General features: G+C 41.8%; 3 protein-coding genes across 6 annotated transcripts in view; all 3 read right to left on the reverse strand.

The window, feature by feature from the left end:
• Positions 1-11,767: 11,767 nt before the first annotated feature.
• FERRY3 (FERRY endosomal RAB5 effector complex subunit 3) lies at positions 11,768-97,631 on the reverse strand. Of its 2 annotated transcripts, none has more exons than XM_063445386.1 (15): positions 97,565-97,631; positions 90,058-90,144; positions 82,086-82,264; positions 69,290-69,435; positions 64,567-64,748; positions 64,062-64,161; positions 60,002-60,123; positions 59,181-59,287; positions 58,621-58,818; positions 57,375-57,503; positions 27,889-27,963; positions 25,342-25,544; positions 18,922-18,979; positions 14,244-14,311; positions 11,768-12,145 (listed from the first exon to the last, which is right to left on the reverse strand). In XM_063445386.1, the coding sequence occupies exons 3-15, from the start codon at positions 82,261-82,263 to the stop codon at positions 12,053-12,055; spliced, it is 1,659 nt and encodes a 552-aa protein (XP_063301456.1). In that variant the 5' UTR covers position 82,264; positions 90,058-90,144; positions 97,565-97,631; the 3' UTR covers positions 11,768-12,052. The 2 variants fall into 2 exon arrangements, with proteins under 2 accessions (XP_063301456.1, XP_063301457.1); XM_063445387.1 differs by having other exon boundaries at positions 97,585-97,626.
• SIL1 (SIL1 nucleotide exchange factor) lies at positions 78,947-80,648 on the reverse strand. The gene has a single exon (XM_063445385.1). The coding sequence runs from the start codon at positions 80,462-80,464 to the stop codon at positions 79,106-79,108; it is 1,359 nt and encodes a 452-aa protein (XP_063301455.1). The 5' UTR covers positions 80,465-80,648; the 3' UTR covers positions 78,947-79,105.
• A 31,027-nt stretch (positions 97,632-128,658) lies between the features above and the next one.
• RAD51AP1 (RAD51 associated protein 1) overlaps positions 128,659-144,179 on the reverse strand; it is a 21,387-nt gene continuing 5,866 nt past the window's right edge. For 2 of the 3 annotated variants that reach the window (XM_063447803.1, XM_063447801.1), the window contains exons 2-9: positions 141,250-141,299; positions 138,533-138,668; positions 134,693-134,799; positions 133,428-133,508; positions 132,438-132,593; positions 131,452-131,607; positions 131,192-131,338; positions 128,659-130,629 (exon numbers count right to left, since the gene is read on the reverse strand). In XM_063447803.1, the coding sequence (XP_063303873.1) occupies positions 130,493-130,629; positions 131,192-131,338; positions 131,452-131,607; positions 132,438-132,593; positions 133,428-133,508; positions 134,693-134,799; positions 138,533-138,668; positions 141,250-141,299 (970 nt within the window). In that variant the 3' untranslated portion in view covers positions 128,659-130,492. The remainder of the gene's footprint in view (positions 130,630-131,191; positions 131,339-131,451; positions 131,608-132,437; positions 132,594-133,427; positions 133,509-134,692; positions 134,800-138,532; positions 138,669-141,249; positions 141,300-144,179) is intronic. The other variant, XM_063447802.1, reaches the window with a different exon arrangement.

Here is a 144,179-nt window from a genome sequence, read left to right on the forward strand (position 1 = left end):
AGAGTCAAGTATTTTAACTGGGCACTAGTTCTAGGTGGGATAAAGTGGTATAGCGGATGGATGAGTAGTTTGGTTCGTTTTAGAGGTTTGTAGAGAAAGTATATAGTGATCATGATTTTTAGCGATATCCAATATTTCTAAGGTGGTCTCAAACAAACATAAAATGCTATATAAAATTTGTGGGAATATCGAATAGTCGTGTACAGTAAATCAGAGAGGGCTCAGAATATCGAACCATCGATCGGTAACCTGGATGAAATAAGGGGTCTATCTGTTTTATTAAATACGCGGTAATATGCTTTTAATGGGATAGGACGTTAGGAAAGGTGTGTGATTGGGATAAGTGGTTGTGGCTGTATTTACCTTATCCTGGGACTGACCTGGCTCCTAAGCTTGAGCCGCGCGTGGCTGGATCACTCCTGCCTCCACACGAGCCGCATGCGGCTTGATCTCCTCTTCTGACTTAGCCACGTGCACTGACCGCAGTGATCGGTCACGTGGCCCGCCTGGCACTAGGAGCACGGCTCGAGTCACGAGCTCGCTCTTAAAGGGGCAGTGGGAGCCAAAAGTTGATTCAGGCTCCCATTGGCCCACGTCATTCCAGCACCCCCACACACGAACGTTTTGGGGGCACATTTAAAAAAAACAAAACTTTTTTGACTGTAATATAATAGCAGTCAGTTTCCTTCACACGTGTGCGTTTCAGGGCCTGCCAGGGCACAGTGTCACACCAGTGCAACTCATATCTGGTGTAACAGTAGTGTACATTTAGAAAAAAAATACAGGGGGCTTGTTGTCACCTTTCGGGGACCCTTGGTGTTGTACGTGGCTGGGTGGAGGAAGAGACCTTCAATGACATCAGTGAGGACAAGGAACGGGACATGGCTAGCTTGGTATCCAACCTTGTGCAAATGGGGAGTTTGCGGTTGTGCAAATGGACTGTTTGCGGTTGTTTGCGGTGCGTTAAACGGGGAGTTTGGTCTGTCACTGTGAAGCGGGCGTAACCCTTACACTACCTGATCGATACAACATCATACCTGATGTTTTAAAGCACGTTATTCCAAACAATTTAGGAATGTTAGGTGATTTATGCCCTTTATGGATTAAAACCAGACTCTGCATCAACTATGTAATTTTCCATGGGAGTTTTGCCATGGATCCCCTCCGGCATGCCACAGTCCAGGTGTTAATCCCCTTGAAACAACTTTTCCATCACTATTGTGGCCAGAAAGAGTCCCTGTGGGTTTTAAAATTCGCCTGTCTATTGAAGTCTATGGCGGTTCGCCGGGTTCGCCCGTTCGCGAACATTTGCAGAAGTTCGCGTTCGCTGTTCGCGAACGGAAAATTTTATGTTCGCGACATCACTACTCTCCAATTAGTGACTTGTGCATTCTGAACACATATACAAAAAGAAATTCCTCTCACAATACATTGTGACACTGTTTTTGTGAGAACCATACAAAGATAAAGTGATTTGCACTAAAGGAACTGACAAGCGATTCAAATCTTTTAAAGGTCGGCATTCTCAGAATGGAACATTTAAATGCAGATTGAATGCTTCTTAACGGTTATAAAACCTTATTAAATATACAGACCAAAAAAAAAAAAAAACAACCCAAAACCTAGATACATGTAAAATCACAACCAGATGGAAAATTCCATGAAATAAAAAGCTCTTTAAAATAATTACATTTGCACATCTATGTGCATATGTGTTACACTTTGATGCTTGTAATAAATTATGAAATTATTATTTGTGAAAATGCCAAAAGACATGAAATTGAAAATAATTAAAAGTGTTGGTAATCTTGCATACATTTCAAGATAGGTAGGAGGATATGTTTTAAAAGTAAATACGCATTTATCAAGAAATTACAGCCTTTTCTGTAAAAAAACCCATTTCAACCACTAAGCACAACATCTTACTAGAGGTATAAAACAGAAAATGGTAGCCATGGCAAATTATTGGCAAGCACAAATCGTAGAGGGGTGAGCGACCTAGTTAGAATACACCTATGAATAATTTAAATCTGCGGAATCAGATATTCAATCAAAGATCAATATATATATATATATATATATATATATATATATATATACCTATTCAATGGTTAGTTTGACACAAAATGTTTTTCTTTAAGAGAAGAAAGAAAATAATTAGTAATGAAATAACTGTTCATTTGTCTCTGTCTTCCTGCTAACTTTGTTTCCTTTAACAGGAAGTTTCTTATTTTAAAAGACCTATTTGTCCCCTGTCCTGTAGAAGTCTCCTGGTTAAACCTCACCTGTAGCACAACCTATGAGGTTTTTAATGCCGCTTAAGAGCACATGAATTCAATGGCATTAATCTTTTATTAATTCTTTCACAAAAAAACTAAAAAAAACTGTGGATCACAGTACTAAAATGGAAATGATTTTACAGGTTATGAAGTTTATTCGCTAAATGACTACTGCAAAGAATTGAAAACAAATTCACAAAGTAGCTGGAAAAAACAATATCTTCATTTGCTATTTCCAATTTGCTAGCATGGGTATAAAAAAAACAAACAAACAACATTCAACTGTGTAGTTGCTAGTGAAGGAGCTCTTCTACATTAAACCATTTCAGTAGCCTGTGAAGTGCAACTTGATGGCGGGTTGACTGTAACCTAGCGTGTCTAAAATGTATTCTTCGTATTCAAGCTTTTATGTAGTTTTCTGTTAGGACACAAGTAGCTACATAAATAATAAACCCAAAGCACACCAATAAGTATTGCACATAAAAATATTTTATTAAATGATGAAATAGAAAAGTACATTAAAGTTCACCCTTGAGGAAGGCTGTGTGCCAAAACGTCGGGCTTTGTAATCTCCATCTCTGGGTCAGTATACCTGATAATGCACTTATTAGTGACTTTAGACTGTGAGCACTTTATACTTTAATTACGTGGTTATGTGTATGGTATATACTCCTTGCATGTTTTTATGCATGTCTGCACTTTAACATTAATGTATTTTTCTATTTCATCATATAATATATTTATGTGCAATTTGTGTGCTGTGGGTTTATTATTTTATTTATTTATGTGATTTAAGGACCTGGAGGAATTACAGGTATTTTCTCATTAAGCACCCAGTACTTTAATAAACTGCATGCCTCACCATTGTTTGCAAGGATGGGAGAAAGTAGTCGGATTATAAATAATTTTTTTACATGTTCAAAAATATGCAGTCTCTCTTGCCATGTCATGTTACTTTTACATGCCTAACTTACCTGGTTATGTTTCTACCATATGTCAAAGCTAACCTGTGTATGTATCTCTGCATGTCAAAAATAAAGAATGTCAAAATGGAAAATGTCGGCACCCTATTAGGTATAGTATGAAGTACTGAATTCTAATTCAGTTTTTAGATATTAAATAAAATACACACAATTCTATCCCATACATTTCTCTTCATCAAAGCCTTTTAAAATATTCTGCTTTGTTTTGTAAATAAAATATCTTTCACCCTGGATTAGTGTATATACACTGATTAGCCACAATATCAAAACCACCTGCCTAATATTGTATAGGTTTATTTATTTATAAAATATTTTACCAGGAAAGATACATTGAGATTTCTCTCGTTTTCAAGTATGTCCTGGGTCCACAAATCATTGCATTGTTACAGTTAGTGTACAATAAAATGCAAAAACAATATTAATACACAATATATACAAAATTTAACAAAGAACAGGTAGGAAATATATAATCAACCATGACAGGTGTATTCTGTTTTGAGGTATGTAGCGAGGGATCTCTTAAAGGACTTTAAGCTTCGGGAAGATTTTAATTTGTGCGGGAGGACGTTCCACAAATGCGGTGCTCTGTAGGAGAAGGAGGATCGAGCTGCTTTCTTTTTGTATTGAGGTAGACTAAGTATAGTGTTGGTACTGGATCGGAGGTTATAGGAAGTGGGAACAGCCGGGGAAAGAATTGTGTTCAGGTAGGGTGGGAGTTTCCCAGAAAAACTCTTAAACACAAGGCTGGAAAAATGAAGGGTGTGTCTGGATTCCAGCGACAGCCAGTTTAGTTCTTTTAGCATGTCACAATGGTGGGTCCTGTAATTACATTGTAGCACAAATCGGCAGAACTAGTTATATAATGTGTTGAGTTTATTAATGTGGGATTGCGATGCAGATGCATATACTACATCCCCATAATCAATGATTGGCATCAGCATTTGCTGTACAATCTTTTCCTTTACTGTAGGGTTTAGGCAGGATTTGTTTCTGTACAGGGCACCTAGTTTTGGATAAAGTTTAGATGCAAGCTTTTCTATGTGCAGGCCAAAAGATAGATTGGGGTCTAACATCATACCCAATTATTTGAAAGAGTGGACTGCGGTCAGTGTGCCATTTGAAATTGTTTTGATAGATAGGTGGGAATTGTGTAATTTGTGTAATTTAGGTACTGTTCCAAAGATCATTGTGACAGTTTTGTCAGTGTTCAGGAAGAGTTTGTTTTTTGCGATCCACTTTTCTACCTCTGTAAACTGGTCTTGGAGCACAGCCTCAAGCTGCGGTAGATCGGAATTGCTCGCATAGATTACCGTGTCATCTGAGTACATGTGTACATTTGAGGATTTGCAGACATTAGGCAGATCATTTATAAAGAATGTAAATAGTAGGGGGCCGAGAATGGAACCTTGGGGAACACCACACGTGACTGGGAGAGGGAGGGAGTCGCTGTCAGAAATGGACTCATATTGCGAGCGAGCCGATACATATGATTGAAACCAGTTTAGCGAATGATCACCAATACCTGAGTTTTTGAGTTTGAGTTTGTCGTGGTCTACTGTGTCAAATGCCTTAGCAAAATCAAGGAAAATAGCTCCAGTTAGGTCTCCTTGTTCCATGCCAGTTTGGATGTCATTGCAAACTTTTAAGAGGGCAGTTGTAGTGGAGTGATTCTGGTGAAAACCTGATTGATCAGGGGTCAGATAGTTTGATTGTTGGTAATACTCACATAGTTGCGTATGGACACATTTTTCTAAGATTTTTGACAATACCTGGAGCAATGATATAGGGCGATAGTTAGAAACCAAAGTAGTGTCACCACTTTTATGGATAGGCACTACTCTCGCAGTCTTCCAAGGTTTGGGTATGTATCCAGACACCAAGGATTTGTTAATTAGAGTTGCGATGGGTTTAGCAATTGCCGGCGCACTGAGCTTTAACAGCATTGCTGGGATTTGGTCAGGTCCGGACTGGTTTTTCATTTTTAGATTATTAAGATGTTTTTCAATGACACTAACAGGTACAGGTCTAAAAATGAACTTGTCTATATTGGGACTTTGCAAATTTAGTGGGACCTGATCCACATTTGTAGTTTCAGGATGCGTGCCAATTATTAACTTGGCAATCAGGGCAGTAGAACATCTGACAAAATAATTGTTAAAGGCATTTGCTACATCTAAGGAAGTTGTAGGGTTTGGTTATCCACTTTGACAGTGGAGGATTGGGAGTGGATTGGGGGAGTTTGTAGTTTATTTATGACTTTCCAAAAGTTTCTAGGGTTTGAGATGTTATTGTTCAGATTTTCATAGAAATATTGGGCCTTGGCCAATTTTGTCTGTTTTGTGCATATATTTCGCCATTGTCTAAACGCACAGTGATCATTCATAGAGCCAATACGCTTAAACTTTGACCACAAAAGAATCCCGAAACTGGTACATTTGGATCAGGTCAGCTGTGATCCAGTTCATATGTGCTCCTTTTACCCTCACCTTACGCAGCGGGGCATGCAAATTCCAAATTTGTAGGAGTTCAGACTGAAAGAATTCAACAGCAGTCTAGATCTGGGATAATGTTTAATCTGTGCCATGGGAGGTTCTTGATGTCCTTTAGAAAGGATTCAAGATGAAATTTTTTGAAGGACCTAGTTATTTTAACCTTGGGAGAGGATTTAATAGCCTTTATTTTGCGCACACAGTACACTAAACAGTGATCACTGAAAGTGTTTGGGAGAACACCGGCCTCCTGGATTCTATCAAGAGAAGTGGAGAGAATCCAATCTAGCAGGGTATGGTTAAGGCTTTTAATGTTTATGCGAGTTGGGGAGGAGATTAATTGCGTTAGCTGCAAAGTCTTAAACAGCGTCAAAGAGCTATTATTTTTAGGATTCAGCCAATCAATATTAAAATCTCCAAAGACCAACAGTTCACTTTTAGGGTTTGAGCTATGGTTTCACTAAGGAGATGGGCTATGTCAGAAAGGGAATGCACAGGGGAGCTAGGTGGACGGTAGATTCCTGCAACAATGATTGATTTACTGCACGGGATCTCAATTGTGCCAGAAAGGAAATCAAAGGTGGCGGGAGGACTAAGGTTTTGTAAAGGGATAAACTTTATGGAATTGTCAACATGAATAACAATGCCTCCTCCTCTCTTTGCTCTGTCATTTCTAAAACATGAATACCCCTGTATTGCAATGGCGGTGTCTGGTATTTTAGTCGTTAACAAAGATTCTGATAGCACAATGATTTTTGGTTTGTAATGGGAACACCAGGCTTGCAGTGCATCCAGTTTAGGGAGTGAACTACGGATGTTGCAGTGCACAAAAGAGAGGCCTTTTTTAGTGGGGAGATTAGGACTAGAATTAGCTGGGGGACCAGGGTTAGACTCATTTGCAAGGGCAAGTTCCCTTCATGCTACCAAAACAGCTTTGATGCTTCAAGGCATGGACTCCAAAAGACCTCCAAACATATTCTGTGGTATCTGATATTAGCAGCAGATCCTTTAAGTCCTGGAAGTTGCGAAGTGGGGACTTGTTCCAGCACATCCTACAGATTCTCAATTAGATTAAGATCTGGGGAATTTAGAGGTCAAGACAATGCCTTGAACTCTTTGTTATGTTCCCTAAACCATTCCTGAACAATTTGTGCACTACTGAGGCCACTGCCATCAGGGAGCATCAGTACCATGAAAGGATTATGTAGTCTGCAACAGTCTAGGTAGGTGATACGTGTAAAAGTAACATCAACATGAATGCCAGAACCCAAGGTTTCCCAGCAGAACATTGCTCAGAGCATAACACTGCCTCCACCGATCTGCCTTCTTCCCATATTGTATCCTGCTGCCATCTCTTCCTCAAGCAAACTACACACATGCACCAGGCCATACATCTGATCTAAAAGAAAATGTGATTCATCAGACAAAGCAACATTCTTAAATTGCTCCTGGTCCATTTCTGATGTCCACATCCCCAAAAGAAGGGGAGGTAATCATGTGCACTCTGACCAGTTAGCGACTACACTGCCCCATATGCAGCAAACTATGTTCTGACGCCTTTCTATCATGGCCAACATTAGGTTTTTCAACAATTTAAGCTACAGTAGGTCCTCTGTGTGATAGGTCTAGATGGGCTAACCTTGTCTCACCACGTGCATCAATGAGTCATGGGCGCCCAATTCACCAATTGTCCTACCACGCAACACTTTTAGTAAGTGCTAACCACTGCATACCAGGTACACCCCATGCGACTTGCCACTTTGGATATGCTCTGACCCAGTCATCTAGCCATCACTATTTGGCCCCTGTCAAAGTCACTCAGATTTTTTTGCTTGCCCATTTTTCCTGCTACCAACAAATTAAATTTAAGAACGTACTGTTCACTTGCTGCCTAATATTTTGCACCCCATGACATGTGCCATTGTAACAATTTAATCAATGTTATTCCCTTCAACTGTCAGTGGTTTTTATATTGTGGCTGATCAGTGTATTAAAGGAACACTAAGCACCATAACCTCTAGAGCGGGCCATAGAGGTTTTAGTATCAAAAGTTCTCTGGTGCCCTCCCAAAGTAATTAGAACAATTTAACAACTTACCTGCAGGCCATGCTTCTGGATTCTTATTGCAAGAGAAACTATTTAGCTCCAGTTACTTGGTGGGTATACTCATTGGCTGAGAGTGTCAGAAGAGTGCTCAGCTCGGTGAAAACATCCAGTTCTCCTGCATGAGACCAGTTATGTTGCAGGACCCAGGTAACATAAAATCATTCTGAAATTGAGTGATGGATTTCTCTGAGAGGATGCTTGCCTGGCATTTTAACAATTAAAGCATACCATACTGGTGATGGTGTTCGGAGTATTCATAATTTTCTTAAAGCTGGTTAAAACAGAGTATGCAGTATTTTGTACAAGGCTGCTAAAAAAATTTGAGGGGCCCCTTATAACATCATTTTCTGAGCCCTGACCAACACACACTCTCAGACATGTACACAGAAAAACACAATCCCAGATTTACATACACTCGCAGATCGTCATTTAAAAAAAAAAAAAACACAGACACTTATTTGCAAATACCTACACATTTTGCAACTGACACACAGATACACATTTCCATACAGATGAACAATGACACAAATATAAATGCATATTTTACAACATTGAAAAGAAAGCTGCACACCCCCACGAGATGTCTGACATTTATACCATAATTTACTGTGTCAGAAGAATTCTATTTATAAATATTTTGCTGGGGAGTAGCTTTGGTGGCTTGGTCAGTAGAATTATATATCATAATCAAATTAAAATTTTTCTTGCTTTTAAAAACCTTTTCTACCAAATCATTTCATTTTTAGCCCCCAAAATGTCACAAACAAAAGATATACACATTAGTAACCATAGATATACAGACCAGTGTATTTTTTGTAAATTAAAGAAAGTAAGTGATTCCAAAGCTACAATAAAAATACAAACTTAAAATAACTAAAGACTATGGAAAGCACAACAGATACTACATATTCAAGTATTAAAATGTTATTGTTCTTCTGGCCATGTACCAGATTCTATCTTACACAAAAACATGTTTAGGTGTTCAAGACCCTAGAACACTCAGGTGTACCAAGATGGACAACACTGCCTGTTTAGCGATTCCTTGTTGCACACTGTTTAGTTTATCCTGCACCACTATGCCCTGCCAGAACCATAGAGGGTACCCTACCCTGGCAGTATTGGGACACACCTAGGGCTCTCCCAGAGTAAGGTGAACATTGGAACGGAAACACTTGAAAGAGATTGTGAAGACATAAGTAGGGAAAAGAGCGCTGAAAAAAAAGTCCTCACCTAATGTTCTAGTTATTAAAGCACCTCTGTAACCTTCTGGGGGTTTTGCATGCTTTGGTGATGGTGACTCACTACACCGCTTGCATTCCAGCGGCTATGGGGGAGCAAGGAAGGGTAGTTTTGACTTATCTGAATCTATTCCTCGCAGGTTACACCAAGGTCCTCGACAGCTTTATACATTTGCAAGAGTCCTGGGATTCTCCATAGAAAGAGCCAGCTGACGCAGCTGATGTTTTGACAAAATGTAGCTCTGCCTTTTTTCAGGTGTAGAAAAAAAAATACATAAGATAAAGGGGTCATTTGAGGTGGGTGACTGATCCGCTTTAAAAAAAAACGAGCATTAGCGAATACATGAAATATGTCGGTTCAATGACTACATTAGTGAAATCAAATTTGGAATGTAATGGTGCTCCATTGTGCAAAGGAAAGGTTAGTAACTAGGTTGCACTAGAATCACAAACAGCATAGTGACTTTGTCAATATTTAATATTTACAATATAGGAAAGTTTTGAATCTGAATCAGTTTGTATAAAATAGCACATGGAAAAGGTTTGATATTACAAAAGCTACATTAAAGTTTAATAATCGCTTCTTTAATAAAAGCAAACGTTAAAATCCTGTTGTAATAGAATTGCGCAAAAATTGTATGTATTTTTGCATGTGTGCTGTCCTGCAGTGTGTCATGGTAGCCGATCCATTTGGCAATGGTGGTTTTAGCACATACCCAAGCCAAAGAGAGATGGTGATAGGAAGTTAAAAACTTAAGTATGGTCATTGCTAAAACATAGGGATTTTATTATAGTCCTCTCTATTGATTCCATAACTGAATACAAATCACATGCTGCAATTTGCTGTGAGTGACTTTCACCAGGGCAGCCTGCATGTTTCATACTGTAGCATGAGGACTCCCTGCTCAGAATAAAATGCATATACCGTATCTCTAAAGATCTAAGGAAACCACAAGCAACTTCTATTATTTATGCATGTTGCTACCATTTATCTAAGATCTAAGATACCCAGTGTTATTAAAGAAGCAGTGGTGAACACAGGGAAAAGGCAGGGGTACCCGGGAAGGTTAGAAGGGGGCACAGAGGCTAAAATATGAGATTGTAACACCTACATACTCCCTTCACCCTCCAATTGAGACGCAACAAGTCAGATAACCAGGGGTCATGCAAAACTGAGTTCAACCACCAATGCATGCACACCCAGCCACCTAATCCACAATGTTTAAGGGGATGTTTCAAGGGGGGAGCAGCCGGAATAAAAGTGGTGAATATGAAAATGTGCATCTGAAATGTTCCAGGATGTCAGAATTTTAAAATCAGACTTGTATTTATTCTTTTTCTCATTATCTGCAAAGAGATTGTGAATTGAATTAGAGCTGCATTTGGATTGGCTGGAGACACCCAACAAAAATACAGTTTTGATTTCAATGTATACATCTATTTTTTTAATTTTGTCTCACCATGCATGTCTCATTAAGGACTCTCTTAAAAGTGAAGACAGGGCATATACTTTTTACACACATATCTGTCTATAATGCACTATTTCATATGAAATCCAATTAATGTTAAGCATTTACCCCTTAGATGGACAGATATGGAACTTATCTAGTAACATGTTAATGGCATCATTAATTATTTTCTATCTATTTGGCACATATTAAAATGGAAGTCAATATATTTAAGCACATGAGAGTAGTAACAGATATTTGACAGTCACTGTAAGTGTCCAGATTCAAAAATATACTTGTGTCTTTCCATTTGGTTACCCAGAAAGAAATATGGGACTCAAATAAAGGCATCAGATTGCAAACAACCATCATCTAACTGCAAAGCATGCCACAATACAACACAAACATCATCTAACAGCCAAGTATGTCCAATCACCGACAACTGCACAATCGTGTCTAATCACATACAACCAACTACCAACTGAATAGACATGTCCTAATCACCCACCAACTGCACAAAAGTATCACTATCACACACAGCCAATCGCCAAGTGCCCTTAATCACATGCACAAAAGCTCTCTAATTCCACACAGAGAGGTCTTAACTAAAAGTACCGTGTACAGTGCTCTAAGTCTAAGAGTCCTTGAATGAATTGCTTGAAAATATTCTCAAAATGTGGCCACTCTTTATTTTTGTGCTTTTTTCCAGTGAAATGTTCACAGGGCTGATTAATAAAATGCCGAAGACAACAGGTCGTCATAATACTGACCAATCACATACGATTTATTTTTTTACATATTATAAAAAAACAAAAAACGCACACAGACAAAAAAAACAAACATTTTCCAGTAGATAGTGCATAGTATTCCAAGATTTCCCTTAAATGCTTGCTTTATGGACTACGTTCTGATTTCATTTTGAACAGCGATGTATTTCCCACAAGGACAATTAGGTTTAGGCTCTTGGGGGCATTGCGACTGGGGCAACTCATATTTATTCATTTAGGCATTTTTCGTTTCCATTTCCCTTTACAAGGCTTTCTTCTGTGGACACTAGGTGGTTCAGTGAATTCTTGCTGACTCTATTCAATCTTTTTTTTTAGTCCAGGCCACTGTCAACCTTAATGCTTACCTCCTGGATTCTTAATTTAGTAACTAACCCTTTTTGTAAATCACATTGCAATGTTTAATGTGTGTACTTTTGTGAGTAAATGCTCATGCATGTGTATTTGTATGAATGTGTTAATATATATATATATGTATGTACAAATACATACATTTACAATGTACAAAGCATATGAATTTAAAAAAAAAACAGACATTTTACATTTTTATACTCGAGCTACTGACTTTAACCAGGGGCCCTTAAGCTTGCCTAGATGTAGGGCTGTGAGATCGCTTAACCATCATTGATTTTGATGGCTGAAATTATAATTGGTCCTTGTTTAAATCAACATTATAAGTAACAATGTAATATGTCAACTCCTGATTTTCACAGCTAATTTCCTGTCAACGCTTTGATGTCAGAGTAAGTGTTGAAGAAACTCGGAAGATCTGAGGAAGCATATTACTAAGCTGGTAAAACATTTCTTCTGAGATATTCTGTTAGGGGAAAAAAGATAAACAAATTAGAAAATATAGATTTAATCTAAAAGTATATATGTTGATCGAAATTTATAAAGACCAACACATGCTAATTATTTGCAGGAAAAAAATTGCACAATAAGTACTTTCACAGGGAAGGCATATACAAGATTTTTGGGATTAAGAAATTTAGTATGAAGGGATCAACAAAAACCTAAATTAAATCTTTGTGAGAAATTGTCTTATTAACCCCTTTTGGTGCATGCGCTTACTATATTCGTGGAAGAATGTAATTACATGAATATATCATAGGTTAATAGGGCTGTGTGAAAAGGTTGTGCAAGAACATTAGAATTTTCATCAAGTCTTCATAACATGACATAATTATAGAATTCTCTATTATCTACAATGTACACAAATTTGTGTTGTCCACATACGTTTCTCATTATGCAGGTCCTACATATTGAGAAACGTATGTGGACAACACAAATTTGTGTCATTGTATTTGGAATCGAAATGGACTGCAGGTGACAATCAAATCACTTGTGCAAGCTCAAGGAAACCACAATCAACTTCAATTTTTTTATGCAAGAGTCCACTAATCTGAATGCCAAATATCACCGTAAGTCGTAACTTTTTTTTATTTATGCGATTTGCATAATGAAGAAAAAAATGATAGATTAAATACATCTTGGTGCTTGATTGCAATTACATGCCAAATGTGTGTTTTTAAATATATAACCACGTTTTCAGTTAAATATTTAGTTACAGAAGAAAAAAGTCAGCAGGATGTGATGCTGCAATGGATTTGTACCATATGAAAATTTAAGAATTTAGATAAGGGAATGAGTCATAAAAGGCAGATTCATTCAATAATGTGTTTCACTGTGCTGAAACATTTCCTGTCAACAAAGATTGGCTCATCAGAAAAAGAAATAAAAGAATATTCAGAGAGCGGCATGTTTCCTTTTCATGTTCGTCACTGTGTCGCCTGCTAATGAGTGCTTTGGGAACTGCAATTACAGCAGCCCCAGACAAATGCCAGAGTGTTACTCGGGGAAATTGGTTTCACAGAACGTAGCAGATAAGGGTTATTTGAAGATGTCTTTACACGTACAGAAGAAATGATTCATTGTGCATCGACATCTTACTCTTACAGATGTCAAGCTGCCTGGATGGAACTGATGGTCACTCTATGGGAACTTCTGTGCATTACTTACATTGTGGCATTGCTGTGTTCTTTCTTTGACTCTGTAAATGTCCTAAATGCAGTGGAAGCATCCAGGTTTAAAGGATCACTATAGGGTCAGGAACACAAACATGTATTCCTGACCCTATAGTGTTAAAACCTCCATCTAGCTCCCCTGGGCCCCTCATGACTCCATAAATATAGCAAAATCTTACTGTATTCAAGCCAGAAGCTGTATATCTGCATGCTGTTTGCCTCAAAATAAACAAGCAGTCTGCTGACATCATCAGAAGTGGTGCCCTGATCCAATCACGATGTTTCTCCATAGGATTGGCTGAGACTTACAAGGAGGCAGATCAGGGGCAGAGCCAGCATGATTCAAACACAGCCCTGGCCAATCTGCATCTCCTCATAGAGATGAATTGAATCAATGAATCTCTATGAGGAAAGTTCAGTGTCTGCATGCAGAGGGAGGGGACACTGAATGTTTGGATGCATTTTAGGCAGCCATGACCCAGGAAGGATCTCTAACAGCCATCTGAGGAGTGGCCAGTGAAGTTATCACTAGGTTGTAATGTAAACACTGCATTTTCTCTGAAAATACAGTGTTTACAGCAAAAAGCCTGAAGGTAATGCTTCAGACATTTTTAGATATTTAAACAGATTTGGAGTGACCTTGCCTCTGTACTTACTATTACTGTTTATTGATTTTGAATATCTACCTTTACATACAAGTAGGTGTTTCCAGTATCAAGGCATTTGCCTCTCCTGCCTTCAATTACTGCTGTATGTAGCACTTATTAAACATACTCAGGGGTTCCCTGCCCCTTTGCTTTTCCCCTTTACATTCCTGTCATTCTCCCACATTTTGTTGTTCTAATTCACAGCAGTGTCATGGAGAAACGAAAGCCAGAGAATTTAAATCACCTGTGGTACAAGGAACTGGACAGTTCTCGATACTCCTCCATCCCAAGAAACCATTTCCATCATGAAACCTAGAAAACAAAATAAGAAGAGGGGGTTCAAATGGGCTTGTGTTTATAGTGTTCCATCCAAACCTTTTAAATTCAGTTTCATATATTTTACTTCTATTGACTCTGAAATTATTAATTAGAACATCTGAACTTTTGTTTTATATATTATTATTTATCAGTATGTCACATGGGATAGTCTAGACCACGGTTAGGCAACTTTTTAGCAGCACTGTGCCGATATAGGATTGTGATGTCCCGTAGCGTGCCAATCCTATTTTTTTTAAATAGAGGTGTGTATGCTGCCGTATTCTACTTGTGTTATTTTTACTGTAATTGCTTTGTATCGTTGTATTTGTGCGTATATGAGCTATTATATTGTATATGTTCATATAGTAGTTTATGGTATCGTGTATGATACATATGAATGCGGGCTGTGTATGGGGGCTGTTTGTTGAATTGTGTTTGTGGATGGATATGTCACATTGTGTGTTTGGTAGTGTGTGGGGGCTGTTTGTATTATTTGTATGAGGGGAGGGTTATTCTGCATTTCTGTGTATATCTAGCAGTGTGGGTGGCTTCCCTGGGTTCCAGTGGGGACCAGGCCGGCCAGGTATAGCTCAAGTATAGGAGCTGCAACAGCAACTGCAGGCTACTCTACTACAGTGTGGATTCCCATTCACAAGTGCTGGGAGGAAGTGATCTGAGATCACTTCCTCTACGTTCTGCAATGCATTAATTGAGGATTTTCTTTCACCACCTTTTCGTATTAGCAGATATCTGAAGTTTCACTGAGACTCCTGATAGGCCAGAGACTGTTTGGCTCTAGCAGCCTTGAGTCCCGTGCAAAGACACCTTGAGTGCCGTGCATGGCACTAGTGCCGTAGGTTGCCTACCCCTGGTCTAGACTGAGCTTTAAGGCCCTGCAGCTTTGCATCTATTTTGACTTTACTTTCTTTTAGTATGTACTCTGAGGGCACAAAAGATGGTACCAAAGACCTGACTTTACAGCAATGTACAATTCTAGGGTCTTTATATTAGTATGACACAGCAGGCCAGGGAAATTAACCTCAAAATGCTATGAGTAAATGTGTGTTTGTGTGAAACACTAAAAAATAATATTACTGCTAGATGGCAATACTTGGTGGCGAAATGGGTATGTGAAAAGACTCAAAATACCCCTGAAATAGCTAGAGTTGACTTCTTTTGCAAATTGTATGCTGTGATGGCAGTAATTTGAGGCCCTCCAAATCCCCCCTACCCCCCCAAAAAAAATGTAAAAAAACCCTAGTCATGAAGAGCTGTTAATGCCTATAAGAGAGCAGAGAGAGATATGCACTCTTTGGAGCACAGACATCATTTTTTTTTTCTCATCAAAGTCCTTTTCCACTCCATATTCACATCAAAGTCCTTTTTATCTCCAAAAACTATAACCACTACAACACTTTATAGTGGTGTCAGGAGTACACTGACACACCCAATTGTAAGTAGTCAAACAGTTTTAGAATGGTTTGACTTCTTACCTGCGGTCTGCTGTAGTTGTTATGGTTTTGGAGTATTTAGCTTTTTTGAGGTGATGGCACACAACAAAAATAATCAACATAGTATGAGTTCACGTATTAACAAAAGAGTAAAAAGGTTCAGTATGATAAGCAAGAAAATACCTGTTTTATTAGGACATTCACATGAAAACATTTTTTGCTAAGCAATGCTACATAAAGAGACCCTTATAACTTGAATTAACTATAACCCCGCGGCTCTCGCAAGACTTACACTGGGAGCTGACAGAGGTGCTGACCGGCCCGGCGCGGAGGAGAAGTAAGTAACAGCTTCCTGCCAGCCCCCTCCTACACAGCCCCATTGTCTGTATTATGGCAATGTAAGTTGCCATAATACAGACATTGACTCAAGTATAAGTCGAGTTGGGGTTTTTCAGCATAAAAAATTTGCTGAAAAACTCGACTTATACTTGAGTATATATGGTAGCTTAACCAGCTATCAGACTAGGCTGTGGAACAACCCATAACTCAAAGAAACTGCTTATCATACAACTTAAAATAACCTGTATCCCTGGAGTATAGAGGCAGATATATTTAATCACTTTTAGTGCCTGTCTTTAACTTGTGTTAAGCATCTTTGCTGTACCAAACTAGGTAGATTGTTGTGGAAAGGGGAAAACCTGTATATTGCCAGAAATAAAATAAACATATAATGGGTAATCTATAAATAATCAAAAGTAGAGAGAAATGCAGTATAACTATGTTAAATGTTTTTATTGTATTTTAAATTATACATACAACAATCAAAGACAAACATTATACAAAAACAATACAGAAAAAAAATTAAATACATATAATATTGTTTACTATATTTCTCAATTTAGAAAAAGTATATAAAATTTACAATTTAGCTAAATGGAATTAATTTTTTAAATGTTTCTTTTATCTTTTTGATCCATTGGTCGTAATAGTGAATATAGTTTACATTTTTATTTGAGAATGAAACTCCCCTCTCCATTTCAAGTTGAAATAGAAGTTGTTTTTTATACTGAGTGAAATCAGGAGTTGATATTTTGCGATAACTATTTTTGCGGACATAAGACAGTGAAGAATCAATATTTGGTGATTTTTTGGGAGTTTACGCCATTTAAGGTGAAGCAAGCCAGTTTCTGGAGATTTCTTTAGATTTATATTAAAAACTGACATAGTAGAGTATATCGTGTCCCAGAATGTAATTATTCTTGGACAGTTCCACCAAATATGTATCATAGATCCTTCCTGAGCTAAACATCTCCAGCAGAGTGGGGAGTTAGTTGCAGATATCTTAGCCAATCTAGTTGGAACTAAGTACCATATGTGAAGTACTTTGAAGAATGTTTCTATAATATTAAGGCAGTGTATATGCTTTTTAACCAATCTCAAGGGAGAACACCATTCCTTGTCTGTAATTTTGTGGTGCAGAATAATGCAGAATAACTATGTCCACCATTGTGACCACTGACAGGGAGTCCTAAAGGAATCATTCTTAGCCCCATGTTTCATCAGTCATGTCCCGCTGCTCATCTCAGAGTGAATGGCACAACATTATCAATGTCCCATTGATGAGCTGAGATGTTTGCCAGCTGACAAGGCCTCAGACTAGGGATTGGAAAAAAGTGGAGGCAGGGGAAATTGAATCAAGCCTCTGTTCCTTTCCCTCCTGGCTCATCAACAAGGAACATGGGAGGCCCCATTGGTACCTTAACCCTGCAGCCTGCAAGCTTTGAGTAATGGCCCATAGAGATATTCACCAGGTAGGCGTAGCACAACTGTGATCTTCATAGAAGTTGAGGTTTGAGTCCTCAAACAATAATGATTTGTGTCTCATGGACGGCCATAATAACTATTCATCTATCAGCACAGGACCGGAAGGTAACCACAATGTACCTGGGGGCTGTTTACATCCAAATGTATAGCTTTCACTTGCTTCAAAGGCAACATCATGGAAAAGAGGCAGAAGAGGCATTTCAGCAGCTTCCACAGAATCCGCCACACAACTGATCATTTTTCTGAGATGCTGTCTGTCCTCCAGAAGATCTACCCGGTTAGCAAGAAAGGTATGTGATTGTTGAAGTTGCTGGCTAAGAATCACAGGTGAGTGAGATTGACTGAGATTCTTCCAATGCCTTATTTGACCCGGTCGGGTGTGGGTGGACCTCCTCTCGAACCACTGTTAAATCCGTTTATAACAGCTTGCTGATGTCCCATAAAAGGCCTTGGATATCTGCCTTAGTTCTTCAGATAAGGATGAGGGAAATTTGTGGCGAAGAGTAGCCATCTTGGGCCTCTTCTCGAAGCAGAGTAAATCTTGTTGGATCTTTTTCCCTTTTCAATTCTGAGCTTGCGTGATCTTTCCTTATTGCTTTGTAACAAAAATTGAACAGTGCACACATTTTGCCAGAGATTACTCCCACTAGGGTGCATCAGATAGGGAGGGCAAGTCCCCACAAATCCTCTGGAAAATGACAAAGAACCTCCAGGCACAGCTAGTGGTTTCTTCAAATGGCAGTGTTTATTCGAGATCAAGAATAAAGTATCAATGTTTCAGCTCTTACATGAGCCTTTGTCATGGACGTTCTTTGTAACTTTTATAGCATTCTACAACAATTATACTGTGTAGTACAAGGAGCCCACAGTGAATGCGTCAGTACAATGCCTGCTATCTCCTCCCCATATTAAGGTATAAGCAAGGGCGGCACTACAATTATGTGTTACCAACCAAGGTGGGAACTCATTCACTTACAGTGATCCCTTTAGAATTTTTTTTTTATTTGAAGGAACTCTCCAATGCCAGGAAAACAAATCTGTTTTATAAAAACTGCAATAATTACACTTGCAGGATTAAGGGTTGATGGGAGTTGGCACCCAGACCACTCCAATGGGCAGAAGTGGTCTGGGGGCCTGGAGCGTCCTTTTAAAACATTTTTAACATTTGCTCCTGACTCAAGAGTGCAAAATAATTTTAGCAAAGCTGCATCACAGGAAAATCATACGCAACATGACAATTTTATTTGAAACCCCCAAAACATATAGAAGCATGCCATGTTTAAGTAATCACTCACATTGTGCACCTTTGAGGCTATAGTGTTGCCTTACCTTTGACACACTTAAACACCAGTTCAGCTCTCTTGGAGCACCACGGGATAGTCATTTCCTAAATAGAAAAATGAAATGCAGTCAGGAAATCTTTTTTGGATGAAGTGTTCATTATTATTAGGTCCAGAGGGTGTGTGCGGGTTTTACATAGCTCAATCAGGAGAGTACGTGTGACTGTGCAAGTGATAGTTAATTTAAGGTCTCCATCTCCTGTTAAGATCACAAATAACAAGGAGTGGCTCTGCAGTCTTTTTGAATAGCCATGGACATGGGGCTACGTGTTGCTTTTACCTAGGGTGTAAACTGGGAATCAGGAATTTGCATGTCCTTTTTTTATTTTTATTTTAAAGCAAGAACAATTGCATTCCAGTGATAGCATTGTCATTCTATGGGAGAACATTAGATTTTGAAGAATAAGTTATGACGGGTGTGTTTCTAAGCAAAACATGCATGGTTCTAGTAAGATTAGGAACTGACCGGATCACAGGAGCCAGGGCACCTTACTATGCTATTACCTGCAAATAAAGTTCACATGTTTATATTATATTCAAAATGGCATTTTGGCTTCTACATATAATTATTCTTCAAGTACTTGTGAATCTCTGGGTTTGAAGGGAACGATTCTGTGTAAGAATTAAAAGGCAAATATCAGTCTTCGTAAGCTATTAGAATGTGACACTAAGAGACAAGCTCCTATTTAAATAGGAACTGTCATTTCTCAAGATTTCAAAATTAATGTTTACTTATCCTATTGGCAAATATATGCTTGTGATGTGTAGAAACTAAAATTACATTTAGGAATTCACACTCTTTATATTGGGGTTTATTCACTAAATTGTGAGTTTGCATTGACAGCCAGTTCCAAAATGAAAGAGAACAAAGCAGGTTTTGACAAAATCCAGTTTCTGTTGAAGCATTTTTGCACCTAATGTTTTGACCTCGGATGGCATGTCACCATTTATTAATACACCGTTTTAAAAATCATAATCAAACTATTACAATTTTAGATCTCCTGCTGTAATATGTGGAATGTTGACTATTTATTATGCATTATCACATGTAAAAAAATATATTTATGACTAATTTCCATTGTCTTTAGAAAATAAACATATACTATACATCAGAAATACTTCTAGATTTGGATTCTATTGTTTGTCAAGATGTCATAGAGATGCAATATTTTTCAATGTTGCTGGGGAAAAAAATAAAACATTGAGCATCGTAATTTATCTGCCTACACGGAACACATGCTACCATTTGATGCTGTCAACAGTGGCGTAGGCGACTGACAGTGGTTTCAGCCCTGTGTTTTGGATAATGATAAAAACCAGTGTCCTAAAAAGAACAGTTTTATTGCCTTTGCATTAATGCCATATTTAGAGGTGAATAAGGTCGTAGAACAGGAAGCTCATAGACCCTCGGTGACTGGCCACACCATCAGTAAAACTGAGTAATTTCGCAACATATACACTGAATAATGCATATCACAATATAATAGACTATACCAGGGATAGGCAACCTACGGCTCTCCAGATGTTGTGGACTACATCCCCCATAATGCTCTTACACACATAATGCTAGCAAAGCATCATGGGAGGTGTAGTCCAAAACATCTGGAGAGCCGAAGGTTGCCTATCCCTGGACTATACCCAAGTCATGTGTCAGGCTAATGCTGAATACTAAAGGGTTGTGGTAGTCTCTCTGGCTAAGAGCAAGAGTTATAGCAATCTAAAGCCCTATACTCAAGAGCAGTGCTGTATCTACCGCGAGGCTAACAAGGCATTTGGGCGGCACTTTCAGGGGGGCAGCAAAAAAAGCCGCCCTCCCAAACACCCTGGCAAATGCCTTGCCAGCCTCTTGTCCTGGGGGGCCCAGGAGCTGGCCAGCTGGCCACCTCATGGCCCTCCAAGGCTGGCATGCGCTGATGTAGGCGGGTGGCGAGGGAGCACACACCACTGAGCTCTCCCCTGTCAGCACCTCACTAATGCCGGAGCCATAATATGACGTCACTCCGGCCACGGCTGAGAGGTGTGCAAGGGAGCTGAGCAGGAGGATCAGAGCTCCCTCGCCGCCTCCAATATGAGCCTGCCAACCCGACCCAGCAACCGCCCGCGCATGTCAGCTCAGCCAGCAGCACGCCCACTGGACCCCAGAGAATAAATCCACTCCAGCACTCCCAAAGGTAGAGAGGCTAGGTGGATTGAAATGTAAATATTTTGTAAAAAAGTGTGTTAGTGTGTGTGTATTAGTGAGTATTTTAGTGTGTGTCTGTGTTAGTGACTGTGTTAGTGTCTGTTAGTGAGTGTGTGTTAGTGTGTGTGTGTCAGTTAATGTGTGTCTGACACTGTGTGTCTGAGACACATATCTGTCAGTGAGTGTGTATGTATGTTGTCAGTGTGTATCTGTCAGTGAGTATATGTGTGTGTCTGACACTGAGTGGGTGTGCGTCTGTCAGTGAGTGTGTATCTGTCAGTGCATGTGTCTGTCAGTGAGTGTATATGTGTCGGTCAGTGAATGCGTGTCTGCCAGTGTGTATGTCGGTGAATGTGAGTGTAACTGTGAGTGAGTGAGTATGTCTGTGAATGTGTAAGTGTGTGCTGGCTAAACAGTGGGTGTGACAATGACTTTGTATCTGTCAGTGAGTGTATGTCAGTGCATGCATCAGTGAGGGTGTGTGTCTATCAGGAAGAGAAATTTGGAAGGGGGTAGGGGTTGCTGAGTTTTGTCATGCCTAGGGCAGCACAAAACCAGAAAACACCACTGCTCAAGAGTATAACGATTTATATCTGCCTACCTCAAATCCTCATAGATTGTAACAGTCTAATGAACTATACACATGCCATGTGTAGTTTGACTAGTCTGACACAAGCTCTACAGTCTAACAGACCACATGTAAGCCATGCAACAGTATAATGGAATATATGCAAATCACTTCATGTGACTATTGGACCATGAGCTTGAGTTGTGGCAACTTGGACTAAGACTATTTGCAAACCAAGTGGCAATCTAATGGCATGTGGTTAGGTAACAGACAAAGAACAAGAGTCATGGCAGTCTAAGGGATAATACACAAAGGAACAATAAACAAGATCTTAAAAGTTTTACCAGTAAATGTCCTAATGATATGTATCTGCCTACCTCAAATGGTCATAGATTGTAAGCTTTAAGATGGACCATCAACACCTTTAAATATTCACTTACTTTAATCATTATGTGCTAGTGAATTTTCTGGTGCTGTTTACACTAATCAGTCACAAACATTAAAACCAACTGCCTGATATTGTGTAGGTTCCATTCGTGCTGCCAAAACAGCTCTGATGCATCGAGTCATGGACTCCACAAGACCTCTGAATGGGTCCCATGGTATTTGGCATCAAGACATTAGCAGCAGATCCTTTAAGTCTTGCAAGTTGTGAGGTGGTCCTCCATGATCGGTTTTGTTTTTCCACATCCCACAGATGCTCGATCGGATTGAGATCTGGGGAATTTGAAGGCCAAGGCAACACCTTGACCTCTTTGTCATGTTCCTCAAACCATTCTTAAACAATTTTTGCAGTGTGGCAGGATGAATTATCCTGCTGAAAGAGGCCACTGTCATCAGAAAGCACCGCTCCCATGATGGGGTGTACGTGATCTGCAACAATCTCTTGGTGGGTGGTACTTGTCAAAGAAACATCCACATGAATGCCAGGTTCCATGGTTTCACTGCAGAACATTGCTCAAACTGCTTCCACCTGCCTGTCTTCTTCCTATAGTGCATCTTGCTGACATTTCTTTCCCAGGTAAACGATGGACATGCACCCATCCATCTGAGCTAAAAGAAAACATGATTCATCAGACCAGGAAACCTTCTTTTATTGCTTCACAGTCCAGTTCTGATGCTCACGTCCACATTGAAGGCCCTTTCTGCAGTGGACAGGAGTCATTATGGGCACTCTGACTGTTCACGGCCAGCATTACGTTTGTCAGTAATTTGAGCTACAGTAGCTCTTCTGTGCAATCGGACCTGTCGGGTTAGCCTTCACTGCCCATGTGCATCAACAAACCTTGGAGCCCATTATCCAGAGGCTGGTTCACTGGTAGTCCTTCCTTGCACCACTTTTGGTGGCACTAATCACTGCATACCAGGAACACCCCACAAGACTTGCTGTTTTGGAGATGCTCTTAACCAGTCGTCTAGCCATTACTATTTGGCCCTTGCCAAAGTCACTCAGATCTTTTTGCTTGTCCTTTTTTCCTGCTTCCAACACATAAAATGCAAGTACTGACTGCTCACTTACCCCTTGGCAGGAGCCATTGTAACAATATAATCAATGCTATTCACTTCACCGGTCAGTAGTTTTAATGTTGTGGCTGATCAGTGTAAATGCTAGTAATAATACTAGGTGCATACATTTATAAAGGGGAATGAATCTGAGCCACATTACAGGCTATTCATATTAGCAATCCTTGAGGACAGCAGCATCTCAATCAGCGAAGATAACAATGCATTTATTTTGTTTGTGAATGAGGATGAGTTTAGTAAATACTACCTTTATAAGCTTGTATTGTTTAAAAGAAGACCCAGGGGCCTAGACATGGATACCTGCATGACATAAGTTTAATCTAAAGTAGAATTCTCATGCCCACATGCTCCTTTTACCAAAACCAATATTAATAACAGAGAATAGCAGGCAAGTCAAACTGGAGGCAAGCTGCAGTATGTCTTCCAGCATGAAGAAGGATGTAAGAAACATCTGTGTTCTATAACAAGTATACAAGTAAAAATACATATATATATATATATATATATATAAATAAATATAAATTTAAAAAATATATACACACACACACACACACAAAAAAAAAGGTCCTGCAATCAAACTCTCACTACACTTGGGCAGCAGCAGCTATACCTCAAATACAAGGAAGAAAACCAAAAGAATTACCTGTGCAATAACATTTTTTGGTTTTATGTATTTGGGAGTTATTTAAATATACATGGGGATTTGAAATGGTGCACAGGTAATATTTTTTGCTTTTGTAAAAATAATACATAGCAATATATACCACTAAAACATAACCATTGTTTATTTTTATTTAATTTTTTTTAAAAATTCTCATACTCCTTTAAGAACTAGAAGGGAAGGCGTTTTCTATAAAACAGTATTATACCCTTGGGACGATCAAGAATGCTCCTGATAAGCTCCAGCCATTAAAAAAAAACACAAACATCTACACAGCTGTGTCACTGGTTAACACATAAATAACAGTGTGGTAAACGCAACCTCAAAAATAAAGTTTTAGAGCATCACATGATTCACACTTGGTTTGAGAAATCTAATACCTAGAAGTTTGTCACTCCACGCTTCTACAGAAATTGAATGTTTCAGATTAGGACAGCCAGATGTAGAACTGGTCTAGGAGACCAGAAAACACCAGTGTCATTAAATAGGCTGTGCAGATAATCATTGTGAACATGGAATATCCTTCTCTGGGTCACAGAGTTCTCTATCTTTATTCCTAAAATGTCCATGAACTCCTACACATGTCCTTTTGAGAAGCACATGTTCTACATTTGGCATAACTGTTTCCAAGCAAACATTAATTTAAATTTTTTCTACTTGTACTTTAAAAACATGAAGGCTGCGGTCATACAATTAATGTTACAACCTGGCAAAGAATGGAAACCTGATTTACAGAGATAAAATTAACAATGCGTTTTATTCCTCCCTGTAACAATTTATTATTTTGTGCATTCTGGATCCATCCTCCCTCAATCTTTGATTAGAGTATAACTAACAATTCTCTCTTTCAATCATTGAGAATATGGGAAATTAATCCTGTGATGATTTGTAAAGATGTCTGCAGTAAGAAAAATAGGTGATAAAAAACATTTAATGTGATTTTAGAAGGTATTTGGTTTATTCCTGTATAGAATCAGTTAAAGAGCAAAATATGAAAAGATTACACTGTATAGAGCAGGGGTGACTAAAAGGTAAACCCCCAGATGTCGTAGAACTACAACTCCCATGATGCTTTGTCATTCTAAAGGCATGCAAAGCATCATGGGAGTTGTACTTCTAAAACATCTGGGGAGCTACCTTTTGCGCACCCCTAGTATAGAGAATAATTTTTCATTTCTGATGGCCAAATTGCTAGCAGATGTATTGAGACATGTTTAGAACAACTATTAACTAGCAGGTCGCCACTTTACCAGCAATTACAGGACACTGTGAACATACTGACGCAGCCCAGTCCACAGCAGAGATTGGATGTGATCATCAGATAAGAATAAAATGTAAGTTAATACATTTTCGGATTATTATAGTAGCACAATGTACAGGTAAAGCATTATGAACGGCTTAAATTGACTTTTTTGCCTACACATTTGTGGCTGATTAAGTTGAAGTTGCAGTCCCACTAACGAAAGACTCTTACCTCGGACATTTCATGAACCAGCAGAAGAGGGATGTTAATAGTTGTGATATCATGAGTACAGCACACCTTCAAAATGTTCCTCAAACCCATTATTGCTGGATCCCTTGCAGATATGTTTCCACTTCGCATATTGTCATCCACACACAGGTGAAAAACCACATGGATTTCAGACAGGTTGGAATGTCTCGTCACATAAAATTCCCCTGTAAATTTGCATAACACGGTTTAAATGGTGTCTGTAAGACAGCTTACAGTATAAGTATCACTTGCTTACTCTTTTTTTTTTTTGGTAAATCTGTTTATTAAGGTATAATGATCAGCATAGAGTTGGCTCGCAGGCCAGGCAACTAGGCAACAATTCCATAAGAAAGGCAAAGCGAATATAAGAATTTCAAGACCCAATACAGTACAATTTAAACAGAGCCAATGCAGTTAAACATTTTAGAATCAAGGGTTCTGAGTATTGATCTGCTGACGGGTCCCGTGCTTCCCTTCCGCTAGGTGTGGGTGCAGAGAGCGAGCATCATCTTAGGGTGTTCTAGTAATGTATGTAGGGATGTATGAGTGTTTACCCATAGTGTGCTGCTGCTTTTGGTTGGACATAAACTGTGTCCGGGGCTCACCCGTGGAGAGCAGGGTTAAATGTATCGGAGGAACAGTCATCATCTTAGAGGATAAGACTCGGAGAGGCTGACAATATAGTAAAGCGTCTGTTCAATGGTATTCAGGTACACTTGCTTATTGTTGTGTTGGCGAAGTGCGCAGGTAAATGGATACTTCGGGTGGATTTATCATGCATAATTAAACCCAATATAAATTAAATAAAACACTTCCTGTATCCTTCTTTCTCCTATCTCTATTTCCTCTTTTCTTACCTCTCAATTCTTGGTTTGTCTTTTTTTTATTCATATCCTACTGTCTCTTAAAAATAAAAAACTATTTTGTTGACATTGTGATAACAATGCACGGCTATTGATCCCATAATTTTTAAACTTTGTTACATTTTATCACTATATTGCATTTTGTCACAATTGGCTATAAACCTTGTCTTGTCAGCACCTCAATGAAAATGTTAACTGATAAAAGTAATCTATGACTGTCCCACATTTCAAGCAATCGCTGAGTTTTTACACTGATCCTTTTTAGCAGCAGACTGGCTGAGAGCTCTCCACCTATACATGTTTCACTCATATTTTGGTACTAAATTTGCAGAGTGGAAAATTTTGGTCTAGCTCAATCAATTTGTTTAATATAAAATAAAATAAAAATGTTTGGTCGAATGAACTTCGTACATGCGGTGGTTTGGCTCGTTCGCATTCTACTCATGCAAAAGATTTGAGCGAACCAAAAGGGCGTGAAAATTAGCCAATTAGTGAACTGAAAAAAACTAAAAAATGTATGTAATATTAAGTAAAGTCACTCTTATTTATAATAGCTAAATTTTATCAACATAATTCTGGCCAAACAGGATGGTATTTTAACATTCAAATTCAGTTCACATTTGTTAAACATTCCCTCATTTCAGCATTCGATTGCAAATATTAAGAGAGTTTGGTCTGGGTGATCCCTGCTTTACTTATTATTTATTTTTATTTATTTAATTTAGTGGCTGTCACCTATCAATCATCTCTTTTTGGCACCACAGAAGGAACTCTGAATCATAAATCAACCAAACCGATTCCTCCATTGTCTGGTTTGGTTGTTTCATGATTTGGTCTTATGGCAATTCAGACTTGATTTGGCCCGATTTTGGATTAAATGCAACAAAAAAACCAAAACTCCTGTGCCATGCAGAATACCTGATAAGTACAGGAGTATAAACTGGCATAAATAAGAAAATAAACAAATAAAAAACGGCATATGGCATTGTGCTGATCAAAACATATAGACAGTAATTCATTATTTAATTTTACTGTAATCAAATTAGGGTAAAAATACCGATTTATTACACAGTGATGCTTTCTCATTTGCAACAGTTCACATCCTACACAGGCAAACAGATTTAGTACAAAACAAAACAAAAACTTACCAACGCACGATCCCAAATCCCCCATGCATATTTATGCAGTATCACTCTAACGGCCATTAAAGTGTACGTTCATCTACCCCATCAAGGCAAAATTCCCAGGTGAGTCCTACACTAAGAATTCACCATGCTGCTTTCAGCTAAAAGGTAAAAACTCTAATATGATATGCTGTTCATATAATCCTAAACTCACTTATTAACCCATAATAGGGTTACCAAGAGGTCTGTATTGAACTGTGAGCTTTTACTTTAATGGCCATTGGGGTGATACTAAAAACCTCCTGCTTTATATATATACAGATGAATTTGGGATAGTGCGCAAATACTTTTTTTTGCTTTGTTTTATACTATAGGCTAACAGATTTTGCTGGAACCAATAGGATAAATACAAATTATGCATATCTTAAGTTATGACTACGTGAATGACTGTCCTGCTGTTTTAATTAACTTATTTGCCATCAAGATTCTACTAACTGGCAGATGCAAGCCCATGTTTCATTTAGGATAAAAACAAACTTTACCTGGTAATAAATTTGAATGATTGCGCTCAGTGTTTTTAAACTTATCACCACGTACTTCGTTCCCATTTGAAGAATCTGTAAAACAATTTCAACGTAACATAAAATCATTACTCTATGTTAAATTTCAACATGAAAAAGAAAAATATCGATCTACAAAAAGCAAAAACAAAACAAGACAAGGAATAGATCATCAATTTAAATACTGAATATCAATAAGTTACAGGATGCTTTATTATACATGGTAAGGAAGCAATAAAGTACAGGCTGCAGTGTATCCTTGGTAACAGATCGTATGCTACAGACTGCAGTGTATCCTTGGTAACAGATCGTATGCTACAGACTGCAGTGTATCCTTAGTAACAGAACGTAAGCTACAGGCTGCAGTGTATCCTTGGTAACAGAACGTAAGCTACAGGCTGCAGTGTATCCCTGGTAACAGATAGTAAGCTACAGGTTGCAGTGTATCCTTGGTAACATGTAATAAACTACAGGCGGCAGTGTATACTTCGTAACATAAGCTTCAGGCTACAGTGAATCCTTGTTAACAGATAAGCTTCAGGCTACCGTGAATCCTTGGTAACAGATAAGCTACAGGCTGCAGTGTATCCTTGGTAACAGATAAATTACAGAGTGCATTGTATCCTTGGTAGCAGATAAACTACAGAGTGCAGTGTATCCTTGGTAACATAATAAACGACAGGCTGCAGTGTATCCTTGGTAACAGATAAACTACAGAGTGCATTGTATCCTTGGTAGCAGATAAACTACAGAGTGCAGTGTATCCTTGGTAACATAATAAACTACAGGCTGCAGTGTATCTTTGGTAACATTTAGCTACAGGCTGCAGTGTATCCTTGGTAACAGATAGCTACAGGCTGCAGTGTATCCTTGGTAACAGATAGCTACAGGCTGCAGTGTATCCTTGGTAACAGATAGCTACAGGCTGCAGTGTATGCTTGGTAACAGATAAACTACAAGCTGCAGTGTATTTTTAGTAAGAGATCACTAGGTTACAGGCTGCAATATATCTTTTGTTGCATCAATATTTTACAAAATGCAGTGTACACAAGCTCCCTTGTATCCATGGCAACACATCAATAAACTGCATGCTGTAGTGTATACCTATAACCAGATCAAAATGTTACAGGTTGCAATGTAACAGATCAATATGATACAAAGTGTTCTGTATCCCTGGTAAGAGATCAATAAGCTACAGGCTGCAGTGTACCCAGAGTAATGGATAATTTTTTATAAGCTGCAAAGAATCCCCAGCAAGGGCAGTTAGGAATGAGGCGGTTTAAATAAAAAGAAATAGCGGCTGGGTGTTTATGTAACACCAATAAACTTGCTATTGTGGCAACTGCGATCACACTGGAGGAAAGTTAAATAATAATTCTTAAAGTAATACAATACATAATTAATCTAGTATAATGGCATGAGCATAACTTTGGAAACGTTAACACTTAAAGTGAAGAGAAATGACAGATTCCCTTTAAAGGAAGAATATAACCATTTTATCTCACTTAATTGTTTATTGTACCTGGAGTGTCCTAGCACTGACCCAGGGCCGGATTAACATAGGGGCTGATGGAGCTGCAGCTCCAGGCCCAGGCCCATGGAATAGGCCCATTAAAAAAAAGAAAATGTAAAAAAAAAAATTTCCAAACTTTTTTTTTTTTTTACACACTACTCTTAGGTTTGCCCCCTGACTGGTATTTTACTGGCACAGCCGGTATTAGAGGCTGCCTGGCCGTGCTGGTATCGCAGTAATACCGGCAATACAAATGCAGGTATTTTTCTCAGTATAAACAGAGATTACTCTGCAATACCAGCACCGGCCAGTAGGGGGTCACTGTGTGTAGAGAGAGGCAGGGATAGGAAGTTACAGAATATCCCTGCCTCTCTCTGCTACTCACTGATCTATGGGGGAGCAGCTACACAGCACAGAGAGTCCAGACAGCAGCTCTACAGCTCAGGTAAGTGAGGGATGGGGGGAAAGGCAGCAGGGAGACATGGGGACACAGAGACACTAGGGGACACAGACATTAGGGGATACTGGGAGACCTTGGAGACACTGTCCCATGTCTCCTACTGTCCCCATGTACCCCAGCCAGTGTCCCTAGTGGCTCAGTGTCCACACGGCTCCCAGTTTACCCTAGTCTCCCAGTGTCTGTGTCCCTAGTGACTCAGAGTGCCCATGTCTCCCAGTGTCCCCATGTCTCCCAGTGTCCCCTAGTCTTCCAGTGTCCCCTAGTCTCCCAGTGTCCCCTAGTCTCCCATTGTCCCCTAGTCTTCCAGTGTCCCCTAGTCTTCCAGTGTCCCCTAGTCTTCCAGTGTCTGTGTTCCCATGTCTTTTAGAGTCCCTAGTGTCTTAGTGTTCTCAAATGTTTCAGTGTCCCCAAGTCTCCCAGGTGTCTGTGTCCCCATGTCTGTGTCCCTAGTGTCCCCATGTCTGCGTCCCTAGTGTCTTTATTTCTCCCAGTGTCTCCATGTCTGTATTCACAAGTGCCTCCATGTCTCCCAGTGTCCCCATGTCTCCCAGTGTCCCCAAGTCTCCCAGTGTCCCCAAGTCTCCCAGGTGTCTGTGTCCCCATGTCTGTGTCCCTAGTGTCTTAGTGTCCCCATGTCTGTGTCCCTAGTGTCTTTATTTCTCCCAGTGTCCCCATGTCTGTATTCACAAGTGCCCCCATGTCTCCCAGTATCCCCAAGTGTCTCAGTGTCCCCATGTCTCCCAGTGTCCCCATGTCTCCCAGTGTCCCCTAGTCTTCCAGTGTCCCCTAGTCTTCCAGTGTCTGTGTTCCCATGTCTTTTAGAGTCCCTAGTGTCTTAGTGTTCTCAAATGTTTCAATGTCCCCATGTCTCCCAGGTGTCTGTGTCCCCATGTCTGTGTCCCTAGTGTCTTAGTGTCCCCATGTCTGTGTCCCTAGTGTCTTTATTTCTCCTAGTGTCGCCATGTCTCCCAGTGTCCCCATGTCTGTATTCACAAGTGCCCCCATGTCTCCCAGTGTCCCCAAGTGTCTCAGTGCCCCCGTGTCTCCCAGTGTTCCCAGGTCTCTGTGTCCCCATGTCTCACTGTGTCCCCTAGTATCCTAGTAACATGGGGACAAGCTGAGACATGGGGACACTGGGAGAAATGGGGACACTGGGAGACTAGGGTCTGGGCGACATGGGGACACTGACAATGTGATACATGGGGACACACTAAGAAATGGGGAGACTTGTAAGACTAAGACACTGGGAGACAGGGAGACACTGGGAGCAATTCATCTATACAGCAGACTCAAACTGTGAGTAGTTTGTTGGTGATTTTACAGAATTTTCTCTTATGTCACTCCTTGTGATTTACATCATGTGATGTCACTCATAACTAATTATACAAAGGCTGGTATTTTTTTCCAAGAAAGTTGGCAACCCTAACTACTCTTCACATACTCTTGCTTAAAGTAACACTATACGGTAAGGAATACAATCATGTATTTCTGACCCTATTATGTAAAAAAATCACCTTCTAGCCCCCATGGCCCTCTCTTGCCTCCCTAAATATAGTAAAATCTTATTTGTATTCAAGTCTGCAGCTGCTGTCTCTGCCTCTGACATAATCAGAAGTGGTGGTCTGAGCAAATTACAATGCTTCCTCATAGGATTGGCTGAGACTGTAAACTAGGAAGATAAGGGGCAGAGCCAGCACAAGTCAAACATTACCCTGGCCAATCAGCATCTCCTCATAAAGATAAATTTAATCAATGCATCTCTATAAGAAAAGTTCAGTGTCTGCATGCAGAGGGTGGAGACACTGAATGGCACTGCTGCACACTAGGCAGTACTGCCCCAGGAAGCACCTCTAGCAGCCATCTAAGGAGTGGCCAGTTGAGTTATTTTCTCTGAAAAGACAGTGTTTACTGCAAAAAGGGAATGATTCTACTTACAATAAGCTGTAGTTGTTCTGGGGACTATAGTGTCCCTTTAAGTTTGGAAGCTTAAGAGGGATGTATGGCAACAAAACTTGTGTGGACTGGCTGACAATAGAATTAGTTTAGGTAATGCAGACTTTGGTTTCTCTAACACTGTGGCATGTCCCCTTTCTTCTACACTCACTACATACACTACACATACTACATACACCTTTACTCTGTCCCAGACTATATACCAGGAACTTCTGCCTGCTAGTAAAACAATAAGGAGACAAGTGGACATGTGAGTGCTCGGGGACAGTCCTTAGAAAGCGTGGAGTAGGAGCATCGTTTGATGCATTTATGTCAAGTTCAGGGTGCTGCCTGCATAGTATGCTCTTACTTGGACAGCCTGCATGATTGACAGGTAGCCTGACATGCATTCATGCCAGGCTGGCCTTCCAATTCTTTGGACAAACATGCCCCCTTTTTGGGCACGTTCACCCCTTTTGGCAGGTCTGGTCACGTAATTCGAGTCAGTGGCACAATTACCCTGCCCATTGACTTCCTGCTTCACTGGACACTGCTGTTAGGAGGTATGGATTTACTTGAAAGATGAAAGCATAAATTAGAGAGCGATTAGCATAGAGTATGTGTTTTCGTATAGCTGCATCCTTTCCCTCCAACACCATCTCCATCAGATACATGACGCTTGGGAGGTATGGTTTGTGGCGAAACCGACCTCGCCACGTGTCCTTGGAGGGGGCTGATTGCCCGCCTCTTGCCTTTGGACTATGGCCCTGGGAGATTGGGCCCTTTACAAACAGTATTCGGCCCTAACAGAGTGCATGTCACTCATTCTGGCCCTTTAAATACAGTGGGGCCATTCGGTACTTGCCCTGTGTGAGCAGTGATACCCCCCAGATAGCTATGCCATGGAGCCTATTCATATAATGAAAGACTATGGGAAAGACTTTGGCTCCATGGCAATTAAACTGTATTTGTGTGGTCTGCGTGCCATTCACCTAATAATGTGCACGCAGACCTGAGCTATCTGGGGATATGTTAAATGTCTGTGTTTAATGTATAAAATATGATATATGTATTTTAAAGAGTTTTATGTTGTTTTGCAACCATGTGGTTAATGGAGTCTGCCTCTAGTCCTGGATAATTAGATTTCTTCTCCAATTATCTCCAGGGCAGAAGGGAGGAAGCCAGGATGCATTGTGGGGATGTTTTACTTTTACTGTTTGAGCCAGGGGGAATAAAAGATACTTTTAGTAACATTTGAACCCCTGGTCGGATTCATGCCATTTTTTAATATGTTGTTCCCCTGAATGGATTGATTGTGGATATGTATTTTTATGTGAATGTGATGTATGGTTTTAAAGTTATGAAAGTTGTGTAAAAGTATATTTTGAACTGTACACATAATGGGATTAAGTGTCACACTAAGGGGAGGGGATGTGTGGGAGGTAACATCTATGTTATTGGTTATTTTATGCCTCCCCCTGGGTGTGGCCTGTATGTGTACTCATGTAATAAAAACCAGGCTGGGTGCCCAGCACCTCAGACCACTGCTTGACCTTCAACACGGAGCCTTGTCTCGTTCTTGGGGGGATTCACTGTATGCTGTTGGAGATTTGACTGCTAGGAGTGTAAGCTGATGTCTGCTTTTCCTATTCATCTGCTAGCAGCTATTCGTGAGGTTCCAGCTTGGAGTGCTATCTTATTCCCTGGTATGCAGTTCGGGAGTTTGATGCATTCGCCTGTATCTAGTTCATGAGTTTTGATGTTCTGCAGTAGCTGTGCCTTTCTGAGAAAAGGGGATTATCGCCTAAACGGATTTTAACCCCTCATATGCTGAAACGGTCCGTTACATTGGTGGCAAGCGGTGGGATGGCGTCCTAGTGCGAGGAGAAGCAGCTCAGAGACACCGGTAACGTGTGGAGTTGTGCAGCATCCCTATCTTCAGCAACATAATGGAACCAGCAGTGGCTACAGCAAGCATGGCGTATAGCTACTCCGTACTAGAGTTTGGCACGATGGTAGGGTTGCGCCTGAAGTTTTACGGACCCAATCCAGAGGAGAAATACGTGCGGTTCGTGTGGGACATGGTGACCCGGAACCTACAACACAGGGCATTGAGGGAAGGCCAGTGGGCACGTTGGGAGAAACTCCAGCCACAGGTAGAGTGGGACGAGGAAGAAACCGAAGTGGCCGGTGGAGATGGGACTGAGGTCTCTCTACCGGCCCTACAGGGATGCTGGGCACCCGGCCCAGATCCCCAGCGGCAGTATGTTTTACAGGGAGGGGAGACAGTCGGTCTCACTCCCCAGCGGCAGAATGTGTTATTGGAGGAAGAGACAACCGGTCTCCCTCCCCAACAGCAACCAGAGGTACCCGAGGTAGAGGACCTCATAGACTGGTCCTGGGAGGACCCCCTGCAGGCAGGTGGAGATGGGACCGAGATCTCTCCACCGGCCCTACAGGGATGCTGGGCAACCGGCCCAGATCCCCAACTAGAGCTGGAGTTACAGAAAGTGGAGAGCATCAACCTCCCCCCCCAGCAGCAGGACAATGTATTGGGAGGAGAGACAGTCAGTCTCCCTCCACAAAGGCGGAAAGTATGTATGGGAGAGGAGATTGTTACCACCTCTCCCCAGCGGCGGATCATTAATGTACAGGTAATAGAGAGCCCAGTCTCCATTCCCCAGCGGCAGAGTGTTCTAATGGGAGAGGAGCTGGTTACCACCTCTCCCCAGCGGCAGCTTAATGTACCAGGGGGAGACTGTAAGCCCCACACCTGTGCAGATGGGACCGTGGTCTCTGCACTTCCAGCACAGGGGGTAGGGACGGTCGGTCCTGCCCCCCCACAACAGGGCTGTTTAGCCAAAGGGGAGACAGTCTGTCTCCAGCAGCAGAGCTGTGTAACTAAAGGGGAGACAGTCGGTCTCCAGCAGCAGAGTTGTGTAACTCAAGGGGAGACAGTCGGTCTCCAGCAGCAGAGCTGTGTAACTAAAGGGGAGACAGTCGGTCTCCAGCAGCAGAGCTGTGTAACTCAAGGGGAGACAGTAGGTCTCCAGCGGCAGAGCGGTGTAACTCAAGGGGAGACAGTCGGTCTCCAGCAGCAGAGCGGTGTATTTAAAGGGGAGACAGTCGGTCTCCAGCAACCAGGCTCCAACCAGACTACTCCCGTGGTAGTGCTGGCAACAGGACAGAGTACCGCTGGTCTCTGCCCCCTCAGCAACCTACCAAGGCAGCCTACCAGTCCCCCACACAGCCGTGGTGAGGCACCTGAACCTGGACAAGATTCTCCCTCACCCAGGTGTAGTAACGGTTTATTGTGGGTGGGCTGCTCTGCTGTTTCTGTCTTGTGGGTGGGCTGCTGGACTAACAAGGGCACTGACCGGCAGGAGGTCAAGTACCCTGTTAGTCTGGGGGGTAAAGGGGAGAAGTGTGGCGAAACCGACCTCGCCACGTGTCCTTGGAGGGGGCTGATTGCCCGCCTCTTGCCTTTGGACTATGGCCCTGGGAGATTGGGCCCTTTACAAACAGTATTCGGCCCTAACAGAGTGCATGTCACTCATTCTGGCCCTTTAAATACAGTGGGGCCATTCGGTACTTGCCCTGTGTGAGCAGTGATACCCCCCAGATAGCTATGCCATGGAGCCTATTCATATAATGAAAGACTATGGGAAAGACTTTGGCTCCATGGCAATTAAACTGTATTTGTGTGGTCTGCGTGCCATTCACCTAATAATGTGCACGCAGACCTGAGCTATCTGGGGATATGTTAAATGTCTGTGTTTAATGTATAAAATATGATATATGTATTTTAAAGAGTTTTATGTTGTTTTGCAACCATGTGGTTAATGGAGTCTGCCTCTAGTCCTGGATAATTAGATTTCTTCTCCAATTATCTCCAGGGCAGAAGGGAGGAAGCCAGGATGCATTGTGGGGATGTTTTACTTTTACTGTTTGAGCCAGGGGGAATAAAAGATACTTTTAGTAACATTTGAACCCCTGGTCGGATTCATGCCATTTTTTAATATGTTGTTCCCCTGAATGGATTGATTGTGGATATGTATTTTTATGTGAATGTGATGTATGGTTTTAAAGTTATGAAAGTTGTGTAAAAGTATATTTTGAACTGTACACATAATGGGATTAAGTGTCACACTAAGGGGAGGGGATGTGTGGGAGGTAACATCTATGTTATTGGTTATTTTATGCCTCCCCCTGGGTGTGGCCTGTATGTGTACTCATGTAATAAAAACCAGGCTGGGTGCCCAGCACCTCAGACCACTGCTTGACCTTCAACACGGAGCCTTGTCTCGTTCTTGGGGGGATTCACTGTATGCTGTTGGAGATTTGACTGCTAGGAGTGTAAGCTGATGTCTGCTTTTCCTATTCATCTGCTAGCAGCTATTCGTGAGGTTCCAGCTTGGAGTGCTATCTTATTCCCTGGTATGCAGTTCGGGAGTTTGATGCATTCGCCTGTATCTAGTTCATGAGTTTTGATGTTCTGCAGTAGCTGTGCCTTTCTGAGAAAAGGGGATTATCGCCTAAACGGATTTTAACCCCTCATATGCTGAAACGGTCCGTTACATGGTTGTTTCAGTGTTTTTGGTCGATAAGATTCTGTAATTAGGCCCATCATAATTGTCAGCTCCAGGCCCACTGGGCTCTTAATCTGGCCCTGCACTGACCCTCCATCCAGTGTTAAGCCATTTTTGAGCAGTTTAACAATGTCTAAGCAAGACAGTCCAGCTCCCATTGGAGGTATGACTAAAGCAGAGATACAAGCAACGGGTGGCAGTGATAGGCTGAAAGGCACTCTCAGACAATCACCACCCCTCATCGGCCAGAGAACCACAGAGGAGATGGGACTCTTGTGTAACAATGAATAGTAGGATGTAGACAGTGGACTCCAGAAACTATAAACACTTTATTGAGTTGATAGTTACAATACCTTAAGTATTCCTTTAAGATCCTTTGTGATATTGCATCTGCTTAAGTTCAGTATACTAGCACCCAAGCTTTCCTGAATGTTTGGGTCACACAACATTGACCTCTGCAAGACACCCAGAATGCTGATGATACAACTGTATATCCAGTAATCAAAGACAGACTTCCCATGACAATATGCAAGCATTTGATACGGGTGACCTGGACAATCGTATCTAAATATTCCTGATTCCTAGTTTTCAAGACAAACTGTTTCAGCCCCTGGAATTATAAACGTCTTTGCTAGTTTAAAAAAAAAAAAAAAAAATGCCATTCTTAGGGAAATAGAATGACCTTGGTTTGATTTTGGTTTCAGGCCACCATGCCTTTCTGATTAGCAATGCACTAAACGAATAGGGGATAGTGGCAGCTGAATATCTTGATGTTGACTAAACACGAGATGTAAACCTGTCTGTGTGAATGATGTACCACGCTCAATATGTACACACAGCTTAGTTCTTTAAAGAAATATTACACCAAATATGTTTGTTGGATATAAAAAATATATATATACAAATATACAAAATGAAAAAATATATATCAGCCGATTCACAAGAGACCCAAAATGTAATATATAATAACTATTAAAAAATGCATAAAGAAAAATACAAACAAGAAAAGAGAATAATTATTTTGATACATGGGATTACTAAATAGGTATCATGTGAATCCGCTCATATGTACATATACAGCCATAAAATCTAGATCTCTACAAAGCACAAAAAGGTATGTTTATACAGACTATACAAAACTCTCTCAATACTCTATAAAAGAAGGAAACAAAGATTAGTTAAGTAGTATAAAATATATATATATATATGCATATATCAATCAAAAGGATGGTCTGATAAACCCACCAAGTGAGAATAAAAGAACCAGAAGAGTGTAATTAATTCAACCCTAAACCATCTATAAATCCATGAGTTGGCTTAAAAAGAGGCACAGTGGGGGGCGTGGCCTGACCGCTGGAGGAGACGGACGTGTAGGCGATCAGCTCCCGGAGAGAGCCCGCATAATATAGCTATTTGACGAGCACATATCGAAATTTAACCATCAAATACATTACTAGATATCACGGAGAGGAAGATGGCACAACGCTCAGCAAAAAGAACGAAGCTGAAACAAGCAGAACTACAAGTCACGGCCTTATCGCCGCCAACACGCCGCGCACAAGATGGCGCTGGTAGGCCCACATCACCGGCCTCGAGTTCTGGGAGAAGCGATGAAACCACTATATCGCTCACAACAGCACCGGCTACAGACACCTCAATTAAGAAAATGCTTGCAGAATTGCAAGCCTCTCTGCGTTCCGATTTTGCGAATTTGGCCAAAGAGATCAGAATGGAAGTGAAAGCCCTCGGCGAACGCACAGAGTGTTTGGAATCGAAAACAGAGGAGATATTTAATGCACATAATAACGTGGCCTCCGCCTGTGAAACGCTAGAAAATAAACTGACCTCAGTGCTGGTGAAATTGGCTGACCACGAAGACAGAGACCGACGGAATAATGTTCGAATTCGCGGTATCCCTGAGGAGATCGCCCCTGCGGATTTGGGGAAATACACGACAGAACTCTTTCAGGAAATACTCCCGGAGGTCCCGGTATCTGAACTATTACTAGACAGGATTCATAGACTGCCTAAGCCTAAGCATCTCCCAGTATCCATCCCACGAGACGTTATCACTAGGCTTCATTACTATACGACGAAGGAAAATCTCATGCAAACAGCAAAGAGGATGCAAACGCTACCTGGGATATATAGCAAGCTCCAAATATTCACGGATCTATCGGCGGCTACTTTGGCTACACGGAGATCCTTCAGTCGCATTACTAAGGCACTACGAGCTGCGGACATTCCGTATAAGTGGGGTTTCCCCACGAAGCTTATCATCCGACGGAACGGCACAGAACACCACTTACTCTCACCAGAAGACGGGGACAAGCTACTGTCCGGATGGGGCCTACCCGTGGAAACGAATAACAGCGATCCGGCCTCCCAACGCAACTTTACCAGATCACCGATGAAACTGACCCAGAACTGGCAAACTGTCGCCACAGCTAAGTGACTGCAATACTCACCCTCTCTAGGTTTCTTTTAACCTGGCTATAGTCAGGGTATACTGGTAACCTTCCTGGAACTGATTTTCAAATTCCACCCAATACCTAATTATTCCTACTGATGACAGGGTTGTTATACTTATGGTGGACAGGCGGGTTGGCTTGCTGAGGGGGCTCCTAATCTCGGGCCCCACCATCAAGTCACGAGTCTCACAACCCCCATAGAATGGACAAACGCAAATGTCTTTCTAATGCCATAAAAGCAAAGTATATGTAACCTTTCAATATCACTCCCTAGAGGTTAAATACGGGCTCTCTCCCCCCCCAAATGGGCTTTATTTTTTGCCTATTAACCAAGTCATGGTTAAGTCTCAATTTGGAGACACTTCTCTTGTATATATTTGGTTGTTTAATTTTTGTTTCCCCCTGTTACTTAATCCCCCCCTGGTGCTTTTAAAGGAACGCAATAAGAGTGCGTATTCTAGCTTTAATACTGGTCTGGAGTCAAATGCTCATACTAACCACTTCGCAGTGCCGTTTTTACAAACTATTTCCTGCAAAATACAGTACCATCCATGCAAGTGTCTGCTTGGTTGCCAACACTTAAGCAGCCTCTATCTTTATTTTATGAATCTGGGTATTTTACAATTTGGTAAAAGTCTTAGGAATCTTTTGTATAAATCTGATGTCTATTAACATTTTTTCTTTAAATACCAAAGGCCTAAACTCGCCTCACAAACGTAGAATGGCACTCCTGGAAGCAAAAAAACATAACGCACATATAGCGTTTTATCAAGAAACCCACTTCCAAAGAAATAATCAACCCAAATTTTTCTCTAAACACTTCCCAGTAGGCTTCCACAGTACCTATAAATCAAAGAAGAGAGGAGTGACAATCTTGATAAACAAGGACTTATCCTTCCAATTAGTAAAGAAAATAGGTGATAGGGAAGGGAGGTTTCTCTTATTACAATGTGTCATTAATAACGCACAATTCACCCTGGTTAATATATATGGTCCTCACACAGACCAACGGGTCTTCTTAGAGAAAATTCTCACCTTATCCACTGCACATAAGTTTGGCGAGCTTATCATAGGAGGGGATACAAACTTTCTCCTTGACCCAGCTTTAGACACCACTTCTACTGACAAAGTCAAAAAATCTACAGCCACACAAAGGGTACGCTCTGCAAAAATTATAGGAGATACGCTTTTAGAACATGGGTTCCTGGACATATGGAGGGCACTTAACCCATTAGACAAGGACTTTACGTACCACTCTCTTAGCCATACCTCATACTCGCGTATAGACCGATTTTTAATCCCCAAATCACAGACTCTACAAATAACGAAAGTGGGCATAGGAGACATTACGTGGTCAGATCATGCCCCAATTTTGATGACGACCAAGATGCAACACCCGGTAACTGGCAAACGCACTTGGAGACTTAATGATACTCTTTTGACAGACCATACTCTAATACCACAACTCACGGCAGAATTGGAAACGTATTTCTCTCTCAATAATACAGGGGAGGTGGGAATAGAAACCCTATGGCAAGCACACAAGGCAGTACTTAGAGGCCAACTCATAAAACACGCTAGTTATAACAAAAAACAACGCCTTGCCACATACACAAAGATTCTGACTGACTTAGCCACGCTCACGCACGCTAACAAGAGATCTCCCTCACATGACACCACAACGAAAATACTCCAACTCCAGTCCCGTTTGAAAGATATGGACCTGGCTAAGACTACATATTTCCTTACCAGAATGAAACATACATTTTTCAAAGATGGGAACAGAGCTGGCAAAATCTTGGCATCCCAACTCAAAGCTCGGACGTCAACGTCTAGGATTGCCTTTCTCCAGTCAGAAAAGGGACACAAAATTACTAACCCGCAGGAAATAGTGGAAGAGTTAGGCACATATTATAGCAAACTATACAACTTAGCTGAGGATGGGGACCTCCACACACCACAACAAACTGACATTGATGACTTTTTACGAGATGTTCAGTTACCGACCCTTACGCTGACAGAAAGACAACAACTGATTGAGCCTTTCACGATTCCAGAGGTTTTACAAACTATAACACAATTACCGAAGCATAAATCACCCAGTCCAGACGGGTTCACTAACCTTTATTATTACACGTTCCGACATACATTAGCCCCGTATTTGACAGACTTATTCAATCACTGCTTTATTACAGGCAATATGCCCAAAGATATGTTGAAAACTCACATTTCTACATTACCGAAGCCAGGCAAACCCCCCACACGCTGCCCTAATTTTAGGCCCATATCTCTCCTGAATTGCGATACCAAGCTATATGCCAAACTTATAGCGAATAGGCTAGCAAAGATAATACCTCGTATTGTGCATAATGATCAGTCAGGTTTTGTCCAAGGCAGACAGGGCTGTGATAACACTAGAAAGACCCTAAACATACTATCCCATATAGAAAAACACGGTACAGAGAGTCTGTTTTTGGCTTTAGATGCTGAAAAAGCCTTTGATCGACTTAACTGGACCTACATGTCGACAGTCCTCTCCAAGTACGGCTTTCCACCTGAATTAATACAAGGCATCTTTGCACTATATGGTAATCCAGTTGCGCAAGTCTCTAACTCAGGCTTTATCTCGCATCCTTTTAATCTTACCAATGGAACGCGGCAAGGTTGCCCGTTATCCCCACTCTTATTCATACTCTCCTTAGAACCTCTTGCCCATAAAATAAGGCATGATCCCTTGATCACAGGTATAAAGATCCACTCAAATGAATACCGACTAGCGATGTTCGCAGATGACATCTTGTTATCACTTAGCAACCCGGAGAAGTCACTGCCGACACTTTTAAACATCCTAGACTCATATGGGCGAGTATCTTATTACAGACTCAATAAAACTAAAACACAAGCGCTTGCATTCAACATTTCGACGCACAGAGTTAAAACGCTACGAACCTCTTATCAGTTTGACTGGAGGCAACACTACATTACATATCTGGGAGTAAAGCTAGCTCTACACAAACAAAGAATGATATCTCTTAACTATGCCAACATACCGAACGTATGTAATTCCAGCTTCCAGAAATGGCGAGAGGTGCGCTTGTCTTGGTTAGGGAGATTGAATACAATCAAAATGGTAGTGTTACCAAAACTTCTATATGTCTTCAGGATGCTACATTTACAAGTTCCCTTACTATTGCTCAAAACCATACAATCCAAACTAAACAAATTCGTATGGGGCGGCATGAAACCAAGATTGCCAGTATCACTCCTACATTTACCCACGGCTGAAGGAGGATTAGGCTTTCCGAAAGTGCTGTCTTACTACAAAGCAGCTATCCTTGAGTCAGCCATCAGACTACATGCCCCGACGAACACCTTTCAGTGGGTGGATATGGAGCAAATCGTTACACACCCACATAGTCTAACAACTATTTTGTGGTCACCAAAAATATATAGACCAAACACAAACATACTATACCCTACTTCTGCGCTTACCTTGAAAATATGGGATACCACCCGATCCAGTCGGTTAATAGAGAATACCTTTTGTGCCCAGGCCCCTCTGGACACCTTAGAAATTATATCTCCATGGCTCTCTTTAAAATCATGGACTGCTTTGGGAGTACAAAAGATTAATGACCTCTGCTCCCGATCAAAGATCCTACCCTTCCCAGACGTACAACAGAAATACAACCTACCCAATTCATTTGTGTTTCCATATCTCCAATTGAAGATCATTATACAAACAAAAGTCACGTTCCCGTCAGATGAGCGTACACCAGGGAAAGACCCAGTCGTACTACTCCAAAACAGGTGCCTCTCGGCCCCAACTAAACCCAAGGCCTTATCCCTTTGTTACCAGACCCTCTTAAACAAAGCTCCACCTAGCTCTTTTAACTATGTGACACAGTGGGAGAAGGAAGGAATCCCCACGCTCACTGACGATCAATGGCTCACAGCATTAACTGCGTTAAGAGGCACTACGTCTTGCTTCTCCCATGTGGAGGCCCACAAGAAAGTAATCTTCCGATGGTATCTCACACCACACAAGTTACATAAAATGTACCCAAATGTAGACCCCAAATGCTGGAGATGTGGCACTGCGGAGGGAAATATGACCCACATATGGTGGGAATGTGAAGGGATTAGACCCCTTTGGTTACAAGTGCAAACGTTATTGCAAGAAGAAACTGAGACAACCCACCCTTTAACACTGATGATGGGCATCTTTCTGATATTCCCTTTCTCATGGGGAAAGGGTCTTAAGAAACTCGCTACTCTGATTATATTAGCAGCCAGAAATCTTTTAACATTACACTGGAAGTCCACATATTGTCCGTCTAAAAAAGAACTTACTGACAAGATATACCAATATTACAGGTATGAAGCTCTCTCTTCAGACTCTCACGACCAGTCACAAACGATAAAAACCCTTTGGACCCCATGGTTGAAGAGACACTACCCCAACAAATATCTTGGAGATGAAAGACCGACGAATATGGGTAATGAGATTAATACGTAGTGAACTTACCTATGCTACAGTTCGATTCTAACCTCCCAGATGTCACGCTCTCATCAGAATAATTAGGGTCCATTGACAGCGCAAATTCGCTCAGAGCAATATTTTATGGGACAGATATATATGGCTTACACACATAGATCAGACTTGATTCGATACATATACAGTTGGAAGGCACTCTTACCGTTCAGTTTAGTACAAAATTCTTGTTCCCCCCCCCCTCCCAGTTCTATACTCTCCCCTGCCTCGTTCTTTAAAACATAGCATTGGCTGGGCTATCTGGACCGACACCTTAGATTAAGGCGGGCACCAATCACCTTACAAAGTCTGTCAACCGAACCGCCACTAGTGAATTTCACAAATCAGATAACACCGATAGATGTTTGTATCCCCCCTCATATAGATATAAAACGGTAGAAAAGGGTAGAAAAAGCGAAGCACAAGACATACAGGGGTTGACACGGTTTTGTGGTGAGACACGGCTTATGACCAACTCAGATCACTCATGATATCGTTCTAATAATTGAAGGTGTTACACATGAGAAATGGTAGGAAGCTACTTAATAATCTTTTTTTTTGGAAAGTGATTAAATGGATACTGCTAAATGAAGCCGGATAACAATGTATAGTAAAATGTGTATTACATCGCTGATATTACGATGCATCCGTGTGTATTGATTCGTGTTTATTCATGTTGGTGTATATGTACTTACATGCTTCTAGATAGTCAGAACATTGCCAAACAATCTGACTTGACTGTATACCCTCTCCCTTTTTCCTTTCTGTATCCCCAAGTATCTTTTGTGAAAAAATAAAAACCTTTATATTTAAAAAAAAAAAGAGGCACAGTGGATATATACTTTAAAAACCCTAAACCAAGATATTGATCTAACAGGGCTTCTTTAACACTCTCTTGACTATTTATATAGATGGTTTAGGGTAGAATTTCACACGTTGCACCTCTCATATAATGCACCCACCACACACATGCACCCTTCACACAGACACTGCATCCCTCATACACGGCACCCCTCACACACATTGCACTGGTCATACAATGCACCCCTTATACACTGAACCCGGACTTTCCCCTCACACACACTGCATTCCTCAAACATTGCCCCCTCATACACACACTGCATCCCTCACTGCTGTATGTGTGTGTATTCAGCAGTCAGTCTGTGTGCATTCAGCAGTGTGCTTGTATGTATTCAGCAGTCCATGTTTGTGTGTATCCAGGAGCATGTGTGTGCGTGTGTGCATTCAGCAGTCTGCGTGCGTGTATTCAACAGTATGTTTGTGTATTCAGCAGTCCGTGTTTGTGTGTATCCAGGAGCATGTGTGTGCGTGTGTGCATTCAGCAGTCTACGTGCGTGTATTCAACAGTATGTTTGTGTATTAGCAGTCCGTGTGTGTGTGTATTCAGAAATACATTCAGTCTGTGTGTGTATTCAGCAACATGTTGTGATGTTTTGTCAAATCAGCCAATAATTCCTGTATAACAAAGTACTCACTTTATTTATACTAGGCATGTGCATGGGAAAAAAATTCGGTTCGGCATTCCGAAATTCGGGATTTTAACAATTCGGGACTTCGGCAATTCAAGACTTCGGAACTTCGGCACTTCGGCAACTTCGGAACTTCGGCATTTCGGAACCTCGGGACTTCTCTTGCAGCCGCTTGGTAGATAACTCCCTAATTCCCACGGTATCAGGGAGTTATCTTCCAAAAGGCTGAAAGACCTAAATTGGTCTTTCAGCCAAATTTACTAATACTAAGTAAAAATTACTTGGTATTAGTACAGTTTGCCCCTACTCGCTATACCGCGAGTAGGGGCATGTCTAGTAAACAGTGAGCAGCCTGTGACTGCTCACTGTTTAAAAAAAAAAAATAGTGCCCTGAGCGGCGGGTGGGGGCCCTAAATACTAATAAGGGGGGGGGACACCTAATGTCCTCCCCCCTGGCCCCACCCCTGAGCGGCGGGTGGGGGCCCTAAACTAGAATAAGGGGGGGGACATAGTGTCCTCCCCCCTCACCCCCACCCCTGAGCGGTGGGTGGGGGCCCTTAATTGTAATAAGCGGGGGGACCTAGTGTCCTCCCCCCTGGCCCCACCCCTCAGCGGGCCCCCCTCCCCCCCAATAAAAATTATCCCCCTTATGTCTCTACATTTACCTGTCACAGCACTCTGATTGGAGTGTTCACCAATCAGAGTGCTCTGTGTCATTTTACACAGCGTGGGAAAGTTCTTTAGAATTTTCCCACGCTGTGTAATTTGACTCATAACTCTCTGATTGGTTACTTAATTCACCAATCAGAGAGTTATGAGTCAAATTACACAGCATGGGAAAATTCCAAAGAACTTTCCCACGCTGTGTAAAATGACACAGAGCACTCTGATTGGTGGATTTCAAACCAACCAACCAGAGTGCTGTGACAGGTAAATGTAGAGACTTACCTGTCAGTCTCTTCATTTACCTGTCAGAGCACTCTGATTGGATGGCTTCAACCCACCAATCAGAGTGCTCTGAGCCTAATTGCATGGCGGGGCAAGGCTTTACAAGCCTTCCCCTGCCCTGCAGAGCTCAGTCTGTGCGGAGCCCTCCATGGGTGAAGATGGATTTTTTTTTGCGCTCGTTTTTTTTATAATTGCGTCGGTTATTATGGATTTTTATTTGGCCTTTTTTGGGGCTGAAAAAAGAAGATTTTAGAAGAAAGAAAACATCGAATGGTAAGTTATTATTATTATTTTTTTTTACAGGTTCTTAGTTAAAGGCCCCCCCCCCTCATTATTTTTAGGGTGAGGGGGGTAGGTAGGGAGGACATTAGGTCCCCCCACCTTATTCCAATTTAGGGCCCCCACCCGCCGCTCAGGGGTGGGGGCCAGGAGGGAGGACATTAGGTGTGTCCCCCTTATTCTGATTTAGGGCCCCCACACACTGCTCAGGGGTGGGGGCCAGGGGGGAGGCCACAGGCTGCTCACTGTTTAATAGACATGCCCCTACTCGCGCTATAGCGAGTAGGGGCATAATTTACCAATACTAAGTAATCTTTACTTAGTATTAGTAAATTTGGCTGAAAGACCAATTTAGGTATTTCAGCCTTTTAGTAGATAGTTCCCTAATACCGTGGGAATTAGGGAGTTATCTACTTATTCATTCCTGTCATCAAACTGACTGGCCAAGTAACTTACATTTTATATGAATGTATGTTACTTGATTGTTGTAAGTGTTGCAAATGCTTACAGGTGAATCCTGGCTATGTTTGTATACTTTTTATTTAAAATTGTATACTATGTAACATTCTTCTTCTTCCACTGGGTAAGTATATTAGTACTTAGGCAATACTGTGCTTCGGAACTTCGACACTTCGGTAATTTTGGAACTTCGGACATTCGGAAGTACCCGAATGTCCGAATTGTCCGAAATTCGTCCGAATTCCTATTCGGACCGAAACGAATTGCACATGTCTAATTAATACATATATAACATGATCTTCATATTGCTGCCTTGTTACACAGGGTTTCAAATCCCTCGAACATTCCACCAACTGCCAACAGGAACAGGAAGTAAAGAACCAAAAGAATGGAAGTGCATCATTCACAGCCAAAAACAGCCCAACTGCCAAATGCCCATACATCACAATACATACACTCATACACAGCCCAACAGTCCATATATCACATCTCATGTGTGTATTCAGCAGTCCGTGTGTGTGTGTATTCAGCAGTCCGTGTGTGTCTGTGTGCATTCAGCAGTCCGTGTGTGTGTGTGTGCATTCAGCAGTCCGTGTGTGTGTGCATTCAGCAGTCCGTGTGTGTGTGCGCGCATTCAGCAGTCCGTGTGTGTGTGTGCGCATTCAGCAGTCCGTGTGTGTGTGTGCGCATTCAGCAGTCCGTGTGTGTGTGTGCGCGCATTCAGCAGTCCGTGTGTGTGTGTGTGCGCATTCAGCAGTCCGTGTGTGTGTGTGTGCGCATTCAGCAGTCTGTGTGTGTGTGTGTGCGCATTCAGCAGTCCGTGTGTGTGTGTGTGCGCATTCAGCAGTCCGTGTGTGTGTGTGTGCATTCAGCAGTCCGTGTGTGTGTGCATTCAGCAGTCCGTGTGTGTGTGCGCGCATTCAGCAGTCCGTGTGTGTGTGTGCGCATTCAGCAGTCCGTGTGTGTGTGTGCGCATTCAGCAGTCCGTGTGTGTGTGTGCGCGCATTCAGCAGTCCGTGTGTGTGTGTGTGCGCATTCAGCAGTCCGTGTGTGTGTGTGTGCGCATTCAGCAGTCTGTGTGTGTGTGTGTGCGCATTCAGCAGTCCGTGTGTGTGTGTGTTCGCATTCAGCAGTCCGTGTGTGTGTGTGTGCGCATTCAGCAGTCCGTGTGTGTGTGTGTGCGCATTCAGCAGTCCGTGTGTGTGTGTGTGCGCATTCAGCAGTCCGTGTGTGTGTGTGTGCATATTCAGCAGTCCGTGTGTGTGTGTGTGTGTGCATATTCAGCAGTCCGTGTGTGTGTGTGTGCATTCAGCAGTCCGTGTGTGTGTGTGTGCATTCAGCAGTCCGTGTGTGTGTGTGTGCATTCAGCAGTCCTTGTGTGTGTGTGTGCATTCAGCAGTCTGTTTATTCAGCAGTATCTCTGTGTGTATTCAGCAGTCTGTGTGTGTGTGTATTCAGCAGTCTGTGTGTGTGTGTATTCAGCAGTCTGTGTGTGTGTGTGTATTCAGCAGTCTGTGTGTGTGTGTATTCAGCAGTCTGTGTGTGTGTGTATTCAGCAGTCTGTGTGTATTCAGCAGTCTGTGTGTGTGTGTATTCAGCAGTCTGTGTGTGTGTGTATTCAGCAGTCTGTGTGTGTTTGTATTCAGCAGTCTGTGTGTGTGTGTATTCAGCAGTCTGTGTGTGTGTGTATTCAGCAGTCTGTGTGTGTGTGTATTCAGCAGTCTGTGTGTGTGTGTATTCAGCAGTCTGTGTGTGTATATTCAGCAGTCTGTGTGTGTGTGTATTCAGCAGTCTGTGTGTGTGTGTATTCAGCAGTCTGTGTGTGTGTGTATATTCAGCAGTCTGTGTGTGTGTATATTCAGCAGTCTGTGTGTGTGTATGTGTATTCAGCAGTCTGTGTGTGTGTATGTGTATTCAGCAGTCTGTGTGTGTGTATGTGTATTCAGCAGTCTGTGTGTGTATGTGTATTCAGCAGTCTGTGTGTGTGTATGTGTATTCAGCAGTCTGTGTGTGTATGTGTATTCAGCAGTCTGTGTGTGTGTATGTGTATTCAGCAGTCTGTGTGTGTGTATGTGTATTCAGCAGTCTGTGTGTGTGTATGTGTATTCAGCAGTCTGTGTGTGTGTGTGTGTATTCAGCAGTCTGTGTGTGTGTGTGTGTATTCAGCAGTCTGTGTGTGTGTGTGTGTATTCAGCAGTCTGTGTGTGTGTGTGTGTATTCAGCAGTCTGTGTGTGTGTGTGTGTGTGTGTGTATTCAGCAGTCTGTGTGTGTGTGTGTGTGTGTATTCAGCAGTCTGTGTGTGTGTGTGTGTATTCAGCAGTCTGTGTGTGTGTATGTGTATTCAGCAGTCTGTGTGTGTGTATGTGTATTCAGCAGTCTGTGTGTGTGTATGTGTATTCAGCAGTCTGTGTGTGTGTATGTGTATTCAGCAGTCTGTGTGTGTGTATGTGTATTCAGCAGTCTGTGTGTGTGTATGTGTATTCAGCAGTCTGTGTGTGTGTATGTGTATTCAGCAGTCTGTGTGTGTGTATGTGTATTCAGCAGTCTGTGTGTGTGTATGTGTATTCAGCAGTCTGTGTGTGTGTATGTGTATTCAGCAGTCTGTGTGTGTGTATGTGTATTCAGCAGTCTGTGTGTGTGTATGTGTATTCAGCAGTCTGTGTGTGTGTATGTGTATTCAGCAGTCTGTGTGTGTGTATGTGTATTCAGCAGTCTGTGTGTGTGTATGTGTATTCAGCAGTCTGTGTGTGTGTGTGTATGTGTATTCAGCAGTCTGTGTGTGTGTGTATGTGTATTCAGCAGTCTGTGTGTGTGTGTATGTGTATGCAGCAGTCTGTGTGTGTGTATGCAGCAGTCCGTGTGTGTGTGTATGCAGCAGTCCGTGTGTGTGTGTATGCAGCAGTCCGTGTGTGTGTGTATGCAGCAGTCCGTGTGTGTGTGTATGCAGCAGTCCGTGTGTGTGTGTATGCAGCAGTCCGTGTGTGTGTGTATGCAGCAGTCCGTGTGTGTGTGTATGCAGCAGTCCGTGTGTGTGTGTATGCAGCAGTCCGTGTGTGTATGCAGCAGTCTGCGTGTGTATGCAGCAGTCTGTGTGTGTGTGTATGCAGCAGTCCGTGTGTGTGTGTGTATGCAGCAGTCCGTGTGTGTGTGTGTATGCAGCAGTCCGTGTGTGTGTGTGTATGCAGCAGTCCGTGTGTGTGTGTATGCAGCAGTCCGTGTGTGTGTGTATGCAGCAGTCCGTGTGTGTGTGTATGCAGCAGTCCGTGTGTGTGTGTATGCAGCAGTCCGTGTGTGTGTGTATGCAGCAGTCCGTGTGTGTGTGTATGCAGCAATCCGTGTGTGTGTGTATGCAGCAATCCGTGTGTGTGTGTATGCAGCAGTCCGTGTGTGTGTGTATGCAACAGTCCGTGTGTGTGTGTATGCAGCAGTCCGTGTGTGTGTGTGTATGCAGCAGTCCGTGTGTGTGTGTATGCAGCAGTCCGTGTGTGTGTGTATGCAGCAGTCCGTGTGTGTGTGTATGCAGCAGTCCGTGTGTGTGTGTATGCAGCAGTCCGTGTGTGTGTGCATGCAGCAGTCCGTGTGTGTGTGCATTCAGCAGTCTCTGCGTGTGTGCATTCAGCAGTCTCTCCGTGCATGTATTCAGCAGTGTCTGTGTGTGTGTATTCAGTCTGTGTGTGTATTCAGCAGTCAGTATGTATTCAGCATTATGTATGTATTCAGCAGTGTCTGTGTGTGTATTCAGCCATCTGTGTTTGTGCATTCAACAGCCTGTATGTATTCAGCAGTGTGTGTATATTGTATGTATGTACTGTATTGCATTTGTTGAAGGTACCAATAAATATCAGCTTAGTTTTATCGCTAACTACATTTTTATTTATGTGAGGGGTTGTGTAGGCAGGGCCCATGTGAGCTGCTTTGCCCAGGGGCCTATAATACTGTTAAGATGGCACTGAACTGGAAAAAAATCGAATAAATCATGCTAAAAATGTTCAGGGTAGGTAACAGTGTGAAAGAATCAAAATGTGACATAACATCATTCTTGTTTGATTGAGATTAGTTTTAATTAATTTTTGTTAGTTACCATTAATTTGTCTCACTGAGCTACATACTCTGACTTAATTTTTTTTAAAAATGATAGGGTTTTAAGCACTGTATCTTCAAATTCGTTATTTCAGTAATATTTAGCTGTAATTTTCCTTTAAATTAAGGGTTAGTGAAAGATCTGAAGTCAGAGAACAGCAGGGGCGACAAAGGTGGACATTCTTTCCTTAGATCAGCTTGGCTTCATGCACAGTGTCAGCTTTGGGGGCTTTTATGGAGATTGTCAGGGTTATTCACTAAAATGAGAAATCAAGGTGACTTTAAGGTGAATTTCAAATTTACAAAGCATGGTATAATTTCCAATTATCTGATTCTCTATCTTCACACAGAGCAGCACTTTATGCAATGATGGAAAGGACAACAGATTGTTAGGCTGACATCTATCTACAGTTCAGAAAACATCAGGGGATGCATACAAAAATAAATGAAAATGTATCATCGGATGTACAAAAAATAAATTCCTCTGGTGGTCTATAATAGGCTCAACCTAATAAGGTTACGAGCTAGAGGGATTTTTAGCATCTCCAACTTATTATCCATAACTTTTGATGGTCCCCGAAGTACTTATGGTGTATGTTTATGAATAATTGTATTTTGGAAGTGCTGGGGTAAAGTTACACTGCATTCACTGCGTGTTTTACTGATCCCTTAGGCATGAGGAGGGCAAAGAGGTTGTTGCAGGACATGAGCTAAATATGGGACTAAACAGAAAACATTAATATTTCTATTTGCAGAGAGAGTCTTACCTGTCAATCAAACTGTCAAAAGGGTAAAACAGAGACCAATACCAATAATATATACATCTATAACTAGATCTTTAACACACACATACATGGGTGCTCTAGGTTAATTAAAACGTGTTAAAAGAGCAGTAGAGACCTACACCTCCTCCTAATTACAGCAACATAAACACTACAAATAAGATACGATCTAGTGATATAAAAGGCGCTCAATCTAAGTGAATCATTAGCAAGCAGCAAAACTCTCAAATATGTGACCGTTTCTTCCCTCTCAAATATGTGAAAGATACAATAATACAATAACATGAGATGCGCTCAAAACAAACTTAAACTTATCAGTTAATAGCCATGTGATAGTGATGTATGTGAAAAATAAAGTAAGATAATTTTATAATAATGTACAATAAATGTTGCACAAAACACTTCAACTGTTCACCCAGACCACTTCAGCTCATTGTAGTGGTCTGGGTGCTGTGTCCCTTTTGCACTTAGTGCTGCAATGTTACACATTGCAGTTCAAGAGAACTGCAATGTTTACATTGCAGCTCTAAGTCTGCCCTTTGTTGCTGACTAACAGACAGCCACTAGAGGGCTCCCGGAATCTAAACTTTTGGTCCGTTATCTGACACTGGACGTCCTCACGGACCTCCAGCGTCAGATTTTCCCCATAGAAAAAAAAGCATTAAATATTGCTTTCCAACAGGAAGGTCTAATGCGCGTGCGGCTATTGTCGCACATGTGCATTAGGTCTCCCCCTCTCCATGGCCGGAGCCTGACCCAGCGCCGAGGGACATCAGCGCTGGATTCAGGTAAGTGGCCCAGCGGGAGGGCGGCACTACAAAAGCCTATAGTGCCAGGAAAATTGGTTTGTTTTCCTGGCACTATAGGATCCCTTTAAGAGACACTAAAACATCATTAGTGATAATATGGATGTTAGCCTCTATGGGTAATCAGAAAGCCTATTGTAGTGGTTATGATGCGAGCAGGTTATTGTGCCCTCTCACACTTATCAAACCATTTTTTTTATCGATTTAATACAAAATGGTTGTCCTCCAGATACTTGCAGCCGGGCCCCTTTGTTCATTAAAGAAAAACAAGTTACCTGCACTCTCTCCTTAATCCCTATGTATTTTTAAACAAATTGAGGTTTTTTAGTTTCCTCCAATGGCCATGAGAGGATGAGCCCACCTGCCAACGTCAAGGCAGACCCCCCTAGGTGGGTCCTAACTCTAACCATTCACCTTGCTTCCTTGAGCCGCTGGCAAAAAATTCTACTGAGACAGTAGGGTATTTTTTTATATACACCCCTATATATTATTAACCCTTAATAGGGAACACATGGGATGGGCGGCTGCATTGTAACAAGGCTGAGTAATACAAAAAATGGATACAAATGCAGAAAGATAAGTCCTGCGCTCACTCCCATCACTGGGCGGCTGCAATGACTACAGTACACATCAGCCCCAATATATAGTAAAAACCAAAGAAAAACAAGTTACCTGCGCTCACTCCTTAATCCCTATGTATTTTTAAACAAATGGACCCCCTAGGGGGGTCTGCCTTGACGTTGGCAGGTGGGCTCATCCTCTCATGGCCATTGGAGGTAACTAAAAAACCTCCATTTGTTTAAAAATACATAGGGATTAAGGAGAGAGTGCAGGTAACTTGTTTTTCTTTGGTTTTTACTACATATTGGGGCTGGTGTGTACTGTAGTCATTGCAGCCGCCCAGTGATGGGAGTGAGCACAGGACTTATCTTTCTGCATTTGTATCCCTTTGTTCATTGTATTGCTAATGCAAAACTGTAATCCCAATTTTGAGTATAAATATATATATATATATATATATATATATATATATAGTACTGACAGGATTAGTGTCAGTTGCCATTCTCTCCAATCATTGTAATCCAATATGGATGGATGGCGAATGAGGGGCCACTACAACAGCTTGTTTACCTTTACTAAACATGTAAAGAAGTAAAATATTGTGCAGAGCACAATAGTTTAACCCAATCTAAAGGGGTAAACACAACAGTTTAACCCACTCTGAAGGAGGCAGAATAATAACGAGGGATTTTCAGTGGAAGTGGCAGGAAAGAGGGACTGTTTTAAGGAATTTTGGGGTTGTTCGGCATGTCTACTTGGAGGTCTAATATCCCACGTGTTACAACTCTAGTGGCCCAAGACTACATCAAGATGAAAAATTTAATTCTGTCTGTTATGTCTGGAGGAACTATATGAAGTCTCTGGAATAAATGCCATATAGTCTATGACTGTCTGTTTTCTATGATTTCAGCAAAATCTACAGAAGAGTAAAGGTAAGGTTTTAGTCAATAAAGGAATTAAAAACAAAAAACGTATTTTTATAAATGCATTTTTCAAATTAAAAAAATGCATTATACAACCTAGACCAGGGGTAGGCAACCTACGGCACTAGTGCCATGCACGGCACTCGAGGTGTCTTTGCACGGCACTCAAGGCTGCTAGAGCCAAACAGGCTCTGTCCTATCAGGAGTGCCAGTAAAACTTCAGATATCTGCTAATACGAAGAGGTGGTGAAGGACAATCCTCAATTTAAGCATTGCAACACATTGCAGAACGTAGAGGAAGTAATCTCAGATCACTTCCTCCCAGCACTTGTGAATGGGAATCCACACTGTAGCAGAGCAGCCTGCCGCTGCTGTTGCAGCTCCTATACTTGAGCTATACCTGGCCGGCCTGGTCCCCACTGGAACCTAGGGAAGCCACCCACACTGCTAGATATACACAGAAATACAGAATAACCCTTCCCTCATACAAATAATACGAACAGCCTACACACAAACATACACACAATCCCCACAAATGCAACACCACTAACAATCCACATACATGCACACAACCCCACATGCAGCCTCTCACATGCAATACCCCAAACAGCCCCCACACACTACTAAACACACAATGTGACTTATCCATCCACACACAATTCCACAAGCAGCCCTCATACACAGCCCACATTCATATGTATCATACACAATACCATAAACTACTAATGAACATATACAATTAATAGCTCATATACGCACAAATACAACGATACAAAGCAATTACAGTAAAAATAACACCAGCAGAATACGGCAGCATACACACCTCAATTTAAAAAATAGGATTGGCACGCTACGGGACATCACAATCCTATATCGGCACAGTGCTGCTAAAAGGTTGCCTACCCCTGACCTAGACCTTCCAATTTAATATACTTATACCTAGGAACCTCTCTAGCAATATCACCCAGAATGTAATTTCTTCTCTAGCTAAAAAAGAAAATCCACCTTAATCCTACTTAATCCCCTGCCTGTGACCTTACCTTCTCCCCCGATCTCACCAGCATTTCCAAAATTCATGTGAAAGACTTCCCAAGACTGGAATCAATATCCACCGGCTTCCAATCCTTTATGAAGTTACTATAAATTCACATATTAAGTAAAGCTCATCAACTTCTGGGTCTTTCCCCATATTGCATGTTTCAGGCTTCTAACATACAACTCATATTGTTTTCATATATTTAATAAGACACTACTTCTTCTCCCCCCACTTCTGGACACACTGCATTTTTATCCCCCACTTACTGCACGTTGTAAGCTTGTTAGAGCAGCCCCCTCTTTGACTCTGGTTTCTGTACACATATTTTTACTTGCTTGTATTTTTTTTTTCTCTATAGGCAATTGCTGTGGAATATGTTGGCAATGCATACCGTTTTCCAACAAGGTAAGAAAGGCAAGCTGCTTTATTATATAGAATAAAAACATTTTTATGTGACTGACAATTTGAATACCATTTCATTTATTTATCCCCATTTCTCAAATTATTTAACTACAGAACTAGACAGGCAGACAGACTGCCAGGTAAGAAAGCTAAAACAAAACAGTTTCTGGAAAGATTTATATCCAAAATGTTTTAGGTTGTAGAACTTTCTTGAAATCCTTTGCAATGGAAAACACAAATAACTGCCAGGGTTATTCACTAAAGTTAGAATTGTAGGGAATTCAAAGTGAATTTCAAATTTCAGGCCACAATAACCAAACTGATAACAAAATCGATTTTTTGAATTCGGTTATTTTGGCCAAAATTGAGAAACTCACTTTAAATTTACTTTGAATACCCAAGAATGCTTACTTTAGTGAATAACCGTAAATATACAAAAAAAATAAACCGAACGTAGTAACCCCTTCAGGACTGACAAGACAAGTCAGGACATTCACAATAAGGGATTTGCCTGACCCTGGACTTAAAAGATTTAATGTGCCATTGAAGAGCTACCTGACACGTACATAATGTTAAGGATTATTCTATTTAATGACCTCACTGATCACCAGACCTTCATTGTTCGTGAATGTCAAACGTGATGACACATTTGCACTCCAAGCCAGTGCACATATGATCAATGCATACCATATGCAACATATGATCAAGGTGACATAATTTGATCTTATTGTGGACTCATGATGGCCTAATACGATCTGCATTAAGGTAAAATTATAGAAATCTATTTATTGTGCCAAAAATGTATAAAATAAATTTGTCTATAGTTTTCCTTTATCAAATGAGATGAGTACAGATAAAACGAATGTGCAGTACAAATACACACAGAGCATTGCTGTGTAGTGACAGGTGAATACTGAATTCCGGTGCATAGGTATAAAACACCCTTATTTGACAGGTTGGCAAAATAAGTAAATAAATACAAAAATAAATTATTTTACTATTAAACATTTGCAAACGATTTAAGAAAAATAATGTACAGATGCTTTTTTTTGGTCTGTAAAAAACATCCTGGCATTTATTTCATGACAAATAACTTGTATACCCACAAAAAGATGTTGCGTCATCCTAAGACAAAAGTAACCCTGTTGAGATCTGAACAGATTTGTTTTTTGATGACAATTTCCCTGTAAGGTATGTATGAAGGCAGACCAAATGTCTGCTAAATATAATAGCTTTAAATATAGGGTTTATTTATTTTCAGAGAGATAACCCTCAAATGGATTTGGATGGGTTTTGGACCATATCACCAAGCAGAGAGGATTATCTGTGTACTGCTAGTTCCTTTTAGTTAGATGCTCTGAACCATTGCCAAATGACTGAAATCTTCATGCCGACCATTTTTTTTTCACTACTTAGTAAAAGCCGCTCTCTGTTTTTAGCAGTGCCCTGCTTGCACTTCAATTTATAGAGCAGCACGGAGCAGATGACACACCAAATACAGACACAGATAAATATAGAAGTGTGTTCATTTTGTTATGTGCTGATATATATTAACGTCACAGAGTTAGGCTGTTTACAACACTCGTGTCTTAAAGAAACATTCAATGATTAGGAATGTTACAGTTGCTAATTGGGTGTCAAAGAGCAAATACTACATATCTTTCACAGTGCACACTGTGCCTGCAAGATATACACAATCTTGAATATGTATGTATTTATATTTAAAATGGTGTATATCTTGCAGGCACATTATGCACTGTGAAATATATATATATATATATATATATATATATATATTGTGATGACATTGCTTGTTTACTTATGTATACATTCTCGGACTATTTAATTAGAGAACCATGATCCACAGTCTAAGGTTTGGGATGTGACGCTGTATCTATCCCTCCCTGCACGTCCAGCATGACATGTTTGTGAAAAGTGTGCCAGGTGCCATTTCTGTGATTTCTAAAGCTAAAGCTGCATTATATATGAAGCACGGGGGGAAATCAAAGAATTTCTATGGGTGAAATACGAAGGGGGAAAAGCTATTGTGCCAAAAAGAATGTGACACAATGCACTCCTCAAAAGAAAAAGATAAATAAAATGAAGGTGGTGATTAGCCTATTATTTAATAAAATTTAAGAAACAACACAGCATACTTCCTCTATGGCATAAGCAATGACTTCTATCACAACTCCCATTTACCATGCTGGTGTTTTATCTTCTGGTTTCGCTGTGCTCTGGCATAAAGGACAACTTGTTGGACCACATCCAGCTGCTCCTGTAGCTGCGGGAAATGGAAGTCTGTGCACTCCTGGCAGACTGTGGCAAAATCTAAACATAAACAAAACAACCGTGTTATAGTAGCATTCACACTAACTCTTGTTACGGCTTAAAATAAATCAATCTTATATTAAAGGCTGCACAGAGTTTACACAAACCACATAAAGGAATAAAAACAACTCTTGCATACATTTCTATGCACATTTAGAACAATATTAAACCCTTGTATTCAAAAGGACACACTAAGCACCAAATCACTACATCTTAATGTACCGTAGCGATTTTGGAGCAGACATACAGACACTAGAGGCACTTCCCCGTGAAGACTTTCAATAGTAGAAAGCTTTTATGTTTGGCACTGTTAAATGACTTGATTGTTTCTCATAGAGAGACACTGGATTAATCTGATTGGTTGTAATTGTATCAAATGTGCTTCTCTATGAAACATAATGGACTGGCCCAAGATCTCCAGTCAGGATGATCTCCGTAGGAGAGGAGCAGCTGGATAAAAGAGGAGTTTAATTTTATTTAACTTTAACAAGGAGGCTTCAATAATCTAGAGAATCAGTTTAACATTAGACAGAAATATGCTTATTTACTATGTTAGAGTGTTCCATTATAAACTGCATCTATATGGTTTTGTTGTTTGAAGCATCACTATAAGCACCATAACAACTTACCATAAGTTAAAAAGTACCCTGGTTCTTGAAAAGTTTATCTTCAAACAACAGCCATTTGTAAAAAGTCTCCCCCCATCCCAAACAAGAAACAAACTTCCTACTTTGCTATCCAGCCTCTATCTAACATCTGCACAACTTGGATGAATAAGCCTCTGTCTCTGCCATTGCTGCCTAAGTGCTGTTTGCAGCTTTGGAGATCACAGGACACAGGGAGATAATGGAAAGTGCTGGTTTCTCCAGGCAATGTGACCTAATTAACTGCGAGCACCTATAGTGTTGGGATTCCCTATGCACTGCAGCAGGTGTTCTCCAACTTTGACTATTTGAAATTATAAAGTTTCACACCCTTCTTTACATAGAGTTGGATTCGTAAAAGATAGAATTATAGAATGTGTCACTAAGCACACATTTAGGTCTGAGTTGTGCTACTGATCATTGTGCATTGCACAAAAGCATTTTGACAGCAACGCATATTCTTAGCAACTTACCTCTCTTGATACCACTGTAAGAATTAATACGATTGTCAACTAAGAGCACCAAACCACAGAGAGATGTGGAGTACAAAGATAGTGCAGTCTGCAATCTGTGTAGCTTGACTCCACTGCGATGATTGCGCTTGTGCTTGCAAAAATCCAGCATATCTGCTCTTAACAATCTCAAATTGTGCATTGTCTTTAATTGAGCACCTACGCAATAAAACAGATACCGATATTAGTCCAACAGTTACTATGTATTCTATATGTAACTCTCTTTTAGGTTTATGCTACTAATAGTTAAATAAAGAAAATAACTACATTTTCCAAAGGATTAACACCCTTGAACATCATTCGAAGGAACTGGCGTTCATTACTTTCAATTCCGAATTATACAATATTATAATCATACCACAACCATATTGGCTTGAATAATAGATGTGTATTATAGAACTTGACGTAGTAGGAAAAACCCTTAAATGATTCTGCCTGTGGTTAACTGTAATTATAGCTCCAATTCCAGAATTTCCTGTTCCTCTTCCTATAATGGCATGACCAATCTAATATATTTATACCTAAATGAATTGTAAAGCTTTCTTCAAGCGGATGATGCTCTTCAAATGTTGGTCGGCTTGCTTCTACAGACTCCTGAAGGCGACTTGGCTGAACTTTAATTTCATCACTATATATATAAAAATATAATTTTCTTGTGAACAAAAGCAAACAATATGTTAAGAGGACGTTCTGGACAACACATATGATTTAGACTTTGGGTTTAGGGGGAAATTAAACTTTAAAGAATGTGCTGTATGGGTAAAGTGTGTGAGCAAAATGATGCCAAAAAATGAGAACTCACTAAGACAAATGTTTGCTCTATTATACTGTAGGCAGACTAGAACCCTCAGTTAGGCTACACGGCTTACTAATACAGCAAAGTATACGTCTTGATATCCATTCACATCCTTGAAAAATGCATGATCTGTAAGAGATTGGTTTTCTAATTGACATATTTCCAATGGTTTCATGTGTTAAATCACTCCTCGTTTACATGATTTATCAAATAAAATTACTGGAAATATGTAAACAGAAAAACAGGCACTTACAACATGAAACTTAAAAGGCAAGACACAAAAAGGCAATTTAAAAAATTTGGAAATGAGAAAAATCATCAGAACTATTAACTGTAGCTGCTCGAACAAGAAGCAGCCAGTCGTCAGAAGCTGTTTCACAGTGTCAGGAGAAAGGCACTAAAGGTTTAGAAGAAAAAAAAAAAAGAAATAAAAGAGAATTTTTTTTATATATATATATATATATATATATATATATATATATATATATATATATATATATATATATATATATATAAATATCCCCCATCCCAAATCTGTCTACTAACCTTATAAAACTGTTGTTGGGATTTTTGAGGTCCTGGTGGAGCTTTATGACCCATTCCTGATATTCCTGCTTTTGGATAGTAGATAGCTGCTTCAGCTCAGTAATCCACTTATTTTCAAGAACCTAGCATAGGAATGATGGCAGTTGCCAAGACAAATGGTATTTAAATATACGTTTCATTCTACATAGAACAAAAGTATTAGTAAACCCTCCCAGCCAGCGTTGACTGAAAGTGCTACCTGATTCTTGGGATAATGTGTAACAAAATAAAAGAACTGTGGCACTTGTTTGCCAGTTTAAATAGTGTGTTGGTTATTAACAATATCAAAATGTAAGGTTAGTCTCTGGTTTCTGACACTATGTACGTATTTGAAATTGGCTAATTATATCTAATGGTTTAGGTTCTCATTATGCAGAAACAGGTAAAAGATAGCAAGATGGATTACCAATCGTTGCAATAGGCAGACTTGAAGAGATGTGTGGCAGAATGGAGAATGATAAAAAGCAAAGCTAAAGCAGAATAGCAAATATCTTAAATCAAGTCACACCAGAGCACTTGAGTCATACTGAACTGAGCAACAGACTAAGAACCACCTGTCACGCCAAGGGTGCATAATTCATTGTTGCACAATAGAATAATGCCATTTAATGTATTTTTGTAGAGCATACATGAATTGGCCACTTGGTAGAGGTCAGATGTCAGAAGGGGTAATGTAAATTGTATAGGTATGTGAACGGGGACAGATGGTTTACAACATGGATTGATCCTTCGATTAATCAAAGGCTCTACAAGGTGTGACATTCTACACTTGAGATTCCTGGATGTCTAGTTCCAATGTAAACTAACTGACTTAAACCATATGGCCTGTACCTCTTAATTGATTAGTTAATTTCATTGATATGTTAATGATCATTAGCTTTGTGTTCAAGTATCATATCCAAAAGAAACATTAATACTTACCTACAGAATAATAATAAGGCCTCGTTTATATTATATTTAGAATGTAACAAGCACAGTCCTCTAATCAAGCCTAAACATGATTTGCATAATAACCATATGACAAGGGATTGTGATGTCCGCTACATTGGGTCACATATCTATGGAATGGAAAAATGGTAACACATTCATAGATGCAATTATTATTTTTGTGGCAAGTACAAAAGAGGAGATAGAAGGAAAACTTTCTATTTGGATTTATGTTGGTCTGGAACACAAGGGGGCCTTATCTCCACCTCTAGGCCAGGCTTGCTAATCCACAGGGTATATATCTAATGATACTGAAATGTGTTTGGACTTGCTTGGGGCCAAAATCTAATTTTGAGTGAGTCACCATCTTCCTTTCCCGGGGACAGAAGCTTTACTTTAAAAAAACCTAAGGAGTAAGTTATTAGGACTTCTGTTATTTTATCCCGTTTGTGTTTATCTGTTGTTGGTGTAAATAATTTGATTGTCATCTATATTTTTGTATGCACTGTGACAATTTTTTGCTTATAATAAATATTTCTTTATTAAATTCTGCCTTTGTCTGGTAAAGAATCACGTTACCTTAAGAGACTAATTATTGTTTTGAAATTGCTTTTGTGGGTTGATATTGTGCTAAGTTGTATTTGGTGGGTGTTTATTATTAAGTTACCTGGGGGACCAAGGAACCACATTTATAAATTGTCTTGGTGGTGGCAGCATTAAAATAGTAATATTTATATTATTATGCTTAAGTGTGAGTGGTGTTAAGGGGGATTTTTATCATTATTTCCAGTCTAGTGCAGACAAATAGTGAACTTTAATACTTTCACCAACACAACTACATCATGCACACTCTTGGAGTAGGGTGCGTTTGTGACACCAACAAAGTGCAAGAAGTCTTGTTTAAATAGATAATTTCCCAAATGTACGATAATTGCTATCAAGTGTGTCAGTGGGTAGAAGCTATCATGGAAAGCACTGCACCATCAGAGGACATAATCAGTGAGTGTGGAAAAAATTATGCACTTTAAAGTGCATCATCAAAACTGAGGTGGGATGTAGTATGGTTGCCAAATTATGCTAGTCCAATAAACAAGCTGGATTAACCATACAACAATTTAAGCAACATAACCACTGGAACCCACTGTAATGCAAAGAGTGCCCTGGCGCCCTCCCAGAGTAAATTGTCAAATAGTTTTAGAACAGTTTGACAAGTTACCGGGCTTCTCAGGCACCTGGTCTGCATCTTGCTTCTTTTGACGAATGTCTTCATGGAGATAAGCAAGTCTGGTACAGGACTGCACTCGTTGGCTGAGAGCACTTAGATGACACTCAGCCAGTGAGAGCCGACCTACACAGAACTACTTAGCTCAGTGGAGCAAAGCAGATTCTCCTGCAAGGACAATCTGAAAGCAAAGGTGCAGCTGAGGGCATCCAGTAGGACCCAGGTAAGTTGTCAAACCGTACTAAAATGGTTTGACAAATTACTCTGGGAAGGTGCCAGTGCTCCCACCAGGCAGCAGGCTGTTCCAGTTATGGTGATTGGAGTGTTGCTTTAATCATTTTTAATACTGTAATATGAGAAATTGTCTCAAGCACTTACTGTTTGTGAAAACAAATCAATTCCATGACAGGCATCCATACTCAAAGCAGCACTGTCATGCCGAACTTACCTTTCTTTAATTGATTCCTCTTCTTTCCCTCTCTCAGGGTCTGTTCTTCTTTTCTTCCTGTCTGCTTTAGGTTTCTTTAAAACACAAGACAAAGTAGGGACTACTTTGTCTTATGGAGGTTTTCTACGCTTGACCAGTTTTGACCCACTTCTCACAGTCAAAGGAATTTTCCTTTCACTATTCCCCAGGGTCCTGTCATATAGTTAGGACGTCGGCGAAACTACCGAATTCCGTCCTAACAAAATGAACAGTTTGTTCATTCGTGTTAGAATGGCATTCGGTAGTTTCTGTTCATATCGGAATTTCATTTGAATGAATGAAACTCCGATCCTATTCGTGACGCTTAGTAAATAGCTCCCTATTTCCCACGGTATTAGCGAGATATTTACCAAAAGGCTGAAAGACCTAAATTGGTCGTTCAGCCAAATGTACTAATACTAAGTTAAAGTTACTCAGTATTAGTAATTAATGAGCGGCGGGTGGGGGCCCCAAGATGAAAAGGCGGAGGGAGGAAATATTGTGCCGTCCCCCCAGCCCCCACAAGTGTGTGGTGGGTGGGAGCTCTAAATGTAAAAAAAAAAAAAAAAAAAAAAACACATGGGGGGGCATTAATAGGGGACCCCAAGCCCCTAGTCTCCCCCCCCCCTCGCCATGAAAATAAATTTCTACCTTCCCCCTCACCCTAAAAATAGTCTAGGGGTCTTTGTTTGTTCGTTTGAAATTTCTTTTCATTCGTTTTTCTGACGAATGAATGAATAGTCGACTATCCCATCTGAATGTCGAACTTGGCATGCGCAGGAATTTCACAGTGCTATCTAGTGTGGGCAAAAGACGTGTCCCACATGGACTTCATCTACCCACACAAAGATGGTGGTGCCCAGGACCTAAGTCCGGACAGAAAATAAACATTAAATATAGATAATTTGGGGGCGACCAGGGGGCTATTAGATGTATGAGAGTTGGGAGGGGGGTTAAAAGAAAAAATGGATGCGGCCACAACAGTGCCGATTTAATATCTTGCTAAGTGTTACAACAGAAGCTGTTTAAGAACAAAGTGAAATTCATGCTGTGTTTGTTGCCCGTAAATGTTTCTAGCAAAAGTCCAAAAGGACTCACTGTCCTAGGTATTTCGGTTGTGTTTGACTGCTTTCTAATGTTTGAGGACATTTCTGGTAAATGCATGCATACATGAAAGATAGAACACCCTTCTTTGTCCATGAACAGGACTTAATGAATGGATTGCAACTTGACTGCGTTGACAGCCATGACCTCAGCTTTCTAGTTTAAAAGTCTACCAAAGTTTGTATGTCTGAAGAAGTGAGACACCTCCATTAATTATTTAATAATGCCAAACAAGTTTGATTTTTTTTCCTTTACCACTAACTCAAACAGTAGTAATCTACAAACACTGAGCAAAGAATCACCTGCTGAGATTCAAAATGCTGGGCTGCCACAGAATTCACATCCTGATCACTTAGCGACTTGCCTAATTCTTGCATCACCATATCCATCTCTGCTCCCTGTCTGTGGACAAAACACATTTTTATTATATAAAATACAGAGAAGTATCTTTAAAAGTGCAATTTCAATTATGACTAAATTACAATTTTCTCTAATGTGAAAGTTCTTCCTTCAAGACTTAGAAATAAATGCATAATGCGTAAAAAATTAAATGCGTAGAAAGAGTTCCATTTCAATCACAAAAAATAGGTTACCGTAATTGCAATTGTGATTGGTTTTAAGATGGATGGAGAAGCATTTTTGTAATACATCTTAATGAGATGCCTGTGATTGGATAGAGACAGAAAGTCTGAGCTGGGGAAGAAAGGGGGGGGGGGGAGGGGTGGGCGGGCATATTTTCATTGGGTTATATCTACTAGATTTTTTATTTTACTAATGGAGTGTTCTTTTAATGACAATCGTCAATACCTTTCTCGCAGTTTCTTCATCTCTACATCCCTTTCACCTAATAGCTCAGATATGCTCACAAAGTAATTGTGCTCAAGGTTCAAGAGGGTTTCTGAAGCTGGGGAGTGGATCAGATCATGGTAAATATCAGCAAAATCTTCATCTCTGTTTGGTTCTTCTGGTCGGGCATGTTCAAGAGTAGTCTATGGAGCAAAAATAAGAAGCTTAAAATGGGTTAGTGAACCAAGGGTCCATGCTACTTAATGTGTTTATTTATCTATGACATTTGTTCAGCAATAACAGTTCTTGAATAAGTTAAAGGGACACTATAGTCACCAGAACAACTACAGCTTATTGAATTTGTTCTGGTGAGTAGAATCATTACCTTCAGGCTTTTTGCTGTAAGCACTGTCTTTTCAGAGAAAATGCAGTGTTTACATTACAGCCTAGTGATAACTTCACTGGCCACTCCTTAGATAGCTGTTAGAGATCCTTCCTGGGTCATGGCTGCCTAAAATGCATCCAAACATTCAGTGTCTTCTCACTCTGCATGCAGACACTGAACTTTCCTCATAGAGATTCATTGATTAAATTCATCTCTATGAGGAGATGCTGATTGGCCAGGGCTGTGTTTGACTCATGCTGGCTCTGCCCCTGCTGGATTTGCCTCCTTGTCAGTCTCAGCCAATCCTATGGAGACGCACTGTGATTGGATTAGGCTACCACTTCTGATGATGTCAGCAGACAGCTTGTTTTTCTGAGACAAACAGCATGCAGAGTTACAGCTTCAGGCTTGAATACAGTAAGAATTTGCTATATTTATGGAGGCATGAGGGGCCCAGGGGGGCTAGATGGTGGTTTTAACACTATAGGGTCAGGATTACATGTTTGTGTTCCTGACCCTATAGTGATTCTTTAAATATTTTAAGAGCAGTAAGCATTTCAAACACATCAGCTGGACTTTATTTTCTTTTTTTTTGTCAATCTGTATTTTATTGAGGCATGGTAGTTGGGATACAGAATAGAGAGAGGGAAATGTGTATTTAGAATACAATATAGGGTACGCTAACAATGGTAACTAACATTTCCTTAGTATTCGTGCCTCTTTTTTATATATTATGGTTTAACGTCTACAGGCAAGCAAAACAGTAAATAGTATTAGCAGAATCAAGCAGGGTCTCGGCTAGTCAGTATTAGTGAGTGTTTCAGTCATTTAGTTTCAGTAGCTGAAGGGTGATATAGTTATTCGCTTTCAGGCAAGAAACGGTCGTTCTAATGCTATGGTCAGTCGCTTTAGTGCTCTCGTTAGTCACAGAAATAGTAATTTTTGTCGTGTTAACATTTGTCGCTTTAACATTTGTCGCTTTAACATTTGTCGCTTTAACATTTGTCGCTTTAACATTTGTCGCTTTAACATTTGTCGCTTTAACATGTGTCGCTTTAACATGTGTCGCTTTAACATGTGTCGCTGTAACATGTGTTGCTTTAACATTTGTCGCTTCAATATTTGTCGCTTTTACATTTGTCGCTTTAACATTTGTCGCTTTGTCCTTAGTCGCTTTAACATGTGTCGCTGTAGCATGTGTCGCTTTAACATGTGTCGCTGTAACATGTGTCGCTCTAACATGTGTCGCTCTAACATTTGTCGCTCTAACATTTGTCGCTCTAACATTTGTCGCTCTAACATTTGTCGCTCTAACATTTGTCGCTCTAACATTTGTCGCTCTAACATTTGTCGCTCTAACATTTGTCGCTCTAACATTTGTCGCTCTAACATTTGTCGCTCTAACATTTGTCGCTCTAACATTTGTCGTATTATCATCAAACTTTTTAGTAGTATCAGAGCTTAAAATAAAATAATAATAACAAAGTTATACGAGTAGGCAAAATGGGAGGCATATGCACAAGTGGGAGTCCAGCAAGGAGAGTCCATGGGGGTCATTCAGGCAAGAGCACTGCGGCTATCAGCTAAAAGTGGTGATGGTGGGGCCGCCAGTTAGTGGGGTCTGTTCAGCCAATACCTCTGCTGGGCATGGTGGGGAAGTTGGCACCGTCGTTAAGAATGAGCCACCGGGGTACGGCATGGTGCGAGTTGGCGTCGGCCGTCGGCCGGCCCCAGGTCATTATGAAGGCCTTCACCAGTGTCCCACCGACTCGGTTGCTCGGAGAGGCCGGGTCGCCCCTTCGTCGGGCGCCATGCGGGGCTCGGGTGTTCTGCCGCCGCCAGCGGTGGGCGAGCCTCCGGCGGTGTGGTTGGTGTCTTGGAGTCGGACTCCATGCGGTCTTCAGCCTGGGAAGGCGTTGTAGATGGCCTATGGTAGAGGCTTCTGGTAAGTGAGTGAGTAGTCGGGCGGTTTGTCGCAGTGTGATAGTACCTCGCCCCTGCTGTTGCGGGTGAAGCTTTGGGCCTTGAGGTGAGACTTTGGGCCTGACTGGGACACTGCTGGCTGAGTTAGGCCTATTGGTTCGAGTTTGAGGCACCTTTGGCTTGTGGGGTCGTGGTTGGCCCTTCTCGCCGTCCGCCTTAGCCTGGCGTGTGTCATGCCACCGCCATGTATGAGGTCTGTGAGTGAGAGGTTGCTCGCTGAATCGCCGTGAATCAGGCCATCGGTGGTGCGAGGCCTCGGCCCTCAGGAGGGTCTGGGCTGGACGGGACATTAGTACCTCCAGTTTGCGCCAAAAGATTTGGAAAATTCTGTCCATTCTCGCCTCATATCCCAGCTCGCTCCGTGCCTCCTCAGGCTTCCACGTGGCCGGCGTTCCCCCAGCTATCTTGCTGCTGGTATGGGCTCCCGTATATGGGTTTGGTTTAGCCCCATGCTGTGTGCGGTGGACCGGGATATCCCCCCCGGACCCGTGGGGGGGGAACGGGACTTTGTGAGGACCCGTTAGTAGGGGAGGAGAGGGACGGGAGATGGGCCGATTCTCCCGCCCGCAGCCCCTGCTAGGCCGCAGCTGTTCCACCTGGCTTTTTCCTATCAGCGTTTCGGCTTTCCGCTTCGGGACTTTCCAGCCGTAGTCTGCGGCAGATGGGTACCCGTTTGGAGCATGATGTGAGCGGCAGGAGTCCCAGCAAATCGCTTGACAGTGTAGGTTAGTAGGGAGCTCCTGCATGCTGCGACCGTCCGCCATGCTGGTCAAGCCCCGCCCCCGACTTTATTTTCTAATTCAGAAATTATTTTGATAATGTAATAATGATTTTAAGTAGAATAAATGGAAAATTGCCTACAAAATGTAATGTGTTTTAAACAAAAATAAAACAAAAGAGATGGAACTATTTTTACAGTTTTCAATGCTCTCTTAGTAGTCAGACTACTGATTATTTAATTTAAGCACAAACACATGAATTAATTAAATTTGATCTCAACTAGCATCAGCGATAAGCCTATTATAATTCGACATTAAAATGACTGCATGTTTTAACAATCCTCTTTTTCATCTGTAATTAGGGAACTAGAAATTATTTGCTGGAAAACTGAATGTGATGAGAGATGAATGATCATTAAAAGTTAAAAGATTGGGGGAGGAGCCAGCGCCGGCACGAGCTGGATGCATATCGAGGCAGCTCTGCACGCCAGACCTGATAAACCAGCTTATTTACCAACACCGGCCCCACCACTGGGCTCAGAAAAGACAGCCGGATTCCCATTGCAATGGGAAAGAAAAATAATAAACAGCGACCAAACCCGGGCTCGGGTTCCCGAGATATCGGGATTTTTATGCACACTACCCCGCGGCCTGAACCAGTCAAGATGGCGCCCACTGAGGCCTATACCTCACTGTCCTTGGACGAAGACAGCATTACAGCTGACCTCTGCCCTGTACCCAGGCGGCATACAGTGCCACCAACACTATCAAAGTCAGAGGACACTGCTCCTTCCACAAAAGCTGCCATCAATGCTCTAATGAAAGAGATCAAGGCCATGTTCAATGTGGACATGGCCCCAGTCCGCGAAGCACTGTCCACGCTCACGACCCGCATGCAGGCTATGGATGAAAGCATGGAGGGCTTTGAAGCTCGCACAGTCCGCTACTGATGCTGCTATAGGAGCAGTACAGAAACAAAGCTCTTACCAACAAGAACAGATAGCTAGCATGAAAGACCGGACCAGGGCACGTAACTTGAGAATACAGGGAGTGCCAGAGACAGTTTCGGGATCTGAACTACCCCACTACTGCCGGAGATTACTTGCCACGCTACTAATACCCAAGCATGACTCCTGCTACAGACCCACTAAAGCAACTAACTCGGCCCAAGAAACACGCTGCTGAAACTTGTACGAGACTCTGACCGTGGGGTAATTATGGGGGCAGTCAGGGGCTCTCCCACGATTTCTTTCGAAGGGGCACAGCTGGAATTTTACCAGGACATTTCTAGGCACACCCTAGAGAGATATATATATATATATATATATATTTCATATTTTTATTTATATATATAGTTCAAGTAGAGATTGTAGCTGTATTAGTCCAGTGATGCAGATGTAAAAAAACTGATAAAATTCGAATCTTGTAATACCTTTTTTATTGGACTAACACAATTTTTTAATGACAAGCTTTCGGGAGAACCTCCTTTGAAAAAATGACAAGTGTATATGTTACTACAATATTTTCTAAGCAGGTTTCTAAGCATCATGGATTAAAATTGTCCTAAATTTAACACTTCCCCTTTTAGTAATGGCGAGGACTCATGAATTGTTTTGAAATATTCTCAGTCTAGTATATTATTATATTTTATGCTCACCTCTGTGTATGCTTTCATCCAGGAATTGGCCAAATGCTCGACATCCACTGTTGACAATTTCAGGCATTCTAGTGCTTGTTCTGCTTCTCTGTCAAAGTCTCGGATGGTTTCTTCCTCAACAAACTGGCAGAGAGATTTTTTTAGATCTAATAACAAAAAAAATGATTTTTTAATTTGTTTTGTTTACAAAGTATTGATAGAAGTATGAATTAGATTATACTGACTGACAAACAAGAGAGAAGGATTCCAGGGGTTAAACAGTTTAGCAATAGTTTTATCGTAATTTCGGCAGTGGCACTCAACATTTCTGCCTCTTGGTTCATGTTTCTCTCTCCTTATAGGCTGAGAGCATCCGTTGACACTCCTGCGCCATAACTTATATGGGGGAGGGAGTGCTCCTTTAATAGTTATGTGTGGAATGAGAATGAAGCTGAGTATTTCAAGGATAAAAATATTGAAAGTAGAAGCAAATCATGACTTAGTTTGTTACTGTTTTTATTTTAATATTAATAATTACATTATTTATTATGTATGGCTTTTGGTCCAAAGACTACACTGTGTGCTTAATGCATGTTTTTAAATTTAACCAATTTAGAAAAAGTATAATAGTCACTATATAAACATAACATTATGCACCTTGAGACGATCATGTCAAAAATTGGTCAGCACAGTAAATACGCTTACAGTCATAATGCTGGCAAAGAATCAGGGGACATGTAGTCTACAACATCTGGAGTGCCAAAAGGTGACAAACCCTGATCTAGAAACTGCACAGTTTTGTAAATTTTACTTTGCAAACGGTTTTAATTTTGCTGATGTTTGTTTGTTTTTTTTGTTCCGGGGATTCGTGCAATTATCAGCAATCCTATATAAATGATCAAGATTCTGTTGCGGTCTGCTTCTGAAAAATAGCTAAAAAGGTTTTAAGCTATTTTCTATTTATATGCCTTTTATTACATTTATGTATTACTCCAGAATTCCTTAGAAAATAAACCACTACTAGAATGCAAAAAAATATTAATTTGACAAGGCTATTTATTAAAGTGAGAATTCAAAACCTAGACGGTGACTAGAGAACTATAGTGTTAGGACAATGTACAAATTTGCATTTCTAATGCTATAAGGTCAAAGTAGCTGAACCAGAAGCACAGCTGAATATTTTTCTGGTTTGGCTATTTTGATCTTAAATTTTAAATTCACTTTGAATTCTCACTTTTTGAGAAACTGCAATGTTTATATTAAAGTGTTAAGAATGTAACTAGTGGCTGTTTACCATACAGCCACTAGAGGTGCTTCCTTGAATTTCACAGATTAAGTTGGAGGAGGCAGACCGTGACCAAGTGCTAAGGCACCTCGGTGCTGGAATCGGGTAAGTGAAAAGATGGCCAGAGGTACACTGTATAAGGGATAGATCTTTGTATTCCAAACACTAAAAAATGTTTCTTTAAGTGAATAACCCTGTCAATGTTGATGACAAAAATATGCATTTCAATTTAATAAAGAACTTTCATGTTTATCTTTTTTTTTTTGTGGATTTATTGCACTAAACATAATTGCTATACATGGCACAGTATAAGCAAATAGACTACAGAAGAAGTGTATATATAAACATTACTTAGAATGATCAAAAAATAAGTTTTGGGTTCTTTTTTTACAGAAAACGACTCTCTGGGGAGGGGGTTGAATTAAGTGCACACTAAAGACACGGTTTGTTTCCATCTGAATAAAAAATTACACAGCATCAAATCACTTAAATGCATGGAACGTTTGACAAGTCTTCTTTTAAATTCCAATTGTATTACAGAGTCCAAACACTAGAGGGCATTCAAACTCAGCTTTTCATAATGCCACTTGAGAAAAGGCAGCTAGGTCTATATTTTTATTCATTTAATCATTTTCCAAAGTACCCCAACTATGACTCCATAAGAATTAATTATGGGGCAGTGTCATCAACCTATCTCTCCCCCCCCCCCTTTTTTTTTTGCTGTGAGTATTTGCTCTATACCTTTCACAATGAGACCCTAAGAGTTTCCCATTTGTGCCCCCAAACAGTGGGCAACTCCTCCATGTGGTTGATCTCCTAGGAACATCCCTGCAATGTTCTAAGATCCTAGTTTCTAGGCATCTAAATGTTCCCCTCTCATATTATCTGCCACAAGAACATTCTAAAAGGATAAACATAGGAAGAGTTACAATTGATGAAGGACTAATTTGAGAAATCTGTCAGTTTATCTACATGATCAGGGCAGAACACAGTTAGGGCTATTTACTAAAGTGAGAATTTGAAATGAATTTGTAATATAATGTAGCTGAAATGGAAGCATAGCTGACAGATTGTTTTCAGTTCAGCTATTTTGACGTTAATTTTGAATTATCAGTTTAGTAAATAAACCCGTATATACTAGAGTATAAATCGCCCCGAATATAATTTTACCACAACAAAAACTGGGACACTCACACAGACATACAGACACATTCACTGACAGACACATACAGACACACACATACTCACAGACACGCACACTCACAGACAGACACATACAGACACACACACACACACACACACGCTGACAGACACACTAATTGACAGACAGATACACACACACACACTGACAGACGCACACAAACACTGACACAGACAAACACACACATACTTTTCATTATTGCTCCTTACCTTATGGAGCCAATGTAGGGCATTTCACTGGGGTCCTTCCTGCTCCTCACTGCTCCCTCGCGCGGTTTAGTGGTGCCGAATACGACGTCATATTCCGGCGCCTGGCTGCACTTCAGTCAGCGTGCGCGAGGTAGCAGTGAGGAGCAGGAACACTGAGCTCCCTCGCGACCCTCCTCCCGCCCGGCCGGGTAAGTGTTAGCAGAGTAGGTACTTGCAATAGAGGGAAAGCAGGTGCCTACTCTGCTATAACACTGAGCATACACTTACGGCTCAATGGGCCGCAAAATGGTCCTTGTGGGCTGCATGCGGCCCATGGGCCGCGAGTTTGACATGCTTGCCCTAGGGCACTATAATTATATAAATTTACTGAAGTGGTCATGGTGGAGTCCCCTCTCTCAGTTATAAAATGTTTTCTAACTTTTTAACAAGGTGCCCACAGTTCTTCCCCTCTCTCTTTGCTGCTATGGCAAAGCTTTCACATTAGCCCAAGCAACACAAAAGTAATAGGCTGAGAGAGTCAGTTGAATGCTTTTAGTTGGTCACAGCTGCCCAGAGCTGGTATGAATTGGTATTGCTGTCCTAACAAATATAACTTAAAGGGACACTCCAGGCAGCTAAACAAGTTTACCTTCAATTAAAGGAACACTATAGGGTCAGGAAGACAAACATGTATTCCTGACCCTATAGTGTTTAACTACCATGTAGGTGGCTTGCACCTCCTTAGCCCTCTTATAAAAGTTTAAAACTCACCTTATTTCCAGTGCCGTGCGGGTCTGCCGACGCTGACTCCGCCCCCTTTGTGGCATCGTCAAAATGGACAATTTTTAGCCAATCCAAAGGTTTCCCCTATAGGGAAAGCATTGAATTGGGTAAAATTGGCACGGGGGCAGGGCCAAATGCTGTTTTGGACAATCACGACCTCCTCATAGAGATGCATTGAATCAATGCAACTCTATGAGGAAAATTCAGCGTTTCCATGCACAGCGTGGGGACGCTGAACGTCAGTGCTGCTTTTTCAGCAGCAGTGACCAAGGAAGCACCTCAGTGGCCATCTAAGTAGTGGCCACTTGGAAGTGTCCCTAGAGGCAATGAAACACTACCTTTTCTCTGAAAAGGCAGTGTTTACATGAAAAAAGCCTGAAGGGAACTATTATACTCACCAGAACAACTACATTAAGGTGTAGTTGTTATGTTGACTATAGTGTCCCTTTAAGGCCAATACGCTTAAAATACCTGTGGTTTGTTTCTCTAATTTCAATTCTGTGTAGTTTTCCTGCAGTGCTGTAAAATGTTTTGCTGATTTCAGTAACTCAGCCTCCTTAGCCACCCCCTCTCACATTTCAACATGTTCCTGATTACCAGTCTCTGAAAGAAATGTACCTTTTGCAGCCAATGAAAATAGAGGAATGTCTTATCTAGTGTAAGGAATGCTCACAGCACAGACTGCACTGCAGCTAGAGCCCATATGTGCTCCATCCCTCCCTCCCTGTAATGCAAGTAATACATTCTCTTCCAGCCCGTCAGTCAACCTACCTACCCAGTGTTAACCCCTCCCCTACCAGCCAACCTTTCTACCCAGTGTTACCCCTTCCCTGCCAGGCACTGTCAACCAACCTCCCTACCAGGTGTTAGCCCCTTCTCTGCCAGTCCCTGTCAGCCAATCTCCCTACCCGTTGTTAACCCTTCCCTGCCAGTCAACCTCCCTACCCAGAGTTAGCCCCTTCCATGCCAGCCAACCTCCCTACGCAGTGTCCCCTGCCAGTCCCTGTCAGCCAACCTCACTACCCAGTATTAACTCCTCCCCTGTCTGAGTGCCAAGGAGGATGAGGCAGGCATTGTGGGCATGTGTTTTACTGAGTGAAACTCAGGCACACCCAGTAAGGCATGTCATTACGGATTCTCAGAGAATCAGTGAAGCATGGCCATTGGTGGACGGACATTGTGGGTGTGTCATTACTGATTCTCATAAAGAATCAGTGGAGCATTGCCATTGGTGGACAGTCTGGCTGAAATACAGGATGCAAGGAGAAAGCAAATGGGGAAATGACATGTAATCACACGAGGAGCAGCAAATCTGATCATAGTAAAGATTAAAACATGTACTTCTAAAGCTTATTTTTACACTATTTAGGAGGGATATGCATTTTTTCTTTTACCTATACAGTTGCTTTAATATTAAAGTATTTATAGGGTCTGGAGCACAAATGTGTATCCCTGACCTTATAGTGCTAAAACCACCATATAGGTGGCTTGCCCCCCTTAAAAGGTAATACACTTACCACACAAGACGATACACAGCCCACTTTCATATGCAACACACAATACTACAAACTGTTCACACACATTGACATCACAACACAGCCCACATATGCACAAATACAGCCCTACAAAGCAGTTGCAACACCCATAATTAACACAAGCAGCATACAGCCACAAACATACACGTTAAATGGACACTATAGGCACCCAGACAATGGGTTAATAAGACGGCCTAGGTGCCATGCCCTTTCCTGTCCTGTCGAGCCTCGGAGAGACCAGTGCAGCAAGGGAGAAAATGTGAGTAAACTATTTTCACTTCCTTTAATTAAAAGAAATATAAAGAAAAAATAATCAGGACGGGTACACCAGACACTTCAGATGCTTCTTATGGCACAGTGCTGCTTAAAGGTAGTTTACCCCTGCTCTAGACAATTGATAAATGACTAAAGGGGGCAATAGGCAGTGTTAAGAACTAAGGGGATGCAGACCTTTCAACAAGGACATCTCATTTTTTTTCTTTGTTTTACGATTGTGCCATTCTGTTATAACCTACAGTTACATATGAATCCCATAAGAAATAAAAAAAATTATCCAAGGGTATGCAAACTTTTGAGCACAATTGTATACAAAGCAGTATTTTAGGAAAATTATAAGAGAAGTTAGGAGAGAGGCAGAAAGAGTTAGCATATGATAAAGACTAAAAAGAAGGAATTAATAAAGAGCCCCTTTACAAAAAGTTTGTGGACAGAAGGAAAAGGTTAACATAAAGCTCTTGACTAGAAAATTCTAAATTAAGAGTTGGTGACAGATTCATTTCAAAACACGCTGCAATATGAATGTGTTATACATTTCTTCTAATGATTGGATATGTGGCAGGTTCTGAAATATCTCTGGTAGATACCCAGTCGGGCTTTGCCAGAAAGCTGTGTCCTCTAAGATCATATTGCTACGAAATCATGCTAACAAGATATGTGACATGTTCATTTACTGCGAGGAACAGCATTCCCTGGAATCAATCTGATACCAAGAAACTAGCTTAGAGAACATCAAAGTACTGGAAGGAAGAATAATTAATAAGAACTATGATCATAAGTAAAGATGAATGGGTGGAAGATATATAATTAAATGAGCAATATACGGTTAGTAGTAAAAAGATGTATTTGTGACACGATAGGAACCCCCCCTCCATTCCCCTTTCCTCCTCCACCCCAGGTCCCTGGGTAATATAAAGGGTCAAATAACCCATTTACCTAACACTTACCTAACTCCAGTGGCTATGTCCCTCGGCGCTGGGGTGGACTCCTGCTCTGCCAACGTCAGCCAATATGGTAAACCGAACGCGCATGCACAGTGATCTTATAACGTGGCACAGGCGGTGTCTTACAGCGCACCGGCTCTGGGGGTTCAAGAATTGAGTGACTGGCAGAAAGGAAGCGCGCAGCACTCCTTCATGCCAGTCACTCAGTATAGCGTGGTCGAGAAGAGCAGAGCTGACCACAGTACAGAAGCTTCAGTTTCCTGTACTGAGCACTTCATGTCAGTCTGGCTGGGTACAGGGATCAGAAGCCTCTGTACCACGGTCTGCTCGTCCAAGCTACAAGAGAGGTAATGAGACACACCAGGGAGAAGAGAGGACCACTAAGGAGGCGTGGGACGAGGCACTAAAGGATAGGGAGGGAGAGAAACACTAAGGGGGGAGGGGAGGGAGAGAGAGAGTTGAGACGACCACTAAGGGACAGGGAAGGAAGGGGACAGGTAAACTAAGGGAATATCAAATTAGGTAGTTATCTACTAACCTGCTGAAAGATCAAAATAAAAAAAAAGCTTTTCTTAAAGGGACACTATAAGCACAAAAACAACTTCAGCTTAAAGGGACACAATAGCAGTGGCGGATCCAGAGCCTAATCTCGGGAAGGGCACTTGTAGATTATTTAAAGAAATAATCCATGCACAATAACCACTACAGCTATATGTAGTGGTTATGGTGCCGGGACACCATCACAGACTAAGTAGTCAAACCGTTTAAGAACAGTTTGACAACTTACCTAGGGTCTGCTGGGATATGGGGTTGTAGTAGGGCATAGGAGCAGTGGTGTGTGTGAATGGTGCCATGTGTGAGGGGTGCAGTGTGTGTGAAAAGTTCAGTGTGTGTGTGTGTGGGGGGGGGGGTGTAGTGTGTGAATGTGTAGGGTGTGTGGGGCTGTGTGTATGGCAATGTGTGTATGGGGGGCTGAGGAGGTGGGGACTGTGTGTATGGGGGGCTGTGTGTGTGGGGGCAGTGTGTGTGTGGGGGGGGACAATGTGAGGCAATGTGTGTGTGGGGGGGCAGTGTGTGAATGTGTGGGGAGGAGGGTACGGGAGGCTTTTTTATAAAAAAAAATATTTTTAATATAAATAATTGTATGTACCTTTACTGAGGGAAAAGGGGGGACATTTCTCGATCCCTGGTGGTCCCAGTGGTGAAAGTGAACTCTAGCCGTAGCTCCAGGGCTAGAGTTCACTCTCGCAAGATCCGGAGCGTTGCCGTTGTAACCGTGGCAATGCTCTGTGCTCGTGAGAGTAGGACCCGGAGGAGCTGCAGGCTGAGCTCTCCCTCCCCTGCCAGCTGCCAGCACGGTGCCTGCGGACCGGAGAGGGAGATCTCTGATCTCCCCTCCAGTCCTTAAAGACACCCAGCAGGGCTGGAGCTTGGACACTGCCAGCCCTGCATTAGCTGGCAGGGGAAAGTCCCGTTGCCCCTCCCCCCCCAGATCCGCCAGTGCACTATAGTCACCAGAACAACTACAGATTGTATTTGTTCTGGTGAATACAATCATTCCCTCCAGGCTTTTTGCAGTAAACATGGTCTTTTCAGCGAAAATGCAGTGTTTACATTAAAGCCTAGTGATACCTCCAATGGCCACTCGTTATATGGCTACCAGAGGTGCTTCCTGGGGCAGCTGCTAATTCAGTGTCTCCACCCTCTGCATGCAGACACTGAACTCTCTTCATAGATATGCATTGATTCAATTCATCTCTATGAGGAGATGCTGATTGGCTAGGACTGTGTTTGACGTGTGCTGGCTCTGTTCCTGATCTGCCTCATTGACCGTCTCAGATAATCCTCTGGGGATGCATTGTGATTGGCTCAGACCATCACTTCTGATGAGGTTAGCAGACAGAGGCAGTAGCTTCAGACTTGAATACAAGCAAGATTTTACTATATTTAGGGAGGCAAGAGGGGGCCAGGTGGTGGTTTTAACACTTTAGGGTCAGGCATACATGTTTGTGTTCCTGACCCTATAGAGTTCCTTTAATAGAGTGGTTTTGGCATATAGATTTTGTCCCTGCAGTCTAACTGCTAAATTATCTGTCATTTAGAAGTTAAATCACTTCTCTTATGTAGCCCTAGTTCCATCTCTCTGCATGTAACCTACAAAGTCTCCCAACACATTGCCTGTAAAGAGAGATCTAATATTTAAACTTCCTTTAGAATTACTTATCTTCTTCTCTTAATAGTCTGCTACAGCCTACAGGAGGCTCCTTTGTGTGACTAAATTAGCAGAGCAGGCGATACAAATTTCTAAGGTGAACACACCATGCTGATTGAAAAATAAAACAATTTTTTCATGTAGACTGTGAGAGTCACCGGCAGAGCACTTGTGGCTAGGGATGCATAAAAAGAAACTAACGTGATTTAACTTCTAAACGGCCGAAAATTGAGCAGTGGCTTGCAGGGTCATGATCTGTACACTACATTAAAATTGTTTAATTAAACTAAAGTTGATTTGATGCTTAATTTTGGTATTTCAGATTAGTAGCTGGTTCCCTAGTTTATTATCCTTATAAATGGAGCCATTTACAATTATTAGCTTCATTTTTTTGTTCTCATCTATATAGATGAAGGCAGCCCTCCATCGATTTACAGACATGACATCTGTAAATCGTGTGAAAATTAACTGCTGATCCCTGGTTTATAAAGCATTTCTCTGCTAAAGAATTTGTTAATTCTGTCACTGTGTATTTTATTATGGAAAAATATGTTTGCTTTATTCATGTATTTAATAAAAACCTTAAAAACGACATCTGGGAATTTAATATATTGATGACAATATCTTCGCTAGGTTAGATACAATATTTAGTTCATACAATGTGCTAGCAAAGATGACTGCAAATATATAAATTAAAGGAACACTCCATGAAACAAACACTACAGTGCACTGTAGAGGTTATGGTGCCTTGGTGCATCCCACTCCTCCAATTTTAAGGAATTAAACCATTTTAGAACAGTTTGACTTCTTACCTTGTGTCTACCAGACACTGCTTCCCACCTGCTCTATAGCTCAGTGGAAGACAGAAGCTCCTATTTGAGACTAGCAGATTAGCTGAGAAATCAGCACTGGCAGACTTAGTTCAGGGAAGAAGGGTCCTCCAGCAAACTTAGAGATTATGATACTGGGTGGTGGGGGTTCTTTAATTTTGTACTCCACTGATATTGGATCAGTGCCTGTGCTATAGGATACAGCATTCTGTATTGTGGAGTAACATGGATGTTCCCACAGCAACCTTATACCTGCAGTGTATTCCTTTATGCCAGACTCTTTAAAGTATTAATGCATTTTTGTAGCTCTTTGTGACAACAACAAATTATAAGTAATATTCAATTAAATGGTAAAATGTAATAGTTGCATGCCAGGGAGTAATTCTTTAAAAGGTACTTTAATAATATCACACTAGTACGATCATATACTTGCATTCCATTTTATTACAAATGTAACAATTCATTGGTACAGATACAACAAATAGCTATACTGTAGAGCAAGGAAAGGCAACCTTTGGCTGTAGAACATTTTATCTATGAAAATAAGACTTGGTTAAACAAATGGTCTAATCAAACATGATTTTTAAGGTTTTAGTTTGTCAATAACTTCATGAACCAAGCTCAACAGTTCACTAAAATAACCATCGGTTTCTCCAGACTTTTGTTCTTCTGAGACAAACTCTTCATATTCTTTTTGAAAAGAATGCAAAATGCTGTTCAAGTTATGATTTGCTCTGAACTCATCCTTGCAAACAGTTGTAAGCACGGATACCAATTTTAAGACTTTTTCTCGAGCGTCGTTTTCTGGCAAATTAATAAGATTAATAATTACTGGACACCAGCCTTGTTCAGTCATGGTACCCATTAGACTAATTTGACTATACTGCTGCATTTTTTCTTCAATATGGTCAATATTGCTTTCTTCGTAGAGCAGCAAGGTTTCCATTATTAAATCGTATAACAAAGTAATTATTCGAACAAACAGAGGTTCTCCATTTTTTTCCCTAAATAAGTTTTTCAGTACTTGAAGACCACCCAACTTGAGGAATTGGTGCTGCGCATAAGGAAATTGGCGCAGCAATGAAGATAAGGCATAGAGTGCCTTTTTTTTCACCGAAACGGATTGTTCAGTTGCCAAAATCACTAAAAGTTTCTGAAGTGCTCCACCTTCAAATGCTTGAATCTGGACATTGGGGTTACTAGCTAGAGCTGAACCAACAACAAATGCAGAATGTTCTATCAAGGAAGGTTCTGTGCTGTTTAGACTATTGATAAGAAGTTGAAGACCTCCAAGCTTGTGAAGGTCTTGTGCATTGTCCACCTGATGAACATAATATTCAAGTTCATAGAGAGCATCTAATTTTTCAGCTAAAGTAGACATAGAATGGTTAAATCTATTTATTATTCTAGTCATAATATCAAAATCTGTCTCAATATTAATATTCATTTCCGAAAATTCCTTTTTCAGGATATCTATAGGGCGAAACCGTTGTTTTAAATCTTCAACAGTCTCTAAATTCTTGGGTTTTTGTTCCTCCTTGAACTTAGCCAATGCTTCTTTAAGCTCTTCTTTGGTATAGATGCCTGAATCAGTAGAAGACTTTGATACCTTTCTAGTGATGCCTGTGTCATATTTCTCATCTAGAAGTTTGGCTTCGTTCTTTCCTGTCTGTAAGTTTAGACGCATGTGCAAGCCTGCAGGAACAGCTTGACCCGGTTTCACAACTTGCCACTCATGAGTTGGATTGAATACTTCCTGATCCTGAAGGTCTTGCTCATCTTCATCCTCCACTACAGCATCTGTATTGTCATCAACTTCAACAGTATCTACGATAATTAAAGAATTTTTTACATTTTTGTCACTCAAGCTCCCATGTAAAATCAGTAGTAATAGAAGACCAACCAATTTTAAATTATTGCTGAAGGGATGTAGCAGATCCATAGCTCGTCTTTCCACTCAAGAATCCACAAGAAAGAATATCCAGCATAAATCAATGATGCAATGTTCCTCCCACAGAAAAAAAGTATCTTGAAAGCACTTCCAAAGAATATGTGGACTATCCAGTTCAGTGATCAAGTACTTCCACTAGTGTTTCTCACCAATAAATAGCACACTGTGAAGTTAGAAAAAAATTACAATGGGTAGAAGGCTCAATTATAAAAACTGTTATCTAAGGCATAGATTCAAAGGTCAATTGCTTGAACCAGTTTGTATAATGGTTAGCAAAGATCAAAACGGAATGCTTCTATTGCTCAATATATTGTAACATAGAAATGATTTAACGACATGACCCCTTAAGGACACATGACATGTGTGACATGTCATGATTCCCTTTTATTCCAGAAGTTTGGTCCTTAAGGGGTTAAATCTAAGCAGGAATGATCTTTATTTCTAGATGCACACATGTTCCCTAAGTGAGCCTGCAGCAATTTAAACTATTTCAAAACACGTTTAATTAAATCACTAGTCGCAAAGACTTTATTTAAGGTTTAACGGTTATCAATTATTTTAAACTGTGTATTCAAGTTTCTTGTCTGTGTAGTGTCTGAATTTATTTTTTTTACTCCCATCTTCTATGTGTCTTGTTTTTTTGGCATTTTTACTCCATTTAGTGAAATGGCCTACGTGCAGTGGCCCTTTCATTTTAAAGTTGCTATTTTAAACATTGGCATTTTGTAGAAACAACAATGTTAAACACATCTCTAGTGGCTGTCTTTCTGACAGCCACTAGAGGTGTTTACACTGCAATAAGCAATTCAAACATGGTTATTAAATCAAATGCTTCTAACAGCGAGTGTTTGACGCACATGCGCATAAGCCTCTCAATGCTTTTAGATGGCTGAGATCATCAAGATTGATGATCTCAGCCAGAAAGGTGAGTCAGCAGGATGAAGAGCTGTGCTGCGATGGCTAAATGGTGAGTAAAATGCATAAATACAAAACAACATACATTTCCTATAGTGCCAAGCTAATTTTGGGGAAATTCATGAAATAAATCCATATTGCAAAAAATTGACTGAGGCACACAAAGCCTAATAGGTCACTATAAGCACCGTAACACCTTTGCATCATTGCAAACATTATGGTGAAGATTGTATCTTGAACCTATCCTCCCTGCTAATATTGGCATTTAAAGGCAGATATTTATGTAAACTTGTGCAAATTCAAGCCAGCCCCCTAGCACTTACACGGCCAAGAAGGGGTTTTCACATTTTCCTTTGCTCTGAGCCAGTCTGTGTAAACTGAGAGCAGGCATGGTATGGCTGCAAGTATATAGCTGTAGAGTAGGAAAATGTGAAATTGTTTTATTTAATATGACAAGAGTGCATTTAGTTGAATTTGCAATATAGGTTTAAAAAATAAATATAAATAAATGTTTCTAGTAAAGAAAAAAAGACAACTTTTTAATTTTAGTTTAGAACACTAATTTATTATTGTAAGTTTATAAAAAAAAAAGTGTAAAAAAAAAAAAAACCAGTGGCTAGAGAATTATGGTTAATCAAAGTCAACCTGACTTAAAGTGTCCAAGGAGACACTGAAACTAAGTTTTGTGTGGTCTTACCTTGTTCTATAAAGCAAGGTAAATTGTGTAGTAGCATTAGACGTCCATGTAAATGATCAAGGTTTTCTTGCACAGGAAACTGAAGAGGAACAGTCAGGGCAAAGCTCTCACATCCAGCCTGGAACCGATATACAAATTCTCTCTCTGTGTAGCACACTTTAACTTTTCCTGGTTTCATCCTGTGGGTAAGAAAAAAATTGTTGTTATGTTCAGCAAGTGAAACTGTTAAAGTTGTGTTAGATTAATGTAACTTATACAGGGTACTAGTAAACTGACAGCAAATATATAAATTAAATGTTATATTTACTTAATGTGTGTACCATTCAATAAGGCCAAGCACACTAGGTATTGTAGGGATGGCACAATGGACCCAGAGCTTATCCCATGCTTAAACGGTTTATGGAATTTGTAGTTAAGAACTCAGCAGCAATATAATAAACCAGGTGGGATAGCTGGGGCTCCAGCGAAGAGCTTCTCAAGAATATGGAGAGTAGAACAGTATGTGCACACAATAAGATATTTGCACTAGTTGAGAAGAAGATATAGCGTTCACTTCTGTTAACTGAAAGAAAAGGGGTGACTTTACAGTTACCACAATTCTTGCAATCTGGTGAGTTTATAAGTTGTTATCATTATTAATTGAGATTATATATATATATATATATATATATATATATATATATATATAGCAGACCAGTACAATAGAGGGAATACAGCCAATGGGTATGGGTGGCATGTGGGGTGGGTAGTGATGGCAAACCTTTTGGTTTGTTGATAAATCTTGGGATGGATGGACATGTAGACAGTTGAGCTCTTTGCACCATAATAAATGCCATACGCTTATGTTGTGATGTTGTTAATGATTACTGAGTGCCATAGTAAACAAAGTACACAAGTGTGTGTGTAATGCCAAGGTTAGTGTTGATGTGTAGTTATAAATAAAATCCAAACCAATGCCAACCATCAGAGAGTTCCTGCTTAGCATTCAGTAGCCTGCTGTAAAACATTTAAATAGGGTTGACTGTGGATCGTTTATATTTATAATGAATATTTGAAGTTATATAACATGGTTTAGCACATGACACAGCATATCTCTTGCAAGGTATGTCCATGCATACACATGTATTGTGGATGCACAAAACTGTCATATAGCTGCTTTAAATATTTGTAAAATTGCATTGGTATAAGTTAAGGGGAACTTTATGCCAAAAATGCACGTTTGTGTGTATATATTCAAAAGGAATGATTAGAAAAAAATAAAAAGTTAGAAAAAAATAAAACAGAACTTCCTCTGTCATTTCCCCTTCTCAGGGAACTGCCTGTGGGAGGACTTTACTGCTCTCCCTTGCCAGTTGAATCTTCTTTTTTTCCCCTAATCTATACAATTGCAAGCAAATCCACAAGCACAATGTATAGATAAAATTTCATGACAGCGTAAGTAGTTTGGAGAATGATAGGTACCATTTAAGAAAAAATGTTTTTAAAAAAAATGTTTCATTAAAACATCGCTGCTTGACTGGAGTAATCCTTGCTGGTATAGACCCACCTCTTAAAAAAATTAAATATTCAAAAATAAACTTTTTTATTTAACACTATTGCCAGGTTCTGATGGCAGCACAATAACGTCACCCCCCCCCCCCCCCCCCGACCCCATCACTTCACCTTGACCCTTTGAAAGAGTAGGGACATCGAGGGCAGTGCATGCAGTCAATATGCCTTGGGTGTGGACGATGTAGTTATTTTATGCACAGAATTCAAGTTGCTGCCGTTAGTGTAGTTAATATTTCTGTAAGTACAGAGTTTCATACTGAAACACTTCACTTTCAATCTCCTTACCATGACCACTTTCAATCTCCTTACCATGACCACTTCAAACCACTTACCTTCTATTCCACTTGCTGCTCCACCCCTACCTGAGATCATCATTACTGACAATCCAATGCTTCTCTACAGGGAAGCATTGGGGCTCCAGCACATATGCAAATGATTGCTATATTGCACCAAAGAACATCTACTCATATAGATACATTAGTTTAAGCCTCTCTATGGTAAGTGTGAAGATGCTGAGCGTCAGCTCTGCAAACATTAGAAGACTGCAACAGGAAGCACTTCTAGTAACTGTCTGATTGACAGCCACTAGAGGTATCCTTAGGGATAAATGTTAACACCCCCTTTAGTCAGAAAAGGCAATGTTTACAAATTGCAGGGAGAAACAGAAACATTAAAGGAGCACTATAGGGTCAGGAACACAATCATGTATTCCTGACCTTATAGGGTTAAAACCACCATCTAACCACCCTGTCCCCCTCACGCCTCCCTAAAAATAGTAAAATCTTACTTGTATTCAAGCCTGAAGCTGTAACTCTGCATGTTGTTTGCCTCAGAAAAGCAAGCTGTCTGCTGACATCAACAGAAGTTGTGGCCTGATCCAATCACAGTGCTTCTCCATAGGATTGGCTGAGACTGACAAGGAGGCAGATATGGGGCAGAGCCAGCACAATTCAAACACATCCCTGGCCAATCAGCATCTCCTCATAGAGATACATTTAATCAATGAATCTCTATGAGGAAAGTTCAGTGTCTGCATTCAGAGGGAGGAGATACTGAATGTTTGGATGCATTTTAGGCAGCCATGACCCAGGAAGGATCTCTAACAGCTATCTAAGGAGTGGCCAGTGAAGTTATCACTAGTCTGTAATGTAAACACTGCATTTTCTCTGAAAAGACACATTGTTTAAAGCAAAAAGTCTGAAGGTAATGATTCTATTCACCAGAACAAATTCAAAAAGCTGTAGTTGCGCTGGTGACTATAGTGTCCCTTTAAACTAATCCCACTCAACCTGTTGGTTTCCAGCTTTGGAGATTGAGTAAATACTTTGCACTACACTGGTAGCAGATTTTTTTTCTAGATGATTAAAGGGACTCTCCAGTGCCAGGAAAACAAACCGTTTTCCTGGCACTGCAGGTCCCCTCTCCCTCCCACCCCCCATCCCATGTTACTGAAGGGGTTAAAACCCCTTCAGTGACTTACCCGAGTCCAGCGCCGATGTCCCTTGGCGCTGGGTCAGGCTCTGCCTATGCGCCTCCCCCGCCGACGTCAGCTGGCAGGGGAGACCTATTGGGCATGCGTGGCCGGTGGTGGGGGAGACCTAATGCGCCTGCGCAGCAATGCCGTGCACGCGCATTAGACTTCTCTATAGGAAAGCATTGAATAATGCTTTCAATGCTTTCCTATGGGGATTTCAGCGACACTGGAGGTCCTCACATAGCGTTAAGACGTCCAGCGTCGTATAACACACTTTTCGTGTTCTATGAACACGGAAGTGCCCTCTAGTGGCTGTCTAGTAGAAAATTGCAATAATTACACTTGCAGGGTTAAGGGTAGTGGGAGTTGGCACCCAGACCACTCCAATGGACAGAAGTGGTCTGGGTGCCTGGAGTGTCCCTTTAAGGCCATGTTTTTGTATAATATTGTGTGTGTGTATTCTTTTTGTAATCTCTGCATTTTTAAGTTATTGCTGGGTACATTTAAAGACATAGTACCCTTTAAATTAAAATCTAAAGCCCAACATACTCCCGAGGACCCTTTACTTATTCCAAACCACACCCATAGCCCTACCATCGGCATTCTTCTCGAGACTCAAGTCGGCGGTTATCAACTACATATGGAGAGGGGAAAGACCCAGGTTGCGTCACGCCCTACTATGCCTATCCAGACATAAAGGGGGCCTAGCGTTACCGGACTTTAAAAAATATTACCAGGCGGCAACACTACAGCGCATCCTCGAGTGGCACGAGATAGCCACGGACAAACAATGGGTGGCCCTAGACAGAGAGGGCGACACAGCAAAACTGAAGGCATCAGTATGGAAAAGACGGGCGACTAGGAGCAGCAAGAGACGGGACGAGGGCCCGGTGGCACACACATTACTCACGTGGGAGAGCCTTAGGGAGACACCCGGGATATCCCCGACTCCGAGCCCCCTGATGCCGATCGCCCACAACCCCAATATAGGAGGGGGACTACCTACAGAGGCTTGGAGATTCCTGGGGGAGGAGGAATATATCCCGATACATAAGGTCACCCGTGACGGCGCCCTAAAGACACTGGACACACTGCTAGAGGGCCGACAACGATCCCCGATGGTCACTCTCCGGTACATTCAACTGAAACATTACCTTGCCTCTCTACCCCACAAGGACAAACTACGGAGGGAACTGACGCGATATGAGAGCCTCTGCGCCCGGGGTGCACCGCTTGAGAAGACCATCTCGAATCTCTATCAATATCTGCTAGCCGAATCCACACCTGACACCAATACCTTCCAACGACGATGGGAATGGGCCATGGACAAGACCTTCACCCAGACGCAATGGGAAAGAGCTCTGATATGGCAGCACAAGAGCTCCTCTAGCTCTCGTTATCAGGAGGTAAATTACAAGCTGATATCCATGTGGTATAGAACACCAACACTACTACATAGGATCTTCCCTTCTACTCCACCGACGTGCTGGAGATGTCAGGAAGACAACGGGACCCTACTGCACATCTGGTGGGAATGCAGACTCATCATACCATTTGGGATCAAATTGAATCAGACATTCACATGATTCTCGGAGAGGATACTGAATGGACGGCAGAACTGGCCCTACTGCATATATCCCCACAACCATTATCGGCCTACAAGAGGTCAGTCCTACGCCATCTTTTGAATGCGGCCAAGTCACTCATCCCGGCACATTGGAGGACAACAGATACCCCCACCAGGGAAGAGTGGATACATAGGGTGGAAGATATCAGAGCAGCGGAATCGCTTCAGGCGGAATTGACGGGCAGGGAAGCAAAGAACGCGGATGTCTGGGCGCCATGGTTCGTCTTTCGGACGCGGCCGTAGGGGGGTGCCGGCGGGGAGGGGCTTGGGCCCGGGGGACGGCGCAGCCCTCGTGAACCATCAGCCTTACACCCTATGACTTACAGCGACTCAATACCGTTAGCAAAGGTTGCCATTACACCCAGCGGACCGACCACAACTTCCTAACAGGACAAAATATTCAACCACTGTAACGGATCACCTGGCACCCCGACTTGGTACCTCCGTTAATGGATGCTCCTAGCGCTTCCTGAGGACTCCAAGCACTCTGGCAGACACCACAATCACCGAATCCGAGAAACCGTTTAAATTCATCCCAACCATATAAATGCTGTAGACCATTGAATAGGAACCATACGAATAGGCTTGTACTCCTAGCAGTCAACTGGAACAGCATGCAATAAATCCTTCCCCCCAATAATGAGACGACACATCACTTTGAGGGTAAAACAGGAACTCTGGACTGGCTCATCCAGCCTGGCTTTTATTACACTAATCCACATACAGGCCACACCCAGGGGGAGGCATAAAATAACCAATCACATACATGGTTCAGCCCACACATCCCCTCCCCTCAGATAACATTAAACTCAATTATCCGGTACACTTTTTCAGCCAAGTTCTGGATGTACCCCAAAACCCGGGGGTACACCTTTAAATCCAGCATCGCTGGATAGCCCTTATTCAGGGGGACAACATATCCAAAATTCAAGTAATTCGGATGAATGGTTCGTGAGATATGGGGTTCCAAAGATTTGACCGACCGCATGGGTAAAGTATCCGAAAACAGTTCCATGCATTTTGGCCCTGCGGTCGGTCACAAACAAGGGAATGAAAACAGGCGAATTGCCTGTGTTATAGAGCCTGGAGAGGGTTTGAATGAATTCCCTTGTTTATGGGGTTCTTTCTACCGAACGGCGGGTCATTCGGTAGTTTCCATACGAATTTCTGGAAGTATGGAGGTCTCAGCGGTGTTTGCCTAGTCAAGTATCCGATTTTAGTTCCAGACACTCGACGGCAAAACACCGCTGTTCGGTAGTTTAAGATGGCCGCCGCCACGTGTTTGTTTCCCGAATGGCGGCCACCCAGAGGACAAAGAATACATTACACTGATTGCCAATTACCCGTTTGCAACATTGTTGCAAACTGTAATTGGAGGCACACTTATTCCTGGGTGGTCTGGTTGTTCGGTAGTTTCACTCAATATAATAAATGGAGTGATTCTACCGAACAATCAGGGGATGCTGCATACATATCCCAGGTTAAACTTAATACACATATAATATTACAGGCAGTACACTAGAGTATGTATCACAGTCTTAAAGGGACAGTAGTCCCAAAAGTCCCAATATGTCCATAGATGCTGTTAAAAGGGCCAGTAGCAGCAATATACAGTACAATATGCCCCAAATAACCCAGGGGCCATAGTCAGCAGGTAGGAGGCTAGCAAACAGGCTTCTCCAGGGCCCAGTGGCGAGGTTGGTTTCGCCACAACCACGAACAACATATAACGAAAGGACCGCCCCTAGAGATCACATATACACACACAAGACTATACAGCGGACTCACACTCACACGCTGCCCATACTTGTACTACGTGATAATAACATGACCATGAGTCTCTTTGGGATAAGAGAGCCGGATCTCAGACTCCCTCTGCCCCTACGGGGAGGAAGGGGAGACCCGACACAGACCTGACGCTGCACAACCCCCACACCTGACCAGATATAAGAAGCCTGACGCACTGATCAGGTATCTACAGATAGTCAAACCACGCAATGCAAGATAGTGGCGGCTGGACGAGACCTAATCGGACACACCACGCATCCTGACATTAGGGGAGACACAGGACCCACTGACTACCACGAACGGGAATTTTACAACCCCGCACTCTCTAGCCACCCCAATAGAACCTTTACCCAACCATATGGAACCGGGGACAGTTCGGTTCTCACACCCCCACCTTCACAAACCTCTTACCACGCTATCCCTAGCATGCCTCAACCGCGGCATACGCAATCAGACAAAATATGACCCGACACGGAAACCAAGAAGACCTTTAGACAGTCCAGTCGGGAACTGGGAGACTATACGGGGAGATGGGGTCCTCTCTAACTAGTCCCCCCACGACACATGGGAGCAGTCAGGACACGTCCGTAGACACCTCGGTTAGAAACTCATATAAACGGAGGGGTTCCCTTACACTATCATGCAACCCCGCTAAATCCGCTCCATCCCCTGCATTTACCATGACCGCCCAGTGCCAGGCCTTTTCAACATCATCAACAACATCGGACCCACTCGGGTCATACCATATACTAACACACTACACCACACTGTAATCTCATACACCCCATTGAGGTTTCTTGACACCGACCACTGAACCACACATGAACCCAAGGCTCTAATGCCTATCGATTTACCCGCACAGCCCTAACCCTGGGTTGTATGACCCTGTTAAATAACGTGACTAACAAGAGTTATGATGTTGCGCCTCCTAAGGAGGAACAAAGTATTATTTGACACTAGCATTTTATTGTTACCTGAACCTGCAACAGTCAATGATTATATTTTAAGATATGTACTGTATAGTGTTACGTTTCTACTATGTTAACCTTGTTCTTTATATATCTCGCTCTTAATGCGGGCCTGCGGGCCCAACTTTGCTCACTGACAGACCTCAATAAAACGTGATTAATAAAAAAAAAAAAAAAAAAAAAAAAAATCTAAAGCCCAGTTAGAATAACAGGTTTCGAGCTAAAACGTTCATGCATTTTCCACAGATCAGTCAATTTATTGAATCTCAAGAAATCATCATCAAATCTGTATGCTCATTTGCGTTTTTAGTTCATATGAAAAATGTACATAATTAATAAATAACATTTTATTTCATGTTATTTATTGACAGTTTTATGGATAGATGGTATTACTAACAATATAAGAGCAGTCAAGCTTAATATATATGACATCCTTATATTTTATCTGTAATGCTTTTATATGTCAGCACTTTTTGTTTATTACACATGTATATGTACTTATTTACACATGGACTTTAAAAATGGATCATATTACATATAAATAAATTCAGTAAAAATGCTTACCCAACTGACAGGATTGGCTCTGTATTTTTAAATAAGGCACTTTATTTTCTCTTGTCCATATAGAGTATGAGAACAATGCTGTGATTTCTAGGAACAAAACGGTCAATAAACACAAGGAATACAATATGGTAAGCATCACCTGTGAGGCCATGTTTGTTACATTATCACAAAAGATTGATATCAGCATTCAAAGGTATTGAGAAATTTAGCTAAAGAAGAAGACTAAAAAATCAGGTAAGTAGAAAAGAAAGAAAATGTCAAAAAGAGAACTGGCCCAAAAATAATAAGACAAAATACATCAAATTATACCAGCAGCAGTAGCATAGAACACATTCCTCTAAGTATGTACAGAAAAAAATATATATGATATGCCAGCACTGAAAGTGTTAACTACCCAGCAGTAATCACTATAATACTTATAAAAATATTGCCAACATTCATTATTTTCTAACTCAAGATACAACTAAGGCTCTTGTTCGGGCACTCATCATTTCCAAACCTGCCTACTGCATCTCACTACTGATCAGCCTTCCAAATTCACATTTCCCCTCTTTAGAGACAGTAATGAATGCTGCCGCCACGCTCATCTTCCTGGCTGACCGCTACTCTCATACCTCACCCCTCTGCCAATCATTACATTGGCTTCCTGTATCCTTCAAACTTCAGCGAATAGCAGAAAGCTCCGGAGCTAAACATGCAGAGTGGCAGATTACAAATTGGGACTGCTTCAGGGGTTGATCCTTGAAGAAGTCCCAACGGACGAAACGCGTAGGACTTTTGGATAGTCTTCTTTTGGTTTTATTTGTAATCTGCCACCCTGCATGTTTCCCTCAGGAGCTTTCTGCTCTTCCCCGAAGTCTGATTACACCACTGGTTGTGGAGATACGCTTGATTTTATCTGCTATCTTGTAAGTGCAATACATTTGTAATACCATCTGCACTATATATTTTTTTTTCTAATATCCTGAGCCATCAAGAAGATTCCTCTGAAGACCATTTATCTACACGTCGTGACCCTATTTGAAGGGAGACATGCTTGATTATACATCTATCTAGTGAGTTCTCTACCACCCTCAACCTGATATTTATATTGAACATATTGCACCATATATATTTTTTATTTATTTTGCAGAATATCTTTTGACTATTTATCAAGTTGTATATTACCTTTATTATTTACCTTATTTGGTGTTTTTTTACTTTTCTTTTAGCCCCTTTTTTAATTTCTACTTTACTCTGAGTGTCTATAAGGGAACACTTTCTTCCATAAAGGGTCTGTGTTTTAGAGCATATAACAAATTGCTTGTTTGTGTTCATGAAGTACGTGCCATAAAAAGATTCAAAATACCCCATGAGATTTGTAGACCAGGAGAACCTTTCATCAACATTCTCGTAAACTGATCAGGATATTAAAGTGGATCTATCATTACATGTTCACCTTAAAGGATAATAGTTCTTAAAGCAATAAATATCTAATTTAGAATAATGACAAATTACATAATTAAGCAAAGGTTAAAGGACAATCAATGATGTGGTCTGTGTGCAGTAGCCCTGTCGTTTTTTGTTTTTTTTAATCTTTATTTTTCAGTGCATACCGTACATAACACAGTGGTAAACAGTAGGTAGAAAAAATGCTGTATGAGTATAGAGTGTCAACATTGTGTTTGTGCACTATTTTTATTTTTGCAAGTTTGTGTAAACCTAGGTAGCTTGTGTGTTGCGAGCGTGCAGAGTTCCTGCGCTGACCTAAGGGTGATGCCTCATCATGCTGAAAGCGCCGGTGGAGGGTTACTAAGCTGGATACTTGGCATATGTGCCTGTGTACGTTTGTGAGGTAAGGCAGCGATGAGCGCATATAGCAGTGCGGGCTTTGTTAGTATATGGTCATTGTGTTGGCTGGGCGGGTGCGTATGATGTGCCGTGGCTAGGTCTATGCGCTGGGTATGTTCACTCCTAACCGAGGGAGTGGCGGGGGTCGGCGTGTGTGCAGGATTCTGGGGTCACCCATGGGATTATGTGTGATGGGAGTGGTCGTTCCCTGTTGCGGGGAAGGTTGGTGTCATGGTGGTGTCCCGACCCTGGGCTGTGCGCCGTGTTGCTAGCTAGCTCCTCCTTATTGAGCAATCTTGGTGGGTGAAGTAAAGGGGAGAGAGATGGGAAGCACTTAAGTGTATATTAGTATAGTATAACTGAACTTATTGTTCTGAGCCTAGAGTCCTGAACAAGTGGTGTCATGGGAAACTTGGAAAAGTTGTGCTGGGTAAGTAAGTCTCTGTCCGGTTCTCCAAAGCCCTATGTCGAATCGTTTCTTGAGCTTGTTCCTGGTTCCGTCGCGTGTGTGCTCTCGGACCTCGGGACGAATAATGCTATGCGTTCTGGGTTCCAAGTGGTCGCGGCAGTGGAGGCTCTCTGGGGTGTGCTGACCGCCAGGGGCGCCAGGTCTAACGCTGTCAAGAATGGTGCTGCTTCTTCTATCGAGGTGAGTGTGTGCAGGCTTCCGTTTCGGGTCACCGTCAGGGATCCGTTTGTTCCCCACCTGTAGCTTAGGTTTGCTGATCGGAGCTGGTTTGTCACTGGATGGAAAGTTTTTCGCCATAGGAGAGTTGCTTTTTTTAAGTCCTGATAGAATGTCAGAGCGGCCTCTTCGAAGTTTATCGGAGTTTTGCCTTTGACTGCTGCCATTATTTGTATTTTGTCGTGTGCTGTGAGGCATCTGAGGATGACGTCTTTTGGCATTGTGGTGGCTGCGCTTGCTGGCCCAGGTAGGCGGTATATCCCCTAAATTGACAGCTTTTTTGCCACTGCATGTGGCAGGATAGAGGCTAGTAAGCGCCTGACATAGTGCGGTAGTTCGTCCGCGGAGACTGCCATTGGGACACCCCTTATTTTCATATTGGTCCGGCGGTGGTGGTCCTCCATGGCCGTCAACTGTGCAGATATAGCTCGTTGTTGTGACCAGACTTGTTGAACAGAGTTCTAGAGCTCTGACACGTGTGATTGCATGTCCGAGATGTCGCTCTCGGAGGCCTGTACTCAGTCTGTAATGGCTTTCATATCCTGTTTGATAGGGGAGAGTTTCGTCTCCAGGATCTTGTGAAAGTCTGCCAGTAATACCTTCAGGTCGTGTCTGGTCGTCGGTGTGGGCTGCAGGTGTTGTCGGTTGTGCGGCATGCGGGTGTTCGGGCCCTATTTGCTCAGTTGGGTAAGTGTGGGAGTCGGGTCGCGGGGTTGCCGCGAGAGCGGGTTTGGGCTGCGCGGGCTTTAGTAACATTGTCCCGATGTCCCTGCTGTCTGTCGCTGTATTCTGCGAGCGACAGCCCATTGCTGGCATTTGGGCCTGGGTGGCAGGTGAGGTCTGGGGATAGTCGTCCCTCACTTGTTGGGAGAGGAGCGCCTCCAGGCTCGGGAGCGTCAACGTGGGGTAGGCCCCGTTTTTCCGCCTCCGTCTAGGCTGGTGCGATGGTAGAAAGAAAGGCATCTATCGCCTCAGGAGGCGTTATGGAGTGTACCTGTAAGCTTTTGAGGGCTGGATGGGCTTTACTTTTCGGGATATTCGTGGTTTATTAAGGTTGCTCGGAGGAGCCTGCAAGCATGGCGTCTGTTCAGGCTGGTGGTCAAGCTTCGCCCCCAGCCCTGTAGTTTTAACCCTTCAATACAAAATATTGTACTGTTTCTTGCCCAGCAACGAATGAAATTCTGCCATGTGAGGTACGAACATCATCAAATGCAGCTCATAACAAAACACTGAATTCAATGCTTTACTATGTGAAGCATTTGATTGGACATGTGTGTGGTACCTGCCATGCATGTACTGAGTCCCAATCCTCCTCTATGGGGAGCACTATGTAGGAAGATTGATGCATGCTGGGGAAGCAATTCCTCCATGATGAAGGTGCAGTAGAAACTGTGGAGTTTCTGCACTCAACAAGTAAAATATTTTAACTAACTTTTATTGGTCTATTGGTTGTGGGTGGGTGGGGAGAATAACAGATTTGTATTCCAAACGCCACAGTGTTCCTTAACCCCTTCAGGACCGGCCTGTTTTTGCGATGTTTGTACGTTAAGGACCAGAGCAGTTTTAACACTTTTGTGGTGTTTGTGTTTAGCTGTAATTTTCCGCTCTCTCATTTACGGTTCCCATACAAGTTATATACTGTTTTTTTCACGACAAGAAGGGCTTTCTTTACATACCAGTATGTATATTATGTCATATATTGTATTTAAAAAAAATAATAAAATATGGTGAAAAATAAAAAAAAAAAACATGTTTTTGGACTTTTACTTGAAAAATCTTATACTTATCTACAAAAGATAATGAAAAAAACTGCTAAATAGATTCAAAATGTTGTCCCGAGTTTAAAAACACCCAGTGTTTACATGCTTTATTGCTTTTTTTTGCAAGTTATAGGCCTATAAATACAAGTAGGAAATTGCTGTTTCAATATATATATATTTTAAATGTATCAATAGTGACATTGTTACACCGTTATCTGTCATAAATCCCCGAAACACACCTAACATGTACATATTTTTTAAAGTAGACAACCCAGGGTATTCAAAATGGGGTATGTCCAGTCTTTTTTAGTAGCCACCTAGTCACAAACACTGGCCAAAGTTAGCATTTATATTTGTTTGTGTGTTAAAAATGCAAAAAACGCTAACTTTGGCCGGTGTTTGTGACTAAGTGGCTACTAAAAAAAGCTGAACATACCCCATTTGCAATACCTTGGGTTGTCTTCTTTTGCAAATGGTATGCCATCATGGGGCTAATTCTCATTCCTTGGCTACCATACGCTCTCAAAGGCAACCTAACCAATCTGACAAATTTCAATAAAAAAAAAAAAAAGTAAAATCAAGCCTTATATTTGACCCTGTAACTTTCACAAACACTATAAAACCTCTACATGTGGGGTACTGTTATACTCAGGAGACTTCGCTGAACACAAATATTAGTGTATCAGAACAGTAAAATATATCACAGCAATAATATCCTCAGTGAAAGAGCGTTTTGTGTGTGAAAAATGCAAAAAACTTCACTTTCACTGACAATATCATCGCTGTGATATGTTTTACTGTTTTGAAACACTAATATTTGTGTTCAGCGAAGTCTCCCGAGTAAAACAGTACCCCCATGTACAGGATTTAGGGTGTCATAGAAAGTTACAGGGTTAAACACAGTGCTAGCAAATTAAATTATCTGGACTTTTGGCCTGGGTTGGCAGGCAGGTCCCTCAAATTGCAATCATTAAAATTACTTAATTAGGTAAAAATATTACATAAATATGCACGTAGAATTTTAATATATATACATATTTATATATTTGACGTCTACGTGTATATTTATGAAATTATTTATGTAATTATGTATGTGGACATATGTATATTTCGTATTATTTTTATTTATTTATTTATTTATACATAGATATATATATCATTACATTCTAAGTGTATTTTGATATAAATATATATATATCAATATCAAAATACTGTTAGAATAAAACTGAATATATATATATAATTTTTTTTTAATTATTAAAAATTATTTTTATTTTTTATTTATTTTATTAACATATTATTTGTATTTTATAATAATATATATATATACCATATATATAGTTATTATATATATTCGTGTGTAATTTAAATATAAGTGTATTTTTATAATTATATACGTATATATAAATATAAAAATACACTTAGTGTGACATTATATATATGATATATATACATATATTATATATAGATATAATACATGTATATATAGCATATATATATATACACATATTTTTTTTTTTTACACAGATTTTTTTTTTACACTTTATTTTTGATTTTACAGATGCAGGGAGACTGCCTGTCAGCACAGACAGTCCCCCTGCAGGCAGATACACAGACCCCTATTGCGGTCATGTGATCGAGTGATCACATGGCCGTGGGGTCCTGATCTGCCGAGGGGGGACTGCCCGGGCAGACAGGCAACCCCCCTGGACCGGGAGGAGAGCTGATCGCCGCCGTGGGACCGACGGCGATCAGGTAAGTAGCCCAAAACCGTTATGACGGTTCAGGACCGTCAGCGGTCCAAACGCACGTTTTACCGCTGACGGTCCTGAACCGTCAGCGGTCCTTAAGGGGTTAAATATGTCATGATAGACAAACTGGAAAACGTCAAAGTAACTACTTTGGCCTTGCATTTGAAATTCCCTTACAATTCTTACATTAGAGAATAACTCTTCCAGACTCTCACCCTGCTTCCACATCTCTCCTCTGTGACTGGCCATGCATGCTAAAAACACCAAGCTGGCTTTCTTGCTGTCTTAGCAGTGTCATAACTTGATTCCCATAATTCCCAAAGAAGTGGGAGATGTTTTTAATAGTTAGATCACAGCAACCAACATGCATACCTAGTTATTATCCTGCTTTCCCTGTCACTCTTCTCAGCATTGTCCTTTATGTCCACAAGTACTTGATAAGTTAGAGGAGCAGGGGTTTTCAGCAGATTTTCTTTAAAGGAACACTATAGTGTCAGGAATACAAACATGTATTCCCACTAGAGGTGTTAGTAGGCAGTAACGTAAACATTAAAGGACCACTATAGTGCCAGGAAAACATACTCGTTTTACTGGCACTATAGTGCCCTCTCAGGGACCCCTTCCGGCCAGGCTCTGGGGAGAGGAAAGGGGTTAAAACTTACCTTTCTCCAGCGCCGGGCGGGGAGCTCTCCTCCTCCGATCCTCCTCCTCTCCTCCCATTCGGCTGAATGCATACGCACGGCAAGAGCTGCGCGCGCATTCAGCCGGTCTCATAGGAAAGCATTATCAATGCTTCCCTATGGACGCTGTTCAGTGAGACAGCCACTAGAGGGTTTGAGGGCTGGATTAACCCATTTATAAACATAGCAGTTTCTCTGAAACTGCTATGTTTATAAAAAAAAAATGGGTTAACCCTAGCTGGACCTGGCACCCAGACCACTTCATTAAGCTGAAGTGGTCTGGGTGCCTATAGTGGTCCTTTAACATTAAAAAGCATGCAGGGACAGGTATTAGACATCAGAACAACTACATTAAACTGTAGTGACTTTAGTGTCCCTTTAAAATCTATACGCAATTAATTTGCTTAAATTATAGCTAGTCTTCCACAAATGTACTGCAGCCACTTTAGTCCTGTCTGAGTGTTATAAGTCTGTATCCATATGGCTGCCAATACAAACTATTACTGTAACTGATAAACACTAGGCATGTGAGCTGTGGGAATAACAAGCACATTCAACAGCTAACAGGGGATAGGCAACCTTCGGCAAAGCATCATGGGAGGTGTAGTCAAAACCATCTGGGGTGCCGAAGGTTGCCTATGCCTGCAATAGGAACAGGGAGTTATGACTGTTACATGTCAACAGCTTGTTAAGAGAATAGTAACTTTGTGACAATACTATGTCTGTGGGTGCTGGGAGTTATGGCAGAGTGATAGCGCTCTATGAGCAGCCAGTGTGACTGTCAGTGTGAGGCTCCTTTACCTGGACACAGAGAGCAGCACCTGGACACCTCCTGCTCCACTTCACTGACGTGCACTTTCCTGATTGCTGCTCCCACAATGCTTAGCTCACTAAGGATGTCGATATGTACCAAACTACTCCATCGCGGAGGATTTCCGGCAACGCTTTCCAGCTCCAGAGCTCCCCCTTGCGGCCACAAAGCAGACAGTCATTGTGGGGAATCCACTAACAACATATCCTATGATTTGTTTGTTTGTTTCAGAGGACATTCCTAACTGTGCAATCCTCTGAAATTTGCAAAACCATCCCCAAATCAGAGTGAGCCATATTTCCAAAATATCCCTAGTCCATCTTGAATAGAACTGCCATATTAGCCATCAATTCCTGTGGATATATCACTATGAGAGAAAGCCTGGGGATATATCACTATGGGAGACATTCCTTGGGATATATCACTATGGGAGACATTCCTGGGGATATATCACTATGAGAGACAGTCTGGGGATATATCACTATGAGAGACAGCCTGGGGATATATCACTATGAGAGACAGCCTGGGGGATATATCACTATGAGAGACAGCCTGGGGGATATATCACTATGAGAGACAGCCTGGGGATATATCACTATGAGAGACATTCCTGGGGATATATTGATACCGGAGAAACTGACGGAAGCGAAGCACAGAGAGATGGACACAGGTTTCTTCAGGAAGGAAGAGATTCTTTATTGGATCACCGATCGGGACTCAGAGGGACTAACGTCACCAAAATACAGCAAGTTCTGAGCCCCGGACAATAGTGCAGGCTCCTTATATAGGCACATAACTCCTCCCATATTAAGCTCCACCCGCACATTCTCTTAACCAATCAATACAAATAAGAATTAACTTCCTGTTTGACCGCATGGCTTGTCCAGCACAATGGAGGAGGGGGAATACTACATCCTGTATTCTTGCACATGCTCCGTACACTACTGATCGTATCTTGCCTCGTGCAACCAACTGATCGATACGTCAGCATATGCACGTACACATGCCACGTGGTAATCTCGGCCTACTAAATTTATTTTTACCGAGATTCCACCACATTCCCCCCTTTGATGCCTCTTGATATTTCACAATTACTTGAGGCATCACTTAACCTTAGTTTGCTTACACCGCAAGTTACCTTGAACCAGACCAGACTTATCTTATGATGTGAATCTTTTAACACTCATCTTCCTGCATTGGTTCTCCCTGATCTAGAGCCTTATACTTATAAACCGCCATTATCTGTGCAGCAGCCTTCCTCTCTGCTATATTTTCTATCAGGCTTTGCACAGACCTAACTACTAAGGGTATAAGACACGGCAGGAGTAGACACAACATTAAAATCAGTAGGACTCCACCTACCACTGCCTTAAGCCCTCCAAACCACTCATACCAGCTACCAAACCAACTACTTGGATTGTACCCTTTCCATACCTGAGTAGGCACATGCGCTAGTTTAACCATATGGCTAGTAAGCTCAGCTATCGCTTGCCCTTCGTCATCTATTTGAAGACAGCAATTGCTCAGGTTAAACTTCCCACATACACCTCCCTCTACTGCCAAAAGGTAATCCAAGGCTAATCTATTTTGGTAGACTGCTGTCCTCATCCTGGTGTTATGCTTCGCTAGAAGATTGAGCGCTTGTGATGTCTCGTTGGTGATAATCTCAACCACCGCCTGTAATCTTATAATTCGGTTGAGCATATAAATAGGGGTTCTATAACCAAAGGTACCATCCTCAGCCCACGTGGCTGGCCCATAATAATCTATAATACGCTGGGGAGGCCATTCATCATCTTCCCAGGCGCCTATCTCTATGCGTCCCCTTTTCTTCCTATGATTCACATCATACACTTTAACACCTAAAGTCTCACCTGTTTCAATCGGTAACAAGAAGAAGGATGGTCTGAGCATACCCAACACACATGCCCCTTCCCAGTCCTGTGGCAACTCCGAATAGGCTTTCTTACCACAGATCCAGTACAAATTTGCTGGGGCTCTCCAGGTAGATGTGATGGATAAATCAAACCACACATCCTTTAAATTGGCGTATCTAGCAAACGGGTTAGATGGTTCTGAGACATTTGAAGCCGACCACCAAGTTGTATTCTTTGTATCATCATCATAAGCTTTTTGCCCTAGACAAGTTAATTCTCCTACAGAAGTGTTATACATTATTCCTTTCCTTGCTATGCAAACATAACCTATGATGGAGGTCTTTAATCTCCACTCAGATTTACCTCTAACACTCATATGATAATCGGCTTGTGTAGATATTAATTGGTCAACTGCCTCAGAACCGGACATTACCTCCTTTGCTTCCCAAGGCCATTGGTCTCCCATGTTAGTACCTCCACACACATAGCAGTTGGTAACATTAAGACTACCGGCAATACTTTCAGCTAAGTCAATAAACAGGTTTTTAGCATTATGGGGGATCTTATTATCTATACTCATCTCTTCATAAAAGGAATGGTATACTTGATGAGTTTGGGAGGATACCGTATCAGTCTCTATCCCTATAAACAATACTGTCCCAGGATCTAAACCCGTCCCGTATATCTGAAACCCAAATAAATTGCCATATTTGTCTAAGAACTTATCAGGGTTATTTATAAGTATATGGATGGGATTACATTCCATAGACTTACAATATGGGCTAGTCGGCAACTTAGTCACTATCATGTCTTTGTCTACTGTCTGTCCCCAAGTCGCCCACCCCACACAAGACCAATATGGGCAAAAGTTATAGTCTTTATTTGGGCATCTAGGACTCACATATTTATTTTTACTACTGGGACAAATATATTTATCATTAGACCCATACGTCCTCTCCCATCTAAGATCCCCACATACATTCCACGGCTTTCTACCACTCGATATCGCTTTACACGCATCAAATAGCAGAACACCCGAAGAATGTACGGATTCTAACACCGTCTTATTAATTAGGGTCCCCTGAGGATCTCCATTCCTGAGAGTCAACCAAATTGTACGAGGTTGATACTCCGGACTGAAGCACTTAGGTTCTCCTACTCCTAAATGGCACACACTATAGTCTATATTTAAGTATCTACATCTCGATACATCTCCTTTACACTCGTATTGTGAATGCCAAATTAGGGTTTGGGAAATATGGTTACCTGTTCTCGTAGTCTTAATGCATACCTCACAGCTAGGAGTGTCGGTACCTCTACCTTCCTGAATATAAAAACACACATAAATAAACACTATCAAAAACACATCTTTCGCCGTCATCCTCAGTCTTCGTCCGTGCGAAGGCACCTCAGCTTCCAGGATGTAAGGGCTGCAGGGAATGGAGTTCTGCTCGTCTTCACAGGAGTCCCTTCGAGACTTTCCCTGGCTTATAAACTATACGTCGGTGGGCGGACAGGCTTTATTATGGCCTTCTCACTCACGCACCAAATCCCAAAAATAATAAAATTTGTAATCCACAATAATTCCTCGTTACTCCGACTGAGTAGTGCGTTTTAACCGGATCTTGCAGGGATTCTCTGGATCTGCTGTAACTTGCCAAGAATCGACTGCTGCTGGTTTAACCCTGGAGTGATGTATCCACGGAGTCACTTCGGCTACTTTTATCGCTGTAGGGGTAGACAAAAGAACAACATAAGGACCTCTCCACTTGGGCCCTAACGGTACATTATTCCACTCTTTAATCCACACTTGATCTCCTGGATGATAACTATGAACAGGGGGATAAATATTCACAGGTAATCTATCTTGTACCCATTTCTGTACCTCCTCCATAGTCTTACCCAACTCTACAACCTGCTGCCGGGTAATTCCTTCTCCCAACTGACTCAAATCCCCCCTTAAGTTACCAAGTACGGGAGGTGGTCGCCCATACATGATTTCAAAAGGAGAGAGGCCCATCCTTCTGGTAGGGGTACTGCGGATTCGCAATAGAGCTATGGGTAAGAGAACGTTCCACTTAAGTTGGGTTTCCTGACACATTTTAGCCAACTGGTTCTTAATAGTTCTATTCATTCTCTCTACCTTACCAGAACTCTGGGGTCTATATGCTGTATGAAGCCTCCACTTTATACCAAGCATATGAGTCAGTTGTTGTAGGCACTGATGAACAAAAGCTGGACCATTGTCCGATCCTATAGAACAGGGTAGTCCATATCGGGGTATTATTTCTCGTAGCAGGAATCTCACAACTTCTCCTGCTTTCTCTGTACGAGTAGGACATGCTTCTACCCAGCCTGAATAGGTGCACACAATTACCAGCAGGTAACGATGTCCACCCGATTTAGGCATCACTGTAAAGTCTATTTGTAGATCGGACATGGGGAGTCCCCCCATAAACTGGACTCCTGGTGGCTTTACTGGTCCTTGTCTTGCATTATTTTTAGCACACGTTACACATCTTCGTACAATGGCCTGAGTCAAGTTGGACAATCTTGGTATGTAGAAATGTTTTCTGAGAGATTCTTCAGTACTGTCTCTCCCAGAATGTGTCCCGTTATGATAATTTTGGACAATTTCTACCGCTAGTGATGCTGGTATGACTATTCTTCCATCTTCTAGCTGATACCACTTGTTCTCCAAATACTTTCCTGGTTCAGTCTTTAACCACTCCTCTTCTTGAGCTGTATAAACTGGAGTCCATTGGGACAGTGGAGTTGGTATAAGAGCAGCTATATGCCCCACATACTCCTGTCTTCCTGATTCAGCAGCACGCTTGGCTGCACTATCTGCCATCCGATTTCCCTTGGTTACATCACCATCTCCTCTCAGATGCGCTCGACAATGTATGATACTGACTTCTTTCGGCTCCCACACTGCTTCCAATAGTTGTAGGATTTCAGCTGCGTATTTGATTTCTTTGCCTTCTGAATTCAGTAGTCCTCTTTCTTTATACAAAGCTCCGTGGGCATGAGTGGTTAAAAACGCATATTTGGAGTCCGTGTAGATGTTCACTCTTAAACCTTCAGCCAATTGTAACGCTCGTGTCAGTGCTATCAATTCTGCCTTTTGTGCTGATGTTCCTTTCGCCAGTGGCCGAGCTTCTATCACCTTGTCTATTGTTGTTACTGCATATCCTGCATAGCGGATCCCTTCTTTCACATAACTACTGCCGTCGGTATAATATTGAACATCGGGGTTCTGGATGGGAAAATCACGAAGATCTGATCTACTTGAGAATACTTCATCCATTACTTCCAAACAATCATGTTGACTTTCAGTAGGTTGTGGCAAAAGGGTAGCTGGATTTAAGGTGTTTACAGTCTCTAAATGCACTCTGGGGTTTTCACACAACATTGCTTGATACTTGGTCATACGGCTGTTACTAAACCAATGATTTCCTTTGTAATCCAACAACGTCTGTACTGCATGTGGGACTCGTACATAAAGTTCTTGACCCAGAGTGAGTTTATCGGCTTCAGCTACTAGCAGGGCGGCTGCAGCTACGGCTATTAGACAAGGTGGAAGTCCGCTGGCCACTGCATCCAATTGCTTAGACATGTAGGCAACAGGTCTTTGCCATGATCCCAAGTACTGTGTCAATACTCCCACAGCCATTCTTCTTTGCTCGTGTACATATAAGTAGAATGGTCGTGTGTGATCAGGTAGACCTAATGCTGGGGCACTCATCAAAGCCTTCTTCACATCTTCAAATGCCGTTTGCTGTTCTTGGGTCCATAAGAAGGAGTCGTGCTCTGTACCTTTTATAGCTGCGTACAGAGGTTTTGCCAGTATCGCGTAGCTGGGAATCCATATCCTACAGAAGCCTGCTGCCCCCAAGAATTCTCGCACTTGTCTTCTATTCTTGGGTATTGGTATTTGGCAGACAGCTTCTTTTCTCTCTGGCCCCATAATTCTTTGACCTTCAGAGATATGGAATCCCAGATATTTGACAGTTGGCAAACACAACTGAGCCTTCTTTCTAGACACCTTGTATCCTGCCTTCCATAGAATGTGTAGTAGATCGTGCGTTGCTTGCTGACAGATTTCTTTTGTAACTGCTGCTATCAACAAGTCATCTACATATTGTAACAATACACACTCTCCTGGGATGGACTCGAAATCCAGTAGATCTTGACTTAGGGCTGAACCAAATAGGGTAGGTGAATTTTTAAACCCTTGGGGCAGTCTTGTCCAAGTCATTTGGCGTTTTGAGCCCGTTACAGCGTTCTCCCATTGGAAAGCGAAAATACATTGACTTTCTGCGGCAATTCGGAGGCAAAAGAAGGCATCTTTGAGGTCTAAGACTGTAAAGTAGGTAGCCCCGCCCAGAATTAAAGCAAGCAGGTTATATGGATTGGGTACAACTGGATGTATACTAACAACCGCATCATTGACTGCTCTCAAGTCCTGCACAGGTCGATACTCATCTGTACCGGGCTTTTGAACAGGCAGCAATGGGGTGTTCCGGGGGGAAGTACAGAATTTTAGGATACCATACCGTATGAACTTATCCAGATAGGATTGGATGTTCTTCTTAGCCTTCTGCGGGATGTGGTATTGTCTTAGGCTCACTGGATAAACCCCAAGTTTTAGTTCAATTTTTATAGGTGGAATATTGCGGGCCAGTCCTGGTGGGTTGTTCTCTGCCCAAACTCCTGGTATGTTAAATAATGTCTCATCACTCCTAGGGTTTTGGCTAGTCAACGCTGTATAAAGTCGCCACTCTTCTTCCTTTGGTACGGATAATGTCATGATACCTGAAGGTCCATTAAACTTTAAAGATGTTGTTCCATTTGGTAGGAACGTAATCTGAGCTTGTAACTTAGATAGCATATCACGTCCCAGCAATTGGACTGGACATTCAGGCATATAAAGGAATTGATGTTTTATTACGTGGCCTCCCAATGTACAGAGTCGACTTTTAAGAACCGGTTTTTCAGCACTTCTTCCAGTTGCTCCTATCACAGTAATAGTCCTTCCAGATGGAGGAGCAACTAGATTAGTCACCACTGAATGTTCAGCACCAGTGTCGATCATGAACGCACTCCTTTTTCCCCCTATTGATACATCGACCATAGGCTCCGCTCGACCAAGGGGGATGGAGCCCGGTCGGTATCAATAGTCCTCCATGACCGTGTCAGCCAATCCTACAAAGTCCCTACCTTCTCTATCGCGGGACCTTTGCGCTGCTGGAATATACCTGTCTTCCCTAACACTTCCTCTGTTCCCATTGCTCCCTCTATTACCATTACTCCCTCCGGGGCCTCCTCTACCTCTCGCTCTGCCTCTAAAGTTTCCGTAACCTGCCCTGGGTTGGTCTCTCTCGTACTGCTCTCTTTGTGGACATTCGTTCCTCCAATGCCCTTCTTCCTTGCAATACGCGCACTGATTCCTACTCAAAGGCTCCCTACTCCATCTACTATCGCCTCTATCTGGGCCCCGTCTATCTACGCCTGCGATCGCTACCGCTAGCATATCAGCCTTTTTACGCATCTTGCGCTCTTCCTCTTTCTTACTTTCTGTTTCCCTATTCATATAAACCTTATTCGCTACCTCCATTAGTTGGGTGATTGACATACCTGCAAACCCTTCTAACTTTTGTAGCTTGCGCTTAATATCTCCGTAAGCTTGGCTGACAAAGGCGGAGTTCACCATTCGGGAGTTGTCTGCGTCTTCCGGATTAAAGGGGGTATACAAGCGGTATGCCTCCAATAATCGGTCATAAAAGACACTGGGCGCTTCATCGCTTTTCTGAATCACCTCAACTGTCTTCGACATGTTAATAGCTTTCTTTCCTCCGGCTTTCATGCCAGCAATTATAGCGTCTCTATAGGCTCTGAGTTGAACCATATCAGCACCATTTACATTCCAATCGGGATCGGTGTTGGGATAATGTGTTGCGGCCCATGCTGATGGATTGGCTTGGTTTAAAGTACGGGCTTTATCCTCTAGTGCTTTAATGGCCGCTTGATTAATTCTTGTCCTTTCCTCATTGTTGAATAAAGTCATTAATAACTGCTGGCAATCAGCCCATGTCGGGTTATGTGTCTGTACTATTGAGGTGAACAGATCAGTCATAGCTTGTGGTTTCTCAGTATACGAGGAATTGTGGGTCTTCCAATTTAAGAGATCGGTTGTCGTGAATGGGACATATACAAAGACTGGGTCAGCATGTGCCATTTGGCCTGCGGCATCGATATAGGCTGACCCAGGATTCAGACGAAGAGGCATCTGATAGTGTTTTAATTGTTGGGCACCGGTCAACTGTCGGGTCTGTATGGGGCTACGTGGAGGGGCGTCAGTCATAGGTTCCAGTCGGGGAGAAATAGGGTATGGGGATGTGGGAGCTTGGTTTTGGGAAAAGGTTGTAAATAAAACACTTCGAGCCGAGCTAGATGAAGCTTGACCGGAAGTCTGAAGTGGCGCCAAATCAGGATATTCGTTTTTAATGGGGGTTGGTTCTGATTCCGGAAGGGGAGATTTAGTACGAGGGGGGGTGGATCCTGTACTGGAGGAGGGAGCGGAAGTGGATGGGGGTAATGAGGGGAGGGTTGCAGGACTTCCTGCATTTGCGTCACTTCCTCTTAACGGAAAGTAAGGGGGCGGCAAAGGGATCTCGGACTCAGGGGGCGTGTCCAAAATGGGCCTAACACCAGTCCTAGTGGACGAACAAGTCCTAGCTACCATGAGGCGACACTGCTCCTCGTGGCATGTCTGGAGCCATTTTGGCGAGTCATTTACGGCCTGTCTCCAACAATCAATATAAGGAAACTGGCCGTAAAGTTCAGGCCTACCTGATACAGCCACGTGTACGCGCTGTACCAGAGTTGGATCCAAACTGCCACGTGGCGGCCATGCCGCAACCAAAGTAGGCCACTCCCTAGTACACAAAGTGACCAAATGTACAGGAGACATTTTAACCCCAAAATCACAAGTTTTAAATCCCTTTTTAAAATTCTTCACCATACAACCTAAGGGATCCGGAATCGTTGACTGCGACGCACCCATACTTAACAATGGAACGTCGTCGACAACGAATACTATACACGCGTACTATTCAACAGTCACACCCGTTTCCTCTGGCAACAGCACCACGTGGTACGGTTACCAAGTGAAACGTACACAATAACAATAAACACTCAGGGAATTCCCGTACACACACAGCTGTTACACCAGTCACTATATAATCAATATTATGCCCTTTGGCGTAACTATACAGTCACCCACGCTATAATTCTCTATATACGAATTACCCGTCTATAACACACCCCAGTAACATCGTCTTTTACAAATAGCGGTTACAGTACGGTTAGCATAGGTCAAAGCACAAGTTAAGGTCACAATACAATTATTAGTGGTTATGGTGTTAAACATGCATTAGACGACAATGATTAGTACTTATATACAGTGTCAGTAAATATACAGGGTTATGGTACCGTGCACTATGATACAGCAACACACTATTAACACTCTCGCTAGACGGCTGAGCTCGCGCTATCTAACAAGATATACACTTTACTAAACAATCTTTAACACATTTACAATTCCCAACTAAACTATTGGCCAGTACCTTGAATGGACTACCTAAAACTATATACACCCGTTTTGGTTAGCCACACTGCCCAATCACCACATATAGCGAGCTAGAGAACCGAATTTACACAGGCGCCTCTTAGTCGCACTATCAAAAGTCTAGTGGGTTCCAAATTTACACGCCTTCCCACTTAGCCCAGATAGGTTGAGAGCTAGCGAACCGAATTTACACAGGCGCCGCTTAGTCTCCCGGTCCCTCCGACCTAGCGAACAAAATATACACCCTAGAACGCTAGTCTAGACAAGACACCGGTGTCCGGCTAGGGCTATTTACACCAGGACCCCGCCTGACTAACAAAATCAAACGGTCTGACTAAAGAGCGTTCGATCGAGCGGTGCGCCTTCGCTCCTTCCCTCCGACAGAGGGGGCAGATACACAGATTCAAACCCCTTTGGGCCTACCGCACAATCGGTATACCCCTAGTGGGTCCTGCCGTCTAAAACAGCAGTTGTCTTACCTCCTCGTTCCTGAACCTGAGTTCACACTCATCGACGGGGACACCCCAGCACTTCTCACGTAGAGGCCGATGATCTCCTGGACAACAGACCAGTGGCGCCGAGACGAAGGGAGGTCCACGCAGAAGTTCAGGGGTGCAGCCGTAGAGAACGTGGGCAAAGATAGACCGTCTCACGCCTCTGCCTCTCAGCTACCGTTGAACGATGAGCTTCCCGGCCAATGCACCAAATGATACCGGAGAAACTGACGGAAGCGAAGCACAGAGAGATGGACACAGGTTTCTTCAGGAAGGAAGAGATTCTTTATTGGATCACCGATCGGGACTCAGAGGGACTAACGTCACCAAAATACAGCAAGTTCTGAGCCCCGGACAATAGTGCAGGCTCCTTATATAGGCACATAACTCCTCCCATATTAAGCTCCACCCGCACATTCTCTTAACCAATCAATACAAATAAGAATTAACTTCCTGTTTGACCGCATGGCTTGTCCAGCACAATGGAGGAGGGGGAATACTACATCCTGTATTCTTGCACATGCTCCGTACACTACTGATCGTATCTTGCCTCGTGCAACCAACTGATCGATACGTCAGCATATGCACGTACACATGCCACGTGGTAATCTCGGCCTACTAAATTTATTTTTACCGAGATTCCACCACAATATCACTATGAGAGACAGTCTGGGGATATATCACTATGAGAGACAGCCTGGGGATATATCAGTATGGGAGACATTCCTGGGGATATATCACTATGGGAGACATTCCTGGGGATATATCACTATGAGAGACATTCCTGGGGATATATCACTATGGGAGACATTCCTGGGGATATATCACATGAGAGACATTCTTGGGGATATATCACTATGGGAGACATTCCTGGGGATATATCACTATGGGAGACATTCCTGGGGATATATCGCCATGAGAGACATTCCTGGGGATATATCGCCATGAGAGACATTCCTGGGGATATAACACTATGGGAGACATTCCTGGGGATATATCGCCATGAGAGACATTCCTGGGGATATATCGCCATGAGAGACATTCCTGGGGATATATCACTATGAGATACATTCCTGGGGATATATCACTATGAGAGACATTCCTGGGGATATATCACCATGGGAGACATTCCTGGGGATATATAACTATGAGAGACATTCCTGGGGATATATAACTTTGAGATACATTCCTGGGGATATATCACTATGAGAGACATTCCTGGGGATATATCACTATAAGAGACAGTCTGGGGATATATCACTATGGGAGACATTCCTGGGGATATATCACTATGGGAGACATTCCTGGGGATATATTGATAAAGGAATGTTTTAGGCAAACCAATAAGTTTGAATGACTATCTGTTCCTGACCAAATTAGAGATGTTTAAATTGCGTATACGCAGAAGTAAGTTCACACTGACACACGGAGTTCAGGTTAAAAGCACTTCAGGAAATTTATTGGCATCTGTTAAAAAGCGGGCTCGCAGGCCCTTTTAAAGGCAAACTTACATCATTGTAAGAAATCAAGATAAAAGCAAGAAAACATTGTCAATTGGCTAAAGTGTAAAGTGGTTAGTTAAATGCCCTCCTTGTTGGGTGTTACATCTTATGTCATAGCTGACGTCATGGTGAGCCCCTACAGGTCTCGGCACCATCTTGCTGGCACGAGGGAGCTCACTCGATGGGAGGGGGGCTTTGGCAGCTATCCATAATGAGTAGCTGGTACGTTAGTTGTTTCAAGGTTAGTATCCTCAGTATCCTCAAGGCCTTTTTAGCAATTATACATTCTATCAAGACTATCTGCTACAGTGTTTCATTTAATTAGAAGATTCTAGCATTTTCTGCTGACATGCTGTTTCTGCGAACAAAGCAATCTTGCAAAGCTTAAACTATGAGGCCTGAGAACTGAATATGAAAATATAGTATTAAAGGGGCCCAGTAAGGAATATAGTTTATAAGGGGCCTAATAATGGTTATAGGTTTATAAGGGGTCTAATAATTCTACAACAATATCACTATGGGAGACATTCCTGGGGATATATCACATGAGAGACATTCCTGGGGATATATCACATGAGAGACATTCCTGGGGATATATCACTATGGGAGACATTCCTGGGGATATATCACTATGGGAGACATTCCTGGGGATATATTGATAAAGGAATGTTTTAGGCAAACCAATAAGTTTGAATGACTATCTGTTCCTGACCAAATTAGAGATGTTTAAATTGCGTATACGCAGAAGTAAGTTCACACTGACACACGGAGTTCAGGTTAAAAGCACTTCAGGAAATTTATTGGCATCTGTTAAAAAGCGGGCTCGCAGGCCCCTTTAAAGGCAAACTTACATCATTGTAAGAAATCAAGATAAAAGCAAGAAAACATTGTCAATTGGCTAAAGTGTAAAGTGGTTAGTTAAATGCCCTCCTTGTTGGGTGTTACATCTTATGTCATAGCTGACGTCATGGTGAGCCCCTACAGGTCTCGGCAACATCTTGCTGGCACGAGGGAGCTCACTCGATGGGAGGGGGGCTTTGGCAGCTATCCATAATGAGTAGCTGGTACGTTAGTTGTTTCAAGGTTAGTATCCTCAGTATCTTCAAGGCCTTTTTAGCAATTATACATTCTATCAAGACTATCTGCTACAGTGTTTCATTTAATTAGAAGATTCTAGCATTTTCTGCTGACATGCTGTTTCTGCGAACAAAGCAATCTTGCAAAGCTTAAACTATGAGGCCTGAGAACTGAATATGAAAATATAGTATTAAAGGGGCCCAGTAAGGAATATAGTTTATAAGGGGCCTAATAATGGTTATAGGTTTATAAGGGGTCTAATAATTCTACAACAGTCCCCCCTATAGAGTGTTAATTACTAAAAAGGATAAACTTTGTTAATATCAGAAGATTTGTTAGCCCAAAGACACATAAAACCCCCATGTCCGCTAATTTGGTGTTAGTGCAAAGTGCAAGTCTATCCCTAATCTGACCCTAGTAGGCTGCAGCTCATCCGTCAGTACGGCTCTCGAGCACTTCACTCCCATGGGTATCCCACGGTGGCTTGCCCACCACTTCTCCACACGGTAGGCTAACCCATACAGACGGAAGCTGTCCCTTAGCTGTCCCTCCCTAGAATTTCTGCACTTCGTCATCATAGGGAAGAGTTTGTAGCGGAATGCAGGGCGATGTGAGATCTTGATCACCAATTTCCAGATGAGTAAAGGTTGGTGTTGTTTGGTCTACAGTCTTCTGTAGGAATTTTCTGAGGCATGGGAGGACACAACAAACGAGAAGAGCAAGAATAAAAAGAAAAATTAGTAGAGCCATACCAATATGAACTAAAGCTTTTTGCCAACCAGTCATCCAACCAAACCATTTTTCCCAGGGATCTGTCACCCCAGAATTCTTTATCAACTCTTCTGAGAGTTTATTTAATTTTTCTATGGCCAAAGTGACCTTACCATTAGGGCCTGTGTTTTCTGGAATGTAAGTGCAACAAGTCATGGTGTCGGGTAGTATTTTACATACACCCCCCTTCTCGGCTAAAATCATGTCTAAGGCCAGTCTGTTCTGGAAGGTCATTTGGGATGTGGCTTGTAATTGTTCGGCTAAACCCTGGAGGGCATCCCTGGTATAGTTAACAAAGCGCTGTTGATTGTAATAGATATAATTTATCCAGTTAAGGTTCTTATTGGCAGTGACTATAGTGAACAGTGATTCAAACCCCACTGCAACTTCATCTCTAGCTTTAAATTCATTAGGTACCCCCCTAGGTACCCCAATGGCATCTATGTAAACATGTGGGTCAAAACTGCCTTTTACTGGGGTTTCCCGTTTGGCTCTGGCTGATGTGTGTGTTGGATCATGAGTGTCAAGATGATTATCAGAAATTATGTGGATGGGCATGATGACTTTAACTAAGGTACACTCTCCCCACCACTCAGACTCCAGTCTAGACCTTAACTGTAAATCCCCACATAACCAGTAAATATCTCCTAGTGACCTAGTATGGTGTTGTAACAGGTGCACAGGAACAGTTCTGTAGGTGGCACAATAACCTTTGGAGAAGTTACCCATGAATTTACCAATCCCATCATACATGGTGTAACAAGTGTAATTACCTTTATAGATTGTGATTCCATCTGGGGGTTTGACACTTCCTACTATTAGAGGGTACTCTGCTGTCCATGCCTCGCAGAGGGATCTATTAAAATCATAGCGGTAGGCAAAAAGACTCAAGAAACACTCTTCTATTTGTAAAGGGAGGATTAGGGGAACGGTGCCAAGATGAGGTCGGGCACCACCACACACATAACATGCGGTTCTATTATGCTTGTTGGCATTATATCTCATCCACTCTAACCACAAATTAATGTCATTAAATCCAGTTTCAGCGGCCATGGTGTCTTCAAAGGTAGGGTTAGCAATGGCCATCATGTCCTTAAAGGACTGGATATGTGGTTTCAGCGGATTTGGGACCATATGTACAGCTCCTTGCCACTCTGGAGAGTGACACATATCATTGAGGTAGAAATGTCCTAGTTTATTGTAGGAACCCCTTCTCCAGTACATTCCCATTACATATTGACCAGCATCCTCTGGGCCAGGATGTTCAATATTTAACATTAATTTCATAGGTGTACTTCCTCCAGGCTTTCTTAAAGTCATTCTTTGGAGGAGGGATCTGCCATGATCATCTACTTTTGATAAAGCACTTTTTGGTTTGTAACCCCAGGCAGGCCCGGCATTCCATCCCGCCGCCCCCCAATGGTTACAATCGTGCCCCCACTGTCTGTCAACTACACAAATGTAGGGGTCTTTTGCTTGTGGTATATCTTTATAAATGGCTTGAAACTGTGATTTAGGGAATGGGCAATCTACAATATCACAGTAATCAAAGGTAAAGGTGGCTACACGGGTACATGATGAGTTATATCAGAAGGTGTACCCACTAGCATCTTTAGTAATGGCCACTTGCTGGGCTTTAAGGAGGCCAATCAAGGGGATTAGGTACCAGAAGTACATGGTTGTGCGGAATTAGCTTCCTCTGGAGCGGGTGTCTTTTTGCAATGGGAGGCGTGGATCCAATGTGGCCTACCAGCCAGCTTGACAGAGGTAGCGGTGATCAGGAGAACTTGAAATGGTCCCTCAAATCTTGGTTCCAGAGTGTGTTTTCGCACAAATTTCTTGACTAGGACCCAATCACCAGGAAGCAGACTGTGGTTGCCTGTGTCAGAATCAGGATCTGGAATTGAAGAGAAAACTTGGGCATGGATTTTGTTTAAGGCACTTGCAAGTTCAGTCACATAATCTACTAAAACATCAGTCTGAAGCTGTAGTTGTTGGGGAAAATAGCAACCTAGCCTGGGTGCAGTACCAAATAGAATCTCATATGGGGACAATGAGGGCTTTCCCCTGGGTGTATGTCTGACACTGAACAGGGCTATTGACAAGCTTTCTGGACAGGGCATTTTTGTCTCTTGTGACATTTTTAGCATTCTAGTTTTCACGGTACCATTCATACGCTCCACCTTACCACTACTCTGTGGATGGTAAGGGGTGTGAAAAGCAAGAGTAACTCCTAGAGCAGTCCAAATTTCTTTGGCAACTGATGCTGTGAAGGCCGGACCTTGGTCACTTTCAATGACTTCCGGCAATCCAAATCTACACACGATTTCTGTAAGTAGACATCGTGCTGTTGTTTTGGCGGTAATGTTAATCACTGGGTAGGCTTCTGGCCAGCCTGAGAACATGTCCACTATCACTAGTGCGTATTCATAATTGCCGCTCTTTGGCATCTGGATATGATCTATCTGGATTCTTTGGAATGGATACATGGGCTTAGCCAGGTGCTTCGAGGGGACTTTAGCTGTTTTCCCAGGATTACATTTGGCACAGATAACACAAGTTTTTTAGTAGTTATTGATTAGCGTGGTAATTCCAGGAGCTTCATAGTACTTTTGTACAAGAGCATTCATCAGATCTTTTGATAAGTGTGCAGGGCCATGTGCCCATTGAACAACTGCTGGGTACAAACTCTTAGGGAGACAGAAGCTGAGGTTGTTGTAATACACTCCATCTTTTAGAACAGCCCCTTTCTGTTTCCATTTCTGTTTTTCCTCAGGGGCTACTGCAGCCTGTTGTTCTCGTAAGATCTTTAGGTTGGTTGGAAGAGTCTGCAGAGTGAATATTGGAGTTTCTTCTTTTCTTGGAATTTCTTCTTTTCTTGGAATGTCTTCTTTTCTTGGAATTTCTTCTTTTCTTGGAATTTCTTCATTTCCGGACACTCTTCTTTCCACTTCCTGTGGTCCTCTTGCAGCTTGCTTTGCAGCTTGATCGGCTAGATGGTTGCCCTTTGCTTCATCTGAGTCCAACTTCCCATGTGCTTTTATCTTCAAAACAACCACTTCTTCTGGAAGTAGGAGGGCATCCATCAGCTCCTTGATTGCAAAACTGTGCTTGACTAGTGTACCGGCAGTGGTAAGAAATCCTCTTGTTTTCCAAATCACTCCGAAGTCATGAGCCACGCCCAGTGCATATCTTGAGTCTGTGTAGATATTGGCGCGCTTTCCTTCAGAAATCAAGTTAGAGCTTGTAATTCAGCTTCTTGTGCAGACTTTGTTGATGGTAGTGATGATGACTCAATAATTTCATCTGTTGTGGTGACGGCATATCCTGTAAGATATTTTCCTTCTTCATCAACATATCTGGAGCCGTCCACAAACAGGGTGATGTCAGGGTCTGTTAGTGGATCCTCATGCACGGTTGGTAGGTGCGTTGTTTCCACTTTCATCTGTTCAAAGCAGTCATGAGGGGTTTCTGGATCATAGTCATGCTGTATGATCAGGTCTTCAAATTCTTCTTCCAGAAAGTATCGTGGCCATGCTCTTACAGGCTCACGTTCAGTTGATGCGTATCTGGCAACGCCTTTTTCTTGAAGTTGTGAATCATTCATGGTGGCCCATAATTTTGCCATGGGCCCAAGATCACCCCATGACTTAGTCTTTGACTTGGTTACAGGGACATGTGGAATGGCTGTGTCCCAATGGTGGTACAGATGTTTAAGTTCGTGTGGCAGTTGGACTAAAGTCATGCTGTTACCTTCAGTATCATAGTAAAAGTCCTGTAAGGTTAAAGTTACCTCAACCAATTGGAAAAGTTCATCTTCATAGCGAGGTTCAGGGTTGATGGTTGGTTTGTACCACCTGGTGCAAAAAGCATATTCAGGCCCGTCACAGGGAGGTAAATTGGGGAGCAGTTTTGCCAGGGTGTGTGTAAGGAGTAGGACGTATCCTTCGTCCATGATGAAACCATAATAGGTACCCCCCTCAGGGAGTGGCAGAAGAGTGGACGGGTTCAAAACCAGGCATCTTTGAAGGGTGACGTTGTCAGGTAGGAGAAGACGACATTGGAGTCAAAGGTGTCTGGCAGCTGTGACATGTTTGATTTGGACTTGGTTAATTATTGCAGAAATGTCATGAGGTGCCAAAACAGTAAGAGGGTGACCAAGAACCAGGTCTCCAGTACAGTCAATAAGTTCTTGGGCTGCAAAGACAGCACGAAGGCAGGAAGGGGTGCCCCTGGCTACGATATCCAGTTGACAGGAGAAGAATCCAATAGGCCTCTGACGTCCGCCGGGACCATGTGGTTGAGTGAGGACGCCTGTAGCATGGCCTTGTCTTTCAGACACAAACAATTTGAAAGGCTTGTCATAATTTGGTAGGCCAAGAGCAGGGGCAGAGGCAATTGCTCGCTGAAGAGTATAGAAGTTGTCAAGTGCCTCTGGTGACAGGCAGAAGGGGTCTGATTTGAGAGCGTCATTCAAGGGTTGCATGAGCAAAGAGGCCTCAGGAATCCAGGCTCTGCAGTATGAAATGAGGCCTAGGAAAGCATGTAGGGACTTTGTGCTCTTTGGAGGTGGAATGGCCAACACCGCTCTGACACGGTCACGTGTGAGGTGTCTGGTGCCATGTGACAGGCAGTGGCCTAGGAAGATTACAGTAGGCTGACAGAATTGAAGTTTGATGAGAGACGCCTTACATCCTTGATCTGCAAGAAAACAGAGGAGATCCAGAGAGCATTTTTCTATTGTGGGAACATCATCTCCACAAAGGAGCAAGTCATCTACATATTGGAGTAGGACAACCTCTGGATGGTCAGACTGCCAGGGGTCAAGGATGATACTCATTGCTTTTGCAAACTGGCTTGGGGAATTCTGTGCCCCTTGGGGCATAACAGTCCATGTATATTGTTGTTTTTCATGTGTGAAGGCAAACAGGTATTGACAGCTTGGTTCCAGCGGAACACTGAAGAATGCATTGGCCAGGTCAATCACTGTGAAGTACCTGGCAGAGGGTGGAACGCCAGAGAGGAGTGTGTGCGGATTTGGCACAATTGGGGTGTCCAGAACTGTTGCCTCATTCACTGCTCTGAGGTCCTGGACCATTCGGTATTTCTCTGGTTCACCCTTGGGTGTCTTCTTCTTCACAGGAAATAAAGGAGTATTACATGGAGATTCATATTTAACAAGAGCCCCTTTCTCCAGCAGTGCTTGGACTTGCTTGGTAATGGCTGCCGCTTGGGCAGGTTTCAATGGATATTGGGACTTTCTTGGTAGCTTTGCCCCTGGAATGAGTTTGACCATTACTGGTGGGACTTTCAGATGGCCTATGTCCTCTGGGCCTGAGGACCACAAAGTCTTAGGGACAGTGTTCATTAGAGATGCAGGAAAATTCTCCCTCATGCCTTCTGCATAACCCTGTGGTGTCTCTAGGTGAAGCATCAGAGGTAAGGAACACAAGGCTGAGGTATCCGAATCAGAGAGGGCTGAAGATAAATCCACTTGGCCATCAGGTGTGAAAGTGATTGATGCCTGTAGGCGGGAAAGTACATCAGCACCTAACAGGTTAATGGGACATGTGGATGACACCACAAAACGGGCAAGCAGACTAGGGCAGCTGCCAACCCGCAAAGGAGTAGTTAATGGACTTTGTCTTGGAAGACCATCCACTCCCACACAGGAGACATTAATATTGGACAGAAAGGAAGAATCAGGCAGGTCTTGTTCTCGCAGAACACTTCGGGCTGCACCTGTATCAACAAGGAATGTGGTGGGGTGGCCTTCAATGGGTAAAGTAACAGTGGCTAGTGGCCCCCCTTGTTCCCCTGTAGAAACTGCCATAACAGGGGTTAATGATACAGGCTTGCCAATATCCTAGTCTTCTTGGGCTGAATCAGGTGAAGGAGGTGCTGGGGCCTTTGTGACAGATTTAGGCCTGTTTGATCTTTGGGGTTTAAGGGGTGCAGGGCAGTCACTCCTAAAATGGCCTTTTTCTCCACAGTTGAAGCAGATTCCATCTGCAGGCTTAGTGCCTTTGGGGATTGGTGGACGTGATACCATAAGGGGAGTGGGATGGGGTCTCCTTGGAACCTGTGCGGCTTCTAAGCCTCTGGCAACTAGGAGCAGCTTGTCAAGGGGAACCACCCTATACTCTGGGCGGGCAGCAATAATACCTTTACGTATAGAGTCCTTGATGCCTTGGACAAAGGCACCGGAAAGCATCTGAGCGTGTATTTTATTGCTGAGTTCAAACCCTAGGTCAGTGAACACTTGGAAAAGTCTAGCATGAAATCTTTCTACAGATTCACCTTTTTCCTGAATAATGTCGTTAAGGCCTGCTGCTAAATCTGCAAGCTTATCCTTAGCCCAGGTCTTCAGCTGGTCACAGAACTCAATACCGGACATATAATCTGTGTCACTGACTAACCAGTTAGTACAGAGATGACGGGCAATGCTAGGCCAGTAGGCATCCCCAGCTTTTATGGCACAAAGGCTCAGTAAGTCTCGCCAGGCGGCGGAGTAAGTTTGCTGGATCTGAACTATTGCTCTGTAGAAGGGCATGGGCTGTTTTTCGGGGTCAGGGAGTGACTTCATCAGGGTACTGGCTTGTGTTGGGTTAAAGGTGACATACATTACAGGGGCCTCGCCTCCCTGAAGCCTGCGGCCAAAGGGGTCATTTAAAGAACGCCAGGATGATTGGGGTGAAGTTTCCCTGGCGTCCGGTGGCACCTGGTAGCCATGAGTGCTAAACGAGTGGCCAGAGCCAAACGAGTCGGCCGAGCTAGATTCATCTGCTTGAGTCACCCGGATGCCCGGGGGACGCACAACTTGGGGTGTCAAGGCTGGGGGCAGAAGTGGCACTCCTCCGGCTGGGGCTGCCGGTGTACTAAGAGTTGATGGAAGGAGATCATTCGGAAGGACCGGCATAAGAGGTGCTGTGTTACTGGGGGACGCCATATTGGAGGCGTGGAAGGAAGTGACGTTTGGGTTCAGTGAGGAAGTGGCGGCCATGTTGGATGTGGGCATGACAAGGGCAGGTGTAAGAGGAGCTGGCTGCGTGACTACGGGAGGCACAGGGGAAGTGGGTGTATAGGGCGGAAGTGACGGATAAGGATACGAGAGGGGCCAAGACAGTTGGGTGGAGTAGGCGTAGGGCGGTGGTGACGGGTAGGGACTAGGAAGGGCGGAAGGATACAGAGGATATGGACATGAGGACGCGGAAGGGGAGGGATGAGAAGCGGGTGGAGTAGGAGAGGAAGAGGGTGGAGTAGGCGGGGCTGGAGGGGTAGGAGGAGGAGAAGGTGGGGCAGGGGAAATAGGGGAGGCAAAAGGAGGAGGAATAGGCAGAGGGGACGGGTCAGTGGGAGAAGAAGTGGAGAATGGGCGGGCACGAGGGCATGTGGGTGGGGACGGGCGGAGGGATGGAAGGGGCTGGAGGGGATGGACGGGGTGATGGGTTGGATGAGGATGATGGGAGTTGTGGGACTGATGGTGGGGAAAATATGGATCCATCAGCATTCAGGACTGGGTAGACGGGGGCAGTGGCAGAGAGGGGACTAGGAGCGGGAGCTATAGTCAGTTGCTTTTCACTCGGGGTCACCTCTTGTGCGCCATAACTAAGCGCTGGCTAAGTTTTTGTTATACACAAACAGTTTTACACCTTTATGATCAACCTCTTCCTCAATCCAACCTTCCTGCTGAATAGCTCTTGCTACTCTGTACCAGGCTTCAGCTGTCCGGACTAAATCATGATCTGAAAGCTTTCCTTTCTTTTCTGTCAGTAACTTACGCCAGCTCTCTGGCTGCAATCTACCGCACGGAGGTACGGTAATTCCACACACTTTAGCAATCTTATCAACTTTCTTAACCATCTCTGTCTTCTACCAAATCACATGCGAACCAACCCTTACTGGGTTTACCTAATTTCTGTCCCATACCCTCTATATAAGGCATCCCAGATACAGAGAGAGAGAGAGAGAGAGAGAGAGAGAGAGAGAGATATGGAAGGGAATGTCTACAATGCTCGACTGCTACGCAAGAATAAATTCCAACGTACGTCTTCCCAAAACGTAGACTAGTCACTGATTCCGCCTACCCAAGGTAGCCGCGGATTGGAGCGTGGCAAGAAGTGTGTGACCAATCACTTCTCTCATGAGAAAAAGAGAAATAGGAGGGGAAAGTGTAAATAATACAGAGAGTAAGATAAAAGTAAACACAGGAATCTGTGTGACAGACAATTAAGACAACATTTCAAGTAAAATACAGTGCATGCATCACAGTTCAAAAAGGTTCAACGGTTCAAACAGGGTTAACAAAAATCCCTTTCCCTTACACGTGTGGCAAAGCCACCTATCTCAATCCTGTAGTACACCTGCAGACCCACCCGCAAGTTCCACTACCACGTGGTGATGGAAACAGCAATACCAGCCTGAATCCACCTGCCACAAAAGTTAAACTGGAACGCCCAGCGTCAGCGCTCGAGGCTGCAGTGTTCCACCTCTCTGCACACAACAAGCAGAGTAAAGTGATGTCCAATGAGGCTAGCAGTCAAAGTGACACTTATGGGAAACCCCCAGGAGGCAGTGAGTCTACACCCCTCCACAGATTCCCCCCCTCTTTTTCCTTACTGCCGTAGCTACTCGGCACCTAAAAGAGGAAAACAGGCAAACAGAAGATCCCCAGGAAAAATTCCACAGATCCACCCCCCTTTTTCCTTACTACCACAGCCACGTGGTACCTAAAAGGGGTAAACAGGCAAATAAGCAAATAAAACTACCCGGGCACTAAGATAAGGACAAATCAATAAGAGCACACCCAGGTAACAGATAGTCAGTATGTGCAGGTAAAAGTAAATATCAACAAGTAAGGTGTGGGGTCTCTGGGCAAGATATTACCTGACTTTGATGACCTCTTGGCAGCCGCTCACAGACTCTGGGGCAGGTCAATCACAGGGGCTGGAACATACCGGGGTGCTGCAGACTCTACCGTGTATTCAGAGGTGATCAGTCTCCTTCCTTCCCCCAGGATTCATCCACCCCACGTCTTTCTCGGACGGCTGCCTTAGCAGGGCAAAACCCAGGCCGCACAGTTGGGCGCCAGCTGATAAAGGAATGTTTTAGGCAAACCAATAAGTTTGAATGACTATCTGTTCCTGACCAAATTAGAGATGTTTAAATAGCGTATACGCAGAAGTAAGTTCACACTGACACACGGAGTTCAGGTTAAAAGCACTTCAGGAAATTTATTGGCATCTGTTAAAAAGCGGGCTCGCAGGCCCTTTTAAAGGCAAACTTACATCATTGTAAGAAATCAAGATAAAAGCAAGAAAACATTGTCAATTGGCTAAAGTGTAAAGTGGTTAGTTAAATGCCCTCCTTGTTGGGTGTTACATCTTATGTCATAGCTGACGTCATGGTGAGCCCCTACAGGTCTCGGCACCATCTTGCTGGCACGAGGGAGCTCACTCGATGGGAGGGGGGCTTTGGCAGCTATCCATAATGAGTAGCTGGTACGTTAGTTGTTTCAAGGTTAGTATCCTCAGTATCCTCAAGGCCTTTTTAGCAATTATACATTCTATCAAGACTATCTGCTACAGTGTTTCATTTAATTAGAAGATTCTAGCATTTTCTGCTGACATGCTGTTCCTCCGAACAAAGCAATCTTGCAAAGCTTAAACTATGAGGCCTGAGAACTGAATATGAAAATATAGTATTAAAGGGGCCCAGTAAGGAATATAGTTTATAAGGGGCCTAATAATGGTTATAGGTTTATAAGGGGTCTAATAATTCTACAACAATATCACTATGGGAGACATTCCTGGGGATATATCACATGAGAGACATTCCTGGGGATATATCACATGAGAGACATTCCTGGGGATATATCACTATGGGAGACATTCCTGGGGATATATCACTATGGGAGACATTCCTGGGGATATATCGCCATGAGAGACATTCCTGGGGATATATCGCCATGAGAGACATTCCTGGGGATATATCACTATGGGAGACATTCCTGGGGATATATCGCCATGAGAGACATTCCTGGGGATATATCGCCATGAGAGACATTCCTGGGGATATATCGCTATGAGAGACATTCCTGGGGATATATCACTGTGAGATACATTCCTGGGGATATATCACTATGAGAGACATTCCTGGCGATATATAACCATGAGAGACATTACTGGGGATATATAACTAAGAGATAAATTCCTGGGGATATATCACTATGAGATACATTCCTGGGGATATATCACTATGAGAGACACTCCTGGGGATATATCACTATGAGAGACAGTCTGGGGATATATCACTATAGGAGACATTCCTGGGGATATATCACTATGAGAGACATTCCTGGGGATATATCACCATGAGAGACATTCCTGGGGATATATCACCATGAGAGAAATTCCTGGGGATATATCACTATGAGATACATTCATGGGGATATATCACTATGAGAGACATTCTTGGGGATATATCACCATGAGAGACATTCCTGGGGATATATCACCATGAGATACATTCCTGGGGATATATCACTATGAGATACATTCCATGGGATATATCACTATGGGAGACATTCCTGTGGATATATCACTATGGGAGACATTCCTGGGGATATATCACTATCACCATGAGATACATTCCTGGGGATATATCACTATGAGAGACATTCCTGAGGATATATCACTATGAGAGACATTCCTGGGGATATATCACTATGAGAGACATTCCTGGGGATATATCACCATGAGATACATTCCTGGGGATATATCACTATGAGATACATTCCATGGGATATATCACTATAGGAAAAATTCCTGTGGATATATCACCATGAGATACATTCCTGGGGATATATCACTATGAGAAACATTCCTGAGGATATATCACTATGAGAGACATTCCTGGGGATATATCACCATGAGATACATTCCTGGGGATATATCACTATGGGAGACATTCCTGGGGATACATCACTATGAGAGACATTCCTGGGGATATATCACTATCACCATGAGATACATTCCTGGGGATATATCACTATGAGAAACATTCCTGAGGATATATCGCTATGAGAGACATTCCTGGGGATATATCACTATGAGAGACATTCCTGAGGATATATCACTATGAGAGACATTCCTGGGGATATAACACTATGGGAGACATTCCTGGGGATATATCACCATCACCATGAGAGACATTCCTGGGGATATATAACTATGAGAGACATTCCTGGGGATATATCACTATGAGAGACATACCTGGGGATATATCACTATGGGATACTTTCCTGGGGATATATCGCCATGAGAGACATTCCTGGGGATATATCGCCATGAGAGACATTCCTGGGGATATATCACTATGAGATACATTCCTGGGGATATATCACTATGAGAGACATTCCTGGGGATATATCACCATGAGAGACATTCCTGGGGATATATAACTATGGGAGACATTCCTGGGGATATATCACTATGAGAGACATTCCTGGGGATATATCACCATGAGAGACATTCCTGGGGATATATCACCATGAGAGACATTCCTGGGGATATATCACTATGAGATACATTCATGGGGATATATCACTATGAGAGACATTCTTGGGGATATATCACCATGAGAGACATTCCTGGGGATATATCACCATGAGAGAAATTCCTGGGGATATATCACTATGAGAGACATTCCTGGGGATATATCACCATGAGATACATTCCTGGGGATATATCACTATGAGATACATTCCATGGGATATATCACTATGGGAGACATTCCTGTGGATATATCACTATGGGAGACATTCCTGGGGATATATCACTATCACCATGAGATACATTCCTGGGGATATATCACTATGAGAGACATTCCTGAGGATATATCACTATGAGAGACATTCCTGGGGATATATCACCATGAGAGACATTCCTGGGGATATATCACTATGGGAGACATTCCTGGGGATATATCACTATGGGAGACATTCCTGAGGATATATCACTATGGGAGACATTCCTGTGGATATATCACTATGGGAGACATTCCTGGGGATATATCACTATCACCATGAGATACATTCCTGGGGATATATCACTATGAGAGACATTCCTGGGGATATATCACCATGAGATACATTCCTGGGGATATATCACTATGGGAGACATTCCTGGGGATATATCACTATGAGAGACATTCCTGGGGATATATCACTATGGGAGACATTCCTGAGGATATATCACTATGGGAGACATTCCTGAGGATATATCACTATGAGAGACATTCCTGGGGATATATCACTATGGGAGACATTCCTGAGGATATATCACTATGAGAGACATTCCTGGGGATATATCACTATGAGAGACATTCCTGGGGATATATCACTATGAGAGACAGCCTGGGGATATATCACTATGAGAGACAGCCTGGGGATATATCAGTATGGGAGACATTCCTGGGGATATATCACTATGGGAGACATTCCTGAGGATATATCACTATGAGAGACATTCCTGGGGATATACGACTATGAGAGACAGCCTGAGCAGTATATAACCCATTCAAAACACAGGGTGTACACTGAGAGGGGAGGACAACACCCTGCCTGCCCTGCAAGATAGCTCTGGGAGTTATGTCTATCACACATGGTTATTCATTAAAAGGGACAATTCAAAGTTTATGTAAAGGTCAAAATATTTGAACTGGAAAATTTCTCTAAGCCAGCTATGCTTTCCATGCAAGTACTCTGGTTTTAAAGGGACACTATAGGCACCCAGACCAATTCATCTCATTGAAGTTGTCTAGTTGTAGCAGTGTCCCTGACCCACTTAGTCCTCCAATGTAAAACATTGCAGTTTCAGAGAAACTGTTTACATTGCAGCACTAAGATAGCCTCTAGTGGCTAGAGGTGCTTCCGGGAGTTTACCAGATGTCCTCACGCTCTGCATGAGGAAATCCAGCGTCAGTGAAAACCCATAAGAAAATGGAAGCAATGCTTTACTATGGGGAGGGCGTAATGTATTCAAATCAGGGCTGGAATTGCATAAGTGATTAAAAGGTTCCCTTTGCATTCACATTGAATTTATACTTCAGAATATAACTGATGATATGTGACAACGGATAGCCAACTGTTCCCTGGCAGTAATCACAGTCACTGTCAGGCAACTGATGTGATTTCCTGAGTGTCTGTAAGTATGTATGAGTTTGTATGACAGTATAGAGCAGGCATGTAAAACTCGCGCCGCACAACAAATATCTTTGTGGTCCGTGGGCCGTGGCAAGTGAGAGCTAATTTTGAGCTCTCCCTGCTCAGTTCCCCCGCGCCCCGCAGTGACGCCGGGCTCCAGAATATGATGTCACTCAGGCTTGCGGCATTACTCGGCTGCGCGTAAGGGAGCTGAGCAAGGAGATCACTGCCTGTCTGCCTTCCTGCCCAGTAGCTCCACTAGACCCCAGGTAAGAAATCCACCCAGCGGTAGGGAGGCTGGGTGGATTTAAATTAAAAGTGTTGGTGAAAATGTGTGTGTGTATGGCTGGCTGTCTATATGAGTGTGTGTGTGTGTGTATGGCTGGCTGTGTGTGTCTGTCAGTGAGTGTGTGTATGTCTGTTAGTGAGCTTGTGTAAAGGTTTCAAGGAGTAACGGGAGGATCCGCTTTTTTAGGGTGCAGATGGGGTCAATGGGGGTATACCAGATGCCAGACTCCGGACACTGCTTGTTGGCTACGGTTTTGTTTTGTTTAAACAGGGGCAAGGATTTAGTAGGGGGGGGGGGGGGGGGGGGGAACTGGGATTTAGTAGACGGTGAGGGGGGACTGGGATGTAGTAGAATAGGGGGGAACTGGGATTTAGTAGAAAAGAGCTGGGGGACTGGGATTTAAAAGACGGGGGGCTAGGATTTAATAGAGGGGGTCGCTGCGTTTTTTTTATACTGTACTTTTCAAAATAAACAAAAAAATTAAAGTTTTTGTTTTTTTGCGGCCCACATAAACTTAAACCTTGTTTATTTGGCCCTTGCTAGCCTTTGAGCTTGACACGCTTGCTATAGAGGGACACTATAAGCACCAAAACAACTCTAGCTTAATTATTTTTTGGTGTATAGATCACAGCCCTGCAATCTAAAGGCTAAATTCCCTGCCATTTAGGAGTTAAATCGCTTTGTTTTTGCCGCCCAAGTAACCATTCATATTTCCTGTAAAGATCAACCTAATGATTAAACTTCCTTTATTTATAGCTTCTTATCCCCTGCTCTGGCCTGCAGAAACCTTCTGTGTGATTAAACGTCAATTACAGCACGGATAAAAAAAAAAAAAAGTCTAAAGTAAACACACTGTGCTTTCACACTCTCCCTCCTGCAGGCTTATATCAGTGCTTTGTTGTGGTAGCTCACGGCAATGCATTGATAAATTAGAAGTATTAGGGAGGCCTGGCCGGTGAGGGAGATCGTGTAGGACCTCTCTACTCCAGCACCAGCCAAGTAGATGTCCTGCCAGTTTCGTTACCACAGAAAAATTGGCTGGCCAGTGTGAGAGATCTTCGATCTCCACACTGGCTGTACCGCCCCTTTCCTGGGTAACAACCATCAATGCAGGATCTCAAATCATTTGGTTTAATAGTTATTTCCCAGCAGCAATGATTAAATGCCACACACTTCATTGCTGCTGTTTTCACAAGTGTCTGGAAAAAAATGGAGATTTATCTGTAAGAAGAAATTTTAAGGGAATTCAAAGTGAATTCTTAAAGGGACACTATAGTCACCAGAACAACTACAGCTTATTGAATTTGTTCTGGTGAGTAGAATCATTACCTTCAGGCTTTTTGCTGTAAACACTGCTTGTTTCAGAGAAAATGCAGTGTTTACATTACAGCCTAGTGATAACTTCACTGGCCACTCCTTAGATGGCTGTTAGAGATCCTTCCTGGGTCATGGCTGCCTAAAATGCATCCAAACATTCAGTATCTCCTCCCTCTGTATGCAGACACTGAACTTTCCTCATAGAGATTCATTGATTCAATTCATCTCTATGAGGAGATGCTGATTGGCCAGGGCTGTGTTTGAATCATGCTGGCTCTGCCCCTGATCTGCCTCTTTGTCAGTCCCAGCCAATCCTATGGGGAAGCATTGTGATTGGATCAGGCTACCACGTCTGCTGATGTCAGCAGGCAGTGGGCAGGTCTAAAGGAAACAGGGACAAACTATGCAACTGCAGGCTTGTATTCAAGTAAGATTTTACTATATTTTTAGAGGCATGAGGGGACCAGGGTGGCCAGATGGTGGCTGGAATACATGTTTGTGTTCCTGACCCTATAGTGCTCTTTTAATTATAGGCCAAAATAGCCAAATTGAAATCAGCTAAATTGGAGAACTATTCCATTTCATCAATTTGTTTCTATAATCCTCTGAATGTCTGCAGCGTGGTTGTGGTTAATGAACCATATTCTTTGTATAATACAAGTCAGCAAAGGAAAAGAGCCAGGATCATTAACTGAATGTAACCAGTGTAAGTGTTTACTGTTTGCCTTGCTCACTGTAGGAGTGTTCTACCGACAGCTAAGTTTGGCATTGATTTTGGTAGTACATGGTTTTAAATTTTGATTTATTGGTTCAAGTCAAAACCTTTTTGCATGGCTTGACTTCCTATCCGGAGCCCACCATGCACTGCTGCCTGCCTCCATTAACGCCAGAGAACCAAATGTACACAAAAGTAGGAGCTCTGTAATGGCACAAGATGAGCAAAAACCAGCTTGAGAACTGAGCGGGGACCCACCGAAGGGCAGGCTATTGCAGCTGCTGCCCATTCTCATTATTCTCTTGCGACCCATTTTTTGCTCAATGTAAGTACTACCTAATATTTTTAAATGAAGAAAAGGCAGCTACCAGGGAGTTTGGGGCTGCAACCATATTATTGGATTTGGGGAAATTAGTTAAGGGTTGGACCTTTTTTTTTTCTTTCTTTCAGTCTTTTATAGGTGCTACCTTCTGTCAGTTTAGGGACAACTATTCTTGAGGCAGCTGTACAACTGGAAAAATAGACTTTAAATGCATTTCATTTATGGTGTCAATGCAAATAATTGTGTTTTGTCTTCTTACCTTCACTGCAATCCTCACCCCAGTAAACATGTTAATAGTGTTTTTTACTGGGGTAATGGAATTGGGAAGAATCATCCCGGTCACAGTGTCTCTTTAAACGTTTTCTGTAATAAAATCTTACACATAAAAACAAAACCTAAGTTGTAACCAAAGAACCTGTATTGTGTAGTATGCCAGCGTTATTTATTTTTATTAAAATGAGTCTACAAAAATGAAAATACATGACATTTGTAGATACAAAAACAGCTAAAATTTAATTTACAAATATTAATAAAAGAATCACATATTGACAGAAATAAATACATATACATACACATACCCACACACACACACAACTGAAACAATTGAAAAAAGATGAATAATTCTTAAATGCTTTAAAATGGCAAATTACAGCAACATTTTAGCGGTTTTACAGCTCTGAACATAGCAGTGTTGAAATTTCATTCAATGCCTTATACATATACCGTATTTTTCGCTCCATAAGACGCACCTCACCATAAGACGCACCTAGTTTTTAAAGGAAGAAACCCAGAAAAAATATTCTGAACAAACTGTCCCATAGTGTTTCTTACTATGGGACAGTTTGTACAGAATATTTTTTTTCTTCCCTGTCCCATAGTGTCCCCCCTCCCATAGTCTTCTCCTCTCTCCCATAGTCTTCTCCTCTCTCCCTCCCCATAGTCTTCACCCACCCCCTCCCCATAGACTTCATCCACCCCCTCCCCATAGACTTCATCCACCCCCCTCCCCATAGACTTAATCTCCCCCCTCCCCATAGACTTAATCTCCCCCCCTCCCCATAGACTTAATCTCCCCCCCCATAGACTTAATCCCCCCCTCCCCATAGACTTCATCTCCCCCCTCCCCATAGACTTAATCTCCCCCCCCTCCCCATAGACTTAATCCCCCCCCTCCCCATAGACTTCATCTCCCCCCCTCCCCATAGACTTCATCTCCCCCCCCTCCCCATAGACTTCATCTCCCCCCCCTCCCCATAGACTTCATCTCCCCCCTCCCCATAGACTTCTTCTCCCCCCTCCCCATAGACTTCTTCTCCCCCCCTCCCCATAGACTTCATCTCCCCCCCTCCCCATAGACTTCATCTCCCCCCCTCCCCATAGACTTCTTCTCCCCCCCTCCCCATAGACTTCTTCTCCCCCCCTCCCCATAGACTTCATCTCCCCCCCTCCCCATAGACTTCATCTCCCCCCCTCCCTATAGACTTCATCCCCCCCCCCTCCCCATAGACTTCATCTCCCCCCATCCCCATATTCTCCTCTCCCATACTGTCCCCCTCCCCTTGTCCTATAATTACTTACCTGTCTTGCAGCGTTGGCCGGCAGCACAGGGCGCACCGCGGTAGTGGAACTTGAATTTCATGTTCCGGTTTCCGGCGGGACTGAAAGGAAGTGTGCACAAGCTGAGTGCGCACTTCCTTTCAGTCCCGCCGGAAACCGGAACATGAAATTCAAGTTCCACTACCGTGGTGCGCCCTGTGCTGCCGGCCAACGCTGCAAGACAGGTAAGTAAAGCTTCATATTCGCTCCATAAGACGCACAGACATTTTCCCTCACTTTTGAGGGGAAAAAAGGTGCGTCTTATGGAGCGAAAAATACGGTAATTGTAGATAATTAGGAGAAGGTGCTAACATTTAAATAAAGAGCAGTTGGAATGGAAAATGGATTTATGTTTCTCGAATTCTCATCTGAACACTTTCCAATTGATTTCCTTTTTTTGATAGAAATGATAAGTTGGTTCATGCAATAAACTTTAAGTGCTATACAAAACTATGTACATTCCTGTATGGGACACATACTTGTATCATGAGGTGATATACTGAGGGTTGAAAATCCTTCTGTCCCAAGTATTATTGAAAGAGGATGCAATACCAACAGAAAAAAACAACAACACTGGCTAAATCAACACAGCTTCAGAAAAACTATTCAGGTTCCCAACTATCTAACCTACCTGACAGATTGAATGAATAAAGATTTAATAGTACAGTCTATGTTACCTTAATGGAGGAATGTGTTTGATGCCGGTCAGGTGTTGTTGGAATGCCTTCGTAGGCAGCACCCATTGTAGTTGATTCTATCCAGAGACACAACTCTTTTTTTACTTGTAGGAATATTTCTATCTGATAAGCATTGGATAATATCTGAAGAGGGAGTGGGTCTATGTGACTGTATGCTTAAAAGGAAGAAATCTCCATTGAGTATTTTTAACAATTTAGTAGATACATGTATTTTTCTGTATATGATAAAACGGCTTGCAAAAGCTGCAGACATGCATAAGCAAGTCCTGTCTGCTTTTCACAGACACATATTTTTAGTTTATGCAGAGGAACACACTAATCAAAGTTTTCACATTGAGAAGTCTCTGGCCTAGAGTCGCAACTTCCCTATGCTACCCAATTAGCTGTAATACAGCTCATCGTAAAGGTGGAAAGGCAGGAGTGCGCTAGCCTAGCGCACCTACCGTTCTGTTAGCTCTGTGAAGCTAATGGGAGCAGAAAAAAGCCTCCCTGGCAGTCTGATTGACAGCAATTGAAATGCTTTTACCAATAGTGCGGACTTCTATTAAAACTGGTACTTTTAAAAAACTGTCACAAGTATGATAGACTCCAGACACATAACACATTTTAACAAGCTGAATTAGAATAAATTAAATGTGTATTATTATTTGAGAATTTGCACTTTTCGTACACAAATATGCATGGTGCTCCTTTACATAAATCATTAACTTTAATAAGCACACATAATAAATAGTTTAACGATGTGACAAACAACTTCAAAATTTGTGTAAAAAAAAAAAAAAAAGTTTCTTGCTACTGTATAGCAACAAGATTATGGAACAGATTATGATGAAAAGGGAATGCTTAAAATATAACAAAGAATTCAGCAAATATAGCAGGAATATTATAGGCTAAAAATCCTATACTCAGGAATAAGAACGGGGGTAACCTCTTAATTCACATTGCATAGTTGGTCATGTTATTTATTGTTGTCAGTATCTGGCTATGCATATCAGTCTACAACAGAACACATTCAGAATAATAGAGGATATCCATTAAAACACATTTTAAAAAGGTAGACAGTATCAAAATGAAATCCTTTCGCTGAAAAAGCCAATGCAAATATTTCACTTGAGGAATTTCTCCGCAAACAAAGTTTGGTGTCCTTGCCATACTAATTCAGACATTAAAACGTCAATTGGTGTTTATTTCATAGAAATCTTGACAAATGTTTATCAGGCCTTTTGTCTAGTCTTTTCTACTGTGGTTTTTTTTTTTGGGGGGGGGGGGTTCATGGATATATAAAAAAAGGACACTTGTGTCTCAAGAAAGGTTTGATACCAGCGATGCTCAAATCCAAATTGTTTGTGAAGTGATTAAAAAACACAAAATATACTTTTCCTTTTTCTTAAATCATGTATGCCGCAATCAGAAACATCCAAACTCAATTATTGACAATTGTTGGATGTAACGGTTTGACTCTTGCAAATCTTGACAGGCCAAGTCGCAGTCCTTGGTTAGGTGATCGGACACTTACTCCTTCCAGTGAGTTTTTAACACCGTTTCCCTGAACTGAAGCTGCTAAATAAAAAAGAAAAGAAAAAAAAGAATTCATATAATGTAGAATAATGCAGTCAATGACTAGAAGAGGGCTGAAGAAGTATAAGCAGCTGCAAAAATAATATAAACACATAACTCTAATCAGAGGCAAACCGTGAATCTTAATAGACTGTAGCATTTTATTATTAGTAGTTTTGTAAAATCCACATAACCAGCTACCACACTCACAGCCACTGCATACAGCATTCTGTAAAAAAGCTGATTTTTAGTCAATATTATCAAGTAAAATCACATTATCAATGATCTTTTAAGAGATCTTGATACCTGTGAAGCACTTTGTAAGTAAACAGTATGTCATTTCTGAAAAGCAAAGTATTCTTTTGCACACAAAACAGAAACATATGCAACCAATACCCATTCTCTATGATTATTGCAGATTATAATCATCATCATTACCCCTAACTGATTCCAAGTGAGAAGCCAGAGGTAAAAAGCTGAATGAGTATCATGGGAATTGTACTATGCATACAGGCAGTACAAACATGGAAGATCTCAGCATTTTGAAGACAAGTAGTAGTTTTACCTGGAGGTGTCCATTTTTGTTTCTTAACCCCGACCGGAGGAGAGCTGTGATGTTGTGTCTGTTTCACAGGAGTAGGTGAGGAGAGCGCAGTTCTCTGCGCTGGCAGTGACTTTATTTTAACGGACACAGGAGGTGAAGTAGAACTAACTATAAAGTGGAAATATATATTGAAGCCATGTTACTGCTACTTATATATTATTTAAAAAAAAAAAAAAAAAAAAAGTGGATATTTATATTTGACACCAAAACATTCTTCTTACCAGCAGCTCTTGGCTTGGGGACAAGCTTCCTCTCCTTTGGACTTTTCTTTGCACACTTTTGTTTAGTCTCTTTGTTTGCTTTTAATTTACTAGACATCTTAATGTCAAACTCTTCATCCTCCTCGCTGAGGTTTGAGTCACTCTCTGAACTACTATCTGAAAAGCAGAATAACAGACAATATAAAAGTGATTAGTAAATCAGAGCACCAGAAAATACAGATGTGCACACATCTTAACCCCTTGAGGGCTGATGAAAGGTCAGAAATGTTTTAATAAAATTAGGTTTGCCCCAATCCTGAAGAATTAAGAATACAAATTCCAATATGTACCATTGGTGAAAGTATGTTATAGAAAAAAACACTAATAACAATAACTAACTGCCAGACTTACTGAATATGTGTGGAAGGTAAAAAAAAATTGAGCAAGAAGATGAACTATCGATCCTTAGCATGGTCAGGATTAACAATGTAAAACTCAAAAGAGCAGATACAAGAAATAGTTGTCTCAAAACAGGGAGGAAAAAGTACCAGACAGACTTGAGCAGGTCACCAGCAATCTCTCAGAATGCCATATAACATGAGTTATGGTAGTTACACAATTATCTCACAGAAGTCAAATTATATTTAATAATGTAAAATATGCATATCGTTGTATTCATGCGTGCTACAGACTCTGTAAAGTGAATTGGCATTGCTGCGTCAACTAAGCAAAACATGCTATAGTCCAGTGTCCACAGCCTAACATTACATAGCAATGCATGCATCCGCTGTGTAAAATGTTCTAAGGATAATATGGAAATGATAATTCCTCATTAAGATATCAGAGGTATAAGGGGATGGGCTCTTTGTTCCCTGTTTTTGTCAAACTGTTCGAAAATATTAGCCATAGTGATTATGGTCCTTAGATCATCCCTTTAGTTGCCTTTGATCTGTCATATAAGAAAGAAGTGATGCAGTGAACAGTGCTAAAAATCAAATCAAACTTACAAGTGGCTAAGTCAGGCTTAAACTCATCCCCGGCATCCTCATTATCACTATCATCTGCCAGGAGCTTCCTCTGTTCAGCAATGGCCTTGGATGCAGCCTGCCTGCGGTTTCTACCATCAGCCTGATCTTCATTACTACATGTGATCGCATCTAGACCTGTGGGGGGAAAACATCAGTATGTGAATTTACTGTATTGATCACTAGTGGCCAACCTTGGCACATGTCAACATTAGTGTTTACTTACATAAGTATTTCCTATGGTAAAATATGTATGTTCAGTCACTGTATCTGTAAGGTTCATATAAAGAACCCATCCTTCAAGTAGCCAGAGAGAGAGTGTACCCCAACAAAAAGGTTATTGATCCCAGCTTTATGGCAGTGAGTACCTGAACACTTAAGTGTATGGCTTGAACTTTGTAACCGGTGTTTACTAGAACTAGAATCTAGGTGCACATTTGCAAAGAGAGGCAGTTAAAAAGGTTTTAAGTCTCTGTACTAAGTTAGCAATTCCTGATACCAACATGTCACTTGGTTAATATATTATGCTTGTGACATGAACAATGGGTCACCTTCCACGTACCATTGTGTGCCAAGAAAAATAGAACAATAGAGAGTTAATACCCATTTAAGGCTGACACAAAAAAAAAAAAATTATGGAAATTATGAAAAATGCTCTTTACAAATGCAGGTGTTTAATGCAAATTAAAGTTATAGCAGATTACACACTAAAAATTTTATATTGTTTTAAAAAGCTCAAAATGCCTGCTTATATAATCAACTGTCTCTACCTATAATAAGACATACTCAATAAGCAATATTGCTTTAGAGCAAAGGTTGAAGTTTATGTAATGAGTTCATTTTCTGACTGTGTAAATTAAATGGTAAATGAAATGGTTCCAGCATGTAGGAAGGATAAGGCTGAAAGAATGGAAGCAGAATTTGAGTAATACTTAAATCAGGGTCCTTACACTGATCTAAAATAAACATTACCTAAAGTACTGCTGTCTACACTGCAGTTTGAAAAAGACACATCAGCACTCCTGGTACTGCCATCAGGAAGTGTTGGAGACCCTGAAAGATATGAACAAATAGTACATATTAATTTAAAAAAAGATTCATAAACACACACACTAAAAAGCTATAGCAGCTAAATTTCTAAAACATGAAAATGCTTAAATTAACCTAAGCACTATAATAACTTTATTTAAGTGGCTATGGTGTCTGGAGTCCCTTGGTGCCATCCACCAGTTCAGTGTTAAACCACTCTTAGACTTACTCACTTAATACGGATCCAGTGGATCTGACCCTCCACTGGTGGTATGGCAAAATAGCTCTGTCTTAGCCATGCCAACTCATTCCATTTGATGGGCAGCAGTGATAGCTGAGATTGCTCAGGTGACGCTCTAAGCTTATCACTGCCACCCATCACTGTTCTTCCTAATGCAGAAACATCAACCTGAGATGAGAAGATGGGCCGGATTGCAGGGACTCTCATTCAGTGGTAAACTGTTCAAAAACAGTACAAATTCACAAAAAATGACTGTTCACTACCCATCACACAAAATAGAATAATATAGAAAATACTGTGTCTTCAAGCAGTAAATTATTATTTTACAAGAGAAAATAAATAAATAAAATGCAGTAATACAGTAATCCTCATGAGAAACGTTCAACCATAAAGCAAGTGAGCAAGATGATGATGAGCCATCAAAGGGTGAAGCAAGCTAAAAGAACACAACACGATATGGAAACAGTCCTTCAACTATGCTATATGTGGGAGTGGGTGTTTTACCACAAGATAGTGTCAATATTTTTTTTCAAAACAGTACATTTCGGACTTTAATTTTTCAACAGAAAAATGGGGGCTATAGATTAGCAGAAATATGCCAGTTCCTATTTTGAGTGATAATCATAGTAAATCATTACCTTCAATTGTTAAACTGTTTAGAATGATTCAACACGGACGTAGAGACCCCTCTGGACTACTTTAGAAACATTTGCTTAAGTAGCACAAATAAGCAAGTACTTATTAAAAACTTGTACAAACAAACGCTGAATTGCACTATACTGAAAACCAACTTGTAAACTTGTAAACTTCAGGGTATGGTATTGTGGCAAAAAATTAGCAATTCACCATTCAATCCACTATAATTCAGTGTTGAGCAGAAAAACACCAGTTATTTGAAGAGTGCTTCAAAAATGTCACTGATTATTAAAGGCACACCTAAATGTATAAAGTAACATGTGCATATTACCTTTGCTGAATTGATCATCAGAAGTTCCCACCAAGGATTTTTCTTGTACAGAAAGTGCCAATGCAACTTCTAAATCTCTATGGTAAAGCTTATCATCTAAAGGCAGTCTAATGCAAAAAAAGATAGAGCAACTTAATCACAATTTTAAGGCCATTGAAAGATTAGTGAAGAATGTGTGCATACATTATCCATCAATCACCAACATAAGTTATCAGCAAAACTATATTACTTAAGTAACAGAATAGTGAAGAGAAAACAGATGACAGGTGCCCTATAAGTATATATCTACATGCTTGTTTGTCCTTACCCTTTGTTTGTCTCCCTGCATATCGGACCTTTCTTCATGGTGTATGCATGAAAGCACTCTTCATAGGAAAAGTTCACGTCATAAACCAGTTTCCAAAAGAGGAGATGCAACACTTTTGATTACCTACACAACTTTTGGTCAGATAAGCTGTGCTTCCATCCAAAGTAGGGATGCACCGAATTAAAATTCTGGGCCAAAATCGAAACCGAAAATTCAGGATGCCCTTGGCCGAAAACAGAAATGACTCCTCCCCCCCCCCCCCCCCCCCAATGATTTTAAAATGATTCCTCTAATTTTATTAAAGGACCACTCTAGTGCCAGGAAAACATACTCGTTTTCCTGGCACTAGAGTGCCCTGAGGGTGTCCCCACCCTCAGGGACCCACTCCCGCCGGGCTCTGGGGGGAGGAAGGGGTTAAACTTACCTCTTTCTCCAGCGCCGGGTGGGGAGCTTTCCTCCTCCTCCTCTTCTTCCTCGCGACGTCATCGGCTGAATGCGCATGTGCGGCAGGAGCCGCGCTCGCATTCAGCCGGTCGCATAGGAAAGCATTCATAATGCTTTCCTATGGACGCTTGCGTGCTCTCACTGTGATTTTCACAGTGAGAAGCACGCAAGCGCCTCTAGCGGCTGTCAATGAGACAGCCACTAGAGGCTCTGGAGGCTGGCTTAACCCTCAGTATAAACATAGCAGTTTCTCTGAAACTGCTATGTTTATAAAAAAAAAGGGTAAAAGCTAGCTGGACCTGGCACCCAGACCACTTCATTAAGCTGAAGTGGTCTGGGTGCCTAGAGTGGTCCTTTAATATTAGACTTTTTAATGAATTTAATTAAACTAATTTGAAAAACTTCCCTTCTCGTTTGGTGGTTCCCCCACCTCCCCCCTTAATGTTCCTCTACCCTCCCTCTTTTTTAGTATTTTTTTCTTTCCCCCCTCCCCTGTCCCATAGTGTTCTTTCCCCCCCTTCCCTGTCCCATAGTGTTCTTTCCCCCCCTTCCCTGTCCCATAGTGTTCTTTCCCCCCCTTCCCTGTCCCATAGTGTTCTTTCCCCCCCTTCCCTGTCCCATAGTGTTCTTTCCCCCCGTCCCTGTCCCATAGTGTTCTTTCCCCCCCTTCCCTGTCCCATAGTGTTCTTTCCCCCCCGTCCCTGTCCCATAGTGTTCTTTCCCCCCCGTCCCTGTCCCATAGTGTTCTTTCCCCCCCGTCCCTGTCCCATAGTGTTCTTTCCCCCCCGTCCCTGTCCCATAGTGTTCTTTCCCCCCCGTCCCTGTCCCATAGTGTTCTTTCCCCCCCGTCCCTGTCCCATAGTGTTCTTTCCCCCCCGTCCCTGTCCCATAGTGTTCTTTCCCCCCCGTCCCTGTCCCATAGTGTTCTTTCCCCCCCGTCCCTGTCCCATAGTGTTCTTTCCCCCCGGTCCCTGTCCCATAGTGTTCTTTCCCCCCGTCCCTGTCCCATAGTGTTCTTTCCCCCCCGTCCCTGTCCCATAGTGTTCTTTCCCCCCCCCCGTCCCTGTCCCATAGTGTTCTTTCCCCCCCGTCCCTGTCCCATAGTGTTCTTTACCCCCCCTTCCCTGTCCCATAGTGTTCTTTACCCCCCCTTCCCTGTCCCATAGTGTTCTTTACCCCCCCTTCCCTGTCCCATAGTGTTCTTTACCCCCCTTCCCTGTCCCATAGTGTTCTTTACCCCCCTTCCCTGTCCCATAGTGTTCTTTACCCCCCTTCCCTGTCCATAGTGTTCTTTCCCACCCCTCCCCTGTCCCATAGTGTTCTTCCCCCCCCCCCCTCCCCTGTCCCATAGTGTTCTTTCCCTCTCTTCCCTGTCCCATAGGGTTCTTTCCCCTCCCGTCCCATAGGTTTCTTTCCTCCCTCCCCTGTCCTATAGTGTTCTCCCCCCCAGTCCCAAGTGCAATATTCTTGACTTTTCATGTAATCATTACTATCTTTCACTGTGATCTATAATCATCTGAATTGTTAATGCAAGCACGTCTGTTTAAACTAGGCACTTTAAAAAAAAAAATACTACCGACTGGGTGCCTCCGATGAAGGATGCTCCTAGCGCTTCCTGAGGGCTCCAAGCACTCCAGTCGACACCATAACCACCGTAGACTCCTTCAGAGAGCAAGACAGGAACAAGCTCTTACAAGAGCTTAGTAGTGATTTAGCAAGAGAGTATGACTAGCATAGCAATCCCTTGTAGCAGATTCCCCCAATAAGAGACGGCACTCCAAATTGAGGGTGAAGTATGACTGAAGCTTTAATCCAACACTTTGCTTTTATGCACATTCTACAAACATAGTACCACCCACAGGGTTTTGCAGAACAACCAATCAATAAGTACAATATACTCAGACACTCCCAGCAATTACACACAAAATCCTCCCCTCTGCCTGTGATATAATTACTGAAAACAATGGGTTAATGTAATTATCACAGGCAGAGAAATACCGTTTTTACACAGTTACTGTAACTCTAAAAATATACATTTATGAAAACGACATATCAATACTCAGCACACTTTAATTATACACATACCCAAAATTCAGGTGATTCCTTCCAGGGGTTACAAAGTTAGCTGGAAGTCCTTTATGGCTGACCGCAAGCACATTTTCATGCCCAAAACAGTTCCATACATTTGGGCTGTGCGGTCGGTCAATGTCACACTGAAAAAATGACTAAGTCCCATTCGAACATGCGTTCGAATCGCCGAATGGGACTTAGTCTCTGCAGCTGAAAAATCAGTGTAGGAGAAGGTAAGGGTCAGCAGTGTTCGTGGAACTGTGTAGCCGAGTTCAGCTCCATGAATTTGGCTACACACACCGCTGACCGCGTTCGGTTGAAAAAAGATGGCCGCCACCACGTTGCACGAACGGCGGCCCCCCTGCGGTCGGCAATTTACCTACAGCAGGCTCCCAGCCTGGTAAGCAAATTGCCTGCACGCTTCCACTTCTGGGTGGTCCGCCTGTGTAATACTTGGTAAGCCCCATTTACTGAACCAAGTGGGAGAAAGCCAGGAACACAGTATATTCCCACATACAGTTCTTAAAGGGCCATACACAGTCCAATAGAAGTCCATACACTGTGCTTAAAGGGCCAGTAGCAGCACAATAAAAAAAATCCATTATGCCCAAATGATGTCTTTAAAGGGCAATGCCCCCAGGGGCCATAGTCACAGGGCAGGAGGCGGGCAAGCAGGCCCCTCCAAAAACTCCTGGCAAACTCCCTTAAAGGGATGAGTTTGCCACAATAAGTATTTGCTTACATACGGTATGGCTATAATACATGTGATCTTTTATTTTCAATAAATAATTACGTCAGTTTTTCCTTCAAGGTTACATAATTGGGCAAATCCCTGTAAAGTGTAAATATGAAAGAATGTAGAGCTGAGAGAATACAGTGGCGTATGAGGTGGGGGAATCAGCTGTTGGTGAGCAAATGTGGAATCAATATTAGGAAGGAATAGCAAGGTAATGTTCATAGGAGAACAGCATTCTACATCCTTCAAATAATAAATAATAAAGATTTAAAAAATGATTCACCTTTTTCCTTGTGAGTTTGGCTGTGACGTCGTGCCTTCTTTTCGAGGCTTTTTTGCAGACTTCTCCTTCTTGTCCTTCCTTACTTCCACCCGTGATTTTTTATTTGGTGGTGCAGAGGAGCAGGCAAAATCTTCGTCTAGAAAATATGAAAAGATGACATAGTAGGTAAGTAGCTGCTATTTTGTACACATTTCATGATAGAGAAATAGACTATTGTGAGTGCGTCTAAAAACAACAAACCACAAGATGGTTAAAGAGGATATATATGGAAATCGCCACAGTTACACCAGAAAACATTCCATATCTTTCATAAATCCAGATTCTTTATTCACATTTAACAGGAGATTATGGAAATGTGCACTTTAAGCCAAAAGAGACTACACTTTGCCATTTCCTGAAGCTAAGGTACAGGTCCTTTATGGTTTTTCCCCATAAATGGTTTATAAAACATCATTTAAGCCCAAATCTAAAATTCCCGGCAATTTTTCAGGATTTACAATTTAGTGAACAACCCCAATGCAATGCCCACCAACAATCTTATGCAATTATAGAGTAATTTTTTTGTCATATTTGCTAACCTAACTAAGGTGAATTGAAGCTGTTGTTTTTTTTACTATACAGGGAGTGCAGAATTATTAGGCAAGTTGTATTTTTGAGGATTAATTTTATTATTGAACAACAACCATGTTCTCAATGAACCCAAAAAACTCATTAATATCAAAGCTGAATATTTCTGGAAGTAGTTTTTAGTTTGTTTTTAGTTATAGCTATTTTAGGGGGATATCTGTGTGTGCAGGTGACTTTTACTGTGCATAATTATTAGGCAACTTAACAAAAAACAAATATATACCCATTTCAATTATTTATTTTTACCAGTGAAACCAATATAACATCTCAACATTCACAAATATACATTTCTGACATTCACAAACATAACAAAAACAAATCAGTGACCAATAAAGCCACCTTTCTTTGCAAGGACACTCAAAAGCCTGCCATCCATGGATTCTGTCAGTGTTTTGATCTGTTCACCATCAACATTGCGTGCAGCAGCAACCACAACCTCCCAGACACTGTTGAGAGAGGTGTACTGTTTTCCCTCCTTGTAAATCTCACATTTGATGATGGACCACAGGTTCTCAATGGGGTTCAGATCAGGTGAACAAGGAGGCCATGTCATTAGATTTTCTTCTTTTATACCCTTTCTTGCCAGCCACGCTGTGGAGTACTTGGACGCGTGTGATGGAGCATTGTCCTGCATGAAAATCATGTTTTTCTTGAAGGATGCAGACTTCTTCCTGTACCACTGCTTGAAGAAGGTGTCTTCCAGAAACTGGGAGTTGAGCTTGACTCCATCCTCAACCCGAAAAGGCCCCACAAGCTCATCTTTGATGATACCAGCCCAAACCAGTACTCCACCTCCACCTTGCTGGCGTCTGAGTCGGACTGGAGCTCTCTGCCCTTTACCAATCCATCCATCTGGCCCATCAAGACTCACTCTCATTTCATCAGTCCATAAAACCTTAGAAAAATCAGTCTTGAGATATTTCTTGGCCCAGTCTTGACGTTTCAGCTTGTGTGTCTTGTTCAGTGGTGGTCGTCTTTCAGCCTTTCTTACCTTGGCCATATCTCTGAGTATTGCACACCTTGTGCTTTCGGGCACTCCAGTGATGTTGCAGCTCTGAAAAATGGCCAAACTGGTGGCAAGTGGCATCTTGGCAGCTGCACGCTTGACTTTTCTCAGTTCATGGGCAGTTATTTTGCGCCTTGGTTTCTCCACACGCTTCTTGCGACCCTGTTGACTATTTTGAATGAAACGCTTGATTGTTCAATGATCACGCTTCAGAAGCTTTGCAATTTTAAGAGTGCTGCATCCCTCTGCAAGATATCTCACTATTTTTGACTTTTCTGAGCCTGTCAAGTCCTTCTTTTGACCCATTTTGCCAAAGGAAAGGAAGTTGCCTAATAATTATGCACACCTGATATAGGGTGTTGATGTCATTAGACCACACCCCTTCTCATTACAGAGATGCACATCACCTAATATGCTTAATTGGTAGTAGGCTTTCGAGCCTATACAGCTTGGAGTAAGACAACATGCATAAAGAGGATGATGTGGTCAAAATACTCATTTGCCTAATAATTCTGCACACAGTGTATAGGATTCATACATGGGTTACATGCATATTAGAAAGGAAAGACCCCTTAATGCCATGCATTGTAATGATAAGGTAAACATGTAACAGGCAAATTCATATTGCTTCATACCACTACAATATGGAGTATAATAGGCACATTTTTCACAAGAAGCGATCATAGAATACAGACATTAATCAGGCAATGTTTAATATAGCATACAGTGGCAGAAATAATCTAATGGCTCGTCTGCTCAGCTTATCCTTCATCTAAAATAACTCAGTTTATTTTGCAGCAGATTTCATACTAAGGTTAACCACCTTATGAATGTATCCCTTTAAGCAGGCAGCAAAAAAATGTTATTACTCGCAATGGGCAGCAAATGACAAAATGTCAGCTGCCACTCTCTGCCTACCAAGGCAAAACCTTACTGATTACTGCAGTGGCCAGAAGAGCACAATCATATTCCTCTCTTTACATATCAGCCAGAGTATACTATGATTGTTTCCTACATCGCCTCTCCACCTTTTATTTAAAAGAAATAATAAAGATTTAAAGGCAGAAGAATAGTTTTTACTCACCATCATTATCCACATCTCCAAACAGGGAATAATCAACAGTTTTTTTTACCCTGAAGGAAAAAAGAAGACAGATACATTTTTACACATTTTGATATTTTTCATATGAATCCCTTAATTATTTAGAGCCTAGCTTTCCATATAATCTCAAGTGTCAAATTCCATAACAAGAAACATTATACTATGCACAAAAGTGTGAGGGGAACAGGAGAGAAAGGATATTGGTACAGTATCCTATGGAGTGGAATACTCTACTAGTTGTGGGAAACAGTAAGGGTACAGCAGAGAACTTATCGTGCAACCTTAATGCGTAAATATTAAAACTTAACTTTTAATGATAATTTTCTAATATGTAAAAACTGGTGAGGGTCAACACCCAAAAACACTAGTGTGTAAAACAAAAAATAAATAAATCAAATAGAATAAAATCAACACTTGATCTGAGACTTGCATAAAGTACCCCACATACGTGAGGGGAATATTGTCTAAACTGTGCGTGGTAGCTGTAGTTTTAAGACAATAAGTCGGGTACAGAGTGTCTAGTAGTATCTGGGAGTCCCAGCCAGGTATTTACCAACACTGGTCTGGGATATGTCGCAATTTGATACAAAAATTTGTAGTAGGGATTATTATCTAAACTGTGCATGGATGCCAAGTTAAAGACAAAATGTCGGATAAATAGAGCCCACTTGTATCTGGGAGTCACAGCAGGGTGTTTCCAACACTTGTCTGGGATTAGCGGCAAGTTGAAACAAAATGCATGGTGAGGATTATTGTCTAAACTGTGTGTGATAGCTTGTAGCTGAAGATAATGCCTACTAATTAATAAAACAAGAATGAAGTCTCAGTTAAATGAGCTAGGGTCAATAGTCACCCATAATGCTGTATGAAGCTGAAGAAATACCTTGGATCTCTGCAGGGGAAGGGAAAAACCCTAAGGTGCCCTAACAATCTGTGCCTTCGAGGGCACCCCTTAAAAGAAATGCCTAATATTCCCACTGCTATAGGATGAAACCTTCCTCCAACATCCTGAGAAGTATAGCTAGAATAGAGACTCTGACTCACTAGTTAAACGGCTCATGATAGGTAGTTGTTAGTAGAAAGACTGCTGGTTTCCATATTTAAAATAGAATTAAGCAAAAATGTGATTCTTTGTTTAACTAATTTGCATATGCCCACACAGAATCCTTTGCGGTAGTAACATCACTGCAAATGTGTGATTTCTGTGGGAAAAGCAAGTCTTATCGCTTGACTGATGTGCATATTTTTGTTTAACATTGTATTAACTATCCACAGATTTCAGGTGGAATGGGTTTTCAATCACAGTTTTCCCCCACTATACCTTTTTTGTTTTTTGAGAGAGACAGAGATATATATATATATATATATATATATATATATATATATATATATATATATATATATAAATAAAAAAGTGAAAAGCCCTTGCACTTCAGCCAAGAAATAATGGTACCTGGTGCTCTGGTAGCTTCGCAATATTTACAGAGGGAATACCGGCACTCCAAGGATTTTCAAGTTATTCTTCTTTATTCAAAATGACATCAACGTTTCAGCTCCATTACAGAGCTTTCATCAGGACATGGCCATGTATATATATATATATATATATATATATATATAAATAAAGAAAATAGTCTTATATAAAGTTATATAAAGACTTTGTAATATATTGAAAAAAACTTAGCTTTCATTCAGCAACTGCCACAGTGGATCAATGTTTCAGTTCTGTATCAGAACGAAAACACACACACACACACACACACACACACACACACACACTCTCTCTCTCAAGCAATGCTGATCAATCTGATCGCGTTTAACACTTAAAACAACTGATGTTAGAGAAGAGGAGGGAGTTTTAACATCAGTTATTTTAAGTGTTATCAGATTGATCAGCATTGCTTCAGACCTGAGGAAGAGAGGAAAACTCTTGAAAGCTTGTCTTTGAAATATTATGTTAATCCAATAAAAAGGTATCATTGCATACTGCAATACTCTGGTATTTTGGCATCTTGTCTACTGTACTATTACGGCAAATCCAATCTACACACAGATATTATCTATATCTATATATCTATAGCTATATATCTTAGTTAACAGTTTGTACATTGCAAGGTTACAGCCAAAATATCTAAACTGGATTAATTGAAACTAACTTAAAATTTCTGATGAGTGTCATGTTAATGAATAATCATATAAGTGTTCCAGGTTGCATGATTAACAGCTTTGGTGGGCTGTCTTATAGTTTTACAGTTTTTGTTTTTTTATTTTACAAATAGCTGCTGCTAAGGAGCAGTAATGCTAAATTTGTATGGTGCTTATGCTCTCCTTTAACCAGAAAATTCATTTTCCTTGCAGTAAGCTTGCATTACATGCCACAAGAAAAAATTATTTTAAAAAGTTCTAAATATGTGAATTGCACTACAGTTACTTTTAATCTGCCTTACTAGTAAAACACTGCCAAATGGTTATTTTCTTACTCTTAAATATATTCGATTTATATACAATTTATATATTATATTAAATATGCCGTGTACACAAATTATGTTGCAAAAGCAGAGCAATTCATTACAAAACAATTCCAGGATAGGTGTTATGGTCAAATCAATTTTCTTTCATTATCAAAGCATCTCAAGATATACAACTCATAGGAGTAGTATAGGGAGATTACAGAAAATTGGTAGTGAAGTGATGGCAATTATGAGAGCATGGAAGAAAAAAAACAATACACTTATGTCCAAGAGTTTTTATTTGTACAATTACTTAATTTTTTTAATAATCAAAATATGTTCCCAATAAATAAAAAGGAAATACTTAAAGGGTTTATTAAGGCCGAACATTTTGCCTCTTGCCTTGGTCTCACTGATTGCTTGTTACAATCAGACCTGGAGTTCTAGAGTGTTGCCTCACTT

Source organism: Pelobates fuscus, chromosome 3, assembly GCF_036172605.1.
Source record: "Pelobates fuscus isolate aPelFus1 chromosome 3, aPelFus1.pri, whole genome shotgun sequence".
Taxonomy (NCBI): domain Eukaryota; kingdom Metazoa; phylum Chordata; class Amphibia; order Anura; family Pelobatidae; genus Pelobates; species Pelobates fuscus.

Bases quoted from the DNA above. Each gene is read 5' to 3' on its own strand.
- SIL1 (XM_063445385.1), bottom strand. From the start codon at position 80,464: ATGGATCTGCTACATCCCTTCAGCAATAATTTAAAATTGGTTGGTCTT.
- FERRY3 (XM_063445386.1), bottom strand. From the start codon at position 82,263: ATGAAACCAGGAAAAGTTAAAGTGTGCTACACAGAGAGAGAATTTGTA. The intron at 60,124-64,061 runs GTGATTCTTTGC...TTCCTATGCTAG, and splicing joins AGCATTTTGAATCTCAGCAG to GTTCTTGAAAATAAGTGGAT. The intron at 27,964-57,374 runs GTAAATGGGAGT...ATTGTTTTACAG, and splicing joins GAAGATAAAACACCAGCATG to ATTCTTCAAATGGGAACGAA.